The sequence below is a fragment of the Camelus dromedarius genome, chromosome 14, assembly GCF_036321535.1.
Source record: "Camelus dromedarius isolate mCamDro1 chromosome 14, mCamDro1.pat, whole genome shotgun sequence".
NCBI classification, from domain to species: domain Eukaryota; kingdom Metazoa; phylum Chordata; class Mammalia; order Artiodactyla; family Camelidae; genus Camelus; species Camelus dromedarius.
This window is the reverse complement of record NC_087449.1, coordinates 3404612-3548790: the sequence shown is the minus strand read 5'-3', so window position 1 is coordinate 3548790 and position 144179 is coordinate 3404612. Positions and strand designations below refer to the sequence as shown.

Here is a 144179-nt window from a genome sequence, read left to right as displayed (position 1 = left end):
TTCTTGTGTTGCGCTTAGGTTTATATTTATCGAGGCCTTCCCAATGTACAAATTCATCAGTCTTGGTCAATTGACCATGGTTTTATTTGGGCAACAGGATATATCACAATTGTAATTGTTATGGCTTGCACATTTCTATGGCACTTTTCTGTAAAGACTTCAAGGTACTTTATTAAATCTAGAGATAATTTTTATAACACTCAGTGGAGGTATATCTATGAATTTATATATGAATTCTAATAACTATTCCAATGAGCTTTCCAAATTCTAAAATTTAACTAATGAATATGCATTTTCATTAAAGAAACAAAGTAAATAGAAAGCACAAAGTAATTGGACATTAGTATAAATTATGCCACATTTTCTAAACACTGACTCAAAACAAAATAGATTATTTGGGATATTTTACTGAATATTTTGCCAATTAAAGAGATTAACTCGCTCTTTTATTTGATCCCAAATAGCAGAGTATGTTAAAGGAATTTATTTTCTTGGTCTAACTCTGGCTCACATATCTATTTTTTTTTTAACTAATTATTTTTCTTAAATAAGAAATATAAGAAAATCTCATAAAACAAATGTGTAGTTTAATAAATTACCAAAAAGTGAACATTCCAGTAAATAATACTGATATCAAGAAATAAAACCTCACCAGCCACCCCAGAAATTCCCTGTGTGACCCCCAATTATAGCCCCTTCTCTCTCCACTAAGAATTATTTCTCCTTACTTTCATGGTAGCTACCTCCTTACTTTATCATTCAATTGTACTGCCATAGACACTGAGGTTTAGTTTTACCTGTTATTTTTAACAATGTTTTTGTTTTAAGCTATAGCGTCTTCCACTATCCCTTCTCTCTCCTGAACTCTTATTTGTTTGGAGAGCCTGGGTTTTTCATGGGCTGTGCCTTGCTGATTCCGTTCCAGTGTAGTTTAACCTGTTCCTCTGCTTTTCCTCCATATTTGTTGCTGAATCTAGAGGCTTAATCAAACTAAGACTAGCGTTGTTTTTTGTTTGTTTTTTTTTAGCTGCTTTATAGCCAGTGTTGCATTGCTCATGAGGGACCACAGGAGGTATTTAATGAACAATTATCTCTTTTGATAAAATTAGAAGCTCTTAATACCCAATCCCTGGATCCTTTTAATTCCTTAGAATTCATGAAATGTTGAGATTGTGATTCTATCATTCCTTCTTCATGTGTTTGTTGAAATATTCTTATGAAGAGGCAGTTTTCTTCATCTGCTTTTTGGTTACCCAATTCTATAGCTCATATAGAAAAAGAAGGATACATGCTTGATTCCTTCATTTCATTTATATCCGGTTTATGTTTTGAAGCTGTGTTGGCTGTAATTGTCCTATACTTTGGAACACAAGTTCTATAACTCATCTTTAAATACCACAGCTGTGCCTTTCAAAAGAGAAAAATGCTTATTTCAGTTTTGGCCACATATTCGAGTTATTTAAAATTTGCATTCGAGATATTACACCCTGAGATACATAATGATCCAATGCTATGTACACTCCACTTCTTTCAGAATTCCGCCTTCACTAGATGTATAGTCCAACTGCCACCTACTTTAATTCATCTCATTATGGATGCTCTGTTATGCTTTGTACTTTCCTTCTTGCTACCAGTGTTGGAATTTTATTTTCTACTTCCTGTCATTAGGTTGGAATTATATTAGGCACTTCAGAAATAATCTATTGTATGTAAACTAAAGTTTATTTTTTTCCTGAAACTTTCACATTTTCATTTTATATCTCAGGAGGGAGAAAGTTCAAAAGTGAATGATTGTATGTGTTGGACTAAACCCTTGACCAAGCTGATTGATTCTTGCTTGCTGTGTTTGGTGTGCTTAGTTTGTCTAATAATCTCAGTGTCACAGAGAGATAAATAAGGAACTAGGCCTGATCTGAGGGTCCTCAGGGATTGTGTGTGACTTCTGGGGGAAGACGATCCAATGGGAATGTAATTAAGTTGTTCAAACTACATGCAGCCTGGGAAACAAGCATGTCCATTTGGAGTGCAAGATCTTCAATGCTGAGAAGCATATAGTGCAGTTCCCTCAATGTGAAGGAACAAATCTGTAACATTATTTTGGGTAACTTTCCCTGTGTTCAGTGTCCTGGCTGACACTGTGGTACATGGACATTGTCATTAGTGTCAGCTGATTAATATTCAAAATAATTAGAACAGTTTAGAGTAAGTAGAACAGTTTAATATAATTTATTTTCCTGGAACATAGAGAAAAATAGAGGATTAAAGAGAGAAGGGTGGACATCCAATAATACAGAGCCATATTTCAATGATAGTGTTCTTCATTCTTAGAGCAATGGGTTTTAAGCAGGAGGCATGATGATCACATTCCCGTTTTGGAATCACTGCAGAAATAGAGAAAGACTTACAAGGATCAAGAATGGGCATGGGGACACTTTTTAAGGAGATAATGAAACAATCCAAGTGATAAAGTATGGTAGATTGCACAGTGTTTTAAAACACGAGTGAAATGCCTATATTAGAGAAATATTTAGTGTTCCCTTTTGCATTAGCAAAATTAAAAGCTAAATTTGCAGTGTAACTAGGAGCAAATTTTAAGTTATTTTCTTCTAAAGGAGAACCCTTCACTTTAACTTATTCAGGATCTCTAGGATACTTGTGTGTGTGTGTGTGTATATATATATGTATCTCCATTATGTTTTTATATTTTTCTCCTGCATCCTCACATTTCCTGCCTCTTCCTATGCCTTGGTATAATTCTTAACTTAGAATACTTAGAATTTGCAAATACATAACACAAAACATTAATTTCTCTTCTTTTTAGCTGATAAATAAAGTGTAAGTGGTAAAATGGCCTGATATAGGTTATTCTTGGCCTTTTTTTCTATTAAAAGATCTGGTTGCATATGAATAATTTGTGAGTTTACTATTTTACTGCATTCCATAAAAATTAGAACAACACATCTTTTTAAGAGCTTATTCTGAATCAGGAATGTGTATCTTATGTGTCTCATCTTAATCTTTCTGACAATCCTACATTTTTACTTTTACAGATGAAAAAAGTAAGGTAGAAAACATAAGCAACTTGTCAAATATTCCCTAGCAAATAAACAAAAGAGTTGGAATTCAAGCTAGGTGTATCTCATTCTCCAGCTCAAATGCTACAAAACACAAGAAAACATATTGCCATACACTTTTGATATGTCAAAATGATGCATTTTTGTTTTTTACTTACAAGTGGACATGGTGTGCTTATATTTTTCTTGTATTAGTGACGAAGTGTGAAGAGTCAGTCGCACTCATTTGTCTGCTCCCTTTTATTTATGTATTTATTTATTTATAAAGATTTTACTTTTTAGAGTAGTTTAAAGTTCACAGCAAAATTAAGGGTAAGGTGTATAAATTCTGCTATGTTCCCTATGCCTGTTCATGTACGGCCTCCCCCAGTATCACTTTCCCCACCAGAGAGGTACATTTGTTACAATTGGTAAACCTGCATTGATACATCATAATTACTGAAAGTTGGGATCTGTCTTGGTATTGTACATTTTATGGGGTTACACAAATATATAATAACATGTAACCATCATTACGGTATCATAGAGAATATTTTCACTTCCCTAAAATTATCTGCTTTGCCTTTTCATCCCTCCCCCAACCCCAACCTCTGCTCTTCTGTTGTCTCCATAGTTTTACCTTGTCCAGAATATTATATAGTTGGGACCGTATAGTATGTAGCCTTCTTTGATTGGCTTCTTTCACTTAGTAATATGCATTAAATTTCCCCTCTTGTCTTTTCATGGCTTGATCACTCATTTATATATTTATATTGACTTTTGTACATTAAAATCTTATATCTTGCAAACTTGCTATCACTGCTTATTAATTCTTGGCACTTTTTTTTGTCATTTCTTCTGGATATTCTACATAAAAAATCATGTCATTTGGAAACAAATAATGTGTTATTGCTTCCTTTGCCTGCTCCCTTGTAATATATTCTGGGGAGACTTTCCCTGCATTTAGTGATCTGGACCACACTATGGTAAACTGACAGTGCTGTTAGTGCTAGGCTCTCATAAATACTCAAAATCACGAGTAGAACATTTTAAGATTTTTTTCTGAGAAAAAAAAACAACACAATTATATGGTAAATAAAGACGTAATTCAGAGCCACTTTACCTCTCTACACAAAATTTGCATGTTTGATTGTTTCCAATAGGTGTTATTGTTTTAAATTATTTAGTGGTAAATGTATAACTTTAAATTATCTGTTTCCAGTTTCTATTTCCTTAATACACAACTTTAGAGAATTTTCTATTGATTTTATAGTATGTAAAATGAAGAAATTAACAGATATACTTCCTTGCTCCTCATTTTATTTCATTTTGCAATTTCTCTTATCTGTGTCATCACATTTGTGTTTTCAGGATTGTTGTATCTACTTTCTGGGTTTTATCCCCCCATAATTAAATATTCAATGCAGTTTGCCTAGTAGTTGGATTAAGTCAGGGCACCGGACAGATAGGTGAAGGAGAATTAAAGGAGGATGGTCTGGAAGACGGTGTTATGCCCACCTCCGGCATAAAGGAACTTTACTTCTTCCAAATGAGTGTCAGCTAAAAACAAACAAAAAACGGTTAAAAACCTGACAGCCACAGCTGCTCTGTGGCGAGAAGGACTTAACCAGACATGACCCAGTGCTCATTGTAATATAATTAATATTGCAGTTAGACACCCCTCCACCCTCTGGCCAGTGGGTTTTTCTGTGTGCATCATGGGTAAGGACATGCTCAAAGGGAAAAAAAAAAGTGACTAGGCATTCAAGGGGCCAGAGCCATCGATCAATCAAAAGACCACCTCTAAGCGAGGGTATAAGAGGAAGGGCTAAACAAAGACAGCTGCTTTCCTCCCTCGGATCAGCCACCTCCAGTTTCGGAGGTATAGTTTCCCTTCTTTAAATACATCTTTTAAAGTCTTTCGCTACACAATGCACCATCTCCAGTCTGTAATCTTAACTTTCGGCTATGACAAGAGCTGGGATTTTTTCCCTTCCTCTTTTGGGGTAACTGATTGAATTTTGAAAGCTACTAAACGTTTATAAGTATGCAGATATTTTTCATTTTACAATAAGTAGTACAGTTGGAACCATAGAAACCTGTATTTCTAAAATTTGCTCTTCAAAGGAGGATTTTTAAGTATCAATACCAGATGCATTCTTTAGTCATTTGCCTAGAAACATATGATATCCTAGTTTGTTTCTTTATTAAGATCATAATTGTTTTTATTTCTCTTTTGTTTTTCTTAGCTTTAATTTGCAATTCTGCCTTTTTACTGTTGATAGAAAAGATTCAAGAAGAACTCTTAATAAAATATTTGTTGCATGTATTCCACTTTCTTATTAAGGGTATTTATTATTCATGAAGATTTCAACTTCCTGTTTTAGTGTAAACAAGATTATTTTCTGGTACTATTTGCAGATGTCCTCTTTGGACGTCTTTTTATTGGAATAATGGACTAAGATCACTATTTCATATATGTCATATCTTTCTTCCTTGGGATATTTTGTTCAATATGCTTCAGCATATTTAAGATGTTTTTCTTAAGCTGTATCCAGATGACAAGGTTTCATTCCTATATCTATACATACATAGATGTATTTATTTTGTCCTCAGTCTTTAGCAATAAGTAGTTTGGTCTAAAAATCTATGTCCAAGATAATTTCCTTTCAGATCTTTGATGCCTTTCTCCAGTGTGTTCTTGTATCTGGTGTTGTTAATGCTAATGAAGAGGTTCAGAACTAGTCTCCCAAAACTGCCACTTTGGCATGCACATTATTTTGAGCTGAAGGTGGTAGAGGCACTAAAGTTTCAGGAAGAGCTTTTCACCTCCCCCCTAACTGCTTAGAAGAGTTTAGTTAGAAGGTCTGGTCCAGGAAGAGAGCGATCACCAGAGTCAACTACAAGGAGTGTGGGTGAGGTGTGGTCAGCAGGGGAGCTCTGCGGGACCTGCTTGTTCAAAGCCTTCTCTGTGTTCCATTGTCTCTGCACGACATGGCAAACATTAGTTTACCAAACATATGCTCTTTCCGCTTTCCTGTGAATTGTCTTCTTTCCCTTTGAAGCCCCTTCTTTTTAGCTCAGATTGGCTTATGAGCTTCAATCACCTGGCTGTTGGAGGTACTTCTCATAATCTTTGTGGGGCTTCTGTACAAATGTGAATTTGTGATTACATTCGTTTTCTCCTGTTAATCTGTTTTAGGTTCGTTTAATTATTAGATCTGCCAAAGAACCAAGAAGGGTCAAGGAAAATTTTTCCTCCCTTTCACTAATTTGAAGCCAATGGCAATTGGCTATTTTTAGGTGATCTGCTTGTGTATGTATATTTGCTAGTTTCTTTTGTTTTCATTTAATGATAGGCTTTTAAATTCATCCTTGAAATTTTTAAATTTACCATCTTATAACTAGGTATTTGCTTTTTATTCACTTATCTCACTCATTAAGTATTGAGTGCTTCAATGGTAATGGATCTTTTTGACTAGTAATGAATATCTTTTTTTTATTGCAAAGGGTGGGGTCAGTTATCTTTCTTGGAATTCTTAATAAGTGGAGGTTGAAAATCTTTCATTGTTCCTTCCCTGGTTGTTAAGTTTTTTTTTCCCCTAATTTTAAAATTATTGCTTAAATAATTATTGTAAATTTCTCTTTCCCCTGTTCTAAGAAATCTCCACATCTTGATCTTTCAGATTACTGATTGTTTTTCTGAAGTTTCCATTTTACTTTTCAGTTTCCTACTGACTTTAAAAAATTTCCCAGTCACATTTTAAATTTCCACCAACACCTTAGTCTACTCTGCTGTTTGCACCTTTTCCATAGAAGCATTTATATATTTTATGGGTAAAATTGTCTGTTGAATTTTCTTGATGATATAAATAAAATTTTGCCTTCATTGTTGTTTTCCTTCTTCCATTTTATAATCACTTTCCCATGGACTCATTCATTGGATTCATTTCTCTTCATTCTTCTCTTTTGTGTTGCTGTTGTCTGTTAGTTAATGACACTTTCTCAACTGTCGTATTTGAAAAACTGGGCTGGGATAGCTGGAAATGGGGGTTCTTCTGTAGAGTTTTAGGTTTATTTCTTAAAGTTTTCTTCCCTGTAAAAGAAGGTGAAAAGTGATTTCAGGGTCTGTTGAGAGGCTGTTGTGGGTGTAATTCATGTTTAGAAAATAAAGTCAGGGAGAGTGGAAAGTAGACAGGCAGGCTTGGTCTCAACCCTCCCCCAGCATGAATGGGAAGTAGCCCACAACAGGAGTTAAGGAATTGGCTCTAAAACCAAGTCTACAACCAGGGGGGAGTCAGAGGAAGGATAATTTGGGAATATGAGATTAAATAAACAAATCTATTGGGTTCAAATCCTGGTTGTGACACCTATAAATTACATGACTTGGAATAACTGACTTCATCACTCTGTACCTTTTATCTGCTAACTATAAATAACAAAATCTTCAACAGAAGGTTGTTGTCAGCTACACATGAAACATCTAGACCAACATCTCACACATGTCAAGCACTCAACAGTTAGTTAAGAAGTAAACACATAGTGACGATCTCGACTTAGTATAATATTTAGCGTATTTTTCTCTTGCTAAGAACTATTTTTTACTTGTTTCTGTTTTTGTCTGTTACAGAGTTCTAAAAGTGTATCAATCCTTTTATTGCTTCTCTGGAAGGCACACCCACGCGCTAAACTTCCCCAGGGAGATATGTTGTTATCTTCAGAGTTATTCTCCAGATTGGATTTAACGATACTCTTGTCTGCCTCTTTACATTGGTCAGGAAAATGGGGGAAGAGGAGAGAAGGAAGAAGGGCTGACTGGCTCAGCTGTTTCTGTAATGATAATTATGAATAGTCAACACTGTTTCTAATAACCATTATGGCCCATGTCTACTCTCTCTGAACTTTGAGTTCAGAATTTGAGTTCTACTCTGAACTTTTGAGTATTTCCTGAGCTTGGGCTAGAAGAATGTCTTTCACCTTTGCTGCAGTCCTTCCCTGGATTATATTTTTAGGCCACAGTGTGCTCTAATACATCAATGCAGATCCATCTTCCATCTCCTTTCCTTATTTAAGATGTTAGACACAATGTACAGTTAAGTAATACCATGGCTTCCCCATTTCATCAATTCATTAGTCTCTGAAAAATCTTTATTGTCTTTTTCAGTCTGAAGCCACTGTCAACATTTTCATTCTGGAATTTCCAGATTGGCTTCTGTAGCAACTAAATCCCTTAGTTCACTTTTACGCATGGTAGATAAGCTTATCTACATCTAATTGTTCCTCCCAGTTTCCTGAATGTCTATAGCTTGCATTTTTGTATTTTAAAATGAATATTAGCTTTTGAATTTTCCAAAGTTAATTGATATCATTAAATAGAGTAATGGCTAAATATGTATTTTAATATCGACATATGTGGCTGTACATTTTCATATCATTTAATGTATTAACACAATTCTTTATGTTAATGAAAGTTTTGAATGGAATACACTTTCACCAGAGACAATCTAACTTAATACACATTTTCATCTGTTTTTATTAAATTTTAAAAATCAATTTTTTCCATATAACACATCACAGATATTAAGGATTTAGATTGGTTTTCTTTTAAAAATAAAATCAGTCTAATTTGAGAATGATACATTCATTCATGGACCATATTAACCAATCAATAATTTATGGCCCTTGTTTACACATAAGATATTAAGCATATGCAATTTAAATCTTTTGCTATGAAAAAAGAAATGAATACCTTGTCATTAAAACAGACCTGAGAAATTTAACTAATGGAATATTTTCACTTTTGAGGTCAAAAGGTTATGGCTTAAGTAAAGGAATAGATTTACCTGTGAACAGAAGAGACCATTTATTCAGATGATCTAAAACACAAACTTTTTCAGCCTCCCGACTCACTGTGTGGATTGCAAGTGAAAGTTTCAGTGTGGACGAGCTAGGAATGAGAAGTCAAGGCTCTACAGTATGATAGGGTTTCTGATGGCGGAAAATGATGGCACTGCTCCAGTTTTTGAAATTGTTTCATTTAAAAACTAAGCATTGGATTTCCACATGGTGTTACAGAATTCTCAGCCTCCTTTGATTCAATTTAAAGGAAACATTTATGGAGCTTAAATTGTTCCTGGCAATTCTATGCTCTGTAACATTTTAAACAAATGTATTTTAGATCAAACACTCCCACAGAGTGTAGATAAATCTAAAAGCACACAACTGTATCCCATTCATGAACTGGTTTTAAGTTTTGGTGATTCCAATTGTGTGCTCTTTTAGCCAAAGGAAAGCCAAAACTATTCAAAGTGAAATTTAAATTCTCCACCAAAAGTGTGGGTACATCTCGGTGGCATAGTACAGGCTTAGCATGCAGGAGGTCCTGGGTTCAATCCGCAGTACCTCCATTAAAAAAAAAAAAAAAAAAGAAGAAGATAAATTCTCAGCTGGTTGTGTCTCAAATAAATTGACTACTTACATTTAAAATAAAATAACATAAAATAAATCAGGAGAGCATGTGACACCCTAAGGCTGGACTTTTCCTTTTTTAATCAGATATAAAATGAGTTTAAAGAGCCATGATTTGGCCCATCAACTGCATTTGTCCCCCCTCTTTATTTCCTTTATGGGTATAAATGTAATAAAATCAAGCAGCCATATCCTAATAAGGTGAAATCTAATGTTACATGGATTATTCTGGACCTGAGACTTGACTTGTTTTATTGATTAGTTAACTTACCTCAGTTATTTTTTTTGGTCACACTTTTTTAGCAGTTACAGAATAATTACAAAATGCCTAAGGGGGCCATGGCTTTGAATGATGAATGTGTTCCCACTTCATTCTACTTGTTAGGAGATTTGGGTGAAAAAACATTCCTGGAAGTGTTTCCTGATCTCCAAATTTGACACTGAGTGGTATTTATCAAGGCTATTCTGGGGATATTTGGTTGCTCCTGTGTTGATTTCTGTTTCCTCGAGGATCTTGGAGGAAATTACCTCTTCCACTTGAGGGCCTTCAAAGGTCTTCATATCCATCTCCCAAGTGCCATGATTGGCAGGACCTCCAATTACCAGAGTCTCACTAGTCAGGTGAAGAGTTCCCTTTTATTAGTACACTTTATGAGCTGACTGAATTAAGTTAAACCTGTACATCATTTTTCTTTCTGGAAATTAAAAAGATTTACACTCCCTGTTTTGAACAAGCATGTTTTTGCTTGCAGCTGTCAAAACAAGCTGTCACTTCAATTATCTGGAGTGCCTATTAGTCAATTTTTAATAAAGTTTCAACTACTTTTTCCTGGTCTTTAATGAATCACGTCCCTCACACACCTTACAAATGTATGTTTCATGGCCCCTGTAGAATTCTGAATTTGGGTAGAAAATATTAAATAATTTAATCACAAAATGCTTTACATTTTTCCATGTTGCCTGAAGCACACTCCTTTTCAGCAGTTTTATTTCCTTTTAAATTCCCCCTTCTTAGAAAGCAATCATAGCAGCAATAAAGGTTGTATTGTATTGATGGATTTGAGACACAGTTACTCCTTGTTCAATGGAGCAAAAATAAACAACTAATTGCATGCTCAGACCTCTCTATCTGTCTTATCTATCTACTATGTTAATAGCTTTTCAATTTATTTTCAAAGGTGTGATGTTTTCAACCTGGCTATTAACTCCTAAAAAACAATGAATATGTATCATTCTTCCCTCTCTTCCTCCCAAAATTCAGTAAATTATTTTGAATATAATTTGCTTTCATTAAATTATTCATTAAAAGTAATTCAATAAATCCTCAAGTTTAAATCCCCAGAGTCAAGTACACAACCATTTCCACTCCAGAGGTAAGGAAGTTGGGTCCCAATGCACTTGGCTAGCTGATGAGAGACAGCTAATTCCTCCTGAGAGCCAGAGCACTAATTCTACACTGTGTTTATCCTATGATGCTCACTTCTTCCTCAGTGTGTTCCTGTGAAAACTATCCTTTATAAGCCCAGTTCAATATTCCATGACTGCCACGTGAATATCTCTAAGTCATTAGTGGATACTCAATAGCTCTTTAAAAACATTAAACTTGTCCTAATGGCAAAAAGCTACTGTTTTGTCCTCCCTTAGCCTTTGCTAACTCTTTGACCACATTTCACATTCTCTTTTTCACTGTAGTCCTTTTGGTACACCCTGTCTTTGCCCCTAGATAATAAGCAAGCCTCTGGGTGTTATAGACCAAACTTTGGTCACCTGGTATTCACCACAATTCTTAGCAAGGCTGAAGAGTATACCATGCTATTTATGAATGTGGACTCTCTGGTCGCATTAGCCTGGCGTGAATTTGTTGTCTGAATATTCTGTTTGTGAGATATTGCCCACGTTATTTAATTTGCTACCTGTAGACCTTCATTTTCTAACCTGTAAATTAGATGATAATCATATTCACTTTAGATTTGTCATGAAAATTAAATTATATGATATTTGTAAAACATTTAAGACAGTGGCCACCACAGATAAATTCCCAATAAATATTATTTATTATCTTTAGACTATTAAAGTGATTCAGGAGTTCCATACACCCTCTCAAGTCTAATGTGAATATATATGTTTATGAGCACTTTTTCCTAAGGAAATGGGTCCTAACATTGATATCAGATATTCAGAGGTACACTTGAATTTAAAAATGTTTAAGAACTGATGTTATAAGTAATGGTAATATTCAAATGAGGCAGAAAAATAACATTCTCAACCGTTGGTCCATTGGGAACAGAGTATAGCTTCAGGTGCAGGTGGGGAGGTCGTGGCCACTTGGTTGAATGTGAGGAAAGGAGACAAAGGGTATCCTGGGCCTCATCCATGCAGTCTGACTATTTGCCAGGAGCTTTACTAAGTTATTGGAGCCAATTCTGAGCACTCACTGAAATTGATATATGGTTCCTTTCCCTGCTTAACATCCGTGGTATCTGCCCTGCATCCATTCACTAAGCTTCCAAGTGACCATCCTATTTGGTGGGGTTTTGCTTCTTTTCCATTAAACACTCTGTCAGGGCTTGTAAGCAAGGTGCCCTTCTCTCTTTCTTTTCTTTTCTTTCTTTCTTTCTTTTTTTTTTTTTTTTGAATTAAGGGGCAGATGTTTGATCTGCATAACCTTTTAGAAATTCCCCTTTCCAAGTGGATTTTGAAAAATATTGACCAGTATATTGAAATATCTAAAAATGCTGGAATTTTCTATAGCATCATTGACATCCTGAAGGTAGCTAGGAATAGGTTAGAAGATTATAAATAAAGACTATAAGGATAAGTGAGTCAAGATTCAGGGAAGGGCTCCATATTTGCAGGAGGCTGGAAAATGAACAGCAGACCAAAACAAGCCCAGTTGTCAGGGTGAAGTTAACATCGCAGGATCTGAAGAGAATGTTATGGCTCAGTAACCACAGAGATGCCTGGAGTTTTTCCTTGATGTTCTAAAAAACCGCCTTATAGCAATAAGGATAACTCCTGACACTGATTTTTTCTCCACTACCACTGCCATCATTAACCAGAAGAGCTCATTATGGGCTTCCTTGGTCAGAATTAGTCCACAAATAGCGTGATGCCAAAACTAGAGATTCAGGATAGGTTTCCTAGATGGAGATATGGAGACCCAGAATTAAGCGAGGAAAGACATTACAAATGACTGGCAAGGTCCCTGCCTCTTATAAGCTACTTTATAAACTTTATAGCATTCAGATCTGAACAGGCTTCTGTGTGGCACTATGGTGTCTCACACCTGCCTTGTATGTCGTGGGTCCCTCGTAGCTCTTGTATGAATTGAGTGAGTGAATGAGTAAATGAATCCATTTCTCTTGCATTTTCTTTGGTAACAGGATTATAGAATGGATATCTTGGGATGTCAAACTGTCACTTGCTATTTTTGAGTGTAATTTGGAGTTCGAGTGGCATTTTGCCAAATAAAGGGGAACACTTGCATTTGATTACCCATCTGTGCATTCATAGTGGAATTTACTCTGTAGACACACAGACTTCAATAACCAAAAGCAGGCAAGACCATGCCTTCCTCTTCCATTCTGCAGCGGGTTTCTGGTCCTGAAAATCACTTGCCTGCCATTGAAAAATGAGCAACGGATGCTCTAAAGTCACCTTTTGAGTCCTGAGTATCAAAACACCATTTTATTCATGAGGTAACCTTCTGATTACTTCCACAATGCTGACTGTTCTTAAATGATTTACAGGCCTTGAAATCTTTGGCCTCATTAGCAAACTTTCCACAATCTATGTTTTTCTTGAATTAAAAAAAAAACTTATTTCAAGAATTAGATGACTTTTTGAATCCTTTAGTTCCATTTTAATGAATAAGTTTTCCTTGATTTTAAATTATGACTTATACTACCTATACTTGTCAATTTGTCTTAGACATGATTGTATGGCATTGAGAAGAGGCTTAGCCCCTTCATTCTACTCCTTTTTGGAAAAATTTATTTTGGAAAAATCCACAAACCTTATGTTAGCATAACAGCTATAAAACAAACTATTTAAAGTGAAACTTTAATGTCTTATTACCCTGAATACCCAAGACAAAAGATGTCACATTCTAATCTGAGATGTGGGATCACTGTGCAGGATGTAAAGAAGAAGAAATCAGAATACAAGTTCTTCTCTCTTAGTGGACTACTACTCTCAGTCTATCAAAGAGGCTGGAAAGACTGATAAAGGGCTGGACCCCTGGAGGGATTTGTAGAAAGATCTACTGGCATGCTGTGAGCCTTTACCTTGCCTCAAATGGACAGGGCCGTGTGGAGTCCTTACTCATCTGAAGCCAAGAGAGATGCATGTTTCAAAGGCCACCCAGAGAACAGAACATGAGTGTCCTGCAGTTTTAGGAACACAATGGCTTGGCGCATGATTCGTTCTTGAGAAATATGAATGGTGAGTACAGCCCTGGAGAAAATTTCAAACTTGAGCCAGGAAGGTGGGGAAGAAGGCTGGGGCTCCAGGTGGAAAAAGCAGGAGGCCGACCTGCTCCTCCGCTTTCCTGGCTTCAGGAGGCCAGGCTGTAATAGCCCGAACTGTAGGGGGCAGTCATGCTTTCACTCGGGATTTATTTTAAAATGTGATTATTGCCATAAAATAGGCATAATTTTACTAGGCTGAGTCATTGTTTCTTATGACAGCAAGTGATTGAAAGTATGATAGTATGTGAGAATTATAGGCTGAATGTGTCCCGCAAAATGCATGTGCTGAAGTGCTACCTCCGAGTACTTCACAAAGTGACTCTATTTGCAGACAGGGACGGCAGAGGGATAGTTAAATTAAATGGGGTCGTTAGGGTGGGTCCTAATCCCATATTATTTGTGTCCTTATTAAAGGAGATTAAGACACAGAGAGAGAGCTCCCAGGCACAGGCATTCACAGAGAGGCAACCATGTGAAAACACTGGAGGAAGATAGAAAAGTGCAAGCTACAAAAGTAAAATCAGCTAAACAGAACATCACACTGAGAAGCTTCTGCGCAACAAAGGATAATCAATACAGTGAAAAGGCAACCTGCATAATAGAACATATTTGCAAACCATGTATCTGCGAAGGGGTTAATTTCCAAAATGAGGAACTCCTACAACCTAGTAGCAAAAAAGCCCTTATTAATCCAGCCAAAAATCTGGGCAAAGGGCTTGATTAGCCATTTCTCCAAAGAAGACATGCAAATGGATTACAGTATATGAGAAGATTTGCAATATCATTAATCATCTGGGAAATGCAAAGCAAAACAACATTAAGATTTCACCTCACACCCATTGTGTTGGCTATTATTAAATAAGTAAATAAAAGATAAAAAGAGTTAAAAGAATGTGGCGAAATTGGAACCATCTCAGGTAACTTCTAAAGTTATCTGAAATTGTAAAATTAAATCAAAGTGTGTGTGTGTATGTATGTTTGTATATATGCGTGTATGCATGTATTTCCTGTAGATATCTAATAATTCCAGCCCTATTTATGGAAAAGGTTATCTTTTCTCTACTTCTTTTCCAACCTGAATACATTTTATTACATTTTTTGGCCAATTGCCCTGACTAAATCCTCCAGACAGAACAAATGGTGATTGCAGACATTTTTTTCCTGATTGTAGGGGAAAAACATTTATTCTTTCACCACAGAGTATGATGTTAGCTATAGGTTTTTCACAACCGCTCTTTGAGTTCTTTTTTTTTATCATATAAGAGTGTTGGATTTTGTCAAATAACCTTTCTGTGTCTATTGAAAAAAATTGTGTTTTTGTTATTTATTCTACTGATATGGTGTATTACATTGATTGATTTTTAGATATTAAAGAAATTGCACATTCCTGGGATAAATCCTGCTTGGTCATGGTATATAATTCTTTTTATATGTTGCTGGATTCAGTATGCTAGTATTTGTCAAGAATTTTTGCATATATATTAATAAGATACATAGTTGTATAGTTTTCTTTTCATATGATGTTTTTATCTGGTTTTAATAAACAGTAATACTGGCCTCATCATACAGGATGGTACTTTTATTTATTTTTTTAATTTCTTATTTTTACTTCAATTTTGGGGGAAGATTTTGTAAAGGATGGCTTTAAACGTTTATAGAGTTCACCAGTCAAGTTTTCTTTATAAGAAGTTCTGTAAATTCCTAATTTAATCCTTTTACTTGTTAGAAGTTTATTCAGAATTCCTATTTCACATTCTCTCCTTTTACTTTTGTTTTTGCTTTTTAGATGTGTCATCTATAGACAGCAGCTAGCTGGATTTTTCAAATCTATTCTGATTTTTTTGCAATTTAACTTTTCATAGGCTTAAACATTATAGATTACATATGTTTTCTTCCCCAAATCACCCCATTTGACTACTTAGGGGTAATCATTACAGTCTCCAGAGATGGTGTGTGGATATTCTTCCTGAAATTTTCTCTGCATGTATAAATGTATATTATTTTATAAAAATTGTTGTTAAAAATATATCTAGACATCTCTTCAAGTTAATACCTGGAGATTTATCTTACTCTTTTATTAAACTGGTACATACTATCCTATTGTTTGGAAGTTATATAATTTGTTCTTACTAGCTATTCGATTTTTTAAAAGGTAACTTGTACTTAAAAATAAGCAGCACCAAAGATACAAAATGGTAATAGAAGGCTTCAGCAAACAGGCACACTCCTACTATGACTTAGAAAACCTTTTATAATGGGATTTCCATTTATCTGTCCAGCCTGGGTGAGTGACAAGCCAACATTAAAGCTCAAAGTTCCAGCCAAATCACCTGTTTCCTGCAACCACAATGGGTCACATTCTGTCTTAACACACGAGCTTTGCCCATTGTCCTCATTCTATGCCACCTCTAACTAAAGCTTAATCTCACTCATCCTTTGAATCTCAATGTAGATATTATTTTCTCTGGAAGGATTTTTCTGATTTTCTAGGCACTCTCCAACTCTGGATTAGATGCCCCTACTAAGTGCATCCACAGAAACATTACCTTCATTGTTGCACTTTTAAAACATGCTATAAATAATGACTTCTCTCACGCTTAAACTGCAAGCTGCATGAGATAGGATAAGTCTGTCCAATTCACTAAAGTAATCAAAAGACTTAGCACTTCAGTAGGCACTCAACAAAAATTGGCTGAATACATGAAAGGCAATAAACATTTCTTTCATTATTATGCTTTGGACTTCAACATAGTATGTTCTCCAATCAGCATAGTAATAGGAAATACTATAAATTAGAAAATTAATAATTCTATTGAGGTTAATTGCAATTATTTGATTTTTTGACTTATACAAGTAGCCACTTTTGAACATATTATTTCCTTCTTCCTAACATACCCATCATAAGAGTTGAATTTGTTTCTATTCCATGTCTGTGTGACTCAATTATGATGTTACAACTCTAATAATATAATTAAATTTGGTTAGTTTGTATATCATATTAGTGTTATTTTTTTTTTATCAAAGGAAGAAAATTTTTGCACTAGGGAAAATTTTCTGCTTTACAAATTTCTTTCCAGAAGCTTCTTTTGGGAAGAAAAAACTCATTAGATGGCTTGCTAAATCTTTTCACTCCATTTAGGAATTTAAATTGGGGTGAACTATTTGAAGCTATTGTAAAGCAGTTGATTTTTAGTTGACTATTGCTATTAACACTCTCAAGTCAGTTCCTTTGTTCCCTTTGAGGATAAAAGAAATTTGTTCTTTGTCTTCTTCTCTCCGTTAAAGGCATCATTGTATTGTCACATCTACTCAGACACTGGAGATAACCTTCCTCCAGTTTCCTTAATCCAAACATTCCACTTGACCCCAGGTATCTCCAATCCTAAACCTAAATCCATTATTTTCCTTCCAGATGACAAATGCAGTCAGCTTCTGTCTTCTCTTGTTGGGACTCATGCAAAATTCAAGTAACTGATTTCTCTGTTTCTGTTCTCACCCTAACCCAAATTAGGTTTTTTGACTAAATTTCCAAAGAACAAATATGATCCCCCTTTCTACAACACCTATTTAAAACCTGTGAATAATTCAATTTAATCCCTTTTAGAAGCTAATAGACCTCACAGTCCAATAGGAATATAACTTGATATGTAAATTCAAGACACATGTAATTTTAAACTTTCCAGTAATTACATTAAAATGGTAAAACCAAAGAGGTGTAATTAATTTTAATAATGTATTTTATTTAACCCAATACAATATTGAAAACTTATTAATGATTTATTTTACATTCTTTTTTCACACTAAATCTGAAATCTAGAGTATTTTATACTTAACAGCACACCTAATTTCCATTTAGTTACATCACTACCTTAGTAAATACTAGTGATAGAAGCAGCTAGTGACTCTGTTACAACTTCGGATAGGACAGCTGATAACCAGGCTGAGCTCAACAAGGACAAAGTTTCCAGGGCAGATAATTCCCAGCAAGGCTGGTGGCTCTATAGCCTCAGACTATTAAAAAACAGCAATGAGTGAATAAAGCATTTTTATGGGAATCTTGAAATGGTCTATATATATAAGGGGGAAAAGTAGACCACTTTTCCTGAACCTAGTTGAGACATGGGAATGATGGCCAATTGTGATCATTTCTAGATGAGGCCTCTCTTGTGGACTTCCCAGGACTTGAAAACAACAATGTAAGGCTGTAACTTTTTTTCCTATTTGGGTGACTGTCTTTAGGCAATTTTAACTTTCTCCAAAATTATGTATATTGGGAGTAGAACTTATGGTCTTTCCAGTACAGATTGGCCTCCAAAACTACACTGCACAGATTCATTTTTATATTTTTTTAATTGAAATATAGTTGATGGACAATGTTATATAAGTTACAGATGTACAGTGTATTCACAGTTTTGATAGATTATACTCTATTAGTCATTATTATAAAATAATGGTATATTCCCTGTGTTGCACAATATATTTTTATAGCTTATTTTATGTATAAGAGTTCGTACCTTTTAATCCCCTACCCCCGTACTGCCCCTCTCCCCTTTCCTCCCCCCACTGGTGACCATTAGTTTGTCCTCTGTATTTGTAAGTATGCTTCTTTTTTGTTATACTCACTACTGTGTTATACTTTTTTTAGATTTCACATGTAAGCAAGATTACACAGTATTTGTCTTTCTCCATCTGACTTATTTCACTTAGCATAATACCCTCCAGGTCTCATCCATGTTAATGCAAAGGGTAAAATTTCATTCTTTTTTATGGCTGGGTAGTATTCCACTTCTTCATTTAATAGTTATGAGTCAGGTTGCCACCAAAATCAAGATCTGCAAGAAATAATGCTTCAAGATGAGAAGAATTTCCTTGACAGCAGAGAACAGTAGTGGAGCTCAGACTTTCTTGTTGTATTAAGGAGACATCAAAGAAGCAGAGAGCAGAGAATACGTAGTGCTCATCATTGTGGTATTTTGACAGTGTCACTGTTGATTCTTTTGGAAACATCGCTCAAGAAAATGTGGTGTATTTGTCACTTCAGAGCATAAGTGATTAACATTCTTCCTAACTATTATGTATGTAAGCTTCACTTAAATTCTTTAAGTCTCTCTGGTAGCTGCCACCTCTCTCACTGAGAGTAGTAATCTCCTCATCTGATTTCTTTCTCTTATGCCAGCCATCTTCTACCCTGCACAAGGGAAGTGGCAATCAACTGCTCCAGGGCTCACGTTCACGTCCACCTCCAGCAGAGAGAGATTCACTTGGATACTTCCTAGTCTTACATTCCCAAATCCCAGGGGATGTTTTTGATCAGACCAGAGAGGTGAGGTCTGGAAAAACATGGTGGTTTTGGAGTGATGAGGCAACATCTTCTAAATTGAAGAATGATGCTTTCCCATAAAACAGCGATGGAAGTTAAACAGTAAAAAGACTCCATTTCCACAAAAGGCAGAAAACTACAATTTACTTCTGTCCCTACAGGCAGTGTAGATGGATGCTGCATCAGTTGGCTCGGAGAAACTCGTTTAGATCGCGACTCTGATGTTTTACAGGCACTTTAACATGCCGTAACTTTTCTCCTTCAACATGCCCTCTTTTAGTAAGTGGCTCAACAGATGTCCCTTGCTCATATCAGACATTTGAGACTCATTCCAAAAGCTCTCTGTCTTTCATCTGCCTTATCTCATGGGTTACCAATCTTCTAAATTCTAACTTGAAATGTCTCTTGAAGCCATCAGCCTGTTTCCCATTACCACCATTCTTATGTGGGACATTGTCTCCTGCACCCTGCAGTGCCCTCATGACTGGTCATCCAGCTCCCCATCTTGACTCCCTATGACCCAGACTCTACATTGCACCCTAAGTGATATATTAACAACAGGCATCTGATCACTTTACCCACCATTGGTTCAGTGGCTTCCTATTGCTTATAAGGATTAAGATCTTGAGAGTTGAGGATTTAAGTATTAACACCTATATTCTTAACAAGTCTTCAAGGTGTTTGATTTGGCACCAGCCCACCTATTTAGCCTCCTTTCTCACTATTCTCCTTTAAGTCAAATAGCATATCTTTCAGTGTATAAGTTTATACTCCTGTAACCTATAATACATAATATTATTTATGCCTAGAATACCCCCCCAAATTTCACTCCTATTTGTCCTCCTCTTTCAGTGTAGGCGGGCCATCCTTCCTGCAGATAACCTTACCCAGACACCAAGATGAGATTGGTTCGCATGTTAAATATTTCTGTGGCATGCTGCATTTCTTTTCAGTTGTGCAGAGTGCTTGTAATTTTTTGCTTCATGTCTATGAATTCCATGAGGGTAGGGACCTTGTTGTTCTGTCTCTGTATTCTCAAAGCTTGGTACAAATGCCTGACCCCAGAAGGTGCTAACAAGCATTTGTGGCATAAATGCATGAATGGATGAACAAATGATCACACTGCTGGAGTCTGCTGTTTACAATTCTGGCACACATGGCACATCCTTTACCAGCACATCCCCGAAGAGTTTGTATCCCCACACCTAGTGTAGGGTGCACTGTATAGCAAGTCCTAAACATATGTTGATCGAAAGATTAATGAAAGTAGACAATCCTGCCATGCCAGATAGTTTCAATCCATCGTATTGAATTCAGTTTTCCTTTTTTTTGAGTTATCCGTGTAGATATTAAATTACTGGGTCACCTACTTTTCCTTTATTAGCATAAAATCAGATGACCAAACTAACTGCCTCAGTCAAGTCCCCTGAACACAATCTGTGAGTGAACCTGTGAGGTAAGCAATTAGCATGGGATGCTGGGTTCTGCTGTAACTCTGCAGTGTACAGCTCATGGCAGGTGTTTCTAAACAAACAAGAACCCAGACTCCATATTCCCATTTTCTAATTTCTGTCACCTTGTTAGCTGTTGCAAATAGCGGGCTCACCATGCTCTGCAAAGCTCAGGACGCTCTCCAAACTTAAATCTGACAGGCCAATAGGCAAAGTCATATCATTCCCATGATGAGTAGCTCAAACCCCTGCCCCTATAGGTAATCATGGCAAAAACTCTAGTTAGTACTTAAATCATTTCTCTTTTTTTACAAAGAATTTGCCCATCATTGGGAATACTGTCAAAAACAAGACATGGTCCATGTTGGAAATATTATTGATCCTCTGATGGCATGATTATCATGAATCAACACACAGTGTATCCCCTACTCCCAGTTTCATTGTCATGATCCACACAGGTCAGTGAAAAAATGTATTCTGAGTTATTCTATTTACTACCAGTTAACGCACCAGACCCACTGTTGGCGGGGAGGAGTGGTTAAGGTAAGGAAGGATGCTAGCCCAACTGATGCTTTGGAAAGACACTCTAGAATAGAGGAAATATCATAAAGGGTTGACTTTTCAACTATCTCACAAAGCGCTCATATTAGCTTGACCATAGAAATGGAAAGTAATACATTATAGAAAATAAATCATTCAAAGTATTATTTGTAATAAAAGGGCATAAAATAAAGAATGAAAGGAAAAAGCTATGTATCATATAAATGATACTAAAGTGCACTAGCATTGCACTGTTTGTGCGACTGGAGTCATAAAATCCTACGGAATCACACACACAATCGACAGAATTGTTCTGTGTTCTTTGATTATGATCCTCTGTCCATCTTTAGTCCTTGGTTGAACTTAGCTTTCACAGCCTTGGTGGCCCTCTCTAATGCCTCATCACTGTTTAGCTTCCCAGACGTCAGGAGGACATCCCTCATTCATTTGATCAGGTGTTTAAGGCTCTCTCTAAAACAACAAATTTTGTATGTAAATATATATATATTATATATATCAGTGTTTCAGACAACCTCGTAGTCAAAGGCTGCACAATTCTTTAGCACAGCATACTAGCTTCCTAGTGCTGCTAGAACAAAGTGCCAGAAATCAGGTGACTTAAATTTATCCTCACAGTTCTGGTGGCTAGGAGTCTGAAGTCAAGGTTTTGGCAGGGTCGTGCTCCCTTGGATGGCTCTGAGGAAGAATCCTTCATTGCCTCTTCCAGCTTCTGATGACCCTAGGCTTTCCTTTGACATGGAAGCATAACTCCAGTCTCTGCCTCTGTCTTCACATGGCCGTCTACTCCCCCTTATGGCTTAATGTGATCTGAATCCAGTATGACCTCATCTTAGTTCATTGCCCTTGTAAAAATCTTATTTCCAAATAAGGTCACATCCTGAGGCTCTGAGTGGAAGTGAATTTTGAAGGAGGCACTATTCAACCGACTAACATGGTATAAAATCCCCTCTACAACCTAATCCTAGCCCATCTACTTTTAGACTACCCTTTCAGTAAATGCCAGTTGCCCTCAAGTAGTTTGCCGGAAAGACGGAACCTGAAGCAACGAAAGGAGCCAGCTAGGACAGTGCTCATTTGCAGCTGTCGTGCCTTCCAAGGACAGATGTGCGCATTGGAAGTAAAACTCATCTTTCTCTAGAAACAGCAAATGCAGTTTTGGGGGAGTTTGTTTTCCTAAGAACTTATATTCCAAAGAACCGCCATCAGTGGTGCTGCTAGTGCTACTTTCGGTGTCTCCTTGGAGGGCACCATGCCTTGCATCTTATGGAGGACTCACTAGCACAATTTTTATCTTGTAAATCAAAAAGCACATTAAGTTTCTGTTAAAATCGATGAGTTTAATATCCATTGATAGTAATACTTTGAGAATTTTCTCTTCAGTGGGTGGTGGTGAACTGTTATTTTGAGAATTATATGTAAACAGGATGTGTACAATTTGGTTGGAAAAAAATGCCACACAATAGCTTTCCATCTCCCAAGAAACTCAGGCAGAATCTGTATGAGATTCTCCAGTTGTATTGTATTTGCAGGTCAACCTCAGTCTATACCTTGGGGTACTCTTTTCCATCATCCTCGTCTCTCTTGGAATTTCTCCAGAGCAGAATGTTCATCCAAAGCAACAGCAATACTTCTCTATGGACTGAATTGTGGCACCTAAGCAAGATGTGGACTCTGTCCCTTGGGATGGGCCACTAGCTAGTTCAGGGCACTGAACTCCACCAGGTCTTAGAACCATTCGAGCATATTGCAAATTAGGACCAAGTATGTCTTACTTCACTGCTGTGTTTTCTGTGCTTGCACCATACCTAACAGGTAGTAGGGACTTCATAAATATTAGTTAAATAAATGAATTAATGTTCAAGTTTAATAATTAAGTGCTCAAAAGAGAGTGGATATTTGACTGTCTGCCTTTCTGGAGGACAAAATTGTGCAGAGGAAATCTCACTCTTGCCTACAGTGAATTTATTATATTCCTTCCCTTTGAATAGGGCAATTTGCCCACCTGGATAGAACTTTTTCTTATTTGTAGTACTGCCCAGTGCATTTCCTCTCATCTGAGAATATTTTGTAGTTCTCTCTTACTACTGGAAAGTAGCTAATTAGAATTGAAATCATTACTTCTCTATGTGATGTAAGATCTATTGAAGCTTAGTACTTGAATGTCCCTTGATGTTTTGATGTTGCATGTGGAAAGGACTCATGCCACTTTTAGAAATATATACTGGGACAAGATATATGGAGGGTGCTGAGCCAGATAGTGACCTGTTAAGGGATGATTGGCTGCTGCTGAATATCTTAGCACATGAAAAAAGGAAAATAAGCAAACGGGCTGAGACCTTATGGGTAAATATGCACGTCCCTCTATAATAATAGCCTTACTGCTTATTTTAGTGAGTTTGTATAATTAAGAGTAAAAGTCTATGAAGTAGGAGGGATTATAAGTCATATTTCAATGGGAGAGAGGTTTGAGAAATGTGTTCCTTTGAAAAAGTTTATTTCTATGCTCAGACTTGGAACAACTTTCTCCTTGTTGCTATTATGCATCAAGGGTCATAAGATCTATAAAACTTCTGCATATGAGATTACTCTGTCTTTATTATGGTAGCCTGGTGACTCCAGAGAAGCAATATGACTGCATGAGGATGGGAGTTATCTGGGTCTTGGGCTGGGAGCCTTATGCACGGTTGCTGAAGAAAGCTATGAAAGAGTTACATTTTTGAAAGTTGATCAAGTAGAGTGGAGTTTTGTTATGCATAAATTTAAATTACACAAAATCAGCTATATATATATATATATATATATATATATATATATATATATATATATACTTGGGAGATATACAAAGAGAGAAATAGCAATTCATATTCATACAATGTGGTCAATTTCACTTATTGTGCATCTGTCCTGAATGAGCAAGATGATGCTCCTGGTGCTTAACCACCTCCCATCCATTTCCATTCTCAAAGGCATCCCAGATTGGGGCCATCTTGCTACACTGAGTACTACTGTAAAGTGTAAAGGAAAAAAAAAAGTGTATCTTTATTTCAGAATGTCCCCAAAATAGAAATCAGCTGTTTCATCTATTACTCAGCTAAATAGTTTCTCTCAATGCCAAGGGAAAACCTCTTCTTGTTGGACTTTTTGATAGACAACTCTTTGGTCTTTAATATGGTGGATTTCCTTAGCTATATGTGGTTCTACTTAATTTGACCTTACATACTGACTTCAAAATTTACAACCACATAAAATCATAACTACCTGGAGTATGACTTTAGTTTTAGATAATTAGGTTCTTACAGGACCCACTACTTATACAAATCCAGAAAGTAACTTTCACGTTGTATTCAGTCAAATAGGGTGCCCTGGAAGGTGCAGATGGCCATACTATGAACATCACAAATCTTCTTGCCTCAATTTGGACAATGATACCTGAAATATAACTTCAGAATTTGTTCATTACATACATGTTAACCATCAATTATGTTTCAGGCAGTATTCTGGACACTGAATACATTAAACATTTTGAGGAGAACCTAGCAGTCATTTAATTGAGTTCCTAACTTATAATTGAGTTCCCTGTATGAATCTTCTGATGATAAGAAACTCACTTCCACTAGTCAGGCATCTCTTCCATTGCATTGAAACAAAACATTTTTTTGAATTCTAATTTCTAGTTCTGCCCTTGAAGGTATCGATAACTTCTAATACAATTTAATCATTATAACTCTTAAGAATTTGAAGACATTTTTCTCAATATTTCTCCCCTCTTCTGGCTTGTCTTTTTCATGCTAAATATCTTCTTTCAGGAATACTTTATATATTAGGGCTCCAGTCTATTCCCATCTTGATCAATGTCTCCCTTATACTTTTTCATCATTCTTGACCCTTAATTTCTGGGCCCAAAATTAAACCTATTACACCTGAGATAAACTGGGCCAGTTGAGTGAGACTCTCATACCACACGTTTTTAGGAAACTTTGGCCAAATGTCCCATAGATTCATGGGATTATATACTCTTACTTGCTTACAAAAATTTTGAAAGTATCCCAAAGAAACTTCTGGGATATACATATCACTTTTTGATTAGCTACCTTTTATCTCATCCTTTCTTTGGAAATTCATGCTTATAATATAATATATGGTCTCCATGTATTAAATAATATGTAGATTTGAAAGCAAACCTAATCAGAGATATTGGTTGCCATAGTGACCTGGAGTAGTATATATATGTGTGTGTGTATATATAGATATATATATACATATATTCTCTCCTAGAGCAATGATACAAGATGTACAGGTACATAGGTACCAGACTCATGGAAACAAATATCTATATTAGAGATCTGAGCAGATGATTGGGGGACTATATATTTCTGTAGAAATGATTTCTACAACAGATTTTTATAAAATGTGATTTAAGATAAATTTTCTTATTGCTTTGAATTTAATTTGGAAGAATTTTAAAATATTTTGCTATTACTTTTACAGTTAGATTTCCATAGGTGTAATTGCAGTTAGTAAATTAATTATAACTAAAGTTAAAAAATACCTTAAACCAGAGATTTTTCTGTTAGAAACTGTTAAAATATTGCCTATTTCCTTTGAATTTAACATAATGTTTTGCACTTGCCCCTTATTGTTCAGAAATGAAATTTAAAGTTTGAAAATATAGCAAGGAAAATCTATTCTGCCATGATTACATTACTAAGGAAAAATTTGTTGAGATTTGTAGATGGGAAAATGTTGCTCTCTTAATTGCTTACATAGTATTATTTATTTTTATGTAATTACATTTTATAGACAATGCCACATGCTTTGTCCACACAATGCCAAAACATCTGGGTGAAAAGTGGAAAGTACAGTAACAGACCCAGGTGGTTTGTAAGCACAAGGCCAAATATCCAGATGGCGTCAAGAAGGCGAAGCATGTGGACGACAAATTTCAGATCTCTCATTCAGATGTCATGGCACCACACAGACACAGTGTATCAATGAACTCTTGTTACTGAAGACAAAGAATGTAAAACAAGCTAGAGGTCAGAAAGTAGCAGGACACATTTATGAAAAAAGCATATAGTTAACATTAAATAAATTTTAACTGTTAACAACAAAAATTTGTAATGAGTTGATTTAAAATGTAACTTATTTAAAGAGAATCTTAGCCAAAAGAAAGACTCAGTTTATTAGAGTCACATTTTAATTGCAATTATGTCCACTGAGTTATTGAGTTGAGAGAATTTTCAGTACAGCTCACGTGTGCAATAAATGGGCTTAATTAAAAATTGCATTTGATTCCGATTAAAAGTTGCTTGATCTTTAGTATTACAATATACTGCAATCCAGAATTGCATCTAGTGTGTCACATTCAATAAACAGACTTCTTTGCTATCTCTGAATAATTAACTTTATCTTTGTCACAGGGAACAAAAGTAATGAAAGCAGCATAGGCATTATTCATTTATTCTCAGCATTTTGGCCTGTCTCCCCAAGGTAACCTTTAGTTTGGTGTCTTGTAGACTTTATAAGAAGTTATTTCTGGCAGAAGACGTCATAGCTTAAACATGATCTCTCCTTCTTAAACCCTGAAAGAAATATAGAAAGCTAGTCAACATGAATCTGAAGAAATATTGAATAGTCATTTATGGGATGTATATAAAGATAGGTAAAATGTAGAACAAACCTCCCACCTCTCACAAAGTTTTAATAATATAGGAACTTGTTCATTTCAAAGAATTCTTTTTCCATCAATGTGACCCCCTTGCAAGGCTGCAGCTGCTACTGAAAGGGCTGAATATTCTTAAAATTCTTCTATTGATATTAGCTTTAGAGCTTTATAAATCTGTGAGAAAATCAGTTCCATTGCTTTGTAATTGTTATGAACAGAATTATACCCCCCCCAAAATGTATATTGAAGTCTTAATACACAGGACCTCAGAATGCGGTCTTATTTGGAAATCACATGCATCAGATCCTGAATTTCCTCCTTCCCTTCCAAGACTTCTGAGAATTGCCTGCCGCAGCTTCAGTATGGTCTCTTTCTCCCTGCCTGTTGCGATCCCCTGTTGCTACTCTAGGCTTTCTACAACCAATCACTGTTGATGATCTTCCATCCAACTGGAACTCACCATCTGATGTCAGGAATACTCCCCGCGCTCACTTCCTGAGGCCCTGGCCCCATCCTCTATATCCTGTCCTATCACAGTGCCTAGGCAAAACACGTTTGATATGTACATTCCTGTAAGCCTCTCCATTCTAGGATAGCTTCCCAAATAGGAGATGCCAACATTTCTGCTTAGTTGTCATAAGCTTATCTATTGGAAATTGCTTGCATAACCATCAGAGAAGGAAGAAGAGCCCATGTGATAACACGGAGCACCTTGAGGGATATTGCAAGGAAACAATTATCCTGAACTATTCTCTCCATGCTCTGCCTTCCACTTCTCTCTTTATTTTGTGAAGAAAATTCACTTATTATTTTCTTAGCCGTATTTGGATGTAGAAGGTAGAAAATTTATCTCCACAATAAAAAATACAGTATGATACACACATAATACAATAATACACTACATATAATGCAATCTAATATCACAATAAAAATAACTATATCTTATTTTCAATCAGAACTTAACCAACAATAGACACAAATTGTGTGTTGACTATGTCCCAAACATTTTGCTGTTTCCTGGCGACTTCAAAAGGGAAAACAGTTGCTGTTCGTAGGAGGTCAGACCTTGGGGGAAGACAGTTAAGCAAGGAGGTTTTTTTCTTTTCTTTTCTTTTTTTTTAATTGAAGTATAGTCAGTTACAATGTGTCAACTTCTGATGTACAACACAATGTCCCAGTCATGCATATATATACATATATTCATTTTTATATTCTTTTTCATTTAAGATTATTATAAGATATTGAATATAGTTCCCTGTGCTGTACAGAAGAAATTTGTTTTTTATCTACTTTTATATATAGTGGTTAACATTTGCAAATCTCAAACTCCCAAATTAGTCCCTTCCCATCCCCTTTCCCCCAGTAGCCATAGGATTGTTTACTATGTCTGAGAGTCTGTTTCTCTTTTGTAGATAAGTTCATTAGTGTCCTCTTTTTTCTTTTCTTTTTTTTTTAGATGCCACATATAAATGATATCATATGGTATTTTTCTCTTTGTGGCTTACTTCACTTAGAATAACAATCTCCAGGTCCATCCATGTTGCTACAGATTGCATTATTTTATTCTTTTTTATGGCTGAGTAGTATTCCATTATATAAAAATACCACAACTTCTTTATCCAGTCATCTGTTCATGGACATTTAGATTGCTTCTATGTCTTGGCTATTGTGTACAGAGCTGCTAACAGTAGTTTTAAAGCAGATTGGCAGTTGCAATAAGATGGACACAAGGGTCCTTGGATAGAGGCATAGAAGAAAGAAACTTCCACAAAAACTTGAGAGGAAAAGACAAAAATGACTTTAATTAGCTAGCACAGAGTATGAGGAGAGTGTATTTAAGATGGGTAACTATCATGTGGAAAGGCAATGAAAGAGCAGGTGTTCCTGCTCCTACTTCAAGTGTCAGTTTATTAAACATTGTTTTCATTCCATTTAATGAACACTTATCATCACATTGTAAGTCACAATCAGTATGAAAGAATATGATGTGAACTTTGCCACAGAATTTCCTTTTTTATTTTGAATAAAAATAACATCATGAAGGTAAAAAATCAAAATCACTCAGAACCTTTAGTAGAGGCCACACAGAGAAGATGGTACTTGATGCAGACCCCAAAAGCAGGTTCTGAATTGGGTGCAGGAAGTAGGAAGAGTGTTTCTGGCAAGAGAAAGAATGTTCATGAAAGCTTTGGAGAACTGGAAATAGATGTAAGATGCTTATCTTTTATGTATTGAGATGTTGTCTACTGGGGAGTAAGGAGTGACAAAGCCTAATGGGAAAATGGTGAAGGGAGCAATTGGGAGGGTCTCAGGATGAGCAGAATGAACATCACAGAATGAATATGGAGCCAAAGAATGATAAAGAATGATATATCCATCATCCATTTAGGCACAGGCTTATTGAAAAAAAAAAAGATTGAGATAAGGAGAAAGATAAGTGGACTGAGATAAGGGAATGGAGCTAAGAAGTTAAGGATTACTCTCTCTAGGTGTGATTGAGTAATGAAGCCAATGGGAGAAATACCCTAGCTCCAGCTGACACTGCAGAAGGTAGAGATGAGAGCCTCATCTTTTGGAGAGAAAATAAGGGGCAGCTACACTGCAGGATGGCATGGCCCTTGACAAGATACAGACCATGCATGCTGGTCACAGAGAATAAACTTGTCTAGGAAAAGTTCAGCAGGTCCTGGCTCTTTGGGGACATGGGTGGATTAGGGCTGGAAAAGAAATGGGTTATCTTCACGAGAGGACTTGCACTTGAGCAGAACTGCATTACTGGAGCTCAGGTGCAAGAAAGACCCAGAGTTAGGGAGAGGCCATTGCTTCCATGTTGGGCTCCAGATGCTTTACTCTTTTGATCCCTGAGGATCGGGAACTCAGAGCCTTGAGAAGTGGCAGGGTAGGCTCATTGCCATTCTCAAAATGGGCATGAATAGTGGGGCTTCTTCAAATGATATTAAGTGCAAGCTGGAACAGAAAAGGAAGATCACAGTGAATACTATCTGGGGATGGGAATGAACTTGATCCGATAAGTTTACGATGCACGCCTTTGAGGATATCCAGAAATACGTTTCGAGGAGTGATTTCGCAGGAAGATTTCTATTTGTGTGCTGGTGAGGTGGGTCCTCTGAAGTAGAATCTAGAAAGTATTGGTAATATGACTTAACCAGCAAGTAGTCCAAGCAAGACACTCAGAATATATACCTAACAAGCTATTCAAAGAAAACTGTGAAAATGTACATTGTAAGGAAAACACATAGGTACAAAGCTTGACTCTGCCTGCAGCAATCATAGAAACCACCAAGGAGAAGGTAATATTTAATCTGAGCTTTGAAGGATCTGATGAATTTAATGTTCAGTATTTGATTTGGGGGTATGGGAAAGATAACAAAGACCAGAACAAGGCGTTGAGGGGTTCTATAATTTTGCATTTATGTTTTCACTTGTAACACGTGTATTATCATCATATGGTAGAATATATCTACTGTGGACAGAGGTTTCATGCCATCATTCACTTTATTCACTCGAGGCAGACGCTGGTTAGCCCACTTTGTGCATCAGTGTTGTCTGACATAAAGGTGTGTAAATTCACGACCAGTCATAAAGCCCCAGGTGAACTGGATATTTACTTATCAGAACTATGATCCAAGAATATTAATGCAACAGTACAATACAGAGTTGGTTTAATAAAGAAAATCAATGTTGGGTATACTAATCTAGAAAGAGAAACTAAAGAAGCAGCAGTGAAAATGGAGAGTAGTGGGTGGAGGAAATACATTGGAGAGATGACTCAGAGATGAATTTTGTAAGCCTCAGCAGCTTTTTTGATGTTCTAAGGGAGAGAAGGGTGTTGATTTAAGCTTTTAAGTCATGGAGTGGAACCCAAGTGCATCATGCATACGGTGAAAGCAGTAGTGAGCATCACTTTACATATAAGACAGGATGGCAAGTATAATTTTGGATGTGGTGAATTTAGGAAGTGAAATTAGAAAGCATCAAATTACAGCCAAAAATTAACCATTTGGTATGGGCACACATAGTAGAGAACTTAATAATTAAATCACGGTAAAGGATAAGATTCCCAGGGCGAGAGTTACGTTTTTACTCTGAAACAGAACAAAGCAGAAAATACATCATATCTAATCTATTTTTTTCTATGTATTAAAACTAATAAATGCTCAATTATAGGTAAATTAAAATAATCATATTAGTGTGCACCTCTGAAGTAAAATCACTCCTTACTCTTACCTTAGTTCAGCCCATCAGTACTTAATAACTTTCTATTCACCTTAATGATTTTCTTGTTTAAAGAAAATGTGTTATGATTCAGTCACCCAAGCCATTCATTAATTAATTTTTAAATCTCTAAATTATGAAATTTTTATAAAATATTATTCAAGTGGCAAATATTATAGACTGGTGCCCTGATGGATAATAAAATCATATGGTTAAAAAATTAAAAACTAAAATCTGGAAAAGAGAAGAGGAAAAGAAATCTCTTAATAACTCTAAAACAAATTCTAGAAATTTAGAAACATTATATAATTCTACAATGCCAAAATCATTGATCTCAGCTGGCTGCCTGGTTAATGTAATATCTAAGTAAGTAATTCTGAATTCTTTTATAATCAAACTGGCAATCTGAAATTTAGTATTTTTTTATGCATTTAACAAAGTACAATGAGATGAATCATTAGAACATACTCCTCTCTCTGATCTGTGTAAATCCATTAAAGTAACGTAAAACCACATTTAGAAAAAGAAAAAAGAAAAACCTGAAATTTTTATAGATGATTAGGGCTGAATAAGTCAAAGTTCAAAGTTGCATAGAGTCATATCTCATTTAGGACTTTATTCTCTTTAAAAAATATTTGGGAAAGAATTTGATGATTTTCCTAATATAGACAATTTCCTTGCTCTAAAATTTTAGGGAAAATGTTTTAGCGTTATTTATTTTTTGGCAGTATTCATTTATCTATTACAACTCCTGGCTGAGAAAACTTTCATTTCCTTTTTAATTCAAAGACTATGAAATATAAAAAGGGCAAAAGGTATCAGAGTAGTTTTCCTTATTTAAATATTCATAATGATAAGCAGAATATTAAAGACTTGGAAAGTATAATTAGGCCAAATGTCAAGTTCTATTTTATGCCAGAATAATGTGACTTTGGTAATGGAGTTAACCATGAGCTTCTTCACTTTCAAAAATCTGGATGAATTCCTTCTGTGTTCAGATAAAAACTTGGGTGTCTTATCTCTGGACGTGTCTGTATGTGTGGGCATGTTGGTGTGTATGCGTGTGTACCTAGTCATTAAATTCTCAGCAGAAAGTTTATTTTACACTTTTGTAGAAAAGTCAATAATTGAGTCATCCTTTAAATCAATGTAACCAACCTGCCTAGTACAGTGATCCCTGTGTTTGTTGGAACTGACACTGAAGCATGGTATCAGAAGCAAACACATTAAAACATTTATGATTTCTTAAACCGGATGCAGAGGAGAGAGAGAACAAACAGATGAATGTTATTTTCATAGAATCTAACTTCCAGAATTCTTAAATATCAGATACTGATTTGTTAGAGAAGTACGTTTGATGTGGTCAGAGGGAAACCCCATGCAATGTGACAGTGCTAGGACCCTGAGCAAAGGATGCTATTTGGAATGGTCATCACTATCAGGATGAGGCCAAACATTTTAGATCATGATGAGACATGCTAATGAAATAAAGCTGAATAACTAGGCATGGGAGATCATTGTTACTTCTACAAGCAACTCAGAAAATAAACATGAAAACTAAATGAGTCTTATATGCTAACGTGTGTGTTCCTCAAGATTTTCCTTCCTTGAAATGTGTGTGTATTTTGGCAAGAAAAGAGAAAAGGAGGACTGTCAACTCCAATAACAGGAGCTATTCTTCCAATGACTGGAGCTACAGAACTGGGAAATCAACAAAACTGCATTACCACGTCCCAGTCTGGCACCAGATGGAGACTGATGGTCCAACTGAGGATTACCCAGACACTGAGATTTTTTTCTGCCCCTTACCTATTTTGCCACGTGTTACCATCCTGGGTGGTAGGTCAGAGGGCAAGGAAGAAGTGTTGGAAAGAATTAGTTAATTAATCATTTCCTGACAATCTTGGTTAAAAAAAAAATTGGTGAAACTCCAGAACTTCATCAGATTGTAACCCCACATGCCAGATGAAGGGAATTTAACTGTTGGCAGTGTGAGACCTGAAAATATCAGTTATGACTAAACAGATGTGCTCTGGAGTGAGGATGGGAGGGAACACTCGCTGTGAACAATAATCCTATTAACTAGAGATTTATTTCAGAACAATAAACTCATTTATTTAATAAAATTACATTATGGAAAGATAACAAGATGCATTTTTCATTTTATATTTCCTAAATTTGTATCTGGTACTTTGTAGGTATTAAATTAATTAGTTAACAAATTAATAAATGAATCAATGCAATTAAATAGTTCTTACTCATCTCATTTCAAAGTGATTCATAGACAGGTACAGAAAATAGTAACTAGTAATTCATCAAGGAAAACCCCTCCCCAGAGGGTCTTGGGGAAATTTTCCTGGGAAGAAACTAGGACATGATAGATTAGCTATTATGTGTTGGTGGTAAACAAGGTTTCTCTGAGCATAGCACATATAGAATCACAAATCAATAATTATTAGACTGAAGCAATGCATATGTAAAGAAAATTTACCCTGAACATAAAGAGAAAATGAGGTGGTTGAGGGAGGAGGGAGTCAAATGTGAAGATCCAGTGAAGACAATCTGTAATGGACAGAAAAGTTTTGACAGTAGGCCTTCATCCATGTTGGGGACTGAAAAGGAAGCGAACTCCGCCAGTATCTCTCAGAGGAAAAGATGTGGAAAAGGAGTTTAAAATTCGGGAGTTGTTTCCCTAAAGACATGTTACCTTGTTGGGACAAGAGTTTACGCAAAAGCACAGGATAGAAGCAATAGGAGAGTGTCAGCCGAGGGGGGCTGACGTGCATTTCCAGAAGGTGAGCGGCCCAAATGAAAAAATGCACGAGGGAGTTGCCATACCGCGGGACAGACTTCAGCAGGAGACACCATGGGGTTAACAACTCTTTATTCTGTTGCCACAGGGCGGTGCGCGCCTATGATGCACCTGTCCTGCTTTTTAATGTGTTCTCTGCTTACACATGCGCAGTGCCATTTTCTTTGTTCATGAGGCTTACAGAAACATCAGTAAGTGCATGTGTACTTCTATTTTCTTTGTTCTAAAAGTTACGTAACAGGTGCATGTGTACAATCACTATTTACTTCATACTACAAACATGCTGTAGTTGTGGCCTTAACTCATGTGGCCCCACGGCCTTAAGTCATCTCAAGGCCAGCTCACAGAGAGTTTCATGAGCTGTCCCAAACAGAAGGACACACTGTGTCCAGGGAAGACCCAGCCATAGCAAGGGGACCCTAGGAAGCTTGACAGAAGGACTTTGTCCGCACTGGGGTCTCGTGCATGCCCAACCAGAGCTAGGGATCCCACAGCACCTTGGGAATTAACAGAGACATCCATGGCGGCAGCGGTGTAAAAGCGGAAATGGTGTGGTGGTAGCGTCAGGGCAGTGGGGAGGTGGTAGCCTGGGAAGGGGAGGAAATAATGCCTGTCAGGGAATTGGGAACACTGGGACTCCAGCTAAAGACATTTGGACACATTTGGTATCCATATTGGTAAACAATAGTATTGGATAAATAGGGATATCCATTTCCCCACTACCACCCCGCCCCAAAATCTTCAGCTGGTATTCTTCATCTGTTCTGCCTCTGTTTCCAGTGAGTATGAGATTTTGTGTGCATTCTTTAAGAGTGAAGTTTCTATTTCCCCCAATCCTGTGGAGCTCCTGCAATTAAGCCCCACTGGCTTTCAAAGCCAAACACTCTGGGGTCTCCTCTTCCTGGTGCCAGACCCCCAAGCTGGGGAGCCTGACACGGGGCTCAGAACTCTCACTCCTGTAAGAGAACTTCTGCAAAATAGTGATTCTCCGGTTTGTGGGTGGCTCGCCCAGGGGGTATGGGATTTGATTATAATGCGAGTCCACTCCTGCTAAACATCTCATTGTGGTTCCTCCTTTAGCTATGGCAGATCCTTCCAGGTAGGCTCCAGTCTTTTTTATTGATGATTCTTCTGCAGTTGGTTGTAATTTTGATGTGTTCTTAAAAGGAGGTGAGCTCCAGCTCCTTCTCCTCCATTACCTTGGCTGCCAGCCTCCCCGCTGAGCCTGGGAGCAGCTGCTGTTCACTTTGCCAGTTTTCTGTGTGGTGGTCTGCTTCCCATCTGATCACTTCCCGTTGTTGGGAATGTCAGTCTCTCCTGCCACACCTTGTCCGGGTCTCACAGCTCCTCGTTCTGTTCCTCAAGCTCTTGTTACTAAGACTACACAGACACCTGCAATCTTCTCGGGTCTGCACCCAGGCCTGGAGCAGGTCAGGAAAGGAAAGCTGTTTTCCTAACACTGGTAGACCTTATATATAGCAATCACTCAGCTCTCAGTCTTGTGGAGCAATTTAAAAGGAAACTTGTGTGGTGGCTCTGCTGACTTTATTTTGCAAACTGTCTTAGCAAGAGTCAGAAGGAGGGCTTTAAACCCAATCAGAGACCCACAGCTGTTGCAATATCTAAAGCTTGTCTGATAAGATACTCTTACTGGGACACAAGATGAAATAATCAGCAAGAACAAGCCTTTTCCTCTTTAACATCTGTATCTCCACACAATTAGCGTAAATGGCACATTGCACTTTTCTTCATCAGAATTAGATGTTCTTAACAAGATGTGTTTTTAATTTAATGGTAAACTTCCAATCTATTTAGCTACAATATGAAACTTATAAATGAAAGCAGCTTCTGATATTCTTACATTACTCCAACAGTACTTACAAGAACAAGTTAATTATAATAATGTGAATTGAAAGTGAAAGATAATCTAATCAACCAAATTTTGTGAGTGATGAGTTAATCAAAGGTTCCCAGAAATCCCCTATACACACCAATTATGATAATGCGACCTAAGTACAAAAAATATACATACTATTACACCTATGCTGTTTTTAAATGTTTGCCTTAGTAATATAGTAATGGCCTAGGAGTGAGAGATTGCCTGAGGGTTAATGGCTGGCAGGGAAAATATGTCTGATATTAACCACAAATAAATTGCCTGTGCTTCTGTAATTATTTCAAAACTTCACTAACATATACAGACTTTAAATAAAAACTTCAATAATCTCTGGGTCAGTATCTGTTCCTCTCTTGAATGTTACCAAATTTGTTAATTATCTGAAAACATTGTCAAAGACAAATTATGAAGCTTTGTGAATAAAATACAAGAAATACTTGTATTTTACAAATACAAGAAATACTGCAGGCATATTGTAAATGTTCTTCCATAAAAATGAATAAGATTATAGTCAAGATGAAATGGTAAACTGGACAAGTACCCAACTGAGAAGAAAATTAGTGAACTGGAAAATACTGAGGAAATCACTCAGAATAAAGCACCATAAATATAAACTCATAGAAAATATGAAAGGTGAGTCAAGACAAATGTAGGAAAGAAGAATGAGAAGAGCTAAAATAGGTCTAAGATAAGGTATAGAAGGAAAGAACAGAGAAAAGGCAATACATAATAGGAAAATTGCTGAGAATTTGCTAGTGGTAGACACTGAAAAGCAAGATTAAAAAGTTATAGAAGAAAACTTTGAGTCCTGAGAGGGTTAATTGAAACAAATCCATGCTTAAACACCTGTTGTGAAGTAGGACCACACCAAACAGAAAGTTGATCTCAGGGGCTACTAAAGGAATAAGTCACGTTGGCTACACAGACATGACAATTAGAACAAGGGCATACTTTTCAACATAACACAATGAGAAATGTCTTTAATATTTTGAAGTATTAAAGAACAAACTAAAACCCTAAGCCAAGATTCGCCACTATTCAAGAATGCATACACGAAAGATGGATATTTTACTAGTCACACTCCCTGTCTAAAAGAACCACTAAGGAAGGGATAAAGCAATGAGAAAGAGTGAAATTGAAACTGGGGAAAAGAAGGGGAAAACAAGAAACATGACTGAACAAAAAAAACAGACGAACATATTTCTGAGTAAAATACATTATCAAATATAAAAGAAAAATGACAATCTGTAGTTTTATTTTAATTGCTTTGGTAAGAACCCTTAATATGAGATTTACCCTCTGAACAAATGTTTAAGTATATAAAACAATATTGTCAGTTATAGGCACAATGTTGTACATCAGATCTCTAAAATGTATGCATGTTGGACCACTGAAAGTTTATACTCATTGAATAGCAGGTCCCCATTTCCCCCACCCTCCCAGGCCCTGACGACCACCATTCTACTCTCTGTTTTATGCATTTGACTATTTTAGATACTCCATGTAAGTAAAATCATGCAATATTTGTGCTATGGTGATGGGCTTCTTTCACTTAGCATGAAGTCCTCCAGGTTCATCTATGTTGTTGCACATGACAGAGTTTTCTTCCTTTTTAAGGCTGAATGAAATTCCACTGAATGGATGTATCACATTTTCCTTATCCACTCAGCAGCAATAAACATTTGGGTTGCTTTCATTTCTTGGCTAATGTGAATAGTGCTGCTATGAACATAGGGTGCAATTATCTCTTTGAGACTCTGTTTTCAATTTTTTGGATCTACACCAGAGATGAGATGGCTGGCTCATAAGGGAATTTTGTTTTTATTTTTATCAGGAATTTCCATACTGTTTTCCATAGCAGTTGAACCATTTTACATTCCCACCAACAGTGCCTAAGTATACCAACTCCCCCACATCCTCACCAACACTAACCTTTAGTGTATTTTTTTTTTAACATAATAGCCATTCTCACAAGTGAGATATGAGACAGGTGTGATGTAGTTTAGATTTGCATTTCCCTGTTAGCCATTTATATGTCTTTGGAGAAATGTTTATTCACCCCTTACCAGATATATGATTTGCAAATATTTTCTACCATTCCTTAGGTTGCCTTTTCACTCTGTCGATTGTTTTCTTTGTTGTGCAGAATTTTTCTAGATTGATGTAGAGGTTTCACAATAAGTTAGAAGAAAAATCCTAATGGAAATGAAGGGTGGATCCCCAGTTTGGGAGCTAATGTAATTCTAAGGTTCTTATGTAGCCTCCACATGATAGAGATTGAACCACCAAAGGATTAAAAATGAAAGGTAAAACTTTCAAACCAGTGAAGGGGGAAGAATGAGTAGTAAAATATAATTATTTATTCTAACAGACAAAAAAACAAGGAAAATGAAGGAGTTAGGAAAAATATAGTAATCTGTACATACAAAATAAAGCAATAAAAAGAAGTAAAATCTATTAATAATCACAACAAATTAAATACAGCAAGTGATTAGAGGAGATGCTTGTGGGACATGCCTATGAAGGTATAAACGTTCATCCAACACAGAGGCAGGGCTTGTTTCATGCTACCTGAAATGAGCCGCTGTTACCAATGGTCAGAATACTGATGGACATCAGTCCTGGCTCAGAATTAGCAATCATTTTGTGACAGCTGGGATTTTCTGAAATGAGTTGTCCCAATTGAGGGAAATGCTTCAAGCCCTGGCTGGACAAATGCTCCACAGTGGATGTGGGTTTTATATGTTGATCTTTAAGGTTTCTTTTTAATATTAAGCTCCTATCATGTTTTGCTCCAAATTTCTGAACTTAGAATGCTTTTCTCAGTTTGAAGCATCCCCAAGAAAGTATTCTGAGGGTTTGTTTTACTGATCACGATACTGCCGTGTCTTAGGTCAGTGTCTGACACTGAACACAATCTCGATAAATAGTTCTTGAGCAGAAATGAAAACTCTGGCAGATTTAATATAGTCTGAGGAAAATAATAGAAAGGTAAAAAGGATAAAGAGTATAGACTGTGATAGTAGATGTAGAAACAAGGTTATTAAAATTTATAAAATCTCCTACAGTGGGAAATATAAAGTGATGAATATTTTTCAAAACATATAAGAAAAAGAGTAAATTTTTCTGATGCACTTGGGTATATCCAACTGTGACAGACCATAATTCTAAAACTGGAAGTTTTATGTCTAGACAAGTATTAACTTCTTTTTTTCAAAGAAGGAATTATTAAAATTGATATTTTCTGTCCCAGGAGAGTTTGTTAAGAAGTACATCTTTTATAAGCAAACTATGCCTGGATTAACAAACTTCTTGAATTTTTTTATCCAGAGAGTGGACTGGGGACATTGGTTTTCTTTTTCCATCTGGAAGGAACCAAATAACTTCCATTAAGAGGCTATATACTGTAACTATATTTATTGGAATAAATGTTCTTCTTGACAGGATTTGAGTAGATGATAAGGAATTTTCTCCATACATCTTGCAAAATCATTTTCTAAATGCTAAAAATTATTTTAAAGTTTTACTAAAATAAAGTAGTGCAATATTTACCAGAAATGACTTTATTTCTCCTAGCACACAGCAACGGAGAAGTTAGATTTTGAGTTTTCATCAGATTTGAATTAATTGCCTTTTCTTTTAATTCCTAAGGGACCTGCCCTCACAACCACATACCCCTCCCACCTTAGTGGATGTAGAAAACAGGATGGCTTCACAGCTCAGTACCTGTGAAAGTACAATGGTTATTATTTACCTACTTCTTAGGAAACTTGAAAGAGATAGTCTTCACCTCAGTTTCAAGCTGCTAAAATTCTACTGGGCTCATTGAGGCCTTATCTGATCCTTCAGATCTGAGATGTATCAGCTCTTGCAGGCTTTAATGTTTTTGTTTATAAACTGTGCTGATCCCAGAAAGTATTTAAGACAATTTCTCAGGCTTTTTTGTCCTACAGTATTTCACAAACATGCCTGATCAATAGAGTCAGCTGGAGAAGCTTGCAAAAATTCAGAATGTGAACACATCCCAGGAGACTGTGATGTGGCATTTTGGGGAGACCTAGGAATCTGTGTGTGTTTTTATTTTTTAAATTAAAGTATTAGTTACAATGTGTCAGTTTCTGGTGTGCAGCATACTGTCCCAGTCATGTGTATATATACATATGTTCGTTTTCATTAAAGGTTCTTACAAGATATTGAATATAGTTTTCTGTGCTATGCAGAATAAAGTTGTTCTTTATCTATTTTTATATATAGTGGTTATCATTTGCAATTTGCAAAGGAATCTGTGTTTTTAAGCCTCCCCAAGTAACTAGTAAAATCAGACAATGTTTAAGAACACTGATTCACTACCTGTCAGGGGTTCAGCGCTTCATCTGCACGCCATATGGGATCCTGCACCCCTCAAGGGGGTAACCCAGGCTGAATGATGAGCTCATGTGGGGAAGATGAGCCCCAGAGCACTGTGACCCTTGCCCAGAAGTTCAGAAGAGACCAAGGCAGGATTTGTTTTGGCTTTGGTTAGCCAACATTTATCCAATCTCGGGATTGAAAACATCTGCTTTTTTCGAGGCAAATATGGATGTAATAAAATAAGTGCTTTACTGCAGATGAAGAGCCATGTGGCGACATGAGAAAGGAAACTTGCAGCTCGTACGGGATAACTCTTACAGCCACAGTCAAACTTGTGATTCAAAACAGGGCAGCTCAAGAGCATCGCAGTCTTGGGCCTCTTGACATGGACTTTCCTTGAGAATGCCGGTCATGTTTGCCTTGTTTTTATGACTTTTGGATGAAACTCTGCTTACTCAATAATGCAAATTAATGCCTAACATTGTACTAGTCATATAGTACACGCTCAATGAATGTTTGTTAAATGAAAGAAGGATGTGAAGAAATAGATGTTTTAGACTAGGAATAGACTTACCATATGACCCAGGAATCCCACTCCTGGGCTTGTATCCAGAAGGAAATCTACTTCAGGATGACACCTGCACCCCAATGTTCATAGCAGCACTATTTACAATAGCCAAGACATGGAAACAGCCTAAATGTCCATCAACAGGTGACTGGATAAAGAAGATGTGGTATATTTATACAATGGAATACCACTCAGCCATAAAAACTGACAACATAATGCCATTTGCAGCAACATGGATGCTCCTGGAGAATGTCATTCTAAGTGAAGTAAGCCAGAAAGAGAAAGAAAAATACCATATGAGATCGCTCATATGTGGAATCTAAAAACAAAAACAAAAACAAACAAACAAACAAAAACAAAGCATAAATACAGGAGAGAAATAGACTCACAGAGAATACAGAATTGTGGTTACCAGGGGGGTGGAGGGTGGGAAGGGATAGACTGGGATTTCAAAATTGTAGAATAGATAAACAAGATTACACTGTATAGCACAGGGAGATATACACAAAATGTTACGATAACTCACAGAGAAAAAAATGTGACAATGAGTGTGTATATGTCCATGAATGACTGAAAAATTGTGCTGAACACTGGAATTTGACACAACATTGTAAAATGATTATAAATCAATAAAAAATGTTAAAAAAAAGAAATAGATGTTTTAGAACAAAAGTAATAGCTCACATTAAATAGTTTTTAAAATTTCCCCATTGATTTTACTTAAACTCTTGCTGAATTGCAAACTCAGAGTTTTGTTTGTTTGTTTGTTTGTTTTTACAGAGAAAAAATATTTTCAGTTTCTCCCACAAGTTTTCCATATTCTTAATGGGTAAAATCTGAATACTGAAGATTATAAGACACATATCAAACGGTGGCTTATGAAATCAGTTTGCATTTACTTAAGATGAAAAGGTTTTGAGGTAAAAATAATTAATTGTGATCTTGATATGAAGAGTAGGGACAGTAGCACTTTTAGCAAAATAACACTGAATTTTTCTTACAAGAGAATTGTTTTTATGGTAGAGAAGTGTTTATTGAGTTTATGTCTCTTCAGAGATCAATTTATAAGGTCTTCCATTGCTGGTTTATAAACCCTATTCTCTTTTCCTTTAAAATACAGATTCTTTCCAAGAAAGTCTCTTGTTTACCTCAGGAGAAAGATCAATACTATTACAGAGTAAAAGAGACATTCTTATTTTCATATGGTTCTTTGAAGTTATAAATGTTACAGTTAACATAAACACATTACACACCACTTTTCAAAATAGAAATCATGATGACCAAATTGGTACATTTATAAGTTTGAACTTAGAAAACTGTGAATGTAGAAATGTAGTTGGTCTTTTGGTTAGTGTTTCACCAGAAGTAATTAATTATAGAATCGGTCATTTCCACTGGCATTTCTTTTTCTGCCAAATATTGGAATTCCTCAAAATGTTTAGCAGGAACTCAGCAGAAGATGTTATTCTGTCTTTATACATGGCAATGATGCTTCAACATAAGAAATTCCATACGCAGGTTTGGTAATTTTTTTCAAGAATATTATAATGAAACTAATAAAATACCATTGTGTTGAATCAAACAGCTGCATTAAATGAGGGATGGGCGGACTGGTAACTGAAAAAAGATAGACAATAAAGACTAGGACATGAGGCTGATAAAGAAACTATATTACCAAAAAACAAAACAAAAAAACCCACTATAGAATGAGCTAAATATGATCATAGCCACCCAATTCCAACATACTAGAACTAGGTCCTACATGTTGAAACTGAAAGTAATCCAGAGCCATAGAATCTAAAATCAGAAGGGATGTAGGAAGAATTTTAAAAAACAATGAAAACAAAACAGTACATTTCTGCTATGTTGTAAATTAGAATAACTCAACTGTCCAAGAAATGATATAGTTTAGAAACATGAGGAGATTCAAAAAAACGTTGAGCATTGACAAACAGGTCCTTCTGCAGATACTTTGTTACCACTGACACACTGCATGGCCCCATATAATTATCTTTGTCTTGTTCTTATTCATTTCACCCATCCTCAAGCAACAACACTGGGCGTAAGCCTTGCCCATTGTAATTAAACAGTTAGCATCTGATGTTCCCTGTAACTAAACATCAAAAGGATGTAGTGAACAGGTTAGAATCTATGCAAGATCTTGGATTTCTGTGAAAACAAACTGGAAAATGATGTAAAGGCTGACTGGCTGGTTGGCTGGTTTTCTTGATGGTTACTTAGGACGTGGCTAGTGATGCGACTGCTTAGGCTAGAGTAGGGAATAAACGAAGCCACACACACGAAGTTGTGCTCTGAGGAAGTGCAGCGCTTCCTCAAAGCTCTGAGCGAACATCTCACACTGCAAAAGAAAGACAGGCAATTGCCCGGCCACTCGGGGGTCTTCTTCCTGTGCTGGTCTAAGGGCGCGTTGTCCAGGCACTCGTAAATACAAGTCATTGAAGGGGAAGACTGTGGCCGCAGATTGGGCTGACGCTGCCGCCTCCCAGGACTGTCCAGAGACCTGCACAAAGTGCGGCGGGAGGCGGGCGGGACTGGTGCAAGCACTCCCGGGTCCCCGTCGGTCTTACCTGGCTCCGCGGAGGCTGCGCTGACTCCAAGAAGCAGGACCAGAGGGCGAGCAAGTCCAAGAGGCGCTGCAGCCCGCACGGCCCGCGCCTCGGTGCCACGCTCGGAGGGCCGGAGCGTCTGTGCCGCGGGATGCTGCGGCCCGCTGGGCCAGCCAGCCATGCTCTGGCCGTCGTGGGGACCAGGCTGGGGGCAGGGCTGGTCAGGGGGTGCAGCGATGGGTTGGGGGCGCGAATACTGACCAGGGAGGTGGTCGGGGTAGGGGCCAGGGCAGGTAGGCCGTGGGGTACGGGGCTGCAGGTACTTGGGGCGCCTAGGAAATGGGGAGCAGAGCAGGGTGCGAACCCGGAACGCGGCCACCGGCCGCTCCCTGGGTCCGAGCACCCCTGTGCTGCAGCCAGTATTTCTCCCCCCACCCCCAGTCCCCAGTCAGTGTGACCTGCCCCTACCCCGGGAGGAGCTGCCCCCTGCCGGAGGCGGCACTTGCAGTCCAGGGCCGCAAACCTGGGCAAGCTCTGGGGATATGCAGTGTTTCCAGCTCGCCCTTTATTTGGGAAGGTGACCCCAACGAGGAGATTTGTCCTCAGGCCCTGAGTTCCGTGGGTCAGTGGGAAAGTGGGCGATTTGAACAAAAATGTTGCTCAACAAGGGGCAGCGGATGAAGAAGGAGCAGGAGGAGGAAGCTGGGCTCCTCCTGCCCAGCCTCATGGGCTGTGTCGTAGCAGCTCATCCGGCCTCACCTCCTCCACCGGCTGGGGTCCCGGAAGGTCAGCGTCCCCATGGCCCGCTCCCCACGGAGCATCCCTGCCTGAAACGCTCCTGGCAGATGGGCCTGAGCCATACGAAGATTCCAGTGGCTGCACCAGTGTTCTCCTGCCCCCAAAACCTGGCCCGGGAGGCCCCTCTCCCTGCTGGAGGCCCAGCTGCCCTCCCCAGGACTTTCCAGGCCCCCTGAGCTCTGAGCTGTGTCTGGCCTTTTCCATTTCCTCAGGCCAGTGCTCTGCGAACCCCGCCTGACCAAAGGCCTCCAGCTCCTTCCTCCAGGCAACTGCCCAACGAGTCCTGTGCTCAGACCACCCAACAGGCCTGTGCAGGCCGCCAGAGCCCCTCACATCCAACCTCTCAAAGGAAACTCACATTTCCCTGGACCTGTTGCCCTCGGGCTGACAGGAAACCAGCTCCAGTGCCATGCCCTTGGCTAGGAGCTCTGCTAAACCCTCTGGATTCCTTCCCCTCTTTCCCCATTGCCCCTTCCTGATCAGGGTCCATCTTCTGCCTGGACCCCTGGCCAAGCAGCGACTGCAGTGTAGACTCCTGCCTACCCAGACTCTAGGCCTCCCCACACCCCTCTCCTGCCCACCCCGGCGGCATCCTGCCGGGCCTTCCCTGTGGCTCCCCTGACCTCACACCCAAGCCTGAAGCCCTACACGCACCTCGCACATCCATCCATTCTCCACCACTGCCTCCCTGGGCCTCGGCGTGTCCTGGGTCCTGATGGTGTCCCTTCCTGTGGCTCACAGCCCCTCTGTCCATCTGTCCATCTGTCCAGGGGCTGCAGCCCTGCTCCAGGGGAGGAAGGTGAAGGGCAGGGTCTCTGACCTCTTCCATGTCACCTGTCCTCCAGGCCCATCTGACTGCAGGTCTGGGAAGGAGAGGCTGGAGCAGGGCAGGCAGTGCTGGGTCCCTGCCCACCCTGGGGCCCGGGGTTTACCACCGCTCCTCCCTCTGAGGTTGGAAGCTCCCCAAGCAGGGGTGAACCCACCTTTGTGGGCTTTGTGGGGAGGCCCAGCTTCAAGGGACATCCTGTGTAATGAAAGCTGCTACACCACCAGATACAAAAATAAGACTTTTTACTGTGAAACACTTGTGATTGCTGAACTGGTAGGTGTGAAAATATGTATTTTATGTTCATTTTTTTCCCACCGATCTTTGTGTCTGCACAAAGATCTTTCCTGTGGCTTTCGCATCTTTTTCTTATTAGAGTTTTATTTATTCCTTTATATACACAAGTAATATGTGATCACGCTAGAAAAATACAAACTGTAGACATTCACAAAGAAAAATAAGACCCCAGACATCACTGAGCGACACTGGACAGTGCATCTTCCTGCCCCGCCCTCCTCCACAAAGACCCCAGGTTAGGGGGAACTGTGCGGGGCTGGGGGTGCTGAGGCCCTTACAGGCTCCTCAGAGGGGGCAGGAGGGAGACGAGGTGGGGGCATCCAGGAGTAAAGGGCCTGGTGGAGGGGCTGGAGTTGGGAAGCAGGCCTGGGGAGAGGGCCCACCTGAGCTCGAGGTGGTCTGGGACACTTGGTGCGTTTGTGGGGTGAGCGGAGCTTAGAAGAGGCAGTGCGGAGCCAGCCTGAGCTCCATCTGGCCTCTCTCCTCTGTTCCTTGTGCTCCTTGTCATCTCTCTCTACTGCTGAGAGTCTCATGGGTCCTTCACAGGGAGAAATGATAAATGACAGAGAAATGCTGTGCTCATCCCAGCTTGTCCTGTTGATACGCAGGGTTGGGGTCTCCTGGACACCCATCCAGCAGGGACCTGTGAGCCCAGGATGCCTGACAGACATCCACCCACAGCAGGAAACAGGCTCCGCCCACACTGCATTTTGTTTGTTTTGTTTTAAGTGAACACAAAGTTTTCCAAAACTACAGTGGATCTGCTGAAGCCTGGGGCCTGCCTGCTCCGTGGGTGTGTCCTGGGGAGGGGGTGGTCTGTGGGTTTGTGCAGGGAGTGGAGTGAGTGCACAAGGGGCCAGGCACACAGGGCAAGGCCAGGGGTGAGGAAAGGGCAGGATGTTCGACCTCTGTCCAGGCTGTTTGACCTCTGTCCAGGCTGTCCCTTCTCCTTGTGTCCAAAGAGACAGAATGGGGCTCACTGTGCTACAGAAGTAACTTTTCATCCGGGAAGGAAGAAGAGTTACTTTGTAGGCAGAGCAGGCTGTGAAAAGCCCAAAGTGTATCCAAAAAGCGCATCTAGTTGCACACCAAGTCAAAAGAGAATTAGTGATCTGAAAGATAAACCAATATAAAATAATTATTGAAACAAAGAAAAATGGAAAATAGATAAGAACATAAAAGGAACATAAGTAACACATAAGCATGCAATGAAGTCACTAACGTATATGTATACTGTTGAAGTAACATGCAAAGAGAGAGTGAGAGATAGATAAGAAGGAGAAGGGGAGAGGTGGAGGAGAAGCAGGAGAGGGAGGAAGAGTGAGAGAAAAGTGGGATAGAGATAGAGCTGGTATTTGAAGAAACAATATCTGAGAGTTTTCTTATCTCAGAGAAGTGGTCAAGCAAAACATTCAGAATCTCTATAAATCTCAAGGACAAAAAATAAAAGAAAAAAACATAAATGCATCATAGACAAGATGCTAAAATCAAAATCAAGGAGAAATTTTTAATAGTACCCAGAGGAGGAGAAAACACATCATTTTCAAAAGAACAATCATAAAACTCACGGGAAACTTTTAATCTATTTTATATACAGTAGTTACTATTTGCACATCTCACACTTCTGTTCTTTAAGCCACCCAGTTTGCAGTGCTTTTTCTGGCAGTCCTAACAAAGTTGTAGAGACACTGAAAACTGTCTGGCGCTGTTTGAAGTGAACTAGGCCTTGGTGCTGCAGAAATAGCTCCACTTACATGAACTAATAAGTATGTGGGAAGAGGAGGCTGACAGGATCCAAAATCTAGGTGTAGAGCCTCAGCTGAGAGAGGCAGTCCAGACACTTTCTTTCAGGCTCATCCAGCTTCTCCATTTCTCATTCACTCACCTTCTCAGCCTCAGGACTCATCTTGGTTCTGCTTGCTTGCTTTGTTTGCTTGCTCGCTTTCTCTCTCTCTCTCTTCCTTCCTTCTCCTTCTCTCTCTTCCTTCCTTCTTCTTCTTCTTTTTTTTTTTTCTCATTAAGGCATGGAACACACCCTCTTCCCCGGACAGTTCAGGTGAGGTTTTCCATGGCCTTTCCCGGCTTTGGCCCCTCTATAACCTCATCTGCCATTTCTCCCTCCCCCATTTGCTATCTCTTGGAGTGCATCCACGGTTGTCTTTCCATTCTGTACACCTGCAATTCTCTGTCCCTTACACCCCACACTTGGCTGGTTCCTTCTGACCCTTCAGATCTGGGCTTAAATGTCTCCACCTCGGAGCGTCCTCCTCTGATCATGCTACTGAGAGTTGTGAACTGCTTGCCTCCTTCTCCTCCACTTGCACTGGGCTATGACATCAGGAAAGAAGGAAAGGGCAGGCAGGAGATGATGTTGAGAGCGAAGGAAGAAAAAAGGGTGGGAAGAAAGAGGTTTCTCTGTAGTACAGGGAACTATATTCAATATTCTGTAATGGACCCACTCTTTCTTTCTCAAATCTCAGGGGACACTAGTTTACACACACGTGTCTCCTCCCTTAGCATGCAGCCCCGCCCCCGGGGCCACGGGAGCCAATCCGCGCGTGCGCGCACTCTGCGGCTCCGGCCCCGCCCCAGCGCCCTCCTCAGCGGCGCCCCTCCCTCCGCCCGCCCAACGGGCAGTTCGTCAGGCAGGCAGGCCGGCGGCAGTTGGTCGAGCTGACGGCGGCTCGTCAGGTCTCTCGAGCGCTGCTGGTCCTGCTCCCTTCCACAGCGGCGGCGGCGCGGTGTCTCCGGGAAGCGCGGCGCTGGCCGAGCGGCGGCCGCGGAGCTCAGTGCCCGGCGCGGCGGCGGCGGGCGCGCGCCCCGAGGCGGTCCGCGGGCAGGTGTGCGACGGGGGGCCGCGCTCCAGCAACCTGCTACCTCGGCGAGGGCTCCCACGGCGTCGTGTGGTGAGTGTCCGCGCCCCGGGTGCCGGCCGCGCCCGCCCGCGCGGGGCCCCGCCCGGCCTCGGCGGGCGCAGCTGCGGCGTCGGCCCCGGCCGCGCGACCCCAACCCCAACCCCGAGCCCGGCCCCGACCCCAGAGGGGCTGCCCCGCCGTCCGCGCGCTGGGGGTGTCGGGCGGGGCTGGGCCGCTCGGACTGGGGCGTTGCTCGCGGCGCTTCGCGGGAGGGCCTGTCCTGGGCGGCCCTCGCGGGGCGCGGGGAGTGGGGGAGGGGCCCGTGCGGGGAGGGTGGAGGCCGGGAACCCGGCACTCAGGGACCTCTAGGACGGGAACGGGCTCTCCTCACCTCCTTGTGCTGGTCGCGCGACCTTCCCTTGACGTCGAATTGTGAAGCAGCGAATTCCTTAAGATGCTCATGGCGGCGGCTCTGGTCTGGAAAGGGTTTCACAGCGGCATGTGTGCCCATCCCCTAAATCATCATCTTGTTTGCCCCCCTCGTGTGCGTTTACCGCAAACGGCTTTGGTTCAGCACCTTCCCTGCTGCCAGGGGTGCTCTCCTGCAGAGGCTTTCTAAACCGCATGAAGCGGCACCAGTGTTGGTGTGGAATGTTTCAATCTTGAAGTTTTTAAATGGATTTTGGGGTGGTACTGTTGGCGTTTCAGGAAAGGTAAGTCAGCATCGCTGTGTTGATTTCTTCAGGAGTCGTTTGGAGTTGGGCCTAATTTGACTTTCCCCCCTTTTACCCCACGTGAGCTCCAGTACTAGCATAAAGGCAGTCATGCGTTTTCGCACAATGACTGTGGACTTTCCCTGTTACTACTTTAGTGCTCAGTGTGTATGCAGCCCTGATGGAGTTCTTGCAGAACCACGTGCGGGCTCCCTTGTCTGGCTCCAGATCCCTTAGAAGCGCTCGTGGAATGGGGGTGATGGTGTTGTTGTTTTATTAGAACAAACTACACGTCGTATTTAGTGCTGGCAGAGTTGTGGAAGTGTAAGCTCCCTTACACCTAAACTTCTCCATGTGAGTGTGTCCTTTGTGTTAAATGAAGGAAGCAAACTATTTCTGAACACTTTGTGTCAGGTACTGTGCTAGGTACTGTTACCTCATGTTACCTGAACAGCCACCTTGCAGGGAGGGAAGGGCAGTGCTCTCTCTCTTTCAGAAGAGAAAGTGTTTCCAGGTGAAGCCGGTTCCTAAGGTCTCACAACTAAAGAGTCAGACTTGAGACTATAGACTGAGATCCGGTTTCTGAGGCCGGAGCCCTTTTCATTACTTCCTATTTTCCTTAATTAGTGTTATCAGTAAATTTGGAGTTTTAGCGTATTTTACTCTTCCAAGCAAATTTATATCAGTAACGTCATTATTTCAGAAGTAGTCATAAGTTTAGAAATGTATAGAGGGAATGTTTTGCTAAGTATGCTGGCTCGGTACACAGTATAGTTAAAGTTGATTAAAAAAATAAAAGACTTTAATGTTTTCATTCTCTTAAGGAACAGAGGGCCTCACAGTATACAGTTGTGAAAATTCACTTTAACGCAGAGGCTTAGGAGCCACAGGAGAAATTAAATTAGGTCAGGCCTAAAGGAAATAAGGTCCTAGAAGGTAACGGAGAGATGTTACTGCCCACAGCATCTCGTCTCTGCCGTAGGTCAGATTCCTGTTCATGTGCTGGTAAGTGTGCAAGTCACCAGGTCTCATGGTGAGAGGCTGGGAATTGCCCATCCCGTCCTTGGGCCCTTTGACGAATGAACGCTTTTGAGAAGAGGCAGGCACATGAATAGTTTTGAAATTCTGGGAGAATCTAGATCACAAATGCTGTCAGTGTGAATGCACGACTGGCCCAGCGGGCCGCAGCATCCCGCGGCACAGACGCTCCGGCCCTCCGAGCATGGCACCGAGGCGCGGGCCGTGCGGGCTGCAGTGCCTCTTGGACTTGCTCGCCCTCTGGTCCTGCTTCTTGGAGTCAGCGCAGCCTCTGCGGAGCCGGGTAAGACCGACGGGGACCCGGGAGTGCTTGCACCAGTCCCGCCCGCCTCCCGCCGCACTTTGTGCAGGTGTCTGGACAGTCCTGTGAGGCGGCAGCGTCAGCCCAATCTGCCTTGGCTTCGCCCCCAAGGAAGCCACCTCAGCTCTACCCATGTGCACAGGTGGCCCACGGGCGATGGTTGGAAGGGCGACAGGGTCAGCTGGGGCCACGTGTCCAGAGTGTCCCGCGCCGGCCATTCATTCCTGGGCCGAGGCAACTGGCGCCAAGTGGGCGCGCCGCGGGGCCCGGAGAGAGGACTGGGCTGGAGATTGTGCAAGGCATCTGCATCCAGAGTCCCTCGTGTCCTGACCAAACTTTGGAGACTTTGCGGGGAAGTTGGTGCTTTTGGCAGATAGCGCTGCTGGCCGCGGGCCAGCGAGGGCTCTAAGCTGAGGTCGTGGTGGCGGCTGTTAACCGCGCAGTTGCCCAGAGACACTTGGCCATCCAACGCTGGCCCGACAGGCCTGTGTCGCCGTCACCGGCCTCATCCCTCCCAGCGCCTAAGTGGCCGCGGTGAGTCACATCTTTGGGCCCAGGAGCGACCATGCCCGGAGTCCAACAGGTTGATGAGTAGTGTGAGTGGGCATCCCTGTCTTATTCCTGAGTTTAGAAGAAAAGGTCTTTTTCTTAAGTTCCTGACAATAATGTAATACACTTCTTTGGGGTAAGGTTGGTTGACATATTCCCTCATCTAATCGCATAGGCTGTCCCGTTATTATTTCAAAAGGAGACAGTGATGTTTACTCGAAGGTGTAGATCTAAGGTGGGGAGGCACCAGTGGAAGAGCGTTTGGCAATGAGAGAGTAAGTGCTTCTCAAAGTGGTGCCCATTGCCATTTGAAGAGCACCCGTTGTGCCTGGGCTTGGGGGTACAGAAGAGATGACCTAGTTCTGTTGCTTGACCAGATTTTCATAGGATCGGGGACCTGGCAGGGCTCCGGTGGGCTCTGTGTGGCCCGACACCCACACCCCGAGCTCTGCTCCCTGATTCCCAGGTCCAGGGCAGCCCCTCACGGCCCCACAGCAGATGCGCCGCTCAGACTGCTCTGCTCTGCAGATCTTCCTCCCCTCTAAAATGAGTACAAGGTGTTTCCAAACCTCAATCAGATCTTGAGAAAACAGGAAGAGCCAGAGGATGTCTCTGGCGTTCCGGTTGTACCGTTTCCTGGACTCCAGGCAGAGACGTGATCTGTGCTTTTCTGGCAATCACACGGCCCATTTCTCTTCCCATAGACTTTCCAGTTTAAATTTAGGGTAGACAAGAGAAAGACAGTGCAGAACAGGTGACACATGTTCTCTGCGTGTGTCATTAGGTCTGGAGCTTTCTGGCGGCCCATAAAGCAGAGCACTCAGCAAGGCCTCACAGGCGAGTGGGGTGAGCTGGGGGGACCAGGAGGGCGACGGCCTGGAGGGGAGGAGACCTGGGGTGGGCCCTCCCCCCGCCCGATGTAAGACCTGTGGTCTCCATCCAGTCGGCATTCACTGGGCCTCACTTGCCTCTTCAGATGAATAATGGCTTCAGGGGAGACCACCTGCGAGCCTTTCCAGGCCTAACTTTTTGAACAGCCCTTCTCGAAGACTCTGAGCTTCGAGAGCTCGAAGACTCGAAGACATCTACTCTGCTCTTCAATGCTGTGAGACTGCAGGGGAGGAGAAAGGCCGAAGAAAGGCCTGAGAGGAAGTGTCCGAACACGACAGACATCAAAGCTGTGGGGTTTCTTCTGTTAGTGGAAGAGGCTCGGTCTCTGACTGCCTTGATTTTCCGGCTTTGTGTGATTTTGGTGTATTTCAACCGTGACATTTCTGAGGCATTTATGTGCCTAGAGGTGTGTTAGGCACCCCTGGAATGACTAAAGAAGGGAAGTTCCAGGCCCTTCGACTAGAGTGCTCACTGCACTGGCTGGGGCAGCGGGAGCAGGCGTGGGGAAGTCGAGGCAGTAAGCCCCACCTCCCTGCATCTCACACAGGGCGCCCGGAGGGGCCCAGGAAGTCAGCTGACACAGTCCCAGTCATTGGTGAGCCTGCTCCCCTGAGGACCTGCAAGATGCCAGACTGGGGGTCTGGGAGGCCACTCTGAGGAGAAGTCAGTCAGGGAAAGAGGAGATGGAAGGCCGTCCCAAAGGCCCTCTCTTGGGAAAGTGAGGGCCTAAGCCAGGCACGGGTCACAGAGTGGACGATGACCAGAGGGGCCTGTGGAAAGTGAGGCGCTGCATGGCCTGGGGGGGCTCCCCAGGAATAGCCAGGCCCGGGGAAAGGTTTAGGCCAGAAACGGCATCATCACATTTGTATTTAGGGGCATGTCCATGAGTCCCTCGCCCCCAGGCCCCCCACCTGTCTGTCTCACCGTCACCTCGGGGCCCTTTGGTGCCTTTTCCTGGCCCAGGCTGCACCTGCTTCCGCACAGAGAGCCCACACCGCGGCCACAGCAGCGGTGACACGTGCCAAGGCGCCCCTGAACTTTCTCTTGGAGACACGGTGGTCCCTTTGGCATCTGTGTAAAAGTGGAAAGAGGTGGAATTTATGGGTTGAAATAGAGCACTCCCTAATTCCCAGTCAGACGAGAGAGGCCTGGTTGTGCTCACGGTTGTAAATGAGATCAGCTTCCTCCACCCAAGACTAGCAGGTCGGAATGAAGTCTGCAGTCGTGGGCCCGTGTCGGACAAAGGCCCCTGCTGTGACAGTCCCCGGAATTGCAGGGCTGCACAGGGCTCCCATCCCAAGACTGAGGCAGGGCCACACAGGCCAGCCCTGCAGATGGGTGCTGGCAGCCCGTGGAGTCTGTCATCTCTGTAGGTTTAGTGTCCTGTCTGTTGCAGAGCTGGAACCTGGGTCACCAAAATGGCTTCTCCAGTGCACCTGGCAGAGGAACCCAGGGTCCCTCCGGGAGCTGTCACCTTCACCCTCCACAGTGCCCGCGGTGAGGATTCCGGAGCCGGTGGGCACTTCATCGTCAGGGTGCAAGGCCAAGTGAGGATCCCCGCTGGCCCTGCCAACTTTTTCAGCTCCAGCATCTTTGGCCTTGAGGTGGCGTCCCTAAGGGCTCTGCAGTGCCCAGACGTGCAGACGTCAGGCCTGGTCTTCAGCCCACGCTCTGCCGGTGGCCGGGCTGCCTGGGTCCCTCCGTGAAGCGACTCCACGTGCACTTGGAGGGTGTCACCCACAGAGCGCTTGGGAGCCGCGGGGTTCCTGTTCCCTGCACCAGGGCTACCTTGTCCTCCACAAGCACATCTTCCAAACTCATAATCATGTTTGTCTTTCATACCCGGAAAGGCTCTGCCATCCCTTCAGCCACCCTGGGGAGCCTCTCTGATGCGCCGTCTCCTCTCCTCATGCAGGAAGCCTACGTGATGGCCAGTGTGGACAGTCCTCACACGTGCCACGTGCTGGGCATCCGCCTGGCCTCCCCGGTTCAGCTCATCACACAGTTCATGCCCTTTGGCTGCCTCCTGGACCACGTCCGTGAGCCCAAGGACAGCATCGGCCCCCAGCGCCTGCTCACCTGGTGCGTGCAGATCGCGAAGGTGAGTCAGAGGAGCACATGGAGCAGGCGGCCAGCTCTGAGAGCAGGGCAGATACCGCCTTAGCTTGCGGCTCCCGCCCTCATCTCCTGGGGTGACGCGATCGTTAGTGAGAGACCCAGAGAAGAGCCGCAAGGAGGAAATCAAGACAACCGGAAAATCAAGTTACGTTCTCCACGCTGGGATAACCGGGAGCTTGTCGAGAGAGTGTGTGTGCATGGACAACGTGTACACAGCATACACTCTTCTTTACTTGGGATCGACTGAATTGATCATCTTTCACATCAGATCACTGCCTGTCCTGCCGGACACCAAAAATCTAACTGTTCAGCTACGTTCGCACAACTGTCTCTTTATTGGGTGGCCTCAGTGTGGTCTGATGTTAGCGTTCCCATTTCCCTGGCAACCTTCCCGTGGAATACTACGGTGATCTGCGGCAGAGGAGATGTGGCTTTCACCCCGTCGGGACTTGACAACAAGGCCAGGAAACCAGGCCGAGGCTGTCAGGTGACAGAGTGGCTGGGTGGACAGGCAGGTGCTGGCTCTGGGGCCTGATGTGCTGGGGACCCGGGTGGACAGGTGCTTCTGCTGCTTCTCTGGGACTCCTTACATGTCCGCCTGTGGCAGCCGGATGCAGGGCGAGGGTGGGGCTGAGGGTGCAGGCATGGCCCCACCTGTGAGCTGAGGACAGGACCATAGCAATGAGCCGGGTAATTTAGCTGCTTATACGGACATTCTTCATCTCAGACCTCTCCCTCTGGATCTCAGCACTGCATCCATTATTTGCAACCCAACTTGCTAAATTCTGTTTCCTTCTGTCAGTGGGTACTCCACTCAGTAGAACGCAAGGAATCCGTGGGCATGCCCCTCAGCTCCCTCGGGTACCGGGGCTGATGGGGGGTGCTGAGGGGCATGCGGGGACCAGGGAGGCAGGGGCCACTGGCTGCTCCCCTCACCCCAGGTCGGTAGTGCAGTTCACCCTGCAGAATTACTCCCGAGTCTGCTCTGGACTTGCCCGCTGAACCCTGAGCAGAAGTGGCAGGTGACTTGTAACACAAACGTGTTTGGGTGTCTCTTGGCCCGGCGCTGCCCAGGACACCACAGGACGGGCTCCTCTGGGTCAGGGGTGCTGGCTGAGGCAGGCTCCCTCCCGGAACTGGGGCTCTCCACCAGGCTGGCCAGGCGGGGGGCTGTCTCCCAGGATAACAGACAACAGCCCAGCACTGCTCTAGTTCTGGCCGGGGTCGATTTCTCAGCACAGCCCCTGGGGGCTCCCAGCACCCTGGGAGTGGGGAAGCACCTTCTTGGACCCCTGCCAATCCCCTGGTTCTTGTCACTCTCACACCATAAGCCTGGTCACGGAACTGAGCGGTTACACGCTCAGTTAGATGTTGTTAGATGCTGGTCCTGGTTGGGCCCGTGTGCCCCAGATACTGCAGTGTCCTGAAGATGCTGGTATTTCTCTGCGTGAATGTCTTAGTTTCCTGGGGGCTACTACCAAAACTCGCCACCAGTCTGGCGGTTCCCACAACAGGAGTTAACCTGGAGGTCGGAAGTCCGAAGTCAAGGTGTCAGAAGGGCCATCGCCCTCCAAAGGCTCTAGGCGAGACTCCTGCCTCCCCTGCCAGTTCCGGTGGTCCAGGCACTCCTGGGCCTGCGGCCGCATCCCTCCCATCTCCGCCTCCATCCTCACATGGCCTCCTGCCCCGTGCCTGACTCCACATCACCTTCTGTCTTGAAAGACACGAGTCACCTCTACATCGAGGCGGATTTCGTCTCGACATCTTTAAACTAATTAGATCTAAACCCTATGTCTGAATGAGGTCACGTTCTGGAGTTCTGGATAGATGTGGAAATTTGGGGGGGACGCTGTGCAGCCCAGTTCAGCGGCTGATGTCGGGGAGGAGGTGGTTAGCTCTGAGTAGTTTTCCTGGAATGTAGAATTATACCTGGAGGTCTCCTCTGAACCCAGAAATTCTTCCTGAGTCTCTTCTCTGATTATCTATGGCAGAAGGGTCACCAAAGGTATCACCCTCCACCCCAGGCAGCCTCTACTACCTTGCTGAATTTGCTTTATTTTTTTAAACACGCATTGCTACCTGGGAAGATCTGGTTTCTTTACTTCTTTACTGGAGACTGGGAGCTGAGCTCTGTGAGAGCCGTGCCCTGGCTGCGTCCCACATTGGGCGGGGCCCCCAGAACCCTGCACAGCTGGGCTCATCTCCTCCTGCCTGGCTGCTAAGTCCCAGCTCACCAGAGAGCGCCCAGAGACTTAGCATTTCTTCTCTGATTATCTGTGTCAATTCGCAGCTGTACAGAAGTGGCTTTTCATGTGATGATGGGACACACAGCCTTGGCAAATTTTGCCCAACACAGAACTGGGGTTATGGTTCCGTGGAGTCAGCTCTCAGTCCTGGCTTTTGTTAGGCAGGTGGTCTCTCTGCCCCTTGTCTCTGTGGCTGAAGGTGGGGCTCTGCCGTCTGTTCCCCCCAGCCCGCTGCAGGACCTCCGGGAAGCACCCGCCTCTGGCCCCAGTGCCCACCCGATGCTCACTTCTCCGTTTTCCCCCATGTTCTGACTAATTAAATGTGGATTAATGACTAACACCTAAGCTGCAACCTTGTCTTATTCTAGTTCAATACCAACTCTCATCCCTTAGAGCAGAACCTCCTGTTCTGGGTCTTCTCTTGTACACGAGCTTTTCCCCTCTCACCTTTGCAATCTTAACATTCACATCTCCCTGACCACGAGTCTCTGAATAATTGGAACTTTCTGTGACCCTCAAAATCAGTCTAATACAACGTGAGCTAAAAACAAAAACCCGGATCGGGCAGTGCCTGCCGCAGGACAAATTCAGCTCTGTCCGGGCCCCTGTCAGGGGTGAGTTTCCAATGTGCCTGAGTTGAGTTTCCCGGGCCTGAAAGTCTTCCAAGATAGTTCTCTGTATGACATTACTCACAAATTCAACCTGCTGTTTGAATCCACTGCTCTGTCAATTGCACTTTGATTTGGTTTACCCTCATCTGAAGTCCTGTCACGTTGCAGCTGGCAGCCTTTGTCTGTGACAGAGCCGCATTCCACAAGAGAAACACCCCACGGCACTTGAACAGCTGTAGTGATGCAGTATCTGTCCCTGGAGGGAAAGGAAAATAATGATTTCCTCAGTTGTAAAGAGAGAAATTTGCTCTTGGGTTAGTGTCTATTTCCCAAAGTAGTGAACAATGTTCTTTGTAAAAGCTAGAAGTGGAACTACCCAGGAATACTTAGTGGCTGACCAGAAGCTAAACCTGCTGCCGTTTCTGAAGGGGGATTTCTGCCTTATAAATGTCCTCGCTGATTCACAAAGGCACGGGCTCTCCTGGGAAGTTCTCCAAATACTGATGGAGAGCTCAGCACTGTTATGCAAGTTTCTTGCCCCAGCTAAACTGCCAAGAGGACACATAAAATTGTATCGTATATCACCCAGGTAAAAGGAAAAAGAAAAGAACAAAAAAGCCAGAGATGGCCTAGGGAGGAAACCAGGGTGGGGCTGGGAGAGCAGGGACGCACTTCTGTGCGTGGTGAGAGTGGACTCTAGACTCAGGCCCAGGAGGTGCTCACTCGTCAGAGAGACGATCACCTCCTAAGCTCCGGGCTCACGGAGACACAGGTGGCGCTCACTCACTAGGAGTGACTCGGGACCTTCAGAACGTGTGCCCATTCTTTCTTGCTACATAAACAAGCAAGTCCCAAAATAATCTGACGGCACAAAAATGTTGTAAAATCTTCTCATCCAAGAGATGCTGTTATCAGTTCAGATCTGAGAACACAGCTGCTGTGCCGGGCTCTTCCTTTAGGGCATCTCAGGGCCCCGCACCTGTCAGCGATCCAGGCTGTGATTACTCTAACGCTGTCCCGAGTCTTTGGGACCACAGAGCTTTCTTATTCCCTAACGCGGATTGAGTTCTCACAAAACTGAGTTTTCAGAGAGACGATGTAAGTTACAGATCCTCGGCCAGGCCCTGGTGAGATGTGAAGGTGGCTACGAGGGGAAGGGAGAGGCTCTGAGGAAGAAACCACAGCTCTGTCAGCACCACATGACGCCTAGTTCACGTAACAAAACTTAGTAAGGATGAACTTCAAAAAACATTCCATTCAAAGGATCCACTTTTCAAAGGATACTTAGCTTGGTCTAAATGCATCTGACAGAGCCCTAGGTGTTCTCACTGCTCACAGTTATAAGAGCTGTCAGGGCATGTGAGTAGCTGAGGGAAGACACGTCCAGGTGAGGGAAGGGAGGTAGCCATGCCCCGAGATGTCGCAGAACATCCCAGCCACATGTGCCTGGTTCTAGGGGCCTTGTGATGGAACCCATGTTGACAAATTATAACGTGGTCTTGACGGATGAGCAGGGGTGGGAGAGAATGAAATTTATTCTGGAGGAGGGGCTGGAAGAGGAGCTGTCATCGGTCAGCCTTGCTCAGCTGTCGGGAGGGTGACACTGACTGTTCTGAGCAACTTCAAGTGCATAATCTCCCACCTGGGCCCAGGGGCCTGGCCCTCTCCCCAGGTCTGCTCCCTCACTCCGGCTTTCCTGTGCTCCAGGCCAGGACTCCTAACCGTGAGATTCCAGGCGCAGCCAGAGGGTGGTGACTCTGCCACCAGCCTCCATCCACAGGGCCAGAGAGGACATCTAGGAGCTGACTCCCCTGCAAAGCACACACCTACATAAACCCCCAGAAGACCAGAGAGATGCCCAGAGCCACACAGCAGAGCCGATGACCAGACAGCGCAGTTATTTGGATTATTTTTAAAATTTATTTTACATTCTTGCATAAAAGATCACAGCGGAACTTCATCGACCTAAATGACCACTTCATGGTATGTCATTATAAAGCCAAAAGTTGCTGTCCCACCAATGCACAGGCATCTACTTTTGGACATTTCACTGCTTCATTTCTTGGGCATTTATGTCAGGGTCAGATAACACATGAAATGCACATACATAAAGAAGACAGATGTTATCTCCCCAAACTTACAAACAGGCGAGGAAAACAGATGCACACAGAGCTAGAGGCGCAGCAGGAAAGGAGTGGGTTAGAGCAGGCGGGCTGAGGGACCCGACACCCAGAAGCTGCTGTGCAGGTCACACGGGGACCAGCAAAGTGGGCTCAGTGTGCCAGCCACGTGCCAGTCCAGGGAAGTCAGCAGTGAGGAAGCCAGCCCGCACCTCACCCCAAGGGCCCCATGCTGTGAGAGCCTGACCATGTCCTGGGGACCGTCTGAGGGGAGCAGCCTGTGAGAGGTGGCTGGGACACTGAGGACTGTGGAAGGGGTGAGGGGCAGGGAGGAGCCGGGAGGGGAGGGAGCAGAGGGGGGAACCACCCCAGGGCCACGCAAGCCCAGCTTCATCACAAAAGCAAAGAGCGCCACGTGGGTATATTCATGATCAGACTTTTGTGGAAAGTGTAGCAGGATAGGGTGGTCATGGCAGAAGAGGTGGAGAAGAGAGGGTGGAGCTGACACTCAGGAGGAAATGAACAGTCACAGCAGTGACGGAGGCTCTCCCTGGGCTGCATCCAAAGCGCTCCATGTGGACTGCAGTCATTTAATCCCCCGAGCAGCCCATTTTACGTAAGGGGAAAGTGGGGCCTGGGGTGTTCTAGTAACTCGAGAAGGTCTCAAGCTAGCAAGCGGCAAAATCAGGATCTGACTTGGGGCATCCTTGCTCCCGAGCCTGTGCTCTTTGCCAGCACTTGATGTGACGGTCAGAGTAGGACCTGCAGGCCCGAGTCCAGCTGTGCTGCTGTCCCCACACAGCAGGAGGCTGGTGCCGCGCCACCTCTGGGTGGGACAGGAAGTTCTCACGTGTCCCCTCTCTTCTGAGGGCAGGCTGAGTTCAGTGGGGTGGAGGCCAGGCTTTCCTTTACTCTCCCCAAACCTCCTGCCTACCCCTCCACGCCTACTTTCTGCCCTTCCGTCTTCACCAAGTCAGCACTTCTCTGACTTCTCCACTTGGTGGCTGAACAACAGGCCAGAAATGCAGCTCACTCCTGCCTCTCGCTCGGGGCTCCTCCCTGGAGCTGTAGGTACCACAGCGCCTGGGAAGACATTCCACACACGTCAAGCACACCCCAGGCCTTTCTTCTGAGGGTGCTGTGCCAGGAAAGTCTTTAAAGCCCACGTGCACTGGCCCTGAACCTCCTGTGTGCCCAGGGTGGCTCTTCAAACCCCCTTTCAACCTCAGTGTCGCAATACCCACCCCAGCTCTCCTATGTTAACCAACAAAATAAATGCACTCCACTAAATTAAAGCCAGCATCTCAGAGAAGAGTCAGGGAAATGAGTTTCCAAGAGGCTCTGCGAGGCTTATGCGCATCCGAAGCAGCCTTTGGACCAGTCAGCAGGCAAGTTTCACGTGGAGTCGCCTGCAGGAAATTGAGGACACTGTCCCAGTTGTGGTGGTGGGGACTCCCAGCCCTTGGTCTGGGAAGCGTTGGCCCAGCCTCTGGACCCCTGGATCGCTGTCAGGGCGGTGGTGTGGGTGCCGGACTGTCAGCCCCAGAAGGGGTTTCCTTGCGGGCCTGTTTGAAACGCCTGGCTCAGGCTGTCAGCCGCTGTTACACCCGCTTATCCTGGCCTCTATTCATCTTCAACAAGCTCTTGCAAAAATGCATTCAGTGTACCAAGTTCTCCGTGAGGCATCTAAAGAGGCAGAGTGCAAGTTCAGGATGATAGTTAAATGTAGCTGGACATGCCCTCGGCGTCCTCCTTGTGGGTTGAATGACTCCCCGGAGAGGCCAGGCTGATGGGAAGTGGCCCCCCCCACCGGAAGTGGGGAGAGGTGACGGGGTAGGAGGTCCTGCTCCGTTAGGAAGCCTCTTCTCAGCACGGCTTCCCTCTCCCTCCCACACCCCATCCCTAAATAACAATTCCTAATTTGGAAGTGCTGTTCCAGCAGGACGCCTGCTAGCCGCCTCCTGAGTGGACAGGAGCCCCTCAGCCTTACTTCCTGGCACCTGAGACATCTTAGGAAGGGAAGCATTTAAGGCAAACAGTGGCTGGGCGGGTACAGCTCAGTAGTAGAGCTCATGCTTAGCACTCACTAGGTCCTGGGTTCAATCCCCAGGGCCTCCATTAAAAATAAAGACAGACCTAATTACCTCCCCGCCTCCAAAAAACATAAATCAAATGACATCGTAACATTCAAGAGCCGTCTAGATAATACAAGGGAGACATAGGGATTGATCTTTCTTTTTCCCCTAAGAAAAGAAAAACATTACAGGCTTCACAAACAGCCCTCTGAGACTAATTCCTGGCAGGGTCTTTTTAAGACCCTATTTTCCTATAATGGCTAGTTTTGCTCTAGAAGAAAATCTTTAAATTTTGCTCCAATAACGACAAGTTAATTACTTTTTTAACCTAGAATCTATGTAAGAGAAAGCACAGAATTTGCCAGAAAATTTGGGATCTATTCTTATCTACACGTGCTCCCTGTACTTGCACTAAAATGGGGAGAGCTACAGAAAGCCGGAGAGGAAAGCCGAGTTGTTTGAACCTGCTCGTTTCCATTTCGTGCCTTCTGTAAGCATTTCTCTCATGCCTGCTCTGCTGGAGAGTTCTTGAGTGTCTGGGAAACTGGAAATGTGGCCCACCCTCCTGGCTGAAGAGAGGAAGTGGCCGCTGTGAGGAGGCGGAGAGACTGTGGCACCAACAGCACAGGGTGTGTGCAGACCCTGACCCTCCTCCCCTCCCGCCTGCCAGTCTGGCCCTGCCCACAGGCGAGGGCTGCCACTCTCATGTCAGCAGGCTAGGGCCTGGCGGGGCCCTGCGGGGCTAGGCTCAGTGCAACAGGCATCAGGCCAGGAGCAGGGGTGGGAAGTCACCCCCACCTGTCAGAGGAGAAGGGGCAGCTGACAAAGACACCAAGAAGGCTATGGACAAGGACTGGAGTTGAGGGGACACACAGTAAGCCCTTCACATCCGTGATTTCTGCATCTGCAGAGCCAACCAACCATGGGTCAAAAAATATTTGGGGAAAAAAAATTCCAGAAAGCTCCAAAAAACAAAATGTGAATTTGCCAGCCACAGGCAACTGTTTTCATAGTTTTTACATTGTGTTTACAGCTATGCACATTGTATTAGGTGTTACAAGTCATCTAGAGATGATTTTAAATATGTGAGAGGGTGTGTGTAGGTTTATACAACTTCTGTGCTATTTTATATAAGGGTCTTGGATTTCTACAGGTTTGGGTGGGAAGGGAAGGGGAGGGGGCCCTAGAACTGATCTCACAGGTACCAAGGGACAACTATACATTGAAGAATTCACTACATGTTGGGCACTGTGCTGGCTGCTTCTCAAATACTCTTTCTTCCTCTTACAACCTTGATTCTAATTACAGCAGAATTGTGGAGGCAGCCAGGGAGGGGTGGGGAGTGGCCCTTTGTAAAGTGAATTCAATATCCACATGACTTCAATTAAAAGTTGAGAGAGAGAGAGAAAATAAAACAGGACAGAACCTTCACTGGTACTGAAGCCTGTTTAAGACAGTCCAGGAAAGCGTGAAAGAGCGGGTTCTCAGCCCTGAGGCCAGGGAGGGCAGCATCCCAGATGCGCTGGCACACAGAAAGCGAGGCCAGGCAGGTGGCGGAGGGTGGTCCGGAACCAGGTCTCAGCCCGGCCGTGGGCCTGGCCTGGCCTCTTCTACTTGCTTCATCTGAGTTTGAAACCTGAGTAACTGCATGGCGGTAAGTCATTAAGTCGGCAGCTAGTCATGCTTCCTGTCTTCACTTTCCGTCCATGGAGCAGTCACTAACGTTACATGGTGCAACTTGCTGTGTCCGTCAAGGGATGTCCCAGGAGGGGCTCCAGCGCCTTCCCTGGAGAGGAGGGGCTCCAAGGCTGTTGCACACGTGACACTAAACCCTGTACTGGGGCTTCCACGGTGACTCACTCTGTCCTCTGCTTGACCCTGGCCAAGCTCTCCTGGGGTCTGCCAAGCACCCCACTCCCTCACTGCACGGCCCCGTTTCAGGGCGTGAACTACCTGGAAGACCAGCGCTTGGTGCACCGAGACCTGGTGGCCAGGAACGTCCTGGTGAAGACAGTGCAGCACGGCAAGATCACAGACTTTGGGCCAGAATGCTTGGTGCTGAGGAGTACCACGCAGAAGGAGGCAAAGTAAGGAGCTGGCGGGTGGACGGGCGAACATCCGCGTCAGCAGACTCACTGAGTAGGGGCATTCTTGGGATGTTCAGGGTGAGGTCACAGCAGCTGTCACTGACACCTGGGTCGAGCCAGGCCTTTTGTCCAGCTCAACCAGAGATGCTTGGGGAGCAGGATTTGCTGGGAAAGTGAGTAAAGGTCTTTCAGACACATCGAGAAGCCAAAGGTAGTAATCACGACTACAGCTTTGTCTCCCGGTGACCATTTGCCAAGGTTAGAGGTCTTGAGAGCAGCGCTGAAAGCCCCCCCGAGTTGTTCCAGGGGCTCCCAAGGGGCACTGGCCGTCACAGAGGGATAGGCCCAAGGGTTCTCCAGGGGCTCCCGCAGCAGTGAGGGGCGCCAGCCTCCTATTAGGGCCTCCAGACACGCTGAGTCAGCCGCACCCCCTTCAGTTTCACTTGGCCCGCATGGCTGCAAGCCGCCGGCCCCTGCAGACACCCACAGACACCGGGCCCGACCCGGGCCCCCAGCTCCCAGCTCGGGTGCCCAGCTCAGCAGAACAGCCCACAGACCAAAGGCCTTCAGCTCTGAGGCTGAACGGACCTGTTCTCTGCCAGACTAAAAGCTGTCCTCCCACTGGGAAGGAGCCCTGGGCCTGGGGGTCAGGGTGGAGGTGGCCCCAGCTTCCTCCCCTGTCACTTGTAATTTGCCCCAGTGTAATTTATTGCTTTTTTTTTAACAGAGGGAAGCTAATAGTTGCCTTATTGCTTTCACCTTTCATCATCCCAAGGTGCCTATCAAGTGGACTGCTTTAGAATCGATTTTACACTGAATTTATACCCACCAGCGTGGTGTCTGGAGCTACAGTGAGTCAAGCCCCTAAGGCTGATGGATGGTGCCAAGGCTCTGCTGGCTTATGTTGTGGTCGGTTCACATGACCCGCTTGTCATCCCAGACAGTGACTGACGGTGACACCACCGCGTTGTCTGTCTGTTACACTAGAAAACATGAGAAAGGAAACTGGGCCTGACTACCATACCGAATGTCACCGGAGGTATCAGTGAGCCTGTAAGGAGAGAGGGCAATGGGGGGGGCTTGAACTGAGGAAATGCCTGTACCCACAAAATCAAACCCATCGTGACCTCTTGCCATGAATTTGAAGTGAACCAAAGGCAGATTACAAGTGAGGTTTCATGGGCAGAGAAGTGTGGTCTTATGAGGGACTAACCCCGTGGCTGTTGTTCAGGTGGTGTGTGTAGTTTGTGTGTCAGGAGGAGCTTGACAGAGATGCGCTGTGAGGAGGTGTCTGCAGGAAAATGCAGGAAAGGGGAAAGTTACTGCTTCCAGCTCTAGTGAGGACCATCTCACCAGGACCTGATTCTCTTCCTTCTTCCACATCCCCCCAGCCCTGTGCTCTGTGCCCTGAAGTGCTTCTCTCTCCTCAAACACGCCTTTCACATCCTGGCCTCATCCTCCGTGCAGAGGATTCAGGAGCCTGCGGGGGCCTCGCCTTGCGGGAGAGCGGCCCCAGTACATCCACTGAGTGTGTGCTAGGTGCTTCCATCTGTGTTACCACTGCCAGCTCCCCGTGTCACCCGAAATCTGCCAAAAGCTTGCCAAACACCTGATCCGCACTGATCCGTGAATTTTCAGCCTGTCCCAGCTATTAAGGCAATGGAGGTGAAGTGGGGAGTCACCCCACCCCCATTAAAAATGTTTCTTTGGGGAGAGCAATATTGAAAGGAATTTCCAGGAGGAATGTAGTCATATCACAAAAATAAGTCACGTATAAACGAACTGACTTCTAATATTTTAGTTGTGCTAATCTATTTTTAAAAATCCCCCTTTACTAACATTTTTCTACAAAAAATGTTTATGTAAGTCAAGTTAAATTTTTCGATAATTCAGATTGCTTTGGTAATTTTAGTTTAAGATTAAGTTTAAGTTTAAGAATGCTTCCATGAGTCTCCCCTGTTAAACGTGACTTTGGAGTATCATTCATAGGTTTTAACTTTTAAATAAGACTTATGTTGTCTCATGAAGACACCAATTAACCTGAACTCCCTAAAGTTTTCATACCAGTTACCTGATCAGATAGGGTAATAGTTCTTGCACACCATGTTCAAGATGATGAAAAACACACAACTGTATTTAATACCTAGAAATAAATTTAACCAAGGAGGGGGAAGATTTGTACACTGAAAACTACAGGACAGTAAGAAACAAATTAAAGTAGACAAAAATAGATAGATATTCCACGCTCATGGAATAAAACAATTAACAGTGCTAAAATAGACCCATGCTACCCAAAGCATTCTACAGATTTAATACAATCACTATTAAAAATGCAGATAACATTCTTCACAGAACTAGAACAAAAAATTCTAAAATTTGTACGGAAACCCAAAAGACCCCCAACAGCCAAAGCAATCTTGAGAAAGAATAATGCTGAAGGCATCATGCTGTCTGATTTCAAACTCTATTCTAAAGCTGTAGCAATCAAAACAACATAGTATTGGCAAGAAAACAGACACACAGATCAATGGAACAGAACAGAGAGCCCAGAAACAAAACCACACATATATGGTCAGTTTATTTATAACAAAGGAGCCAGAATATACAATGGGGAAGGGGCAATCTCTCCAACAAATGGTCCTGGGAAAAGTGGACAGTCACATGCAACTAAATGAAACTTGACCACTATCTTACACCATACACAGAAACTAACACAAAATAGATTAAAGACTTGAACATCGAGAACTGACTTCAAAACTCCTAGAAATAAAAATAGGCAGTAAGCTTTTTGACATTAGTCTTATGAAGATTTTTTGGATTTGACACCAAAAGCAAAGGTAACAAAAGCAAAAATAAACAAGTGGGACTACATCAAACTAAAAAGCTCTGCACAGCAAAGAAAACCATGAAAAAATGAAAAGGCAACCGACTCAATGGGAGAGGAAATTTTCAAACAATGCATCTGATAAAGGATTAATCTCCAAAAACTTTTATCTAGCTAGCTAGCTAGATAAAAACTCATACAATCCAATAGCAAGAAAAACTTCAATCGAGTTACAAAATGGGCAGAAGATCTGAATAGACATTTTTCCAAAACAAGACAAACAGATGGCCCACAGATATGTTACAGGGTGCTCAACACCACTAATGATCAATGCAAATCAAATGGAAAATGCAAATGAAAACCACAATGAGATACCAACTCAAATCTGTCAGAATGGCTATTTTCAAATGTACAAGAAAATAACAAGTGTTGTCAAGACTGTGGAGAAAAGAGAATCCTTGTGTACTGTTGGTGGAAATGTAAATTGATCCAGCCACTTTGGAAAACAGTATAGATGTTCCTCAAAAAATTAAAAATAGCTCTACCATACAATCCAGCAACTCCACTTCTGGGTATTTATCTGAAGGAAACAAGAATACTAATTCAAAGAGATACCTGTAGTCCCGTGTTTATTGCAGTATTATTCACAATAGCCAAGACAAAGAAGCAACCTGAGTGTCCACAGATGGGTAAATGGAGAAAGAAGGTATTTTACACATACATATATATATACACACACATATATATAAAAAACATACATAATGTATATATAATTCATATATATATGATGGAATATTACTCAGCCATAAAGAATGAAATCTTGCCATTTTTGATAACACAGATGGAGCTTGAGGGCATTGTGCTTAGTGAAATAAGTTAGGCAGAGGAAAGCAAATAAATACCATATGACCTCTTATATGTAGAATCTAAAAAGTTTAATAATAAAAGTTAAAAAATAAAAACCAAGTTCATAGGTACAGAAAATAAATTGGTGGTTGCCAAAGTAGGGGTGGGGTTCAGTGGGAGAAATGAGCGGAGGCTGTGAAAAGGTGGAAGGAAAGAAGGAAGGCAGGATGGAAGGAAAGAAGGAAGGAAGGAAGGCAGGAAGGAAGGAAGGAAATGTTAAGCTTCTAAATTAACGAAATTAGATTTTTTTTTATGTGAGCTAATCAATGTCCTTACATTTAAGCCATTTTGGTCGGTATTTCTGTTATGTACAGCCACACTGTATCTAAAAACTTACCAATAAAAATGTTAGTTAAAATAGAAATCTATCAGGAAGTATTTGCCAAAAGTTTACTGTAGACCATGCACAGTACATAATGGTTCTGTCCCTCAAATTTAGTTTAATTCAGTGTGTCTCAAAAAGAAACTGAGTTAGTATCATGGGGCTGGGAAAGGGAAAGAAATTGCAAAAATGCATATTCCTTGGCTTTACTATACACCTACTAACCCAAATCGTGGGAGTGGTGGGGAAAGCAAAAACGTGTATTTTACGTAAGGACTTAAGGGATCCTAATGTAGGCTGAAGACTAAATGTTACTGTGTCATTCAAGACTGGTCACGTGAATCAGTGAATGTAAGGCAGATATATAATAAAGTGCTTAAGTGTGAAATGTGGAATATGAGCTCTCAAGTCATGCAGACATTCAGAAGCAGCTCAGCAAACTGGAAGACAAGGCTGATCCCACCACTTATCAAGCAAGCATTTCAGTTACTTCATCTTTAAACACGGTTAACACTGTGACTACTTCGCTTTGTGGTCCTGAATTCTGAGATAACATGTGAGAAGCATGTGGGAGGTGGAAGTGAAACCAAATTTTAAAAACTGTATTCAACTAAATTGAAATATAATTCTGACACACTTATTTTAGCGATAGTAATTGTATTCACTGGCAAGTCTGCTTAGACATAATTTGCAAATCTTTTAGTTAACTTTAAAACCCTGTATTAATGTAACATTCTATTAAATAATGGATAATCATTTAATATTTGGATAATTTCTACATAAAATACTTGAAATATTGGTCATCAATATTCGCTTACTATTTTCATATGCTATGAAACGCTTTTTCTTTACTGAACATGTTTATTTTTGCCGCTTTGAAGCTGTAAAAATGGTGATTGTGTAGCTATAGATAATTGTTTTATATGTGCTCATGAAATTTGCTGGTATGCTAACAAGACTGTGTATGAAACTGTTATTACTTACTTTTCAACATTTAGTGAAAAATAAATTAGATATTTTGGTTAAAAATGAGTATTGAAGCTATCCTGGGAACAATGGTTTCAGAAAAAGACTAAATGTGTTAACAAAGTAATGGAATGTATTTTCATTTATCAATGGGAAATGACAGTAATTTCTTCTTAAAGCAAAGATTCTGTACAACAAGTTAAAGAAGATAGTGAAAGAAAAGAAATCTTGTATGGACAGAGAAAGTTTAGAAGGCTTGCAGAAAATTAACTTTACTTGTCTTAGTTTATAATAATGCAAATAAAGAATCCGAAGAGAAGCAATGAAAGCCATTAAAATGTCTGCAGAGTAGACTCAGCTTTTACAACTGTATTTGTAAGACAAAAAGAAAAACTTCATGAACTCTTAGTGCTAAACATTACATTAACACAGCACTAGAATGTCATTTTCCCTCTATGAAAATGACAAATTGGTGTAGGAGTGTTCAGTCTGCTCTACAGAAGACGTAGTCGTTTGTTACCTTCTGTATAATCTGCCCAGACAGTTATTTTTCTTACCAAATTAGGGCAGCATATAGCTGGGTCTTGTTTTTTAATCCATTCAGCCACTCTGTCTTTTGACTGGAGAATTTGGTCCATTTATATTTAAAATAATTATTGATAGGTCTGTACTTACTGCTATTTTGTTATCTCTCTTCTGGTTCTTTGGTAGTTCCTCTCTCTTCTTCTCTTTCATTCCCTGTTTGATGATGACTTTCTCTACTGTTACGCTTACACTCCTTTCTCATTATCTGCTGTGTATTATAGGTTTTGGCTTTATGGTTACCATGAGGCTCACAGGTAACAGTCTATATAGTATGTAAATAACGATTTACTTTAAATTGATAGCAAATTTGAATATATTCTACAAGTCTGCATTTTTAAAAATTTGGTATAATCTAGCTAACTTATTAATTATTATAGTTACAGTTATTTTCACTACTTTTGTCTTTTAACCTTCATACTGGCTTTATAAGTGATTAATTAATAAAGTAATTAATAAGTGTACTATAAATTTACCTTTAATAGTGAGACTTTTATTCTCTTATGTTTTCCAGTTACTAATTAGTGTCCTTTCTTATCAGCTTAAAGAAGATCCTTTAACATTTCTCGCAGGGCCAGTTTAGTAGTGATTAACTCCCTTAGCTTTTGCTGGTCTGGAAAACACCTGCTCTCTCCTTTAATTCTGAACGGCAATCTTGCTGGGTAAAGTATTCTTGGTTGGAAGATTTTCCCTTTAACCATTTTGCATATACCATGCCTCCCTTCTGATCTGCACGGTTGCAGCTGGAAATCTGCTGTTAGGCTTGGGGGGTTCCCTTATACATAACAAGTTGTTTTTCTCTTGCTGCTTTTAAGATTCTCTCTTTAACTTCTGGCATTTTAACTCTAATTTGTCTTGGTCTGGGTCTCTCTGGATTCCTCTTGTTTGGAATTCTCTGGGCTTTTTAATCTGGGTATCTGTTTCCTTACCGAAGTTAGGGAAGTTTTCAGCCACTACTTGTTCAAGTAAGTTTTCTGCTCCTCTCCCTGTCTCTTCTCCTTCTGTAACCCCATATGAATATTATTTAGCATGATGTTGGCCCACAGGTCCCTTAATCTATCTTTATTTTTTTAATTTTTTTTTCTTTTTGCTGCTCTGACTGGGTAAGTTCCACTGCTCTTTCAGATCAGTGACTTTTTTTCTTCTACTTTATCTAAGCCCACTGTTGAACCCCTCTGGCGTATTTTTCAGTTCAGTTACTGTATTCTTTGGTTCTGTGACTTCTGTTTGGTACTTATATTTTCTTTGTTGAATTTCTGAGTACATCCAAACTCCAGCTAAGTTCAGCGAGCATTTTTATGACCATTATTTGGAATTCTTTATCAGGTAAATCACTTAACTCCTCATTTCATTAAGGTTTCCCCCCAACCTTGGGATTTATCTTGTTCTTTCATATGGAATATTTTCTTCTATTTTTTTTCTTTTTTTGGCTCTTTGTGTCTGTTTCGATGTTAGGTAAAACAGCTACCTCTCCCAGTCTTGAAGGGGTGACTCCATGTAAGCACTGAGCCTTATTTTTTAACTTTGCCCTACTTCCTGGTTGTTTCTTGAAGTGACTCTCTGTTTCAGACCCATGGATCAGAACTGCAATCCCGCCATCCATCAGAGCCTGGCACTCAAAGGACATCCCCCATGTAGGCTGCATTTGCCCACTGGCTTTGGGGTTTGTGGGGGAAGGAGGATACTCACTTGCCACCTCCAGTGAAGCAACAGGAACATGGAAGGAGGAGTGGGACCCCTGCCTACCACCTCCATCAAGGATGTGGCAGCAGCATGCGGGATGGGGGGCTGAACCTTTGCCTCTGGCAGGGTTGCAGCAACGGTGCAGGTGGGGTGGGATGTGTGCCCACGGCCTCTGGTGGGCTGTGGCAGCAGCATGGGCTGTGAGTGCTAGCAAGTTAACGTGAGAGTACAAAAATGGCACCAGCTGGCACCTCTGTCCATAGGGAAAATCCCAACAAGCTTCTGTCCCTCTAGCACATGTTTTAAGAATGGCAGATAAATCTTTACATATGGTTTATGCTCTTTTTAAATTGCTGCTCTTGTCCTGGGTCCTGGGTGAGTGAATCTGCCCATGGGCCCTTTAGAAGCAGAATCTCCATACCCCACAGCCCTGTGGTTCCTCAGGATACAACCCCTATTGGTTTTCAAAGCCAGATGTTTCGAGGGTTTGCCTCTGCAATGCAGGTGTGAAGGGCTGGGTGTCTGTGTGGAGAATCATCTCACCCTCCCAGTAGAATTTCTGTAACTGTGAGATCCCTCCCAGTTGTGAGTCTCCATGCCAGGGGTAGGGTTTTTGGTGCGACTGTGTCTTTTCCTCTCCCACCTATGTTAATGTGGCTTTTTTATTCTTTGTTGTGGAGTAGCTGTCCAGCTATTCAAGTCCTTCTCAGAGGGAGCTGTTTCAGATACAACTCATCATTTCCAGGTCTGGTCAGCAGAGGGCAGCAAAGGGTAGTGGAGCAAGGGCTCACTGAGAAGGCCTGGGCATCCCTCTCTTGTCCATCTTTGTGGAGGTAAAAAATCAGTTAGCAAGTAGTAGAAGGTCCAGAGTGCCAGAATCAGGAGAGAAATTACTCACAGGGACAGTGACCCAGAATGAAAATTAGGCTGAGGCCACAGTGGAAAGGTTTAGCCACAATTCACAGCCTGGTATCTGTGCAGAGATGTGAGCAACTAGGCCTCAGGAGGGGACTCATCACGAGATCACGTTCACATCCTGACTGCTCCTCCAGCCTGTCTGAAGCCCAAGGTCTCGCTCCTTAAAGTGAAAGCGGTCTCAGACACTGGCTCCTTAAGTTTTCCTTTCCTCCAAGGCAAACACAGAGACTACATTTCCCAGGCTCCCATGCAGTTAGGTATGGCCATGTACCCAAGTTCTAGCCAGTGAAATGTGGGGAGGAGTGATTAAGCCACTTCTAGCCCTGGCCCATAAAAACCTCCCATGAATCTTTCACATTCACTTTTCCCCTTTGCCAATGAGATGGTGGGCCCACAGTAATTCTGTGCACCACTTGCTAATTCCATCAGCCTCGGTCCATGAGTGGGGCTGAAAACCCTCCACTCCCACACTGGCTACCAAATGAGCTTTGCATTAGCAAAAAATAACCTTCAAATGTATTTAAACCAACGTGATTGAGGACTTACTGGCTACTACAGCTTGTATTACCTGGCTAATATAATAGGTTTACAGTGGGCAACTGAATTTTCTACTCCAACTGAAGACTGACCAGCTCAGTCAAAAAAACAATTCATTCAGTTAACCAACTGCCTTGAGAGACCTGCTGGTGGTGATGGCTGAACTGGTCAACTGACTGAAATGGGATTAGGCACACAGCCTGAGGGAAGGGCAGAGGGTAAGACATCAGGCAACTAGCAACACGGGAGACCAGCGCTGCAGGATTTTATCAATGGCTGTGCCCTAAGTGATGGGCCACTTGGGAAGAAATGCGGAGACCTGATCAATGCAACATGGAAACCTGAGTGACTCAATGTGTCCTAAATGAGATGTGGCCCCTCCAGCACGTATACACATCAAATACACTAGGTATAATGGCCATAGTGGTATTAAAGACTAAATTGAGTAAACATATCCAGTGGATAAAAAAATTTTTTTAAATAATTTTAGAAAACCAAAGTAAGTGTCTACTATCCAGTTTGGGAGCTGATAAAACTTCCTGTCTGAGACGTGGTCCATGCACGCAGCAGTGGCTCGGGGTTCCAAAACCAGCCATTTTGAAGAGAATGGGTCTGGGCACCAAAGGCAGACGCTGACAGTCAACGAGAACACACAGATACATGCCAATCAAACACCCTCTGAGCCGACCTAAACATGTGTGGCTGTACATTTTTCTTCTCTCCTTCAGAGGGGAAACATTGCTTAGTAGTGAAACACTGTAGCACTTTGAAATTAGGCAAACGTGACTCTAGGGATTGTTAGGTACGTGGCTCTCAGTTACTTAACTTTACTGGGCCTCAACGTCTCCATTTGTAAAACTCTAAATAATGATTCTTAACTCACAAATCTGCTGCAAAAAAAAAAAATGAGATGAGATCCTTAAACTGCCTGGCAAAGAGCTTGGCACCTTGTAGTTACTCAGTCAACACCACTCCCTGTTCTGTTTCCCTCTCTCCGGTCAGGGAAGACCACCCGTGATGTCACTGGTTATTTTTGAATATAAAGTCTCACTGTCTCCTAAAAGCATAACTAACATTAACTGAAGGATTGCTGTGTTAGGTACCACAGTAAGTTTTCTGAAGTATTAGCTCATTTAATTCTCATAACAACCCTGTGAGGAAGGCACTTTTATCATGATCTCTATTTTACAAATAAAGATATTGAAGCTCTACAAGTTGTCCTGGCTTTCGCTGTCTTCTCAGGTGGGTAGTAAATAATGAAGAGGGATTCAGAACTAGGTAACTGGGTTCTGGAACATATACACCTGACACTACACACTCTGTTTTCCAAGACAGATATTTAATCAAAGATTTAAAAATTTAAGGGAAAAAATAGAACTAAGAAAACTGACGTTGCAATGTACTTAAATGTTGGTACCAGTGGCACAGGATCACGTCTCCTACTGGGTATTTAGGGCAAAAGTGCAATGTTCAATGAAATATGTAAAAACAGACCCTGTCACTGTTATTCCATTCACAGCACTTTCATAAATGGAAAAGAACAATGGTGTTTTGGAACAAAGTAAGCTGTTACACTTAAATTAACTATTACATGACTAAGGAAAGCTCCTTTAATCTTTCTGGGAAAGGTTTTCTCCCCTTTGCTTCACACCAAAGGGGAAGATGGCATAAGAACCCCACTTCTTTCTCACTGGATACCTAAAACACAATCACAGTGCTGGTTATATGTAAGAATCTTGCCAAGGCTTTTTATAAATACTGGTTTTCTAGATCTGGTGACTCAGAACCTCTGGGGGAGGACTGCCTCTCCCAAAAGCAATTCTCATACATCAGTCTCGATGACCAGTGACTGGATTCCAGAAGGGGAGATGTTCTCCTGGCTCTAACCTCCTTCTCCAAAAGGGAGAGGCAGAGAGCGGAGATGATCTGGCAATTGGGGAAGGTGCGGAGACATGTCTGCCTACATTTCTTGCCTCAGACACATTCTGACAGATGCTTGATGAGGGCCCAGAAACTGCTGCCCCGTGAGCCCCCACGGCTGTAAAGACAGGCAAGCAGGTGCCGACCAGCACTTGCCTTTACAAGTGGGGAGAAGGGTCTGCAGGCCACTATCTAGATGCCACTTAGACTAGATTGGTTTTAAAATGAGTGGCCTGAACAAGGTCCAAAGGACTAAAAAGACCTGTGCTTCTGGCCTCCACCTACCTTTTCAGACCTATTTCACTTTCTAGGAAACTCTTTCATGTCTCTGAAATTTCATAAGCTCAAATTCTATCCCTTCGGCACGAAAATATGAAACGTCCCCTCCCAACACACGACTGTCTCTCCTTTTTCTTCTTCTTTCTTTTCCTCTCTCTCCTCCTGCCTTTCGCATCCTCTCCAAATAATTCAAAATTACCTTTTAAAATTCATTTCAAATGAGCTCTTCAAAGAAGCCTTCCTTGCTTGTGCGCCACACAATCAAACACAGGTGTCCCTCTTTTAATTACTCATCTCACCCTTTAATTTTTCTTTATACTTAACAGTCTAGTGTTAACACATCTACTGGTGGGAATCTGTTTAATTTCTGCCTCCACCGTCAAATCTATGTTTTCTGAGAGAGTTGAATCTCAATCCCTTTGCTCCCTGCTGTCCAGACCTCACCAGGTGCCTTTCTTTAAATACACGCTCAAACCCTCTCTGCTGAGTGAATGAAATTATTAAAGAAAGACTGTTTCAGAGTACCCCATTTTTTCTTCACCTATGGCAGAAATCTATTTCATTCATTTATTCAATAAAATGTTTTGAATTCCTCCAATGCGTCCCTGTGAGAATTAAATGATAAATCAGATAGAGACTCTTTCCTCAAGGTCCTTAGCAGTCACTGAAGAATGAAAGATATGTATTCAGATCACTATTACAGGAGCCTACAAAAGAAACCGCACACTTTTTTGTTACTGTGATTGGGTTTCGGTCCTCTGCAGTTGTCAAAGTGCCTGCTCCTGTCAGAAGATGTTAGGGGACCTCCGGAGTCAGCTGGATTGGAAGCCTCTGGTTCCATCACAGCGACCTGGCTTGACAGCATCTAAACTACCCAGGCAGCAGCCTCCTTATCTGCACACTGATCAGTTTTCTAGGGGAGAGAGGATGCTGTCTCTACATACAATGTTGGTAGCAGGTTACTACAGGTCCCACAACACTAAAGAAGACACACAGATGGCAAATAAGCACAAAAGGATACTGAGCATCATTAACCATGAGGGAAATGCAAATTGAATCCACAGCGAGACGGCACTACACAGCTATCAGATGCCTAAAATAAATAATGACACCCCTAAATGTGTGTGTGCAGGTGGGGAAAGTGAATCAGGCATAGAGTGCTCGTGAGGATGAGAAATGGTGCCGCCACTTGGGAAAGCAACTTCTAACAGTCTCTTTAAAAACAAGACACACAGCAACAACAGCTACACCACCACCCAGCATTTGCCCAGGGAAGTGAACACTTGTGTTAACACAAACACCTGCACGCACACGTCTGTTGCCGCTTGATTTCTAAGAGCCCCAAACTGAAGACTGACCCAGACGTCCCTCCACAGTTGGTTCAGCAAACTGTGATACATCACCATCATGGAAAACTGCTAAGGGTTACAAAGGAACCAGCTATAATACCCACCACAATTCTGATGAATCTCTACTCATGCTGAGTGCAAAAGAGCAAACCCCAAATGGCTATGTAATGTGTGATCCCACTGACACAACATTCCAGAAATGGCAAAAGTAAAGAAATGGGGAACATATCACAGGTTTCCAGAGATTGAGAGATGGTAAAGTGGGAGGGAACTCTGTGCAGCTGAGAAAGAGAAACATGAAGGATCCTCAAGGGGATGTTCTGTATCTTGACTGTATCCATGTTAACATCCTAGTTGTGATATTGCAGTAAAACCTAGAGAGATGTTACCACTGGGGGCAACTGGGTAAAAGTTTATAGACACTTTATTATCTCTTATAGCTGCACTGCATTCTACAATTATCTCAAAATGAATACATTGATTTTTAAATGTCAAAAGATGGAGGCAAAATCAGGGAAACAAGTATGTCAGTTGGTCAGTTATGGCATGAGCCTCAGAACCCTGACATCACAATGGCCAGAACCCTGCCTGCAGCAGAAGCTCAGGCTTCCTGGAGGAGTTCACAGCCCTCTGCCAAGTGCTGGAGACACACTCGGTTTTCACAGAGAAGAATTAAAGAAGACAGGATGTTCACCGCAAGCAATGAGCTTGTAGGTGATCATTCAAGGTTTCACCGTATAAGGTAATCTTTTAATACACTATTTTTTCAGTGTTACCATTCCATTTCTTAATTACATTATATCCTGTGCAACTTTTTAATTGAAGTGGAGTCAGTTGACAGAGCTGTGTTCGTTTCTGGGGTACAGCATAATAGTGCGGTCATACATACATGTACAGACACTATTTTTGATTTTCAGAGCAGACTGGTGGTCCTAGGAGGTGCTTTGTTGCCTCTAAAATATATGAACTCCTTTTCACCTTCAGCATTGGTTTCATGAAAAGCTACCTGTGTCTGTAAGATTCAGCGCTGCTAAGCACAAGGCAGCAGGTTTGACGTTCTTGGTTGGGGGTGGGGCTCACTTTCTTGACTTCATGGGAAAGACTTTTCTGTAGACTTATGATAATCTCTGGTCTATGTATCAGTTTTTAAGCTCAGTTCAATTCAGGTGTTTCACCTATTACGACCGGAAGCTCTGTTAGAGCTTAGCTGTAGCTTAGCCAAATAACAGCGAAGCAATTCCTCATGTTTAGAAACATTTTAATGACTCCAGTATCATTTGTTGAACTTTGAGAATGTTTCCCAAAAATCTAAATATTGATTTACATTACAATTTACCAGAATCCTCAGTTATTTAAACTTTTGTGTTAAAAGGAAACCAAACTGTAATTACTTCTCTGTAATCTTCAAATAACTTTATCTATGTTAGGCCAAAAATTATCCTATTTGGGTTTTCCTAGGTTTTGACTAGTTTTTTACCTTCTTGTAATACACTCTTCACTTAAGTCTCTGTTCCTCTTCCAGTTTACGAATCAACTTCGCTCTTTTCTCCTCTTCCCCACCTCTAAGAGTGCCATGCCTTGGCACTTTGTTCCTGAAACTGTTTTCCATCCACATCAACCCCCTAAGCGACCTCATTCCTTTCAGTCACTTTCTGTAACTTACTAACTCCTGATTTGGAGCTGTGAAGCCCTGTTCGGGAGATTGAGGCTAATTTTTAGTGTCAGCATTGACATGTAACATAAACTCCATCAGATATGGGACCAATGACTTGCTGTTCTGTGGTGTTTGATGTTTTGCAGGGAAAGCCCTTCTACTGCGGTGGACGCCCACAGGGACAATGTGTCACCGTTTGAAGGCACCCAATGTATTGTGATCATGTTCGGCCCGGCCAAGCTCCAAACAGGCTGGAGGAAGGAGAAGAGGCAACTGTTCCTGTACGGGGATAAAGCATTGATCTCGAACACCAAGCACGCACATACTATGCTCTCCCGATAATCATAAAGTTGTATTTATGCTGTTCAGCTTAATAATCTGAGTTTACCACCTAGTTTTTCCAATTAGCCATAAGAAGGGTGGGTGAGGGGAACTAAGCTTCCTTTCCTCCTCAGCTCACCTTGCAGTTCAGCTGGAAACTAAGTCATCTTGGGATTTCTACTTCAGAAGCCAGCACAAATGGAACAGCTGACTAACTGCTACGTTTGTATTTGGTCGTAAGAAGGAAATTTCAGTTTGTGTGTAATAATAAAGGGGGCTTCAACGTTTCTTTCTTCACAAATGTTTCTCCAGTTGTGTGAGATGCTAAAATTCAGTGAAAATTCTTTTGAGGTTTTTGTCATCATTTTCCGACTACATACATTAGACACTTCTGTTCTCAAGCCTTGCGGCCAGATACAGCCTTCAGTATCACTTCTGATATTCACTAGAATGCTCAGTAAGTTATTTTCTACCAAACGAGTAGTTTAGTTTTTAAAACAGGATCTCCATGATAAACGTTAAGATATTAATACTAGTAGAGGCCCATGAAGAATTTGCAAATGGGGATTGCACAGAGCGGACCCCATCTTTACACATCACTATCCTCAAATTTAGTTAGTAAAGAACACAGAGACAATGAAAGACACATTTTATTTAACTCTAAAGATGAAGGTTACTGAAAACTTAGCAGTGAAAGGACAGATACTTATAGAATACTTCCTGACCCCAGCTTCCAAGCATCTCAGGAAACACCTCTACCTTAGAAAGGGGGAAGCTTCCTAGGACCTTATAAACCCCACAGCTCACGGGGCTCACCCTCTGGTATAAAGGTTAAGGGGCAGGAGAAGGGAGGGGCACCTGTCTTGTTAATACATCATAACAGGGGACACAAGATAGAAATGGAAACTTGAGTCCTCTTCACCCTTCTCTTCCTGAGCCACTTAACATGAGATTCATCCTCTAATTTCTACTGAGAAAATCTCAGAGCAGGTGACTGGATGTGAAGAAACAGTCAGGCCCTAGGAGAATGCCCTAGACCAGAAAGCTTCCTTGTGATACATTTAAAATATTTCCATGCTAACATCTGGCTTTTTTGATACAATGTCATGAGATTTATCATCTCACTCCCCAAATCAAAGAACAGTCCCATCAGAAAACCTAGTGGCTCTAGGAAAAGAGGAAAGAGGTGGAGGTGGGTACTTCAGGGAACTACAGGGCAACACCCATGGATGCCAAGTGGTTGTCAGAATAGGCTCCTGAGTTAGGCTGTCTGGGTTCCAACCCCTTTTTTGTTGCTTTTGGCAATTTACTTAGCCTCTCTGTGAGTTCCCTCACCTATAAAATGGGGCAAATAATGACTATATGGTGTGGTTGTTTGGCAATTAAATGAAATAACGTTTATAAAATATTTAGAACAGTGCTTGGCATATGGTAAGTGCTCAGTGTTACAGGAGAGTCATTTGTGAAGCCATGCTCTGGGTTTTTGGATAACTTCTCGGTTTAGGTTCAAGAGAGTGCATAATCTTGGTACCTTATTGAACTAAGGAGAGAATTACTGAAGTAAGTTTTTCCAGGTCAGTATATCTGAAAGTTCCCACATGGTACCTTGAGAGTCTATACACATAGATGCCTACATTAGAAGAAGAATGTGTAAAATCTAGCAGATATGTATCTATCATTCCCACCGCCACATATTTTTATCTTGATAATGACTTTACAGTTACTGTCTAGAAACATAATTTTATCTGACAGTTGTGTTTCATAAAAATCTTCAAACACGCAGACATAGAGTAAAACTGATGAAACAGAATGTAGCAAAAGAACATCTTGTATCAGAAGGTGAGTTTCCATCGTATTTACACTCATGGTGCCCCGAGCTTTGTGTCTAGACCTTTCAGGTGGGCTTCCTGAGAAATTATTTTCATTCCACAAACCCCACTGAAGAGCTGTAGCTTAACTGTTCCATAAATCGGTGGAGTCACAGAAATTCCTGCACATGAGGGGTCTCTGAGCTCATTTAGCCCTGAGTATTTCAACATGTGGTTCTGAATAGCAGGGCTTCCCAGAGCACCAGGCCCAAGTTCTCTGGGCATCCCTCATGTGGCGTGGAGCTGTGATCACACCCTAGGCCTGCTTGAGCATTGCATGTGTGAATTAGCCAACAGCTACGGTCATGTGATGTCAGAAGTCAAAAGGGAATAGGCAGAAACAGTTCAGTCCTCCAACACTTTTTGAAGAAAGACATGAATGAATAATAAGTTAATTATAACAATTATAAAAATTACATATATAATAACAAATATAAGAATAAATGATTTAACGGTTCTCTGATCTCTACAATATAAACCATGGTCCATTCTCAATTCTCATCATTCAGAAAAATGCCTATTTGCTACCATCGAAGTATTTTCAGGGCCTTCCTGGCCAGCCTCTGTTCAACACACACTTGGCAAAGGCCTATCTAACCACTCCCTGTGCTGTGCACAGAGGGTCAAAGAGATAAAGGAGCCATGCTTTGCCTAGAGCAGCGAGACAAGCATTTCAGCATGAACATTGTGGCTCCATTACATTTAAGAAACAAACTAACAGAAGTCTTGCCTGGTTACCTTCGCAGGTACAAACGGAACTTTAAGATCAAATACGAAATCCCACTGAACAACATGTGGACTGGAGACTGCACAAACAAAGCAGGGGAAGCCATCAATGCACCCAAGTCTTTTGTCTTGGGTTGGCCCACAATGAACTTTGTGGCCACCTTTAAGTAAGACCTATAGCTTGGTCCTGTCTATTACATGAGTTAAAAAGGAAAACAGTTTAATTAGATTATATATTAAGTCAGTGACTCATGCTCTGAACTCCCATGATGACATTTGTATGCCACGTACCGTACCCCTCAGAAAGGTTTTTATGTGCAATTGATGGTAAATAGGGGGAACTACTGGAGGACTTTCCTTTAGTTTTGATCCGTGGTTTTTCAAGTGGGCTATAGGAGCCCCTTGGGGAGCGGAAGCTCACGTGTCCGTGGTGTTCCTGTAAGTGGAAGGAGGCTGATGAGGTCAGGTCTCCAGGGTCCTCTCTCACAGCCTGCCCCCAATGCCCAGGGAGCACCTCTGTTTCTAAATCCCCAGAATATCATTCTTGAGCAAGTACTATCAAGTAGTCGAATTATATTTGAAAAATTGCCTTTACACTCCCAAGCTAATTCCTTTAAAGACAGGATTTAATTATAGAAATGAAATGAATCATCAAGTATTAGATTGTCCTAATTGCTGTGCACGGACTGTCTTCTTTGGTGTCTACAGACAGGTGACAATCTTAAAACAAAGGTGTGATTCCATGGAGGGCAGGTCAGTTTACCAAGACACATTCTTGGTTGGACTGAGGATGGGGAAGGTGGCCATCCTGAGTCAGCACTTCTAGGTTCACAGGGGGGTGATGGAACTTTTCACATCTGCCACCTGGAACAACCACAGCCCAAATCTCATTCTCCTTATGCACACAGAGTGTGCATCACACGCACTCAACTCTTCTGTCTTGTCCTCCTCACCCCATGCTACCAAAACCTCACCTATCATCATAAACATAAGACAACTAAAATGTTACCATGTTGTTAATTTATGAAATTCAAGACTGCAGCTGTTGACTTAAAGAAAATTCCCAAAGCTGTTTGGGAAGAATCATGTATTTGTATCATTCTCTACATATTTTCTTTCAATGAATTACTTCTCTAAAGATTAATGGTTGCTATTGTTTAATATCTTTTCCACGTTGCAGGTGAAAGGAACCAGTTTCACTTGGGAATATGCAAAGGTTTTGATAAGGAAGTGTCCAAGAAACATTTTTTCTAGTGACGGGGAAAATGTAGAAGTCAAGTTCACACGTTATACTGGTTCAAAGGCTGCATAAACACATATAAGGCAGTAACTCTGCCTGGCACCTAGTGCCTGGCTATTTGCTGTTTTACTCTTCTGCAGACTGGCCTGAGTAATTACAAGCTGTGTCCATGGATATACACAGGGTGGGGAGATCCGTGGGCATTCTACTTTCCTGATGAATCGGGTCCTGGCATGGTGATAGGGAAGGCAGGAGCAGTGCTACTGGTAGGGAGAAAACATGTGGCAGCCCCTTTACAACAGCCATGAGAAATAAAAACACACATCCACACAAAAATTTATACAGAAATGTTCAGAGCAACGTTATCCATAGTAGCCAAAAAAAAAAAAAAAAAAAAGTAGAAACGACCTAAGTGTTTACTGAGGAATGGATAAACAAAAGGTGGGGTGGAGGCTGAGGATGGGGGTGGAGTCAGAAGTCAGTGCTTAATGGACACAAGATTTTTTTTTTTTGCTTTTGGGTGATGAAAACATTCCAGAATGAGATCATAGTGATGGCTGCACAACACTGTTAATGTACTGAAGGTCATGAATGGGCAATCTGATGCTACATGTAATTTATGACAATAAATAAAAGCTTAGTAGGTGGTAAACCCATCTGGCAATGGATGTTAAAGCATTTCAGCTTTGGAGATTAAATGCTGCAGAGACTGTAGAAGAGACAACATGAATCTTTAATAATTTAGCAATAGGCACATTGATCTTGATCAGAGGGTTATAGTCATGAAGCACTAATTTAATGAATTACAACTGGCTAGATGCTATACGCATCAAGGAATACAATATGGTAGGGTTTTTTCCTAAAAAGATCCTCTTGTTTTGGGGACAACAGAGTTTCATTCAAAAGCCAATTCTTCAGTATGATTTAACTCAAATAGTACAGCTCTTTATCTGTAAATAGCACGTCCAGCTGAAGGAACACCCTGGGGCATGATTAACCCTTTTTCAGTGTCGGAACCTGGAGCTCAGAGTGGTTAAATGACTCGCCCACGATGACACAGCTTGCATCATACAGAGCTGAACTTCGGTGTTCAGATTCCAAACCAACTGCTCTTCCACTTTAAGACCTACTTCCCATCACTGTAACCTTGCTTATAAAAGAGCAGGGCCTATCACAAGCCCAGTTATGAGGAGGGTAACACTTACACATGCAGCCCCATCAGTAACCACAGGACGCTGATATATTTATCTGGAACAGTGTTTAACATGTTAGTACAAGTGTTTTATGTAGTTTAATTTCCTTCTCCCAATGTTTAACATTGCAGTTCTTCAGAAAGAAGGGACAGATGGCGCGCCTTCCTTGAGAGGTACTTTGTCAGTACACATATTGTACATCTTTTATCCATGAGAAAAGAGTGCAAATCCCTTCCAGGCAGGGCCCCCGACACTCTCCTTCCTCTCCTTGGTGGGAACTGTTACACTGTCCTCAGACACTGGGAGCTCTGCCCCTGCAGCTCCTGTAACTGATGCGCTCTCCCTCACATGCACGTTCTGCTTCTTTGCTCGTTCTGGTCATCACTCTCCTCTTTCCCGTCTCTCCGTCCTAATGCTTGGCGCTAACACGATTCTCAACATATATACTGAATTCCCAGAAATGAAGCCTACATACTGTCCTGATTCTCAAAGCAACTGTGCCTTCCTCCCCTTGAAACCAGGAATGTGCCAGGGTCCCTCCGATCTAGACAGGAAAAGCTCTGAGGACTGTATCTGCTGCCCAAATCTTACAATGACAGGGCAACCGGTTCTTCTCTGGGTCATATCTGATTTTCCTGAAATATTTCTGCATCTTTTCTCCCAGCCCCTGATTTGATTTTGCTGAATCTTTCCATACACTTTTCAAAATAACCAAGTATACTTTAAGGATTAGCAACATACATTGACTTGAAACAAGCTAAGAGTTAATTCACTGACTCCGCTTTAGGTACATCGATCTGGCCAAGGAGAAGGAGCAGCCAAAAAGCATTCCCCTCAAAATCTTTACCGAGGACATCAATAACTGTGCCTGTGTAAGTGTTTTCAGGACCATTAACTTAAATTCCAGGTCCCTGACTTAGTAAAATCAAAGGGATAGAGAGACAGAGAAAGAGAGGACAGGGGAATGGAAGGGACAAAATAAGAAAGGGGAGGGAGAGAGAGAGTATTTAGAAAGTACTACATGGGAACATGGATTTTTCTGGGAAAATGTGTCCTTGCATATATAAAAAGTGAGTCCTAGGCAATATGAAGCAAGAAGAACCCACCAGAGAGACAGCGCTTAAGCATGGAAAGAACAGTGTCTTTAAAGTGTCCATACTATGTCTCCGGGTCCTTCTAACAGCAATTACACTGGCTTGTAATACAGAGATTTTCACAAACAGGTATTTCCTATTGGTATTAAACATGGTCTTCTAACTGTACCACCACTTACATAATTGTAGTTTGGGTTGTTTCCAGTTTTTATTTTTTCTGTGATGTAATATCTGGAATAACTGAAAACTTGCAGAAAAGTCACAAAAATAAAAATAATACAAAGACCACCCCAAATACCCTTTACCTAGACTCACCTATTTAGTAATGTTTTGCCTGATTTCTTGCTGTCCCCTCTATTACCCTCTGTACGTGTATGTGTCTAAGTATTTCTGAGGATTGTATACACACCATGGCCTGTTACCCTTAAACACTTAAGGATATTCTCTCAAGCAACAGCCAGACAGCTATGACTTACAAATTTAACACTGACCATTCATGTCCCCACTGTATCATTAACTGAACCAGCTGTGATGTGCTGCGGACCAGCCCGTGTGCCCTCTTGGAATTCTCAGCCTTTCTTTCTAGCTTAAGCTGTCATATTTTGTGCACCACAAATCCTTTCAAAGAAACACCTATTTTACTGAAATGCTGTTTACTAACTTCATGTTATAGAAACAAATGAATGTCAGTTTTAATTAGGGGGCTGGGCTCTACATGTGCTGCACTGTGTCACTGCCTGAATGCAAGCTTTGCCTGTAGAATATGGATCCTAATTTTACAGTAACTATTTACTCACCTGTTTTAATTTTTTTTAATTTAGAGCAATGTTTCTCATTTTTTTAAGTCTATAACAATACGAATATTGAATACACACACAGTGAATGATGTCATCAACCTGTCACTCTCAAAGCTAGGAATCGCTGTAAGTTACCTGCAAGTTCTTTTTAGTTAGAATCCAAGTTTATTTTTGAAAGGGGTGTGTGTGTGTGTGTGTGTCTGTGTGTCTGTGTGTGTCTGTGTGTCTGGTGTACCTCCCATCATGAGACAGCGGACTATTACAAACAGGCAAGTCATATTCTGTCCCCCTGAATTTAGAAATTGAAAGCAGCAGAGCCAGATTATCAGCCTGTACAGTAGTGTTAGTCTTGTAGCCCCGTTAAAATTCTGTGCGAGTTTAAAGTGATAGCATAACGAATGCGGGCGGTAACTTTAGAGAACTAGTACCGTCCTCTTTACTGTATACATTACATACCAGATGGGAAAATACTTGTATGAGTCCAGATAGTTCCTACTCCACTGGACTGTTCTTTCTGTATCTTTGTCCCTATACCTCCACTCCAATCCGCATTTATCCTGATTCTCACCTGAGGACTCAATCTTGCTATGATAAATCCTAAATGAGGTGCTTTCCTGTAAAGTTTGACATGAAGATCACTGGCTAGAAGCGACATCCCCTTGAGGCAGGTCCTGAGGAGGAGACGGTTAATGCCTCTTGTCAGCTGGTAAAGGAGACAAGTTGTGAATAAGACCGTGGATCTGGGGACGTGTGTGTACACACTGCTTTCACCTTGTCTTGCCTTCCAGTGTCTGCTCCTTCATGTTTTGCTAGGTCTGCTGTCACTTGTAAAATTTTTCTGGTGAAAGACATGGCTGTACTAGAGGATGAAGTTGTGCAAGGGAAAAACGGCAGGGGGGCTGACATTCAGATGGACAGAACTGAAGTAAACATATCTGCTTACATACCATTCTCTGTAAATGGGAAAACATCCTGTTACTGTGACATGACAAGCACAGGACCTGCGACCAACACCCTTTCACACATGTGTTGCTTTATGTTCCCCTGGAGGACTCTTAACAATAATGCAGCAGCCCTTATGATTTAGACTTGTTTCAAATGGCATTTCTAGAATTTCTAGGCAGTCATTCTGCTGGGAGAGAGTTTTTTGCGTCTCACTTGTGCTCTAGGTCAGAGTCCTTGTCCCCCGTCCCCCTGGCGCGGGGCTGGATGGCACTAAAGCCCCTGGGCTGACTTTTCTTTCCCGTCTCAAGGCCTCTTGGGCACTTCCCTCCTTTCGCTCACAGCTGCCGAGCCGATGCTGCCTTCAAGTTTTTCTTGCACAAGAACAGTCTTGGCAGAGTACGTGGCTCTGGACAACATGCTTGTCTGGGGGCATTTACAGGAAAGGCCAACATTCTCTAAGGAGTCTGGAGACAGTAAAAAGGAAGACTCTTGAGATTAGACTTTCCCTCCACAGCGAAGGGGCACTGCCATGACTTTTTTATGTCATGGACCACCCACAAAGGACAGGGCTGTTCACACTGTGGTTCCCTAGATCCTCAGCCTTTATCAAAAGGGACAAAAAGCTCACTTGGCCTGTTGGAGGCTGCAAGAAGGACCAGGAGTTATTACTGGTATCAGGACTGCTAACTCAAAAACTGTTCCACCCCCCTGGATGAAATACCATTTCTACGGGCCCAAATTCTTTCTTTTTGGAAATATGTAAGTGCTGAAGGAAAGTGCTCAAGTACCTACTGGGAAAGATCTGCAGTGACACATAGTTCTTTTCTGTCTCCAAGGGCTCTGAGAAAGACTACCAGCTGTGGGTGACTGCTGGCAAGAAAAAGGCCTCATACCCACTCACTGGTAAGTGTCAGGGAAACCTAAGGTGGGCTGATTGCAGAAGAAACTGTAACCCTAAACTCTCAAAGTGACAGTTAGTCAGTCTGAAGCTTAAATATCCTCAACAATGAAACTCTCATGCGATACTCATTCTACATTTATTCGATAACCCCAGGCACTTGCTCTACCAGCATGGATATTAACATCTCTTCATTCTCCAGCTTATAGTCTAGTTGGAGAGAGAAAGTGAATTTTTCTTCACTACTTTTTTCCTTGACAAACAGAGCTATCTTGGAAAACTTTATTAACTTACTTACTCATTTCCTTCCTTCATTACATAGGCAAGAAAACAACACAAATCGGAATATCTTTCCCTCACACATTATTTTCCATATTCCAGTCTTCAAGTTCTCTGTTCCATTTCCCAACCACTAAGTAGCCTCTATTTTATGAGAATCTTCTAAGATCCAGCCATGCCTCTGAATCCAATATTTAGTTAACACCTGCTCCATGCCCAAAACTTTTCTCAGCATCAGAAAAGAAAATGACATAATCACACTCAGACTCTTCAAGCCTTCACGGCCTGAACCACCTGCACTTGGCTGTTTCTCCAGCTGACTTTACCAGCATTCCTCTTGAGCTTTTTATAAATACATCACACTTCCCCTAAAACAGTTACTAGAGCAAATGAGCTCAAATAATGATACCTATCCTTGGATCAGGAAGTCTGTGCAGGGCGGTCCATGAAAATAGAGGGATTAAAACAAGGTGAAGGGCAGGGTCTGCAGCAGACCCCGCAATACAGTAACGGAACAGCGACTCCTGCTAGAAAACCTAGGGCCTCCGTCTTACAAGCAGTATCTTTCTTTTTTTTTTTTTTTAAATCCATTTAAAAATCCTATGGGGCTATTACTCTTTTTCTAGTGATCTCAAGAACATTTTCAAACGATCTGGAAAATCCAAACAACCAAGCTTTTCCTATGAAGTGTACATTCCTAGTCTTAGAATATATGGGGTCATCAAGCACATAGCTGAGGACTAAAGTCCCCTCCACTATTCATGATTCTTTTTAATGTTGATATCTTTGTAAATGTTGGTCAGCAATAAAGTGAAAAAAACTGAATAGTGAGGTATATTTAAATAAAAGGCACTAATTACATAGACTCATGTAGATGGCAACTTGCAGCCTGAGGATGGCTTCATACAGCACGGCTGCTCTAAGAACCCCTAAGAGCCTGTCACTCCTGATGACACCTCGGCAGTCACTCTGCGGGCATTTTTTACACACTCTGAATTCTCAATCCTGGTCTGTTGGTTGTATTTTATTGATGTAACGGAAGCTTCCTTTCTATTAACAGTTGCAAGTCACTATGACTTTTGTTCTGAACAGAGCACTGAACTTGCATCTGCACCACATGAAAAGCAAAGGCAAGAGCTCCCCAAGTTACATTCAATAATAAATCTGAAATCAAAGACAAGGAACATTCATTCTATTCTTTAAAAATGGAATCCACATCAGTGCACAGGGGCCTTGAGAATTCTATGGAGCCTAAGAAATTGAAGCACGAACAAGCAGAACAAATCACTTGGCAGTACCCACTGATTTTCTGGGAAGTTCTCCATTCTGTAAACACTGACTTGCACTTTGCTTTTGAGTTTCCAACAACGTGCAGCCTCATGTCTAATCCTTCCCCGGCAGGGCCCCTTGAGGGGAAGGCAGCAGTGGGAGGGAAACTCAGAGACAAACCTCCCTGCTGCTGTTGAGCAGCTCTGGCTACTGAGCTGACAAAACGAAAAATCTGTTTGTTGAGTTGACATGCGTGAGACAACAGACAACACAGCAATCCCTAACACACACAGTCCCATTTTGTAAAGAACATTAAGCACCAATGATTATTAATGCATTAATTTGGCCTTTATGAGACTAAGTAGGGGTAAGCAGTTAAAAGCAGGGATGTAAGGCCAGCAACTTGCCTAAGACATGCAGATCTAGTGCGGCTGTCAAGGCAGAAATTAGGAGGCCGTCAACACCCTCAGGGGGAAACACAGGGCAAGTCAACGCTGTGCAATGCACGGACACAGCTACACATTCCAAGTAAAGCACCGTGTCTGAGAAGAGTTTTCTCTTTACTTTTCAAACTCTTTTGCTTCGGCACCTTGCTTTTGCAGGGGGTCCTTCAGGTCAGCCCACTTCATGCTCATTCAGGAGACACAGACCTCTTTGCCCAGAACCCCTACAAGAATGGCAGCCACATCAGTGTGGTGCCCACGCTCATGGTAAGGTGGGTCTGACCACACCCATCGCCAGCAGCCTGAATCTGTATTTACTTTATCTCCACACAGGCCATGAACATCCACACAGCATTAAAATCAGCCATCTTCCAGCTACTGCGCTCCTGCCACAGGGACCAGAGGACTCTGCCTCTCCTTCTGCCCTCCTGGAGGCCATCCTCTTGGAGAAGAGGTCCCCAGAGATTCAAGGCCAATTCGTCCTGAAGCCCAGGCACCCAGCCAGGAGCCAGCAGCGGAGAGGGGAGCCCCTTCCCTTCCTCAGGTGTCTTCTCTTGGCTCACGTCTCTGCTCCTGACACCAAACTCATGCACAGAGCTGCTTCTCCGTGTGGGGGTGCAGGGACAGTACAGGTGAGCACCCAGTACCTACTGAAGATCAAGCTCAGAGAAACCCTAAAGGTCTGAAATCAAGACCCAACTCATGTCTAGGAAGGTTGGGTTTTTGTGTTTGTTTTCATTCCTCCAGGCCGACTGTCCTCTGTGTGCCAGGAGCTCTTCCTACATAAAACTGTGTGTGTCCACTACTGTATGTCTTAATAAAACACGAGCTTCTTCCAGCTTGGGAACACACTGTACTTATCCCCTTGTTTGGTCCAGCATCTCAGACCCTCACAAGAGGTGGTCAGATGACTGTATGACTTAGACGCAGCTGCCATGGAAGAACCCCAGTGGTGCAAAGTCATGGAGTTGAATTGGATACTATTATGGCCTTAGCCTGAAGTGGCCTCGAGGATTCTAGGGTCAGGCAGCTTGTATTACAAAAGGCAGATCCTTTTGATGGGAGGAGGCTGACCATCACTGGCTACTCAGAAAGCCAAACAGAAAATCTCAGAGTGGGAAAAAACCTCTTATGAAAGTAGGTGATGACTTAACTGCTTGTTAGGGAATATCAAATCTTTTTAGCTTTTACAGTGACATCTGACACTAGAATCCACTGACAATACTTGTCAGGAACCTTGTATAACTACAGCTTAAGTGACCCACATGACGCAGGGAAGAGGCAAGAGAGAGCGCTGTCTGGGAAGCGCTGTCACTGGGACCCTCACCCCAGAGTCTGATCAAGCCTCTCGGCTTCACTAGCAGTTTGCAGGGCACAGGGAAGAAGGACACATGAACACCAGAAGAATCCAAGTAGCCAATGTCAGCCTGCAGGAAATTCTATACAACAAGGTGCTCAGTTTCTCTCTCTTCTAGCCATGACAAGAAACGTGCTGTAAAATGGAAATACTGGGAATAAGTTTAAATGAATTGAACTACTACTAGTAATAATCTCTCATCTTCATCACATTCAGGTCACGAGACAGCCAACAGAAGTTCTGTGAGGAACTGGGCCTTTTGGCGGCACCCCAGTACTCAACAGGACAACCAGCGCCGAACTCTGCCATCGGCAAATCTAACACAGCTCTTTGGAGCTCCTCTGGGGGACATGTGTGAGGAGGACAAGCTGCCTGCCCCAGTTCTGGTTGGTCTCCTTTAGATCTGTAGCCCTCCTGACAAGGGCAGTGATCAGAGGTCATGTGTTCTCACCCAAACCCATCCCCATGTGGAGAAGCCTTTAGACAGCCCCTGCTTTTGGTGAAGTTTTGTTAATATTACTTCAGAGAATAAAATCTGATTTCAATACTGCAGAGTCAGAAAGCACATACAGCACGAAAAACTACTCTTGTCCATTCCACTGGTTTCAGCAAAGACCCACATCCACTTGCTCAGATCCATTACAATGGGCTCTGCGTGTATGAAACTCTGTGAGTCCCCGTCACCCTCGTCATCCCCCTTTGTCTCCTTCCTTGAACTGCACACTAGTCTCAAGTCTCCTCCATCTAAGTCTACTCAGTCTTACAACTCAACTCTTATATAGATTCGATTTGTAACCCAAGGGTTTAAGTAAAAAAAGACTCATTCTTTGGCAAATATGAATTGTTTAATCCTGACAGAATGTGTCAAGTGAAAGTCACAGAGTTTGGTTTGTGTTCTGTACAATTCGTATACTGAAATGTCAGGGTTAACATTTATTCACCATCCACTATTTCTCCGAGCACTACACCAGATGTCAGAAATTTTATGCTAGAAATGAAGAAATGTATCATACTAGTTACATGTTGCCCCCCACCCCAGTCCTTGCATCTTTCACAGCATATTTACAGAATAGCTGTGATTATCATCATCCCCAAGTAGGAAGAGTAAAAAGTCCTCAGTAAAGTATGTGCTGTGCCCAAGGTCAGATAAACAGCATAACAGATTCCAGATTCCTTGACTCCAACACCTGTCACCTGTCTGTGCTGCAAGCCACACAGCAAAAGGACAGGAAAGACTGATGAGCAGGGGATGCACCCAGAGGGGAGGAGAGGGGTTTGAGCCTGATTTAAAAGAGGCAAGGAATACAGGAAGCAGAATTGGGGTACACGGTCACTGAAAGGGGGATAAACACACAGAAAATGAATGCGGCAAAGATGTCCATACTTGGGGAAGAGCATCTGTATCGGGGAAGAATGAGACAGGACCGGGGAAGGAGAGGGTGATTCTGCAAAGGCCTCAATGCAGAGAAGTGTGACGTCACAGTGTACATTCATTGAAAAGGAAAATCTGCTTAAACAAGTGTTTAAAATGTTACAGCGTAGGAACGTTAAATGGGTTGCTGGGTAGAAAATACATGTAGAGACACTGAAAAATTCTAAATTGGCTTTAGTCCTTCCAGCTCCAGCACTGGGGCCTCACACCCCCCCCAAGTGTCTCCAATAGAGGAGAAGTCTGTGCTGTGGGCTGAGAGATATGAAATGCCACGTATTTTCTTTTCCTCCCTTTAGGAGATGCTTTCCATTCTGAATCAAAAAGGGCCACTCACAAAATGCATCTTCAACAAATCTGCGAGTAAAATATCATGCAGAGTCCTGAAGGAAAAGCTGAACTCTGGGGACACAGTGAACATGGAGAATGAGTCCACTGTGGTGCTGGCATCCGTCTTAAAGGTAGGGAAACGTCTAGCATTATCCGCACACAAAGGAACTCTGAAACTCTATGGGGGTCCTTCATCATGACTGCCCAAGAGGAACAGGTGTCATAGATGAAGGATCTGAAAAACTGGAAAACACTGCACAAAGTCAAAATTTAAGTAAGCTACTTCGGGTGTTACAAGTCCCATGTTAGGTATACTTTCCTTTTTCATCACAACCCTCTCCCCATCTTCACTCCTGAACAATCCATGCAAATACAAATATAAATAATAAATGAAAAAGCACACACCTGTACAGAATGTACCAAAGCAAGCTTTCTGCCTTTGAGGACTTCCTTACCACCTTCCTAATGAAGCCAAAGTCTCCAAAAAAAAATTCACATTAAGCTTTTGAAAATATTTATACAAGTTATCAAGTAAGTAAATATCTACTTTACAATGAATCAAAACATGCTCAGTAAGGCCATCGAAATCTGTGATCATTTCATCGTCCTCCCTTCCCTGTCTCCTAATGCATTTACTTGAAAGCTAGTGTAGGGAGGCTGGTACCTTGTGTGCCTCCTTTCCCCTCCTCTACCACCTTTGGCTTCCCTTGTTCATGTTTGTTATGCTTAACGCACCACCCGTGGTTACAGTTCCATGGTAAGCAGCTCCTGCCACATGCCTCATTTCATAAACCTGCCTTTTAAAGTGGGTGCAGCAGTCAAAGGTAATTTTGAACTCTGAAAATGCAATGAATGTATAGAAGAAATACACTGATTTTGAAATGATCCAGCTAAGTCAGGTATCCAGCTACATTTCTACAAAGGGAATCACAGAACCGAAAAAGAATATAATCAACCCATCTTGGTATTTGCTAGCAGCTCTAAACAAGTTTATCAATGTAGTAATGACTACAAACAGGTTATGACAATTATCTTAGAAACCCCATTACATGTGGTCTTTCCTTGTCCCCTATTAATGTTGGATCATAATTTGATTGTGGGATAAATAGCAACAGTTCAGAAATGACTTAGAGCTGACCCTGACCACACTCGCACCATCATACTACACACTAGGTGTGCAAAGAGCAAGATGAGTGTTGCCATATGTAAGGGCACATGGAATTAATTTGATCATCTAGTAAGAGTGAGGCTCTTGTCTATTTCCCATTATAAGCATAGACTAGCAAGAGGCTGGCTACTCGTGGGTACACATCTTAGACACTCCTAAAGTTCTTGCTTCCTAAAGTTGACTGCTCTTCATGGGGAATCAGACTTTGCAAACTTGGCCTTGATAATACCATGTGTCAAATAACCAGAGAGTTGGTCTAAACCAGAAATTAATATTTATCAGCACCACACTGAGTTTGCCATTAAACTGTAGACAGGTCCAACAGCAACACCCTCGGCATATCTGCTTCAGTCATGTTCAGGCTTCACCTCACACAGCCTCACCCATGGGCACCACAGCACAGGGTCCAGGAAGGAGGATACACGTGCTCCCAGTGCAGGGAGTTTGTGCACATGAGGCGCAGGCCCTGCTGTCTCCTCCCAGACTCCCAGAACCAGCCAAAGCCGGAGCACTTCCTCCCTCCAAATACACTGGGGTCACTCCAGAGGGAACACGGAGGAAAACCCTAATGACAAGAGAGGGTGATGCACATCAAGAACACAGTACACAGATGAGAAGACAGAGACCCTGTCCCCTGCTATCACTGCTCCGTCGGCAGTGCGCAGGAGAGAGCCTGGCACACACAGCAGCTCAGTAAGGACTGGAGCATGTGAACGACCGCATTATAACCATCATAGTTGCCTACAGGCATTTTCTGAACAATCTCCTATTAAGAGAAGCCTTGGGCTGTGGAGTGAGACCAGTGGAAGCACGGTGTGCCTTTGAAACTAGCAAGGTGATGCAAAACTTTCCCCAGTCTGGCACAAAACATGACAACTTCAGGGGTGAGGAGGGTATAGCTCAGTGGTAGAGTGAATGCTTACCATGCACGAGGTCCTGGGTTCACTCCCCAGAATCTCCATCAATAAATACATAAATAAACACAATTACCACCTTGCTCACCAGGGGGAAAAATTACTACTTCATGAAATTTAATAGGCCCATTTCTGTGATTTAAGGCTTGTGCACCAGAAATTAGACAGAAATTGACTTATTGTCTCCGAGTATACTTTAATTTAAAAAAAAATGTATTCATCAGCCCTCTAAAGTGACACATTTTCCAGGCCCCCACTTAGGTAGCTTACATTTGTGTACCTCTAGCCCTCACACTCAGAGGTCTGAAGTTCCAATATATCTAAATTTTAAGTGACACACTTGGGAGGATATGTTCCATTTGAGGAGCTATAAGGGGTAACATGTAGGTACCCACTGGGGATTTTGGTATGTTTTTAGCACCTTCTGTTTAAAAGGCTGCAAACTGAACTTTTATGCAGTTTCAAAAAGAAGACTGAAGCTACTATGAGTAGTTTTTCCCCATGAAGCAGGCAAACCTCACCTCAGAAAGCCCAGTTCTCTTGTAATATGTGTGCAAGAGTGTGAGGGGTGTGCGTTCTATTTCAGAACGCTCTTCCTTGAATTAAGAGCAAGCACTGTCTGAAGTAAATGAGGAACATGGGTGTGCACGTTGCTTCTCAGACACTCACAGGATTCGGGGTGGGTGGTCACCAGACCCTGTCAGCTGGGACTAGTGCTGACATGGACATAGAGAGCAAGGACCAGCTGGTGGGGGGGCTTTCTCATCACTCTCACTGCCGGCCAGACTCTGCTGTGATGCTTCTGATTTTAGATGGAGAGAGTCCAAGCCCCTCCTTCTGGGTGTGGGAGTCTGCAGTCACAGCCAGCTCTGCCCAGGTCACACACTGGCTGTTGTGAAGGAAGTGAGGCCTGAACGGAATTTTTCAACTTAATGTTTTCTGTTATTTCTCCAATATGTATTTATCATAATAATATATATCTTTTTTATTTAATCTACGGAAGGATTATCTTCAGAATATAGAAGGAGGTATTTTTACAGCCAGTTGCCGTGACAAATGGCTTAGCGTCCTTGATGAAGGGAATGCGGAGGGAAAAATAACTGCAACCCAGAGGTAATGACGGTCACACCCCGAAAATACAACCAACATCCTCTTAGGAAAATACCAGCTTATACTTTACAGCTTTGTCTACTAAAGTAATGACCAGTGTCAAAGGGCTGCATCTGCTACCCACAGAAGCCACTTGAGAAACAGATGCAGGCACTCCTGCTGTTACTGAATTCTTGTTTTTATCCTAATCTTATTAATATGGACTCCATGACCAGTTAACACCTACTGAAGACATGGAACTGCCGCAGATGAAATCCACTGGTCAAAACAGAGATGCTAGAGAACCAATCTCTCGCTGTTACGATCTTAATTTTTCAAACACTTAATCAACCACAGGAAGTTAGTATCTCATCCAGAAACTGAAATCAATGAAACATTTTTGTGTGCATTCATGCTTAGAACTCTGCGAGAGAGGACTGGGGGCATGGTTTACCATCACGTACTCTGTTCTCTGTTTCTATATTTCCACTTCCTAAGCAAAATGACATGCTTTGTTTACAAGTGCATTTTTCTGCCTGTAGGCTTTTGGACCAGCTGCCAAGAGCCAATGGTGACCTCCTGAAGCACCTTTTTGGAGTGCTCCACGACACTAAGCAACACTCCACATTCAATCAGATGATGGCGGATAACTTAGCATGCTGTATAGCCCCAAGCCTTCTTGGTCCACCTAATGCCACCGGCTCACAATTACAAGAGGACTTCACAAAGAAGGTAATGAGACCTCTCATTTTCATGCCTTGTGGGGCACGGTCCCCACTTTGAACCAGAAACCTGAGGTACTAACCGTGATGTACCAGGTTTTTCAAGTGCACATTTTAAACACGCTCCCCTGGAGGGGCAGAGTCACTGACCTGGTGGGGTGAGGGGAGGTGGTGGGTTGTTAAGTGGGAAACCGAGAGCAGTGGAGGCATTTCTGCTTTCCCACCCAGGACACTCAACCACAGAGAGATAAGAGTAGGATGATGAGACAACAGAACCTGAGCTTTGGGTCTGGCAGCCGAGGTTCAACTCTCAGCCTAATCACTGAGGGAGTGTGAACTACGGCGAAGGTCCCATGGTTTCATCATCTCATAATGACGACACCACCCAGCTCCTCTGGTCACTGCTAAGACATCTCAGATGAGCACCCACAGCTCCTCACACACTGGCCTTCCTCTGCCAGCTGTGGTCCCTCACAAGGACACTCGGCTCCTATGTCACCCCCACTGCAGGGTGAGGGGGCTAGTAAAAGATTCCAGAACATCTGAACAGAGCCACAACAGGCCTAATCAGATCACAACTCTGCCCCAAGTTCAACCCGACAGCCAGCATGAGACGAGGCAGTGCATTCAGACAGACACGCCTCCTCTCCACTGCTTCCTTCCTCCACAAGAAAAATCACAGAAATCTCTGCTTCTCAACTCTCACGTATTTCCTCACTTTAGAAGTAAATTTCTGAAGTTTCTGTCTATTGGATGCTTTATTAATTTTCATAAGATTTTATATGTCCATTTATCTCAATAAAACTGGAGAAAATCAAACAATAACAAATGAAACTTAGTAAGACAATATACAGATTCACCTCAAGCATCCTTCGTGGGTCACTTGAAAATTGTCCTACTTTTAAAGTTGCAACCGTCATTACAAAAATGTTAGCTATTGAACGAGGTGACAAATAATCATTTTAACCCACTGATTAAAAGAGTTTTAAAACCTGTACCCAAAGTACTCTTGAAAGTATCACTATTTCTTACAGAAAACGGTTTTGTAGACTCATTTTTTAATCAACTCTGAATTTTTCTCAGAATTCTCTTACAGTTTTTAGATGCAAGAGTTAGATATGAAATGATTTGTAACTATGCCATATGGAAAAGAACACCCCGTTTTGCCCTTATGTGTTTCAGATATCGCTGGTACAGTTTCTCCTCGAAAACTGCCTCCAGCTATGGGGAGAAGACATCCCTTCCCTCCGGGGACAGCACACAGTCATTCCTGACAAAGGTGACATCACTAGTGGCAGGGAGGAGGCTGCAGGGTGTGGGAACCATGTAACTGGCTTCAGTGAGAAAGGCAGCAAGGCTGCCAGGGCTCATGGGAGACGCTCAGACAGTGCAGTTCTGGAGCCCAGATCACATCCCAAGAGCAATGATTTCCACCTGCTCCAGGTCAGGGTGGGTTTCATACCGTCCTGAGACCAAAGAAAGGATGAGGCAGGTCTGGCTTCAGGAAGTTGCTAGTACAGCATCAGGAGATATCAGGGTATAAAACAGTGTTTGGAAATTTTTCCAAACAAAACTTTAAATGGGACTCATATATATCAGATGTGCTCAGGCTGAAACTAGAGTGAGGGGCCCAGAGCACTGCCTTGTTTGTTCCCCAGCCCCTGTTTTCCTGCTTAATGGTACCTAAGGTACCACAGGTTTCCAGTGCCTTTGAAACAGGTTGAAAAGAACCTGCATCAGTGAGGAGAAACAGGACTTGGTTTGATGTGAGACCACTTTCCAGACTGCCAGCTCCTGGGCCCCGGTGTACCAGCTGTGTTACCTCTGGCCAGTTACTTTAGCTCGCTTTCAGTTCCCTCATCTCTAAAATGGGAATATAAACAACATCTAAATTTTAGGACTACTGTCAAAATTAATCATGGATGTAAACTAAATATGTAAAAAACCAATTACTGGAGCCAGCAGAAGTTCCTCTGAGAACTCTGAGCTAGGACTGTCTGAGCCTAGGTCATCAGCTAATTGGCAGCAGTGCATTTCATACGGATGAGATGAGATTCAGAACCTGGGGACACGGGTCATGAGACTCCTTGAATTTGGTGGGGCAGGTAATTAGGTTTGTTTGTTTGTATGTTTGTTTTTTATGTTAATGGAGGTACTTGGGCTTGAACCCAGGACCTCATGGGCAGTAAGCACGCACTGAACCACTGAGCTATAAGCCTCTCCCAATCCCTTTGCAGTTTTGACATTTTTTTGGTTTTAAGACATTTATCTCACTGCTTTCAGGAAATCTTTAGGAAAATCTATCTAATCAGGAATTTAGTTGAGTCTAGTACCTGAGAATGTGCTTTACTAAGATAACTGTTTTTGAATTCATCAGTGACAACAGGAGAACCCCGCGAATCAATGAGAATGACAGTGGCAGTCATTCTCAAAAATCCACAAGGACAGTACGAGGCCAAGTGCCCATCTGCCACGGGTCTGTGCACATGCCTGTCCACGATTTTGGAAGTCCCTGAAGAGCAGAAATGGCCCTAATCACATTTCACCCTTCCTCTCTTCTATCTTTATTCCGCACATATTGTTTCACTTTTCTTCCTCCTCTACTCTGCAAGTTTCCCAAGATTTATTAAAAATGCATTAGAGAACCACTTTATTTGCTTATGGCCCATGTTAACCCCTTGGTGGAGGCGCATCGGGGCAGTCTGCGGTCTCAACTAAGGTCACTTCTGCACCTGCAGCCAGCGGGCGGCGCAGCTGGGGCTGACTCACATGTCTGTTGCTTGGCGCTGGCTCTAGGTGGATCCCCATCTCTTCAGCAAGTGAGCCCGGCTTTCTTCATAAGGTGGAGGAAGACTTCCCAACAGCAAGATGCTTTTCATGAGTCCATGTACTGGAGGACTGCACAAAGGACCACAAAGACAATGAGTTACTCATCACTTACTGAGGGTTATGACTGTCATCAAATACACATGATACTCAAAACTTGAGACAGTGTTCCTATCACACACCTACTCATCTTCAGGAGTTGTTAACCCTCTGTTCTTTAGATCAGCATTTTCCATAGGATATTAAGAAGTTTGGGAGGGAGTATCTTTGAAATAATGATTGATTTTTTACCCCCACACATTTCTTGCCTCTATCTTTCACCGTCTTAAGCTGTCTTAAGAGACACATCATTTCCTCAGAGAACAGAAGTTACAGAAGAATATGAGGAATAACAGAGCTGTTTGTTGCCTATGAGTTTTAAACATACAGTTTTGTAGGAAACAAAAACAATCCATGGCATAAAGATTTAGGTGGAAATCTCATGGGGAAAGCCCAAAACAACGAGATGTATAGGACATGTGCACCATTTCCTGCATAGAAAACAAGAGGAATCAGGAAGCCCTCACAGAACTACTAAATCGCATCTCTAAGACTGAGCCTGGTAGAGTCACACAGAACTTCTTGCACCTCAGCAGGGAACAGATCAGTGAAATGATTCCATCAATCTGAGTATAGTAGGGAAGGAATAAAGTCACTGGATTTGATGAGCCAGGTCTCAGCAACAGCTGTGCAGGCTGGCTCCCCAGGACCAGACAGCAACTAGGACAGCTCAGCAGGTGCCCAGTGTACGCAGATGACACAGAGGGACAGGGAAGCATCATTCCACGTTCCACCACCATCTAACTCCTTGGCAGTAGAAGACTGCAAAACACAGACAAACTCATGGGGAAAATGGAGAGACCTTGCATTGCTACCAATTTGGGAACAAAGAATTAAGCTGTAAATCATGTAAGTTATTTAAAATTATAGACCAGTACCCATCTTACATATATCAGTTTGTAGACAGACTGGCCCAAGTATATGGCATTCGTGATCCATGACTTATTTTCCTAGAAAGGGTTCCATGGTCAAATAGGTTTGAGAAATGCTATTTTCCTTTTGGACATCAAAATACCCATTAATATACTAATGTCTTAAAGAACCACAGTAAAGAAACCCAGTACTTTCCCCGTTGATTTGACCTGGGAAATTCTTTTGAAGAAAATCTGTTGATGAATGGTCCTGGGAACACATAGTAGTAAACACCGCTCTCAATTTATCTTAAGTCATAGAGTTCACTCTTTCACTCACCTGCTCAAAAACCTTCAGTGAGTTTCCATGGATCTTCAGGTTTGTTTTTTTTTTTTTTCAGGAAAATTTCTTTTTTAAGAGCCTCCGCAATGAAACCTGCTCTAGTCATCAGTTTTCACTATTTCCCTGTGTAGCTCCTTTCTTTGAGCTAGGTCAAACGCTTCACTTTCCTGAACAAGACACACTCATGTTTCTAAGCACAATTCTCAACTCCCCGTGGTCTCTACAGACCCACAAACTAGGTGGCCATTTGGGTTCTACTCTCCCAGAAATGTCACAAAGCTGCCCCTGACCGTTCCAGCTCAAATTAGCTGTTCCTTGATAATGCACGAGCAGTTCGCCCTGTTAGAAGCTGGTTCCTATGGTGCTTTGCACCATCAGGAGTTACGCTAGTATGCTCATACACCATTCAACAAATCCAAATTCCTGTGGTAAATGATTGTATTTGTTAGTTTTATGTTACTTTCAGTGGCTGGCTACATGTCTACCCCTAAAAATGGATGAATATGTGAACTTTTCTGAGTGTAGGAACTTTACATACATCGATAACGACTGCAAAGTTCAAAGCTAAAGAGGTGGAATACAGCACACATGGAATTTCACGGGGGGGTGCAGTAAGACATCAATTTCACTAAATAAGTTTGTTAGAGAGCACGTCACAGTACTTACTATTCACAAGTCTTGGAATACACTATTTTTATTCATCATGGAAAAAATGAGGTATTGGTGTGATATATTTGGGAAGAACTGCATGCGTGTGTGAAATTTCTTTTCAACAGCAACAATTCCATAATTAAAGGGACAAAAAACAAGGCAGGACAATGCATCTGTCACTTGTTGAGCCAAGACATGCAAAAGTCCCTCAAATTTGAGAAGGAGATAGAACAGTAGATAAAGAAAAGCTGAAATTCCCCTAATTTGTCCAATGCGACGCTTATACAGGACATTCTTGCCATGGGAAAATGGCCAAGAAATGTTCGTTTCACCGTCAGGATACTCAAGCACATCATTGAGAAAGTCAATTTACTACTTTTTAGAAAAGGTGGTTGGAACTGATAAACTGCAAAAGGACCAAACTGTCTAACCTAGAATGAGTACAAGGCAATTAGACTTTCTGATACCTGTCTTTATCACTGCTGGTAACATCTGTGTAATCTTCAATCAACCTGCACTTAGTGGTGTAAATAAAGTTAAGTATTTTCAAAGGTAAAGCAAAGATACTGAGGATGAAAAGCTTATTTTATTTATTCCAGAAAGAAAGCTACTCATAGGCTATCTTTATTTGAGAAAACTAATTCTCTCCACGGTCATTAGTTACTATGATATATTGAATGGAATATATTCCATTCAACATACACATATTTCTATGCTACAAAATACATATTATACGTAAATATATATATTTACACACTCAATTTTATATTCCATAAAAGCAACCTCAAAGAATTTGAAGGACAGAGTATACAGTTGTACAAAAAGCCACCTTTCAGAACACATTAGGCGATATCTTTCCTATTTATCTGTAACTCCTATGCTAGCCAAACGAGCCACTAAGCACTCTAAAAGATGTGTAATAAAGGGTGCCTCTCTTTGCTAGTTTTATGCTTTTCATGTCCACAGCGTAATCGGTGCTAGGAAGAAACTGATTTTTTGGCCTTGGACCTAAATATCACTATGCATTTGGTTGGCTTAGCTTTTCCAAAGAATACAAACATCCCTTTGTCACGTCAAAGAAACTACTAGAAAACAAAATTGTCAAAGGAGAGTTATAATTTCCTATAATAGAAAAAGAACCTCCCTTGTGAGAATGGGAGTTTTTCCATATTATAAAGGAGTCAGATCAGTTGGGGGGAACGGCGGGAGGCACGGGCACAAGCCCGATCAGGCCCAGCAGGGCGCGGGGGACTCAGAGAGTACGGGCGCGGGGCGGGCTCGGCGGTGGCCCAAGAGGCCACGGAGGCTTCCGCGCCAGTCGCCGGAGCGCCCAGCGGTGGGGGCACAGCTTTGGGGCTGTGGGAGGGGTGGGGAGCGACAAGGGCTCCAGGGTGCTCACCGCGCCCACCGCCGTGGCCCCCGGCGCCCACACTGCCGGCGCCGGCCCTCCCCGCCCCGCAGAGGCCTGCGCAGCCTCCCTCCCCCTCGGGGACCCGGGGTGGCAGCCGCCGCAACCCCCGTCCTTCCTCGCCCAGCGCCCCGCCGCTGCCGCCGCCCGCACTCACCTCAGGGGCGCAACCGGCACAGCCGGCCGTCGGCCTCGTTCCTGCTGAAGCGTCTCGGTGCGGTAGTCCCTGCGTGGGCGGGTTCTTCCCCGGCGGTCGCAGGGGGTTCAGGGGTGGGGGGCGGGGAACGGCCGTCACTTGAGCAACGAACCGAAGCGCCTCCTGGTGGCATTTTCCACAGGCCGGCGCCACCGCAGCCGCCTTCGGTCCGCACAACCCCCTGCCGGCCGCAGCTCTTGCTGTCTCGCCGAGCCGACAAGCCTCCGCGGACAGGGGAGGGAGCCGCGGCGCGAGTCGGAGACCGGGCGGGGGTGTGCGCAGACTCTTTCCTCTGGGGACTGAGCGCATGCGAACCAGCGGGGCGGGACCCGCGGCCGCTGCGTGGGGGCCGGCCCCGCCCATGGGCGCTGGTCCGGCTCAGCCAATCGCGAGCGCCGGGTACCTCTTGGCGCGGGCGATTTGAATGGTTCGCGTCCGCCTGAGGTAGCGGCAGGTGGGCACGCCCTGCCCTTTTCCGAGCTTCTCCGAGATCCGGAGAGGAAACCGCCCCTCATCCTTTCGCCGGAGCCCCACCCTCGCGGCCTGGTGAAAAATAAAACAGCTGGGAAAGTAAAACACTGACTTCAGGATAATGGTTACGTCTTTGGATGGAAGGAAGGGAATGGGATAAAGAAAAGATGAAAAAGAAACTTCAAGCATTTGTATATTATTTGATTTCTTAAAAGAAAGATTTTTAAATGCTAACATTTTGCCACAATGCTTCAATTTTTTAAAGAAATAAAATGTTAATATGTAATTTTATTACATAAAAACCCAAAATATAGTCAAGCATATGCACACAGATATGTGTATTTTATATCTAAACATAAAAAACATTCAATGAATTAAATTATAGAAATTTTCTTTATCATTGAGCTTTATTCTTTTCCTTAACTTATGGTTATTTCAGGTACTTCAGGGCTCCAGAGCTTGCCAGAAGACGCACATGTCCAAGAAGGCCAGTGCCCAGCACGGAAGCAGGATGGAGCCCCAGGTGCAGGTAGGTCACGGCAGGATGGGGGTACTGGGGATGGTCGAAGGCAGGCAGGGAGGCTCGAGGTCAGGCAATGGGGAGGGAAGCATCGGGGTGTATGTGGGGCACAAGTAGGCCAAGGCAGGATGGAGTGAGGGGCGCTGTGTGGGACCCAAGTAGGAAGGGAGGGGAGGGGTGCTTCAGGAGCCAGGGTCGGGGTGTCCCCTCCCCCACCTCCTGCCACCTCCCAAAGCAGCAGCTGAGTCCCTCCTGAGCTCCCTGTCGGACAGGCCCAGCTTTGGCATCTGCGTCCTTGCCCCAAGTAGCTACATGGCTCCCCTCATCTGGAGCCCCCTGCCCACTTTTCTTTCCCAGCACAGACTGAATGCATCTTTGGACATGTGGCTGGCTCTGGGATGAAATGTTTCCAGGACACGTCATTGGCACTCTTAACTCGTGTCATAACACACTGAATTGTTTTGAAAGTACATTTATAAATAGCTTATCCACAAGAATATCAAACTTCCTCATACTTGGTCAACATTGACAGATTGTAATTTATCTTAGCATGTTATACATACTTCAATTAATTATTTTTCCCCCTTTATCCGTGATCTTCTACAGACAAAACTGGTCTGCTATTAGCTTAGTGTCCATCTCTGCCTTTGCTCTTTCATTTTTCCTGAACTTCTCGTGTGGGACAATTTCTAATATTGCTTTCCCTGATCCTAACTTATTATAATTAAGTGGGGTGTAGGAATAGGAATATAGTATAGTTATAAATGTACAATAACATATATTCCATTATTCTAAATTGATTTAAATTTATTTAAAAATTATAGTTGAAGTTAGAGTGCCTCATTTGGAAGGGAAGGGGGTCTACAGAATATTTGCTTTTATAAAGGGGGTATTGGGTCTGAAATGATAGCTATGGCCATAAGTTAGGAACGTTTGCTAGGAACTGGGTTGATGTTAACTCTGGTAGTTCTGATCCATAGATCATAGTCCTTTGTAGATCTATGGTCTATTGTAGACTTTGTGTGTTACGTGCAGCATTTATCACATTTTATATACCGCATTATATATATGATATTCAGTAGCTTACCCTTCTAAATGAAAAGATAAAAGGACTATAGATGAGTAGATTCTTAGTGAGTTTTTCCCCGCCCTCTCCCATTCCCACTAATTTGGTTAGAGATAGCCAATACAGAAAATTCTTTAAACATGTGGATGAGGATAGAAACTCAATCCTTAACCATTACACATTTTCAGGACTGACTTTAAATTAAATTTTAGGCTATCATTAGCAATGTACCGCTATTCTTAGATTTATTTTATAGTCTCTTGTTTTGATGACCTTTTCGTACTTCGGTCTTTGCTTAATTTCATTCAGAGGTAGAAAATATGGTAATTTTTAACAACTCCTTGGTAATTCTGCAAATAAAAAGGAAGTTTTAAAAAGGCAGATTTAAAAAGAAAAGAATTGATTTGATTCCAAAGCTGTTATTAACATATTTTAATGCAGAGGAAAGATAAGGAGCAAGATGAATCTTAAGGTTATAAGAGGCCCATCAAATTGACCTAAATGAGCTCACAGAAGTTACACATTTCCTAAGGCCAAGGAACTGTTTCATGACCTTGAAGGGTATATTAGTATTTGTATTTAAGTCATTACATTTTCAAACATTGGAACTGCTCAGATTTGGTTCACTGCACAAACGAATCACTTAGAATGTTAAAGAGCATGACTTTGGTCTCCTGGAGACAGCTCTTCTGTGATTGAGCTCTCGTTTGCACGGCCTGTCTACCTTCCCTGTTAATTTTTTTTTCCTTTTTTTTTTTTTTCCCTTGTCAGCCTACATTATGAATGCAACTGATAGAACAAACACCAACAGCTAACACTGGAAATTCTCTCCTCTGAACTCATTTGAAACACATGCTGAGGTTCTCAATTGGCAAGTTTCATAAAATGTCAGAACATTTTAGAGTTTGGAGTGATTTTTGGACGCATATTATAATCACACAGGGAGCTTAAGAAAATACCAATGCCTCAGCCCCACCTTCAGAAACTCTGATTTAACTTGTCTGGGGAAGACTGCAGGCCCCTATGTTTTTAAAAAGTTTTCCAAGCTATTTGAATGTCCAGCCAATTTGAGAACCACTGGGCTAGTCCCATTCGATCAGATAAAAACAGAAATTCATATAGGATTTGACATAGGAAAGGGCACAAAACTAGACATCAGAATAGCTGAGACTAAACGTCAGACCTCCTGACACTTAGTACAGTCTTTACACTGTTTGAAAACTTCTCTGAGAGGCGTCCTTACATAAAAACTTCCGACGTATATCCGGGATGGCCTTCAGTTGTGGAGCTAAACACAGGTAGGCGCCTTTCTCTAAGAAACCAATTTCATCTGATATGATACATTGAGTTAATATTCCATTTTCCATTAAAAGGAGGAGGGAATTGTGTTTTGGGTTGATTGATAATTCACAGAATGGTGATACTCAAATAATCTCCACCCTTGAAGAGAGTCTACAGAAAACCAGGACAGTTTGCACTGCAGCTCAGTTGCTACGTAGCCTGGGACAGGGCGAAAATATCTTGCTGTGAATTCACACCAGAACAATCTTCAGCTGTATTATTCACAACACATCATTACCGTTGATTGTTCAGATGAAAATGGTCTCACAATTGCAACGAATCATCTGCTTTCAGAGTGACAGAACTTACAATTGCAACAGCAGGACATACAAAGTGAACGGCTTAAGGGCTGACATTTAACCTTTGTTTACAGTATTCTTTTAATATTGATGTTGATCTTTCAGCATCTAGAGCTTGGATGGACAGTCTCAACAATGGCAGTTGAAAATTATGTTTGTTTTTAAATTTTGTTTTGTTTGTGTCCATATTATTGGAAGTAGTAGATCTGACATTATTTTTGTATGTTTTCTATTTAATGATGTTTTGGCCAAAGAAAGGGTACATTTACTCTTTGAATGCATATGTCTAATGTAGAATTATACATGGAATTACTGCACCTTGACATGTCCTGCCTTCTTTCAAATAAAATATTTCCCTTGAACCTGCTCTTTCCTGATCATTCGGAAAACAATGGGTTAGTCAACTGTCTTGAAATTGACAAATGTTTAGTTTTCCTTAACCACAAAAGTATGCTCAGCTTGAATGTTTGGTGTATTATTATGGATTTCTAGAATCTGGCAAACTTGTGAATATAGGAAAGAGCAAATTGGAAAAAAAAAAAAAAAACATTTAATTTGCTTTATCTCCAGGTGATAAAACTTCATGAATAGTTGAAAGGAGAAAGACATAAGAATGAAAAGGGTGGAAAATCCCAGAAAACTGAAAACAATGATTAAATGTTATGTAAATGACTATGCAGACGTTTCTAAAGCTTGTGATTATTTTTAAGTGTGACTAGTAAAAAGTTCAGTTGAGTTTGAATATCATACACATACACACATAGTGAGGTATTGAAAATGAGGATTTAAATATCATGAGACTTTAAATCAATTTCTTTTAAAAAGATGTTAGAGGACAGAAAGAGAAGAGATGCTTTTATTTAAAGGCAGAGTTGGAAATCTTTTATCCAGGACACTAGAAGGAATGTTTATGAATAAAAGAATAAAAGCTTGGAATTGAAAATATATATATATATATAAATCAGCAACAGTCATTTGTTATGGATTATTTGATTCAAAATTACAGCATGAGAAAAAAAACGTATGCTTTAATTCAATGTGAAGGAAAAGATTTAACTTTTTGGAAACAGACTGAGTATCTTGTCATAGGGGACTCAAAAAAGAGTTTATTTGATTGGAACTAAGAAGTCTGAAGGTCACTGCATCCAACCAACCAACCAGTGCTTGCCACTGATGTTACTCAAACAGAAATTCTTTCATTCACATTAAATAAATTATCTTGAAATATTTTATATTTTATGATTAAAATAAATATAGACAAAATTATTTGAAAGTATAACTTACTCTTCTGGGCTTTCTATTATTAAAGTTCTCAGATTCTCTTATCTTTCAGATTTCAAGTATTTAGAAGAAAATCTAATAGGAATACCTCTCTTCTAGACTGTAAATTCCTCAAGGGCCAGGATCAAGTTTTCTTTTTACGTTCTCTATTGTGCTGAATACTTACCATAAGATAGGTTCTCAATACACATTTGTTTAATAAATGAGGAGGATGAATAAATAAATAAATGATTAATGCTGTTTTTCCTCCAAGATAGTATGCACAGATTGTATTTGTATGTTTTAATTCGTATTTTTTCTTCTTCATTTCCCCACTTCCTCTACTGCCAAAACAGACTCAGATGCTGCTCAACACAAAATAACTGGTATGTATGATTTCATGGCTATTTTCTGCAACTTCAGACTGGGGCAGACAGAAAAGGAGAGAGGAGAGGAAGAGGCATGATTTACACAAATTAGAAGGGAGTTGAGATCTTCCCTCATTACCTCCTCCGGTAGCCCTTTAGGAATTCTTAAGCCCACTGTCTCCTCCAAAACTGAGAGAAGAGTAGTGAATGCGGAGGAAGGTGACAGCATAAAGGGAGCACTTAGCCTCCTGGACAAGGGGAAACTAAACTAAACTAACACATGATGGTTCAAACATTTCATCCTTGAAACTATTCTCTTGGTAATTTCCATGCTTGCCTTGGGAAATTTCATCAGCCCTTAAAGTCTCCATTAATACTTTATTGCTGATGACACCCACTTCTTCGACGTTAATCCCAACTTCTCAGCTGAATCTTGGTCTCAGATATTGAGACATCTGTTGTGTATTTCTCTGTAGCCGTCTGGAAATCCACAATTTCCAAAGTTGAACTCTCAATTCTGCTTTTGCTGCATCCCATAAGTTTTCTCATGTTGTGTTTTTGTTTTTGTTTGTCAAGATATTTTCAAATTTCCTTTTTGATGTCTTCTTTGACTCAGTATTTAAGAATGTGTTGTTTAATTTCATGGATTTCTGTATCTTCCCATTTTTCTTACATTATTGATTTCTAGTTTCTTTCCACTGTGATTGGAAAAGACATGGGATGCTTTCAATCTTCTTAAATTTGTCAAAGACTTGTTTTGTGACCTAACATGTGATGTTTCTTGGATAATGCTTTATGTGCACTTGAGAACAATGTGTATTTTGCTATTGTTGAATGGAATGTCCCATATATGTCTGTTAGGTCTGTTTGATTTATAATGTTGTTCAAATCTGCTGTTTCCTTACTGTTTTCCTGTTTAGACAACTATGTTTTTGAAAGTGGGGCATTGGTTCATGTGATGGTATTCCATAAGTCCTATAGGCTTTCATCACCCTATTTCATTATTTTTTTTCTTTTTGTTCCACTAAATGGATGATTTCAAGTGACTTATCTATACATTGTCTGATGCTTTCATCTGCTTGATCATGTCAGCCGTTGATGCTTTCTGTTGAATTTTTCAGTTCAATCATTGGTTTTCTTTTTATGATGCAGAACTTCTGTTTGGCTCTTTTTCAAAGTTTTCTATTTATTTTCTGAACTCCTTTTGTTCATGTATTGTTTTCCTCGTTTTGTTTAATTGTCTGTGTCTCTTGTAACTCACTGAGTTTAAGACAATAATTTTGAATTATCTGTCAGGCAACGTATAGACCTCATTTCTTTGGGGTCAATTGCAGGAGCTTTATTTTGGTCCTCTGCCAGGTGTCATGCTTCCCTGAGTTTTTCTGTTCCTTGTAGCCTTGCACTGGTATCTGCACACCTGAAGAAACCCTCACTTCTTCCAGTTTTTATGAATTGGTTTGGGGAGAGAAAGACCTTCAGCAGTCAGGCTGGCTAGAGATTTTGGAGCTCTTTCAAACTTTTTCTATAGCTGTGCCCACTCTACTCCTCTCACTCTATCTTGGGTGTGTATGTGGGGTGGGTGGAGGACATTTAGAATTGCATATCTTCTCTCATTTCTGCACAGTCATACCAGGTGCTGAGATTCCTCCTGCTCTATTTCCCTAGGGTAGTGTTGGGGGCAAGTTCCACTCCTCCCCCTCCCTACTGAAGGAGATGTCTTAAGATTATATACCTTCTTCTTAGCCTGCAGAGCTGTGCCCAGGGCTGAGAGCCCCTAGCCCCTTTTCCCTAGGATAGAGACACCAGAATGAGAGGTGATATCCCTACTACTCTCCCTCCTGCTTGAAGGAGCAGCCTCAGGGTCGTGTATTTCTCCTAATCCCATAGAGCTCAGCCTGTTGCTGAAATCTGCGTGTGCAAGCACTGTCTGCGAGGATGCACAGAGGACAGCTTGGGGCCTTGCAGGCATTAGATGCGGGTGCAAAACTGGGCTGGCTTGTGGGGCCCATAGATGGGCTGGTGGGATCTGTGGCTAGTTGTTGAGATCCACATGCCAGTTACTATGAGTCCCACTCTTTTACTTTGTTCTTAGCTTCTCCCAGACTGTGCAGTTATGCACATTCCCTCATTGCTCTGGGTGAGATGAGACTGAAACGGGCATCTCGGATAGCACTACAAGAGGCTGAGGAAGCCACAGGCTGTCTTTTCCTTTCCTCTGTGGGAGAATCTGGACCAAGGCATTTTTCCCAGCTCTGAGTTGTGCTGGTTTGGAGGAAGGGCCATGCAGATCAAGTGAAACTCTTCTTCTTACTCTTCAATGCGGCTGTTTCTGGATTTTTTGCTCCTCAAGAATACCAGGACATCTCAACTGGACTCCGGAGTTCCATAAAGGTATTTTCTTTCATGGATGGTTTTTAAACTGGTGTTTCTGTGGGGGGCATGTGGGCTGGGACTTCCTATTCTACCATTTCGCCAATGTCATCCTCTCAAATTAATTTCTCACAGTCTCAAATTCCTTGCATTGTATATACCAGAAAAACAGAAAACTCTTACTTGCTCTTGGAAAACCTGATAAAACCACAAGGTCTGTCTTTGGCTTGTTCCATTTCTAAATGTTTCTTTTCTCCCCTTACCTCCATTTATGCCAAAAATCTATATTTATCTTTAAAAATCTGACTTTATATTTAACACTAAATAGTATTAGTAATAACATAATTGCCATAATCATGGGAATAACATATTCCTGTGGTACTTAACAATTTACAAAACACTTTCCCATAAATTGTCATACCTAGATTGTCACGGCGCTTTGAGATGGGTGGGGCATGTACTTGAATATAAACTTTATGAAGGCAGGGACTTTTATTTCTGTTGTTCACTGACTCTCTAGTCCCTAGAAGAATGCATAGCACATAGCTGGTCTCAATGAATCTTTGTTGGATGAATGAAGGAACTGACAGGTTAAAAAGCTGAGCGATTGTTTAGGGCTCTGCAGTTAATAAATGAAAAGATGGAGTCGTAGTGTGTTCCTTTGGCTCTTCACTCAGTGATGGCTCGGAAGTATCAATTCTAGTAAAACTATTTTATGTTACTTACTGCATGCTAATAATACATATTAAATATTCTTTATATGTTAGTTGAGTTAATGTGTCCTCTCTCTCCTGATTAAAGGACTTATTATTCTTCTAGTGGCTTTTACTTTTAGAAAAAGTATTAAGTAATAAGTTAGCAAGTGATTCTGAGACTGAGACCACATCTCTTCTGTAAGAGGTCATAAGATCTACCCTCTCTTCTTACTTCTCTTCTGAGGAACAGAAAGGAAAAACTGGAAAATGATTAAGATATTTCTGAATGTTCAATAAATTATGTCAGGCAACATCTAGTTGTGATTAACTTCCTGAGTAAGATCATAATTTGGGGGGAGATTCTTTGAAACAAGTGACGTTAGTTTTAAGTAAGTGAAATTAGAATTTCAAAAGAAAAGTGGCATAATGAACCTATTCAACTAGGGTGGCTAAAAAATACATCAGAACTATTTTCTCTACCTCTGGTTGTTTACTGTAAACAGTGCTATTAGACAAAACACACACCTACAAACCCACTGAAAGAGGAAGGCACCCCTGGGACTGTGTAATGATATGCCTTCTAGCATCTGATTCCAGCCTGCTTGACTGGACTATCCTGTGAAGAGTACCGTGTCATGACTGGATGACTCCATACACATTGGCTCGTGTAGTCTGTGCAGACACATACCCATCAGTCCATAAAATCAATTCAAACAAATAAACCCTTTTAATCATGACCAGGAGCTTTGCATATTTTCCTGTTTGATCTCAGTTACTTCTGCTAGTACTTAGTTTAGCTGAAAAACTAGTTTTATATTAAACCATGGGGCTCTTGTTTTGTTTTCAAGCATTTATGTAGCATTTTATGGCCTGCAAGGTATTTTACAGCCCCTGTGCCCGTTTTTTCTACCCAATCCCTTTGGGGGGTAACCACACTGTTGTCATTCCCATTTTTACAAACTATAGAAAGGAGGTATGCAAGGATGAGCTACTAGCAGAAGGTCAGATGGTAAGGTAGTAGTTAAAAAGGTATTACAGGTCATGATCTTTGAATTTCTCGTTTATTTCCTGTTACACTGATTCTTTCTGGTCTTTTGCTGATCTGTCTGTGAAGGATGTCTGCAACTTAAAAACAGATGGATTTGTTAAGTGACAAAATAGAACATCCATAAGAAAGTACAAATGATAGCATATTTTACTGTGAACTTTCAAAGTAAATACATGTTTAGTACAGAAAATATTTTTATATCCAAATATATAGAAACTGCTTAGGCATTCTTAAATTTGAATGGCTGAGATGAATTTGTTTAATATGCCAAGAAGGCTTGTGATGTCAAAGCTGTTAGGTTGGCTACCTGATTAGATTCATATTATTCCTTTTGGGAAAAAAAAGATGGAAATCAGAGTAAAATTTCATGATTTCACATTACACAAACAGGAACAAAGAAAAAAATGTTGAAAACAGATAAAGCTAATAAAAGAATTAATGAAAGCTTAAGAAATGTGAATTTAGTATTTGTCAAATAGCGGTGTTAAGCTAGAAATGATAAAGTTCTCTGGAATTAAGATTATAAAGGGATATTTAAAATCCTCCTTTTCAGTTGATGTCTTAAAATATAGCCTGGTTAAAATCATAGTCTCTTAAATACTTTCATGGTTCAGATGCTTTTTAAAAGCATTTTCTCACAAAAGAAAGTGCTGGCTTTATTATCAGTTCGCTATTAAGTTGGAAGACTTGTATTTGCATGAAATTCTTTCTCAGGAAAATGTTAATAGGAACCAGAATGTAAATAAGAGGAGGAAGCAGCTCCAGATATTTTCTGTGGTTCTCCTTGATAGGAAAATCTTATGTACATATTCAGTGGGTGAGCCTCACTTGCTCCTGGGCTCAATATTCAACTAATTAATGTCATTCAAGCATTATATGCCTTTGCACTGGCATTTGATCAAATTTCAAATCCTCTATTTGAATGAATAGCACCATGAGAAGAATTCATTTTTGTGTTTTATTTAGCTTAGGCTGTGTCTACATTTAATCTCCATTCACGTTAAAGCAGTCTTTTTACTATTCTTCTGGAACAAGGCAAAGCCTCTCTGGCTGTGGCAAATCTATACTTTTTTTCCCTATTACTTTATATTATGTTTGTGTGTGTGTGTGTGTGTGTGTGTGTTTGTGTGTGTGTGTGTGTGTGTGTGTGTGTCTGTGGTAATAAATTCATATATATGCAAGAATTGATTGCAAAAAAATGCTCTATTACCATAAGGACCCTGAAACCTAGAGAAAGAATAAAATTTATTAACTTTGTTCACATCAGGTCATGCTAATATATTAACAGCATCAGGAGACATTCCTCTGGGCAGTATCCTCCCTGGTCTCTTTTGTTTTCTTTATGTTGCTGTGGATGAAGAAAGTCACCAGCCATAGCAGTAAACAAAGGCTGTTGCAGCCATCAAGCTATCAGTCACTACAGCCATCCCTGACTATGTACCCTGTGGGGATTCAGGATGGAAAAAAATCAGGATACCTGCCCTAGATAGTTAAGGTGTGTATCAAAGGAGTGATTTCAGTGAGCCCAGGCTCTTCTCTTGCATCTTTCCAGAGAAAAGCACTAAATTCATTAGCTTGAGACGTCTGATTTTTTGATGTCCTACCACTTTTTTTTTTTTTTTTTTTTGCAAAAACTTCTGTATATCCTGGGTCTTCCCTACCTCTTCAGAACCATCCCTCATAGACATCAGAGAGCTGTCTCCCTGGCTTAAGTCCTCAGTATGTAGACTGAATAGAATATAATTTTCAACTTTTAGGTTGTGCATTTTTTTTCAGGTGACATTGCCATATTTTCCAAATTTCCAAAAATAAGGGTGGCTATAATAAGAGCTAAAATTCGTCAGACATTTTCTATATAGCTTTACATGCATTGCCATTTTTAACACTTTGAAAAACTATTCACTACTATTGCCAATTTGCAGATAAAGAAACAGGTTCAGAGAAGACAGAAGACCCTGTCCAAGGTCAGATAGCTAAGAAGTGATCCAAGAGTGATTTAAACATTTAACAGAATTGAGAGCCTGAGGTTGTAATCCCTATGCTGTATTGAAGAAAAATTGTTTTCTAAAGGGAAAAAAAAGTAAAGATGATATTTCAAAAATGAGTATCCATAATTAGGCGGAAAAAAATGACCCACAGAAAATGCGTTTTAATAGCTTCTTCTGTTTCTTGTGTCGACTGAAATAAATGCACAGCCTAAAAGTTAAGAGTTATGTTTTATTTGGCGGGAGGACTCAAGCTGGGATGACAGCCTCTCAGATCGCTCTGAGGGACTGCTCTGAAGAGGTAGGGGAGGAGCTAGGATATATAGGAGCTTTACAACAAAGACCAGGTAGTTGGAACAATAAAAGATTGCTTGTTATCAAAAGAAAAACAGGCATCTCAAGTTAAAGAATTTAGTGCTTTTCTATGTATGGGAGGAAGCAAACATTTGGGCTCACAGAATTCATTCCTTTGATAAGCACCTAGCTATCTGGGGCCAGTATCCTGTCCTTTCTTATTCTGAGTCCGCTCAGAGGGCAACATTGTGAGTGGCTGCAGAGGCTGGGCTGCAGGCCTGTCCTCACTGGGGGGTGGCAGCAGCTGCTGATGACTTGGTTTCAGCATTCTTTGTTTACTGATATGGTTTGCAGTATTTTTCGTTCACACGTGTATGACTCTCCCTTATACCATCTTGAGGTTGCCTCCCCTTCACAACCATCTTTCACATGACGGTGATCCTCTTTCTCCTGGGCTATTGCAATCATGTCCTCACAGCCCTTCCTGACTTCACTGCTGCTCTCCCACAGTCAGTCTTGTCCTCACCCAGCAACTCAACTCAGTTGATGACACTCTTCTCAAAACCTTCCAGTGGCATTGTACCTTTCAGGGAATGAAAGGTAAAGTCTCGGGAGGCCTTACGATAATCTGCTTCTCATGCCTCTGCCCTTCACCTGCCACATCTGCCCCTGTGCCCGCTGCTCCAGCCGCAGTTGTGTCCATGCTCTGCCTTGTGCACACCTAGCATCCTCCCCACTCGGGTGTGTGCCCTTGCGGTTCTCTGTACCTGAGACAGACTTTCCCTAGAAACCTGCATTCCTCCTCTCTTGCTTCCTTCATGGCCTTGCTTAAATGTAATTATGGAAAAGCCTTTGCCAACACTGAATGTAAAATAGACACCTTAACACGTCTACCTCACCCTGTTTGTTTTTCCTCATAATACTTAACACTACTTGAAATATTATATATTTACATGTTAATCTGTTTATTATTTATCTCCCTTCTCCCACCAAGGGTTTTGGAGTTTATATAGACCTCCCTCCATGAGGAAGTGTGTTTTGTTCAGAACGGCAATCCCAGCATCTAAAATATGCCTGGGACAAACTGCGAATTCAATAAACACTTGTGGACTGGATTAACTTGGACTGCAAGAGTTATTTTAAAGAGTTATTTTCTATATTCCCTGGGATGAGTTTTTGTCCTTAGACATTACAGCATTAGGCACAATTTTAATTTGACTCAATATCTAATTGTACTTTCAAACTATCTTGGAGACAGTGGAGATAAATATATTTAACAATTTTTTAAGTTTACATTTTACATTATATTTATAGAAAGTTATGAAAGTAAGTTCATCACATCATCAGGAGGAATGTTGGTCAAGTTTTACAGGGAAATGTGCAGTGCAGACTGTTGTGTGTTTCTGCAAGGGAGAAAGAACTAATCTCTCAACCAAAGTATCAGCATCTTATTAATGAAGGCAAATGAGGCATCCACACAGTTAGGAGAAAGGGAAATTTGACCTGTGCAAATTATTTAGCTCCGTTGTGCCTCAGTTTTCTGGGATTAATAACATATGTTACAGTGTAAAAGTGGACAGCGTTTTGTCAGAAATTAATTCTACTTTTTAGATCGTATTTTATTTCAACATTAACCAGAAGAGACTGGTCATTTAGCCCTGAACAAAACAATATGCTTGAGACCCAGACTTTGTGGAGAGAAAGTCTGCCATATTCCTTTAGTAATCCTTTCCTCTCTCATATTACCTCGTTAAACCAAACCTGGAGGAGACAGGTCAACGTGTTCCACCAAAGTGTAGAAAAAATGGCTTTTCTGCTTTTAATAACAAAGCCCCGATGGTAGCTATTGTGTGGTAGAGAGTACATGAGTATACAGGAAAGATAAAATGGAAGTTCTCAGTCCTGAAGGATCATGGAAGGGAGGAAAAGAAAGAGGTGAGAGAGAGTGTGAGAGGAAGAAACAAGTCATTGTGTCTTAATTTCCTTTCATTGAGCTTGGAGAGGACATGTGTTAGGTAAATTCTGGGATATAGCTAGCATGGAAAGATCTCTCTTCCCCATTCTCCTTTTGGAATTCTAGAAGGAACCTGTAACATCACAGGCAAGGCAACCTAGTTAAAAGAGTGGGATGTTGTGATCAGGCTGGGAGAGGATCAGGCTGACCTTCCCCCTGGCCTCTCAGCTCATGTGTGGGGTGCATGTGGACCGAAAGGCAGTGTTGGTGGAAGGTATGGCTCAGTGGTAGAGTGCGTGCTTAGCATGCTTGTGGTCCTGGGTTCAATCCCCAGGATCTCCATTAAAAACAAACAAATAAATAAATAATCCTAATTACTGCTCCGAAAGAAAGAAAGAAAGAAAGAAAGAAAGAAAGAAAGAAAGAAAGAAAGAAAGAAAGAAAGAAAGAAAGAAAGAAAGAAAGAAAGAAAGAAAGAAAGAAAGAAAGAAAGAAAGAAAGAAAGAGCAAGCCAGCCAGCCAGTGAAACAGTGGGCTTGCCAGATGCTGGCAATCCATCCTGTACTGGAGGCTGGGCAGGCCACAAGACATGGGGGTAGGTGGAGGCTTATGGGCACACAATCTGGAGAGCTGAAGGGAGTTCCAGTTACTCTAGGAGTGTTGCTCAGCCCAAATGAAGGGACATGGATACACTAGCCACAGACTGAAGCCTTAATAGTCAACTGGTGACAGGAAGCATTGCTCTGGAACCCAGAAGATAACTAGTGAAGACCCGGTGACTAGCACAAGGTCAGGGCATTCTTCTGTTCTTCCAAAGTGCAAGGCCAAGTCATCCACACACTCTTCTCTCATCTCATCTTACAGAAAAGACAGAAGGAGAGAAGACTTTACTCCAGCTAGAGACCAGGCCCTACAGCAGCTGTTTATGTAATCGGACTAGATTAAATTTAGATTGGGCACTTAGTTTTTCATGCTAACCAGGTGATGGGACTTCTCCCAATTAATTATGAAAAGTGAATTACATTTTCTCTTTACATCTGATATCCTATAATTTTTCTTTATTGTTACAGACGATTGTTGAGAGATTTTGAAATAATGTTTATAGCACTTAGAATAGCTTTTAATATTTGATAGTTGCTAATAAAATGATAAGCTATTACTATTTTTAAGACTAGAGCAACATTCTTGTAGGGGGAGTAACCAAATAACGAACAAGGAATTAACAGTAAAGTTGTCTGCTCTGACTGGACAGTGGCCTGGGATTTCAGGAAACCTAAATTCCCTATATTCAAGCCCCCATCCATTTCTCTTTCTCTTGGCTGTGACTTTTAAAACAATAAACATTCCAGTAAAAAAAGACTTTTGGAAAGCTTTAACCTTTAAACAGAACACGAAGATGCCATATTTTTTGTTTATTTGTTCGGGTACTTGATCACTTTCTATAATCTTGTATTAATCAGTATGTAATATAGATGGGTTTTTTTTTTAAAAAAAAACAAACAAACAATTTTTTATACCAGTGTTTACAAATGTACAGTTAAGGGTAATGCTATGCAATGACAACATTCCTAAAATTAGTGACTTGTTGAGTTGCTGGATTGATTTCCAAAATAAACATGTTTAAAACATGTATACCAGCTACTGACCAGAAAATGCACATACCCGTGAGGACAGAGGCAAAGCTTTTGCACACTTCCTGTGTACCATGACTATCTCAAACGTGCCATCTCATTAATCTCCACAGTAATCGCACTGGATAAATACAATTTCTCATTTTACAGATGGGGAAACCGAAGCACAAAGACATTATGTTAACTCTTCTAAGGCCACACAGCTAATCATCGTCACTGGGTATGGAGCTCAGGCAGCACAGTTTTCACAAGTTTTTCTTAATCACTATGCTCTAGAGATTTGTTGCTTTGTTCAAGACAAATCTGCTCTGCAACTTACATTGTGCAATGGAGTAAGCTGACTTTGGTACATTTTCACCAAGAACCACTTTCTGCTTTCAACAAGAGAAAGAAATATTTTAAAATACCCCACAGATAAGGTTTCAATAGATAATCATTTAAATCATTTTGTAGATACTGTACATCACACAAAAGTGCTTTTGGTATGGGCATTTGAAATAGGATTCTGATAAAATTTTAACAAAGTTTTATCAGCAGGTTCTTTGCTTTAAAAAAATCTACTCATCAGGAGATATGGTAGATATTGTTCCATTAATGTGAGTGGGCCAAAATCCTTATAAAAGGAATCTGAAGGTGCTTTTTTCCCCTATGGTGTCAGTATCTATAATTCTATTTCTTTATTAAAGGTGATTTGACACAGTGAGCAAAATTCAAAGCCATTAGAGGGTTGGAGCGTAACTGCTACACTTCCCCAGTGAGAGCACGCTTCTGAGTGCATGGGGGTGTCTGTATAAAAAGGCACTGCTTCCTGAGAAGAAGCAATAATGTCCTCCTGGATCAAGGGTAATTTTCATGTGAAAACAGAATTTTTTTCCGTCAGGAATTCTGAAAGTAAATTATTTGACAAAATACTAAGGTATAAGTTGTCCATTTTATTTTTATAATGTTTCCAATTATCCTTTTACCATCAGAGTACTTGGGCAGGTAAAACAATGAAAATTACCACAGACTGGAGGCTTATCAAAATCTTACTGTATTCAGGGTGCTCTTCAAGACATTTCACATACACTGAGTGATTTAATCATCACAAAAGCCCCAGGAGGTTCCCATTTTATAGACAATGAAACTGAGGCACAGAGATTAAGGAATTTGCATAGACATGACCTAAGACTGTGCTGTTGGGCTCTATGGTTGTCCCACTTAACCGCTATGCTATTTTGCCTGAACAGTAGTCAAAAATATTCTTTCTGATATATTTTCAAATTTCCACAATTTCCCTACATGGTGAATATTATTTTGTCAAGAATAAAGCTCAATTTTGCATGATTTTTACAGAAAAACATAAAGCACAGCAATCTCAGATATTTTGTCTATTATTTCTCAGGAATATCCTGTCTTTGAAATCATAACTTTCCCTACAGAGATGTAATTTGTTTTAATTAGGTCATCTAAATGTCAATTATTTATGTTGACTACAGCAATTCCTAATTTTGGGATTTCACAGGCCTTCACTCTTGCCTGGCACTCGGGGAATCTTCTCTGTTTTGCATAATCTTAATTATATTACTTTGTGGAAGAGATGCAAGAAAAATAACATTCTTCAAGAATGACTTCTCAATTAAATCAAAGAGATCTGATAAGATTAAAGAAAATGCTGGCAAAGCACTGAGTGGTAAGAAAGACGATTCATGCTAAATGAGTCACCAGGAAGAAAGTAGAGAATTATATCAGGACACTGTTCACTTAGCATAATTAGTAGTTTTTGTTACTAATGTGCTAAATGATTTATTAGCTGTCAATGATAAGTTGATGTGCTATAATAATTATTCCAAAATACCATATCTTGATTTATGCAGCAACTGTAGTTCCCAAACTCTTTAACCCTATTCAGCCCTCACTGTAATTTGGTAAAATAAGTAAGAACAAGCATTGTAATTCCAAATGTAAGGGTAGAGACTGAGTCGCACAGACACTGAGTTACCTAAAGAAAACCTCACAACTGTAATAGAGGGTCCAGAGCTTTTAAGCCTCTAAATTCCCAACCCTTGTTCTATGCCTAAAACCATGGTCTCTGCATAAAAATGCTTTTCCATTGAGGAGAAAATGGAGAAGAAAAAAGGTAGGTGGAGAGAGAAAAACTAAAAATTGCATTATCTGTTTTATATGAACTCTGGAGAATATAGTGTCTTTTACAAAAATAGTGCTAGTTATGAATAAAGGAGAGCATAAAGTGGTTCAATTTCAAACACCCAACTTGTTTTCCTTTTCTTACCTATGTGAATAAACCTTGATATTCTTCTTAAGCAATTTTTCTTTAAGTAATCTTGTCATATAAAGAAGAGATGATAAATCACAAAAATGTGAGCTCCTGTTTGTGAAGATTTTTGATGGTTGTAACATTAAAATAATGTGAACTGTAAAAAGGATTGCTCCAGCTTCCCTAGGTCAGGTGTGGTTTGTTGGGAGTACAAAGGCCATGGAACACGGAGGAGTTGATCAGATTTATGAGCAAATGTCTCTGGTGCTGCATGGTGTGTAAAAGAATTTTGTAAGTGCTACATCTGCTCCTAGGAAGTCATCTGTGAATACTTCCTAATTTTTAAATGCCAGTGCGTGTGTTCTATGAATCACAATGAAGTGAATCCCTGCTCACTAACTCTAGCTCTTTTGTATGTGGGGTGAGCTCTTGTATCACTCAACTGAGTGCTCTGGGCTAAAAACATCCACATGTTCCAACTTCCTTCCACGCTTCCGTAGCACATAGAAGATGTGATGGGTGTGAATTAGAATAGACCTGAGTTTTCTTAAATATTAGTGAAATTTAATTAGATGTGACATGATTATAGACCCCAGATATTAATCTGACTTTAATCTCTGCTACGTGTGTACAGCAGTAATTGTTATTAAATGAAAAAATGACCCCCAAAAGAGAAGCTATTAAGAAATCTATAAACTTAAAATGTGTTTTGTAAAACTAAACTCCAATGCAGTTGGAGTAGTTAGGAAAACAATTTAATGGCAAATTCCTCCATTTCCTTGCTTTCTAAAGAAAGATTAAACTAACTGTACTTATTTATGATTTTCCTAGTTTTATCTGTGCATTAAGTTAAAATTCTGGTTGGAGGTTGAACAAAGTCTGACTGAACAGATGATCTTGACTGCTTTCTTGGGACATTGAGCATTTTCATCTAGGTTTGGTACAAGGAAAATACTACTTTCTTGATTTCTTGACTAAAATTCTACTTTTATTATTCTCACTTATTTGATAACTTTTCAAAGGATATTTCCTAATCAATGTTTGTGTTTCAGTTACTCACGGAGAGCACTGTCTTAGGTTCATAGAATATTTGGCCTGACATTAGCCTTACACTAGCATTTGCAGGGGCTGCCAGATCTTCTAATTTTATTTGAATAGTCGTCACAGTGCTGCAGAAAATAATGAGCTGAGGTTATTGGATATGTTGTCAGTCCAATCTTATTTCATTTCTTTCTCCACAGCTCTGTTTAAGAAGACAACATAAGACTCAGATATTGGAAATGATGTAGGTTTGGACAAGTCCACAACATAATGACTTACAAAGATTTTAAGCAGCATCAAAAATTAAGCATATGGAAGTTGTTGTATACAGATGGTGACTTTGGTGCATATTAATCAAATTCATGTATTTAAAAACACATGGAGCCACAGGTTCTGGAGCCACCTGTGAGCTTGTGGTAAAGCCTGTTGGATCTTATAGTTCAGGGAAACTATTGCCAGCCTAAGATTTCCATAAGGAACCCAGGTTAGCAAGCTGTCAGTGAGCTCTCCTCCGTGGGTGGTGCACTGCCAGTGATACAGGAGAGCACACATGTAGAGCAACACCTGGACCAACTGGAAAAAGCAGTGCACCCTTCTCACGGGAGATGGAACATGACACCACACTGGCACTCTAGGCCAAAAGGGATGCCTGCACATCAGGGAAGTACGTCTCCTGCTTTTCCAATGATTAGACTCTCAGGGGTGGAAGATACTTTAAATATCTCCTAGTTCTGTTATGTAAAGAGTAGCCTCTAGACCAGGCTTTATATATAATTCTGAAAGGATGCAAAGATCTATCTCAGCAAAGCCAGCAATGATGAAGAGGGAGCTGCATGCATTGGACTTAAAGCACCCACTATTCTTTATGTTTCAGGAAGATGAAAGTAATTTAGAAATTTTAAAAAATCTTTATTTTGCATTCACTAAAAAAATGCCACATAGAGCCATAACTGTGCATAGACAAGTGGACTTAGATACTATATAGAAGATTACCCTTTGTCTCACTCTGACCTCGTAACACTTCTACTTGAGAGATACTTTAATAAAATTGCTAGATATCCAGGCTTGTAAATTTCTCATAAGTCTGGTGATCAAAAAAAACCTCTTTTTTTGGTACTCATTAGCTTTTACCTTTCTTAGCCAATTATTCTTGATCACCTCATGGCTTTGTTGAAATAAAATCACAGAACTTCTAAGCTGTTAGTTAATTCTTAATGTATAGGTTTCCAAAACAGTGGAAAAACTTAAAAACAATGGAAACACACAGTATGGAATCATAGTGAAATGTTGTGTTTAAGTTGGAAACAATAAAAGTCCTAAGATATAAACTTCTCATATTAACATAATTCAGTGGACTATGAAGCAGTTTGTGTTTTTTCACATCTTTCTTTGTCATGAGAGGGCAGAAGCCAAACTTACAGAATTTGATGAGCATGACACTTAAGATACTACATATGGCTCTTTAGGATTTGGGGCTATACAATCATATTATAGTATTCTTCCTCATAATATATTTATATTTAAACTATTTGTCCTTTAAAAATAAATCAACATGTTAGCTCTCAGTTATAAAGTTATTTGGGTCTATTTACTGTATAAATATTATACAGCAAAAATATGCAAAATAAAAAACCAAGAAAATTTCTCAAATGCATACAGCCCAGAAGTACTACTGTCAGCATTTTTGTGCATATCTTTCATTAATATTTATCTCTATCTTTTTAAATGAAGCGGGACTAATATAATACATGGTGCTCTATGCTCTCTTTCCTAACAACAATGTATCATGAAAAATCATGTCACTAAATGTAGCTCAACATCATCACTTTAATGTCAGTCTAGTCGTTGGCTTTAAGTATATATTACAATTTGTGTAACTGACATTCTATTGTTGGATACTTAGGCTGTTTTCAGGATTTGTTGTTGTCTTGATAAAGTAGCTGTCACTTGTTTTGTTTTGATAATGTGCATACCCAGACACATAATGAAATAACTTCTCAATGTAAAATTCCTAAAAGTGGGATTCTGAAAGGAGATGTACAAAATGAATGAGATGAACCTTTTTCAGGTTTTTGATGCAACTGTCAAACTATATTTGAGACTGATTAAATCAATTTATATTCAAACAAGCAGCTTCTGTTCTAGAAATAATGGACTGTCAGGCAAGAATGAACCATTCCATTAATAAATATTTTTTAAAATCCTGGATAATATAAAGTACATATAATTTGTGAATTATCTAGTAAGAAATGAAAGGACATATCTAAGTGTCAAAATTAAAGTTGGAGCTGGGATGCTAGTGAATGAGATGGTGGCCAGGACTTGTTAAGAAGAGATCTGTCCAAGAGTGGCTCTCTGTCTTGTTTCCTTATTTGTTTTTTACGTTTGTTACTATTGAAGCATGAGATATATAGTAAAAGTGCATAAACTGTATTTGGAGATATTGGTGAGTTTTACAAAGCTAATGTATTTGTGTACTCACTGTCCAAATCAAGTTATAAAACATTAGGAGCATTCCAGAAGCATTCCTTATACTCTCTTCTAGTTTTTATCTCTTTTCAAATGGAAAATACCTCATCACAATACTTATTTTTGTTACTGCACACATACTTTCGCCTGTTTTTCAACTTTAAATAAATGGAACATTTAGCATATATGTATATATTCTCTTGTAAAATTTATGTATATTTTTGAATATATAAGCTATGGTTTTTCATCACTATGTAGTATTTTTTGGGTGAATAAACCAAATTAATTTATTGTTAATCAAAATTTGGGATGCTTACAGTTTGGAAATATTACTAACAATGCCAAAGTTCTTGTATATTCTTTGGTTGACATATATTGATCTTTGCCCACTCCCAGGTTTCCTCTAGACTCTAGAAGTCTTATTATTTTAGTTTTTACATTTAAGTTTGTAACCCACTACTAATTGATTTTTATGACTGCTATGAAGTAGCATCAGTTTTTTTTTTCTATACAGATAATCAGAGACTTCTGTTCTAGTCATGATGAAATATCAAATATAGGATTTATATTGCTGTAATAAACCCTAAAAGTGGACAAAATAGAAGAAGTGTCAGTGTTTAGATATCAGACAATAGATGACCCAGAGCTCTGATCCTTGAAAGTAAGAAATATACAAGATGGACTCTGTGAGGGGCACTTTCAAACTGTGGCACAAAGAAGCTGAGCCCAAACAGCAGTGATCATGCTGAAAAGGCTGAAATGTACCAGAGTGAAGACAGTTGTTCAGAGGAGAAACATCTTGAGCTTTTGGCTAAATGCTAGACCAAACATACACGGAATGAAATTCTAAGAGGTTTTGCAAAGAACAACTCTTAGAAGGGTAGGGAAAGGCTGTGAGGAGTTGGAGTTGCAACTAAGCAGAATAGAGGAGCATTGACCATGCAAGACATTAAAAAGATTCTCCAGAAAGTCCATGTTTCAGAAATAGGGCTACTATGGCCTCAGAGTAATGGCTTTTCTAGAACAGCAGTTCTCAACTAGGAGAGTTTTGCCCCTCAGGAGACACCTGGCAATGCACAGAGACATTTCTGATTGTCACAACTGTAGGACATGTGCTGCTGGTATGAAGTGGGAGACTGCGAAACATCCTACAATACACAGGGCAGTTCCACACAACAAAGAATTGTGTGGTCCATTATGACAATACTGCCAAGGCTGAGAAAGCCTGATGTAGATTTAGCCTACCAAAGCCTAAAATTAAACTTCTACAAAACCAAGTCACCAAACAATTAACTGCATGTCGAAACAAAGCACCCTCTAAAGGAAGACAATTTAATCCAGACTCTCAACAATATAGTATTCACAGTGTCCAGAATACAACAAAAAATTACTACACAAATGAAGAAGAAAGGATATTTGATCCATAAACAGGATAAAAACAATTGATAAAAACAGACCCTGAGATAAAACAACAGAAAGAGGAATAAATTAAAAAGTCAATATAATATATAGTTATTCATTTAATATCTATGTAGATATTCTATTGTTCCAGAACTATCTATTGAAAAGATTATTCCTTCCCTCAGGCAACTGCGTATATGTGGGCTTATTTCTGCATTTAGAACTGGTCAATTTATCTACTCTTAAGTGAATTCAATACTATTTTAATTTGTATAGTCATAATTCTTGATGTCTGGAAGTATTTCTTTTTTAATTAAAGCTATTAGCAGTTTTAGATATTAAATCTTTTAAACTATGAACATGGTACAGACATTTATTTAGGTCTTCCTCAATCTCTATCATTGTTATTTTCCTTTTTGTGCATAGAAATATTACACAGATTACATTAGATTTACTCCTAGGTACTTTTAATATACTGATTAGAAACAGTTACCAGGAAAAGACAACCAATAAGTTCTGCCCATTCCAGACAAAGTTTCCAATCAACACTAATTGCATGGTGACAAACAGCTAGGGATGGTGACATCTTTGTATCATGGCTGACCGGGAAGAATGGGCTCTGGTGCTACGGTTCATCTCCAACAGGAATATGGCATGATGGCCAGCACAAGCTTGAACAGAAGTGAGAGTGAGTATTCATTCTTGTCATAATTCATAATAGCATAGGGAAACCTTTCACTATTTCACCGTTGTGTGATGCTTGCTATATACATATGTATAGATATACATAATTTTTAGCAGTTTCCTTTTACTAGATGGGGAAACATTCTATCTTTAGTTTCTTAATAATTTTATAATGAATAAATATTCTTTCTTTTTGTTTACCTTTGAGATAATTATATGATTTTTACCTTTACTTGGTTATTGTAGTGAATTACACTGATTTATTTATAAGTAATAAAGTAACCTTAAATTCCTGAATGAATCAATTTTCCTAGTGCTGTATTTTAAGTTTTACATATCTCTGGTTCCAATTTGTTATTATTTTCTTTAGGGCTTTGCATTTATGTTCATAAAAGTTAGTGGACTTTCACTATACTTTCTTATTATGTCCTTACCAGGTTTTATCATTAAGATCATATTTCTACCTTCCTATTTTCTGGTATTGTTTTTCTAAGATTAGTATCCTTCCTTGAATGTTTGAATAAGTTCCCCTGTAAAGCCATATAACCATGAGGCTTATTTTGTGAGAAAGTTTTCAAGTTTTAAATTTAAAAATTTTATTTATTTATAGACATAGGATTATTCATGTTTTCTATTCTTCTCATGCCTATTTTCTTAGTAACTTTTAAAAGAACATGTAAATTTCATCTAAATTTTCAAACATATTAAGAAATATTTATTCACAGTATTCTCTTGCTATCTTGATAATGGTTGCTGGAATTGAGTAATATTCTTTTTTTTTTTTTCATTTACAATGTTGTTAACTTGTGCCATCTCTATCTTTCTTTAATCAGTCTTGCCAGTATCTTCAGTAGGATACCATAGAATTAGATTTTGAGGCTGGTTATAGGCATACCTTGGAGGTATTGTGAGTTCTGTTCCAGACCACTACAACGAAGTAAGTCACATGAATTTCCTGGTTTCTTAGTGCATGTAAAAGTTATGTTTGCTTATACTATAATCTATCAAGTGTGCAATAGCATTATATCTAAAAAAATGTAAATACTGTAATTAAGAAATACTTTATTGGTAAAAAATGTTAACTATCATCTGAGTTTTCAGTGAGTCATAATCTTTTTGCAGTAGAGACATCAATGATCACTGATTACAGATCACTGCAGCAAATATAATAATAATAATAATAATAATAATAATAATAATAATAATAATAATAATAATAATAATAAATAGTTTAAAATATTGTGAGACTTATTAAAAAGTAACACAGAAACACAAAGTGAGCAAATGCTGTGGGGAAAATGGCACCGGGAGAAGAGCTTAATGCAGGGTTGTCACAAACCTTCAATTTGGGAAAAGCACGCTATTTGTGAAGTGCAGTAAAGTGAAGCACAGTAAGATGAGTTATGCTGCAGTCCATACAAACAGTTTACAGGGAGCATCCTTTAGAGAATGAGGAAATAGGACAGGGAATGGAAGCAGCTAAGTGAGGATGGTCTTCAAGTGAAATCCAGCATGAGCCTGATCATATGGAAAATTCTGGAATGTAAAAACAACAACAACAACAACAACAACAACAACAACAACAACAACAACAACAAAAACCAGAGTGTATCAATCCCCTCACACATACCTGGAAGCAAGAGACTGGAGATTTTGCAGGAATTCTACTCCTCTTATAGCAATCAGGTGTTGGCTATGATCTTCCTTGGGGGAAGCTGGTTATAACTTCCAGGCACTTTAGTGATTGCTGGACAGTGAGCGTGAAACACTGTAGAGGCTCTGGATGATACTATATTCCTTCAGAGACAGTTCAGTCTTCTTCTAGAAAGCAAACAAAATATGAGCATATCACCTTCGTCTGCCCATTTCAGGAGTCTCAACTGAAACTTTGGAATATTTATTATGGTCATTCCATTTTGATAGGTCTTGGATTCAAATTTTGGTTTCTCCAACTCCATAAAACTTCAAAAGAAATCTGCCTGGCATTTTTATTCTCTTAGCAGCTAATTTTTCTGAGAAAGACAAAATAAAGAATATCTTTGAATTTTGTAGCATCATACAAAAGAAATATAGTTTGAGTGGTGGGATCAAGACAGCAGAGTAGAAGACCCAGAACTCACCTATGTCCACAAACACATCAAAACTACAACCACATATAGAGAAACTCTGAACAACCTGAAGACCAGCAGAACAGCTCTTCTATAACCAAGGCTATAAAGAAAAAACCCAAATGGACTCTGATAGCAAGTTGAAGAGAAGTGATCTAGTCAGGACCCAAACCCCTTAGCAGGTGACCAAGAAGAGAAAGGGGATATCACAGGCTTGGAGATCTTCTCTAAGGAGAGAGGGAGTGAGCCCCATATTAGGCACCCCAGAACTGGGGTCCAACACCAAGAAGTGAGCCCTCTTGTTTGGAAACCAGTGGGACTCACTATAAGAAACTGAGACTCCACTCTTGGAGAGGAACTACATAGACTTGATTGCTCCCAGCCCCCGTGCAGAGGCAGCAGACTGAGAACTGCCTGTGCTCTGACCAGTTTGTCGAGACTGCCCCAGTGCGTCACCCCGGCCTGCATGGGGCTTTTCTCCAGCGTCTCCTGTTCTGGTACTGCTCCCCACTAGGGTGGAGTCCACCATTGCCAGCGCACAAGCAGGCATCAGGGAAAGATCTGAGATAGCTGGGTCCTGGCCCTGCTTCTAGCCATGGTAGAGACCTGGAGGCAACTCAGAAGTGCAACTCCAACCTCTAGATCCCCAACCCAGCCTTGGACTAAGGCAGAGACCAGGAGCCAACTCAAAAACGCAGCTGCAACATCTCAGGTCCTAGCCATGCCTTCTGCCATCACACATACCAGGGAGAAGATCACCTCCTGCAGGGCACCTGCTCCAGCCCCTGGGGACCCAGTCTCACCCTCTGATAGGACAGCAATTACCACTGAGCCCAGGAGAAGCCCCAGCTCACACCTGGCACTGGCTCTAGCCCCCACTCCAGCCCTACCATCCACCAAGAAAGCAGCTGCCAGCATGCCCTGAGGGAAGATGTGACCCTTGCTCACTTCAGAGCCTGCTTTCCAACCAAAGCCACTGAGCACACACAGACTGCATAGAGACACTCCCACACAAGAACATGATTTCAGGACCAGCGTAGGTAGCTGTTTTGCCTAACTTCATTGAGAGAAATAGAGAAAGTAAAACAAAATAAGAAGACAGAGGAAAATGTTTCAGATGAAAGAATAATATAATCCCCCAAGGTGTCGGGGGGGGGTAGGGGGATTTACTGAGATAAGTAATTTGCCAGATAAAGAGCTAAAAGCAACAGTAATAAAAATGCTCACTGAATTCAGGAAAAGAATAAAGGAACACAGAACTCCAACAAAGAACTGGAAAATATAAAAAGAACTATCAAAGCTGAAGAATACAGTAACTGAAATGAAAAATGTGCTAGAAGGAATTAACAATATTTTGTGATGCAGAACACATAAGCAAACTAGAAGACAGAACACTGGATACCACCCAATCAAAGCAGCAAAAAGAAAAAAAAAAGTGAAATCAAGTGAGGATAGTTTAAGGGACTTCTGACACATCAAGCCCAGTAACATTCATGTTAGAGGGATTCCAGAAGGAGAAGAGAGAGAGAAAGAGGTAGAAAATGTATTTGATGAAATTACGGCTGAGGATTTCCCTAACCTGAAGCAGGAAACAGTTATCCAGGTCCAGGAAGAACAGAGTCCTAGGCAAGATGAATCCAAAGAGACCCACACCAAGACATATAATAATTAAAATGGGAAAAGTTAAATGTAAAAAGAGAATTTTAAAGGCAGCAGGAGACAAACAAAGAGTTACATATGAGGGAACCCACATGAGGCTATCAGCTGATTTTTCTGCAGACTTTGCAGGCTGAAAGGGAGCGGCAAGATATATTTAAAATGCAGAAAGGTACACCTACAACCTAGGATACTCTACCTAGAAAGGTTTCATTCAGATCTGAAGGAGAGATAGTTTCCCAGAGAAGCGAAACCTAAAAGAATTCATCACTACTAAACCAAACTTACAAGTAAAGTTAAAGGGTCTTTTTTAAAGTGAAAAAGACCCCAAGTAGCTAAAGCAATCTTGAGAAAATAGAACAAAGCTGCAGATGCCATGCTCCCTGGCCTAAGACTATGTTAAAACAATGCTACGGTAATCAAAACAACATGGTTACTATATAAAAACAGAGATCAACAGAATGCAATAGAGAGCCCAGAAATAAAGCCATGTGCTTACGATCAATTACATAAGACAAAGGAGGCTAGAATATACAATGGAGGAAAGAGTCTCTTCACTAAGTGGTTCTGGGAAAACTGGACAGCTACATGTAAAAATATGAAATCAAAACATTTTCCCACACCATATGCAAAAATAAACACAAAATGAATTAAAGACCTAAGTGTTAGACTGGAAACCATAAAACTCCTAGAAGAAAAACATAAAAGCAGAACAATTTTTGCTAAGTCATAGCAATATTTTTGATGTTTCTCCTCAGGCAAAGGAAACAAAAGCAAAAATAAACAAGTGGGACTTACTTAAATCTAAAAACTTTTGCACAGCAAAGGAAATCATCCATATAACAAAAAGACAACCTACTGAATGGGAGAAATTATTTGCAAATGTTATGACTGACAAGGGGTTAATATCCAAAATATATAAATAGCTCATATAATTGTGTATTATAAAAATAAATAACCTGATTAAAAATTGGTAGAATACCTGAATAAACATTTTTCTAAAGAAAATACACAGATGACTAACAGGCATATGGAAAGATGCTCCACATTGTTAATCATCAGAGAAATGCAAATCAAAACCACAATGAGATACTACCTCACATCTGCAGGAAGACCACCATCAAAAAGTCTACAAATAACAAATGTTGGCAAGGATGTGGAGAAAAGGGTACACGGTTGGTGAGAACGTAAACTGATGCAGCCACTGTGGAAAACATTTTGAAGGTTTCTCAAAAAATTGAAAATAGAAATACCACATATCCAACAATTTCACTGCTGGGTACATAGCTAAATATAATGAAAACTGTAATTTGAAAAGATATGTTTACCACAATGTTCACAAGGGCATTATTTACAATAGCCAAGATATGAAAGCAATCTAAGTTCCATCAACAGATGAATGGATACAGAAATGGATAAACTGCATACACACACACACACATACACACACACACACACACACACACACACACAATGGAATATTACTCAGCCATCAAAAGAATGAGTATTTGCCATTTTAAACAACATGCATGGATCTGGAGGGTATTATGCTTAGTGAAAAAAGTTAGACAGAAAAAGACAAATACTGTTATGTTTTCACTTATATGTGGAATGTAAAGTATAAAAGGAACAAAACAAAACAGAGACATACCTACAGAAACAGAGAACAAATTAGTGGTTACCAATGGGGAGAGGGCTGGGGAGATCACAGTTTCCCCACCACTACACCTAGCCCATATTCTTTGCAGCTATCTCTGCTGACAGCTCTATTCCAGGAAAAGGACCTCCATTTAAATTCTTTTAGGCAGTTGCAATGAGGTCAGTTTTTTTTCCTGAGTCTCTTGGGCCTTGATTCTTTTCAGCTCAAGATAATCCATATCCCAAAGAGACAGTTTAGGGTGGCAACTTTTGCTCCCCTACAACTACAAACTCGATTTTGCAGCTGCTCTTACCATGACCATAGCCACAGAAAGAGTTCTCTGCTGCCCCTACTGATGCTTGTAATTAGGTGACTAATTAAATTAATCACAGAGTGCATCTGATTGCGGAACCTAGGTCGTGTGGACTTGCTCTAGTGCAGAGGGTTGGAAAAACAATATTTATAACACTTTTAAAGGTGGTCTTTGTCTCCCACTAAGATTTCTAATAGGAAGGGTGCTAGTTGACCAAAAGAATGGCAAATGTCCATGACAAACAAGAACAATAAAGAGGACCTTTATCTCTGCTTCTATTCCACATTTACCAGATGGATACGGTAAGATCAGGACAAGAAATGACAGCTAAATGGATTGGGAAGGAAGAAATAAAACCTTCCTTATATACAGAAGTTACGGTTGTATGAACAGAGAATCTAAGAAAATCTATAGACAATCATTTGAATTAATGAAGTTTAGAAGCTTTGCTGGAAACAAATTGGTATACAAAAAAATCAATAGTTTTTCTATACCCAGAAACAGTAAATCAATGATGGAGTTTTAATATGCCATTTACACTAGAACCAAAACAATTAAATACAAAAGAATAAATCTAACAAATGTTTAAAAACTCTGAAATATAACATTATAGGACTTAACAGAAGATCTAGAAAAAGAGGAGATAGTTTCTATTCATGTTTAGGCAGAATCAATATTTCAAACATAATTCTCAAACAAATCTACATAATCAATGCAGTTTCATTTAAAATGTCTAATGTGAATTAAAAAAAATCTAAACTCAAAATACAGAGTCTAATACTCAGCTGAAAGAGTAAAGGGCCAAGAGATGATTGTAAAACAAAATTAAATCGCTTGGTGATTGTATCCAAAGAATTGTGCTTATTATGCACGTAATGATGTATCATTAAGAATAAAAATTGCTGTAGGCTTTTGATAACCTTTTTCAGATTAAAGAAATTCCATTCTATTCCTAGTTTGCTAGTTTTTAAGCATAAAAGAGTGTTGAATTTTATCAAATGTTAGGAATCTACAGAGATGACTATAAGCTTTTTATTTTTCTCCTTTATTAACGTGGAGTTTAAATGATTAGTTGTATGTCATTAACCTCTCTTGCATTTCTTTGATGCATTCTGCTGTCTTTTAATTTTAAAAATAATTGATAGATATAGTTTACTAATTTTATTACAGGATTTTATTTTTTAGCCAGTTTGGGAAATGAGGTTTGCCTATATTTTTCTTTCTAGCATGGAATTCACATAGACTTTGCGGGGAACTTCCTTCTTTTTCAGCTCTCTGGAATGGCACTTATCAATCAGCGAACTTTTGGTCTTTCAAAGACTGGTAGAACTCACCTATAAAACCTGGATTTGATTTATTACTATTGTTTTGTGAGTAGATTTCAAGCTACTGATTCTATTTCATTAGTGGCTTTAGATTTCTTTAATGTTAATGGTTTTAGATGGTTCCACATCTCCCTGACTTTAATTCCAAGGTGACTCTTGGCAGCTACTTTACTAATACCATTTTCACCCTTTCCAGCTCCTAAAACAATCCCACTGTACCCTCTGAAAGTCAGTCAGTAATTAGCAAAATCTCCAACTACTTCTCTGAACATTCCCTTCACATTCTTGTTCTAATACCTGCTTGGCCCCTACTCAACCCTCTCAGGTCCTCCCAATACCTTCTCCACAATCTCAGGCCCTTAAATAACCCACTGCTCTCTCTGGAAGGCACAGTCAGTAGTGAGTACTTCAGCTCTTCTTCCTGGCTGGCCCCTGGAATACTCCCTCTCTCAAATGATTTCTCTCACACTCCTTACACTGCTGTACCTAGACGGGATATAGGGGTACTTCTCAGTCCTTATTGCTGCTTCTAGAAAATGCCCCCTACCCCCAATATCGCTAAAGTTTTAGAGATCACATATCCTCAATATATACTGCACACTTTGAGATGTCTAAAAATGAGTGAGGGTGCAGTCTTCTCCAGGTCAAGGTAATTAAAGTGTTCACTGTCTGCAGAGAATTGAAAAGCTATAATAAAACAAACAAAGAATGCCAGTATGTTTTTTATTACCACCATGCTCCTGCAATTCTAAATAATATTTACACCCTTGGGTACATCAATGCGTACTACTCTTTCTTGTTGAAGGTATCTACCAACTCCTAGGCTGCTCCATTCATTTATTTGAAGGTTTTAGCTCTAGGCTCACTGTCAGTCTCTCCAACATGATCTCTTGTGTTAATTTTTCAAGATTATATCCTTCAAGTGGGTCATCTTTCCATACATTGACTTCTCAGTTTGACCTCTACTTCAGCGATCTTGTCTCCTGTCACTTTAGCCATCCAATTCCATGGATGGATGGCTCCACTAGTCCTTTTCATTTACTAGCAATGGTGACATGTCCATAATCTTAATTTCAAGCATCCCACTCTCGTAACTATGACCTATGTTTCCAACTCCTTATAACAATTGTGTCCAATCATACTACTTTTGAACTATCCTTCGTTTGTCTTCCTTCTTCAACTTTAAATTTCTAGCCCCTCTCCCTGCAGTATGGGTTGTGCAGAGGAGATAATTCTTAAAGGACTAACCCTCAACCAACAGGGTGTAGGCTGTCCCAGCTTCCTTGTCCTTCAGTGGGTCAGATCTGATATCCATTTTCCATAGATCTTCAGAGGGTCCCTTAGAGAGACTGGGCTCCAGTTTCCTAGACTGGAAAATGGCTTAAAAACATAATATTTTTTTAAATTTACTTACTTATTTTAACCTTCCTTGTTTCACTGTTCTTAATTCCTCACTTCTGCTTTCTAGGATTCCCTAACAACTAAACTACTTGCATGAAATTCTTGTCTCTGTCTCCATCTTTAGGGAATCCAAATTAACCAACTATGAATGAACTGTCTTTACTTCTAGTGAAAGTCAACCCCTCCACTTGGGCACCAGGACACATTCCCCTTGTCTACTCAGGGACATCGCTGCAGTGATTCGCCCTTATTTCCTTCATCAGTCTCCCTCTTCTCTGCTAATAGATATTTCCATTTTTCTTTCTACCTAGTGTTTGATTTCTTCCTTCTCTTAGAGTCACACTCAGGGGAAGGGCTTTTGAAAAACATTTGTCTTGAATTCTCCCTCTCTTCTTTCTTAAATAGAATTTAATCATTTTAGTTGCCTCTCTTCCTCCATATTTAGCTCTACTTCCACATTCCCCCAAAACAACTGCTCTTGAGAAGGTCACTTGTGACTTTCTTGTTGCTAAATTCAGGAGTCAATTCTCAGTCTTCATTTTCTTGATAGACTCAGAGGGAGGCTATTTAATCTTCACCTGTTTTCCTTAAGTCCCCACATCAGCAGGGCTCTGGTGCTACTAGATTTCATCCTTCTGAGGCTGACCTTGGGCCATTCCTCCTGGTCTCAAGAATGAAGGGTCAACTATGTTTAGAGTGCGGGGAGAGGAAAGGGCTAAATAGAAATATTTCTTCTGACCTATATTCTCCCTGCTTCTTCTGGCCACCTATGGCTTTGACTTTGAGTCCTCTTCTTCCACCAACCTCTCAATTCTCTATGTTTCTACCAGTTTATGGTAACTTTATGGTGGAATTCAGGTTCCTTAGGGATTGTTTTTTTTTTTTTTTTTTACAAAAATTTGTTGTTCGTTATTATAATCTATGATTCTCTCTGGTTTCCATAGTTTCCTCAGGTTTACTCTTGAGGAAGGAGTCAGCAGCCCAAATTAATTTTCAATCTTAATGGGAACTTTGAACTAAAGAGTTAAGGTTAACTCAGAAGGCTTGGGTTGCTTAAATTCTGCACATTTATATCTGGTTTTTCCTGGACTTTGTCTATGTGCCTTTTCACGTTGCTGAGATGGATCTTGTCAATTGAAAAAAAATGCACAACCTAAAAGTTGAGAATTATGTTTCATTCAGTGGACATACCGAGGACTTAAGCCTGGGAGACAGCTCTCAGATCACTCTGAGAGACTGCTTTGAAGAGGTAGGGGAGGAGCCAGGATATATAGAAGTTTTTGCAAAAACCAGGTAGTGGGAATATCAAAAGATTACTGTTAATTGAAGAAAACCAGACATCTTAAGTTAATGAATATAGTGCTTTTCTGTATATGGGAAGATGCAAGAGTCTGGACTCAATGAAATCATTCCTTTGATATAACTATCTAAGGCCAGTATCCTGTTTTTCTCTATCCTGAATCCCCTCAGGGTACATAGCTGGAGGTAGCTGCAGTGGCTGATGGCTTGATGGCCTCAACATCCTTTGTTTACTGATATGACAGGAGACATTTTTCATACACAATCTGCATCATTTTACTGTAATTAACTGTAACCATGATTGTAACACCATTTCAGAGTCCTAAAAGTCCTTCAAGTGAATCAGACAACACGAAGATGATCTTGGGGGCCCTGAAGCAGAACAAGATATCTACAACAAGGGTATAAAAGGATTGGGATTTGGGAGAGTAGTATCAAAGATGTGAGGAGGATTCGTTTAGCAAGAGCTGTGCTGTGACATCCACTCACTCAAGTCTAGTGAGAAGACTTTACCAGGATTCCTAGGGGAACTTCATATGTATCTCCTAAAACGTGGCTGTCCTAGTGGATCAGTGCTTGTCTCCCTCTAGGGAGACATGATCTGGTTACCGGCCCTGGTGGTGGGAGTGATAGTGAAGGTTGTGCTGTGCAAAGCTTGACCTGTATGCTCCAAGTTTGTTGGAAGTAACAGTGCGTGTGTGCTTTCTGTATACAATATGGGCCATGCCACTCAGCCACCCAGACAGACAGACAGACAGACAGACACACACACACACACACACACACACAGAGTGAGAGAGAGACAGAGAGACACATAGAGGGAGACAGGCAGAGGCAGCATGGGGTTTTCTGAGTCCTGTCTGGGAGGGCTGCACATAGGAACAAGGAAACTTTAGCAAAGGAGAAAATTATATACAATTTCTAATAGACCAAACTGAGAAGCTTGCCTTAACTGGACTAAAGGGACTTCAGTAAGAGATCTCTGAAAAACCCCACCAAATACACAGTAAAATTTAAATCCATGATGAGTCTGGGGAGTACAAAGTCAATTTAGCAAAATGCCCATCAAGCAAGGTTTTTTCTGCTTTACCTTTCCTCCCTTCCCATCTGTCCTGATGGAATGTGATCAGAAACCCTGATGGGTGAGATGAGGAGAGGTCTGAAGCATAAGGCAGGAAAAGAGAGGAGAATCATAGCCCTCTTCCCTGACCTGCTGCTGGATACAGGCCCAGGGAGGGTACATCGGAGAAGACTTAACTTCTGTTGATTTTCTGTTGACTTTCAGACTAGATATTTTCAATAACTGTATTGAAACTGAATTGTGATTAAACCATAGAACTTTTAGTTGACTAAGATTGATCAAAAAAGTTTAGTACATGGAAGTTTTCATCCAGGGGCTGGTAAGAAACTTTTCTCACTAAATATGTTCCAGACAGTTGTTGAGAGAAAAAAACAAAAAATAAAAGTAACAACAACAAAAAACCCCACATTGTTTTACTCTGACACCCAGGAGTCTAGCCTATAGATGTTTGTTAAGACGATGGTTCAGGTTTTAACTTCCAATCTTTCCTCCCCTATGGGATGACAGAAACTCTTCAACAGGAATGACTCAGGCAAAAGACAGTGTGCGGTGTTTTTTTTTTTGTGTGATACTGAGCAGTATTTTTGTTTGTGTTCTTTTGGTTTTTAATTGCTGATCCTTTGCCCCAGTGAATACAGTAGCACTGAGGTCAGAAGGATGGACTGATATGGGCCATTTGTATCATATCCTCTTCACCAGGGTCCTATTGTCTAATTGACATACCTGCCCTGCACTTACATTGGATGCCTCTGGCATGATCTGAGCATCAAGTTTGCAGAAAGGCCTTAGGCCCTGTCCCTGTCAGAGAAGAAACGGAGATGAGCAAGACTTTAGGGACTTGCTCTCAAACTCCTTATTTCTTCCTAGAAGTGTATGCTCTTGGGGAGTAAAGCAACCACCCTGAGCAGGACAGTTGGATGATAATGGTCTTCTGTCTTAACGAAGGGGGAAAGTATGCTAAGAGATGGATTTGACAATGTGGTACCACATGATGCATTACAACTACTGGATTTTTCAGAAGATTTACAGAATTAAGAAACATTCTGAAAGATAGGAACTGTGCTTCCCCCCCTCCCCAAGGAGTGAGCTGTGAGCTTAGTTTAGCCCTTATCCCTTGGAAGAGGTGAACAGGACATGTCCTCCATTAGCAGAGTAAATTCCAAAAATCTGCCAAGGCGGTAGGAAACAGTTGGAAGAGAAAGACAGGCCATGGCAAGGAGGCTGTTACTATCGTAAATTTCCTAGGTCCCTCACATGGAAAGAGTTGACCCTGATATTTTTTCTGGCAAGTAGAGACTATGAGGGTTTAAATATTTGAATACTCTTCTAAGTAGGGTGGGTTGAAGTGGAGCTAAAATCATTGGACTTTGCGCCCTCTAGTCAAATACTAATTCTCAAACTTGATTTGTCAGTGGCAGGTAGGGCCACACAAATAAAATGTTTTTAAGTTTAATTATATCAATAAAGCCACAAGCACCATGTGTACATATTCAGACTGATAGTTACTGTTCTTTTCCTATATTAACCATTTAAGTAAGATAATTATTTGCCATTCTGTGACATTTAATTACAATGCTATGACTAATCTACATAGTTTGAAGGCAAAAATTGCTTTATATGTCATTTAGGATTTGTATGAACATATTTAAACTGCAGAAAAGATTGCTTGGAAAATGCAGAGGTGGCTCCCAAGAGCTCTTGATTACCTTCTGTATCAAGATCATTTTTTAAAAATCGGCTATATGATTGCAGCATAATTTCAAGGTGACCACCTGTCAAAGAGCTTCTGGGAAAAAAAAGGCAAACTCCTCTCTGTCTTATTTGTGCATTTATTTTTATAAACATTTCTAATTTTCCAGAGGGTATGATGGGCTAAAATTTTAATGGGATTGTAATAGTTAGCAATGAGTAAATAACATGAATTCTTAGTTGATGTAAATTTTATGCCAGGTTTGAGTGATGAAGGCAAAAACTATCATTGAGACTGGAAACACATTTATTAGCAGATGTTCAGTTGTGCAGGACAAACCTACATGAATAACAAAGCTTGCCTTATTTGCACTGAGAGCTCTCAATTTCTTCTTTTCCCAGGAAGTGCATTGTACTCTGGACTTAGTTGAGTCATAATTAAGCTGTACTAAGAAAACATTCAAGTGACAATAATTTGCAAATGATCAAATTATTGTGGGCTTAGCTTAGGGCTTCACCAGCTGGAGTTCTTTCTCTGTTATAACCATATGTCTGTTAATAAATTTGATTCAAATGTAAAACAATTGCAGATATTTTAGAGACTGGGCAGAAGAATTAAAAACAAATAACATTGTTCTTGTGACTTGGTCTTCAAACGAATGAACAAACCAAAATGATGATGCCAAATGCTACTTGGATAATGATTACAACATGAGAAAAAGCAGCAGTTAGCATGTTTTAAATCTAATTGCCTCAGATATCATGTGTTGACTCATCACACAGGATGGCTTAAAAGAATGGCACTTAAAACATAGTAGGTACTGTGCAGATTTCAAAGGAATCCCCTGTTATCTTCCTAAGTTTACTTCATAAATGTTTCAATGAACGTGAAGAGGGATGATCATTAGCAAAGCGGAATTACAGAGTAAATCACTTGGGGGCAAAATACTGTACTTGTCTTGTAAAAGAGTAACGGTCTTGGTAAAGGTGAAGATGAAAAAGGGAATTTCTGGAGCTGCTCTTTTAAAAGGAACTATTTTTTGAAGGAGAAAAGGCTTCATCATTCCAGGAATTTGTTAATTACCTCTTTTCTTTAAATCTGCTCTTTGAGTTCTTTGAGATAACACTATTTGCAATGTTCCACTCTCTCCTAGCATATATCCCCATTTAAATTGTCTGGGAGAGTTGGCTACAGCTCTGTACCATCTTTATAAATTCATGATCTTACTAAAAAGGATGTTACTGAAACTGCTGACCTCTCCCATCCCCATCTCACAACAACACTCTCCTGACAGCAGTATTAGCAAAATTGTAAATCTAGTACAGAACATATTAATATGGAAAGGTCAGTACATGTCAGAAATGGTAAAGTGTGGATAACTGATAGAAAATTACAAATTGGGAACTGCTTTGAGGAAGGTAAAATACACCTTGGCTGGTTCAATATATTTGAATTTCTGAAAATTTGATTAATGACATGAATCACTGCGAATCTTTTGGAAACTGATAAAATCACCTATTCCTCTTTGTGGGGCTGCTGCTTCTACCTCTTTATTCCTTCTTTGTCACAAACTGATTCGTTCCCTTCCTCAGATTTCTTTTATACAGTAAAATTCTCATTTTCTCTTTGTAGAAAAACAGTATGGTTTCTGGAAGGAGTAGTTATTGTTTACTTAATTACTGGAATTTTTTTGAGGGGTAAATAGATACATGAGGGAAGAAACAGTTTGTAAATACTGAAGAAAACTTAGTTCTACTTTTAAAAAAATAGCTGTATGTATAGTTGTATAAAACAACATAAAATTACTTGTCATCACAGGAGCAGCCTGTGGACATAGTAAGTACTTAATAATTGTTTTTGAACAAATTATTTCTGATTTTAGAAACTAAAGGCAAGGATGAATGGGTACTTCCCTGGGTGAGAAAAAATTAACAACTGTCTATTTCAAGAATAAATACTGCTGTTCTTATTTTGCATTTTTAATGGTCTGAAAGAGGGACAGCCTAGTGAGAACTCCACAGTTTAGATGCTGATAATCTCCTCCAAGTAGTCAGCAGCTAGCCTCTGGGGACAAACCTCTGGGTTCTGCAAGGTAATTAGAACCTTACTGCTACATTGGGATCTTTGCATGTTCAGGTTAATTTTCTCATTTGTCCTTTCTTTAGAATAACTGTTTGAAATTTGATGATCCTGGCAGGACAACAGTTGTTTTATAACAGATTTTAAAAAAACCAAAAAACTGAGGCTCTGAGAAGCAAAAGATTTGCCAAGTTCATTCACCTAGTAAGTGAAAGAGGTTGGACTGAAACAAAGGGCATTTGACTCCTGGTGGTGCAAGGTTGCCTAACACAACAAAGGCATTAGAGGCCAAAAAATGTAGACGTTCACAAATGATTTTGATAAATCCTTAGATGTCAGACACATAACAGATGAGTAAAGGTCATCACGTGTTCTTAATACCCATCTTCTCCTTCTTCAGGCTAACGTCATGGAGGGAGGGCAGCCATGCAATCCCCTATAAAACCCTTTGCCATCACTGTCAGAAACGGAGTCCTGGACTCCGGGCCCATTGGCCTGTCCCAGTGAGCCCTTTCTCAAGTTCTTATCTTTTGGATACAGAAGCATATTACTAGGGAGCGTGAAGGGGAAGTTGACTTTAATCTTAATTGCCTGCATAACAGTATTTTTAAAAAGATCTCACTCTGTAAAATATAAAACCTTACCAACATCACAGACGTCAGGCATCCCAGAGCAGAGCAAAGGTTATTAGAAAAGAAAAGCCAAGCTTGCAGTTACTCTGTCTTCTCTTCCTCTGAATTTGCCATCAAAATACGGATGCACTTCCAAGCAGACCATAGCCAGATTACAGAAAGCAGTCTGTGCAACTACTCTATCCCTGCTTAATGTACACGCCAGGACAGGCCAGGTATTTATCAAAATGTTACTTCATTTTTTTTCTTCCTTGATTTTAGAATGTTCCTCTAAAATATTTGTTCAAATAACCTGTATGTCAAAACAGCTCAACGCAGACTGTGAATGTGATTCATATGACTTTTCGTATGACAGATGTTTTGTTAATCAACATTTTAATTTTGCAATGATTATGCCATGATCAAACCAGTTACCTGACCCTGTTAGGGAGTTATTCAATTCTAGGAAAATAACTATGAAGCCAAAATCATGGTTTCCAGTATTGGAGCATCTCATGTTTTTGTTAGCCAGTAAAAGGTGAATACAACCTGGCTTCGTTAGATAGTACTTATATTCTGATGTTTATATACTGAAGTATTCTAAATCTAAAGTAATAGCATGTTATGTTCTCGATTGCTTGTTTGTGCAATAATTTGTGATTTAATGTCATCAAAGAAATGATGTACAAAAACACATTTCATTTCTAACTGTTTGTGGAGGTGGCATGGTGGAGGGGTGGGGGCGGTGGTTCGGGGTTGGCTTTACATGCAGACAGCTGACGTGACTCAGAATGTTATGGTTTCCACTCCTGAACAGAGAGTTCATGACTAACATCTGTGCAGCAGAAACTGAAATTTCTAGGGCCTATGTTGGGTTTTAAACATTTTCTACGTTTCAGTGGTACAAGCTATTTTTCAGGCATATAATAACTTCTCATACATTTCCAAGTAGCTGAGAAAAGTGATCAAAATACAAAGTCCATAACATGTTAAATGTCTACCTACACATATATTCCAGTGCACATGTGCTTTGGAGCCAGAAAATTTGGATTTGAGCCCTGGCTAGTTCTGCTGCTTATTTCCCTTGTCATCTTGGGCAAGTTCTTTTAGGTCTCACATTCTTAGTTTCTTCATCTGTAAAATGTGAAAATAAAATCTGCCTGGATTAAGCTCATATGCTAATTACCTAGCAAAATTTTTGACAATAAAAAAATCATTATTAATAGTATTATTTGTATTGACACTTAATATAATACATGTGTAAATACTCTGAAAACTTTAAAACACTGTGCAGTTATTGCTATAATTTTTATTTCAAATACTGTTCATATCAATATGTACAAGAAAACACAGAAATTTACTATATATATTTATATATAAAACATTTTAAACCTAAGTTTAACAGCATCAATTGAAATTATTTTTATTTATTTTTATAGGTGTATACAATAATTTATTGTTTAATAGAAGTGGAATTTCAAATCAGTACGTCAAGAAGAGTTTATCAATAAGTGGTACTAAAACAAATAGCCATCTTTTTGGAGGAACAAAGTGATTGGATCCACTGCCCTACACCACATGTCCAAATACATTCCATGAGGATTACAGATTTAAATGTCTTTAAATATAATATATTTCAAAAGAAAATTATAAAATCTGCCTATAACTTAGGATTTGAAGATTTATTTTTAGGCAAGATGGGAAATCCAGGTTGAAAAAAAAACAGCTACTCTGGCTACATAAAAATGAAATGTTTTGTACAATAAAAAAAAGAAATAATAACATAGCAAAATAGATACATAAAACACATTCGATGATGCACCTGAACACTCTCGGTAAAACTGTGTTACTAAATCGGTGCTTTAAAAGATCTTTATTAACCCCACAAAGGCCATCCACTGAAAACTACAGCAAGCATAATTGCCAGAGTAACTTTAGAACCATTCTGAATAAGGGAAGAATGCCTGGAATCAGTGCTATTTCAGAGAAAAAAAAAAAACCCACAAAAATAAATATTTGAAACAAACAAAAAAATTACAGAACATGTCATTACACTGAAAACACAAAGGAATCAAAGATTAGAGTTTAGCATGGTGTCCAAATAAAGATCTAAAGACCTCTGAGTGAATGGAGGAAATGGGCTGTCTCACGGATTCCCGGGCTTGTAACCCGGCACAATCACTACAGAGGCTCTAGAACCGTGGGACAGGCGGTTGGAAAATCTTTCTTTGTGTGGGCTCTGGGGTGAGACCCCATACCCTGCTGGTCCTTCCAGGGTCCAAACAAGCAAGTCGGCTCCCACCTCCACTGCTGCCCCAAAGTACGGGCCCTGACACCTGCCTGGAGCCCCGCCTCCATCCCTGGTTCTAGAAGGAAACAGGTCCTCAGGCCTCCTCCGGTCCCCAGCCCCTGAGCCTAGCCAGCCCGGGCCGTCCACATCCAAGCGGGAAGACCGTCTGAGGTGGTCCAGCTCAGCTGCTGGCGCCGGCGCGGGAGCCGCCCCTTTCACGACGTCGGGCTGGAGGCCGCGGTGACGTCACCCCGTCGGGTTCCTTCCTGCGGCGCGCGCTCGGCCACGTGGAGCGGGTCAGGCGGGTCACGGTCCCCTGGAACAGAGGAGATTCTTCTCCCCATGGATTCAGATCACAAAGGTCACAGTGGAAGGTTTGGAATAGGGGAGCACAGAACATGAAAACACGGCGCAGACGCACTCTTACTGCTGTTCACAACCAGGCTGAAGGCGAGGGCACACGTCCAGGTGGACATGAGCGAAGGACAAGGTCTCCCTAAAGAAGCCCTTGGAGGCCAGGGTCAAATTTGTCCTTTAACGCTCTTCTTACATCCCAGAACGCTCCCTTCACGCCGGCCTCACCAAGTACGGATTGAACTACAGGACGACCAACCAACGTGACTTGTCCCTAGAGGCATGGAGCCACGGAGTCGCAAGGATTACAAAAGGCCTCGGCGCACTGGTGAAGCCCCTTCCACTCCCTCCCTCGGCCTTGTGGCCGGGCTCGGGAATTCCACTGGCAGGCTAAGCTCAAACGTTGCAGGTAAGGCATTTGCAGTTTCTCCCCACGTGGGGGGCTTTAGGGTTGGCTCAGGCGACCCTAGCTAGGGGGCTGGATGCAGAAACCTATTTTTATTTATAACTATAAATATAAATATAAATATAAATAATATAAATATGTATATATACATATTTAATATCATTTAGCCTGTGACTATAAAATTACTAGTCTAGGAATCTTGGTCTGTGATCTTGGGCAAGGCATTTTTCTTTGCTGACCTGAACAATTTTTTTTTTCCATTTTAAACATTAAATAAAGATTAAAACGATTTATATCATACATTTGTGGGGAGAATTAAATGCAGCAAGAGTACTTAGAAATAGACCCTCAATAGACTCTCAATAAATATTTGTTGAATATGGATCTGGTGTAAGTGAACTACAGCTAGGTTGACTTCTGAGACATCCCTTTCAGTTCTAATACTGTAGCACCCTCCACACGTTTTTCTACATGTAAAAAATAATATACATATCAGAAAGAATAAATGTGTCTTAGAGGTAGAGCATATACTTTTTATTATAGAAGACCCTAAAATCTTTAATTTTCCACTAACCTGTGGGCAACTGTGACTCTTTGGATTTTGTAACCTTGAACCTTCCCAAGATCCCCGACCATGGCAGCTTTTCAGTGTATATTGTTTGATGGATTCCTGCAAAATTTAAATGTTGAGAATAATACTATCATGGAAAGGAGAAGATGATGGAATTCCCTGAGGGCACTCATAGCTCTTGGGCATGCATTTTCTTAGACAGATGTCTCCTTTGGGGACAGCATGCATGTGTACCCACATACAATACAGCAGGACAGCCTGCTTTAGGCAGTATAAAAAACATTAATTTTATTATTAAATTTATTTGACATGTCAAAAAAGAATACTATATAACTGCTCTCAAAATAGTGTTTAACACTCTGATCTGATGCATTATATGCTTGAGAATCAATCAGCTGTCAACAAGATATTTAAAAAATTAAAAGTAATATAGGTGACTCACAAGTAAAAGCATTTGATCTTTCTTTGGCTATAAAAGGAAGACAGAATGCTAATTCTTGAAGATTGTTAGAATAGGATCTGTTATCATTTAATAGGAAATATAGGTGATATATTTTATTAAAAAGATTCTACATAATGAAATATTTCTTAGTAAAAGTCCTTCTGTCTTGGAATCAATTACTAAGATTTTTCTGATAAACTCAAGGCTACTTTGAGGGTTGATTGTCCATCATTCTTCCAAAAAAAAAAAAAAATCAGTATTTTAATAACCAAAGTCATTAGTTTTAAATTGTTTCATAACACCTCCTCATCTGAACTCATCTATTTCTATTAATTATGTTAACTTCCAGAAACACAGTCTTCAAATACAGATTCCTGCCCTCTTTTGTTCATTCTGTCTCCTGTTACTGGCAGCATCATTGA

The 144179-nt window shown here is 41.1% G+C and overlaps 1 protein-coding gene and 3 long non-coding RNA genes across 5 annotated transcripts; 3 read left to right on the top strand and 1 right to left on the bottom strand.

Moving 5' to 3' along the window:
• Nucleotides 1-44070: 44070 nt before the first annotated feature.
• On the top strand, nt 44071-68023 carry LOC135322849 (uncharacterized). Its single transcript, XM_064493350.1, has 4 exons — nt 44071-44203; nt 47570-47733; nt 47819-48244; nt 53601-68023. Exons 1-4 carry the CDS (start codon nt 44071-44073, stop codon nt 53847-53849), a joined length of 972 nt encoding a protein of 323 aa, XP_064349420.1. The 3' UTR covers nt 53850-68023.
• A 13417-nt stretch (nt 68024-81440) lies between these two features.
• On the top strand, nt 81441-91851 carry LOC105099253 (uncharacterized). 2 transcript variants are annotated; one of them, XR_010383757.1, is made up of 6 exons: nt 81441-82403; nt 83018-83102; nt 85903-85969; nt 88289-88587; nt 89529-89698; nt 91041-91851. It is a non-coding gene; the product is annotated as an uncharacterized LOC105099253 (long non-coding RNA). The 2 variants fall into 2 exon arrangements; XR_010383756.1 differs by having other exon boundaries at nt 81441-83102.
• Nucleotides 91852-91879: 28 nt separating this feature from the next.
• Nucleotides 91880-97826, top strand: LOC135322857 (uncharacterized). The gene is made up of 3 exons (XR_010383758.1): nt 91880-94974; nt 96147-96243; nt 97342-97826. It is a non-coding gene; the product is annotated as an uncharacterized LOC135322857 (long non-coding RNA).
• Nucleotides 97827-110340: 12514 nt separating this feature from the next.
• On the bottom strand, nt 110341-140876 carry LOC135322859 (uncharacterized). Its single transcript, XR_010383760.1, has 3 exons — nt 140700-140876; nt 126123-126313; nt 110341-110853 (listed from the first exon to the last, which is right to left on the bottom strand). It is a non-coding gene; the product is annotated as an uncharacterized LOC135322859 (long non-coding RNA).
• Between the last annotated feature and the right edge of the window lie 3303 nt (nt 140877-144179).

Coding starts and splice junctions, on each gene's coding strand:
- LOC135322849 (XM_064493350.1), top strand. CDS start 44,071: ATGTTGCTCAACAAGGGGCAGCGGATGAAGAAGGAGCAGGAGGAGGAA. Junction 47,734..47,818: donor GAGCGAAGGAAGAAAAAAGG/GTGGGAAGAAAG, acceptor CTCAAATCTCAG/GGGACACTAGTTTACACACA. Junction 48,245..53,600: donor GGCTCCCACGGCGTCGTGTG/GTGAGTGTCCGC, acceptor CTCCTCATGCAG/GAAGCCTACGTGATGGCCAG.